A 107,472-nucleotide genomic window follows, 5' to 3' on the forward strand; every position below is an offset into this window, starting at 1 on the left:
GTGAATTGTGTGCGCAGTAGCCGCACGTGCATCAACAAAGGAGCAGCGCCAAGCGCGCGCCTGTGTCCCATAAGTAAAGAGCTGGCTGGCTCATTTCTTAAAGGCTGGTGTAACCCACAAAGTGCACTACTCTCCAGCAAAAATAAAGAAATATTTTCTGTGTTTAGCCGCACGTATATATCAAATCGATATAACATAAATGGAGGACCAAACTTTCTCCGATAAAAATAAAATAGAGAAAGATCAAGAACCACATCCTCCTAGTGCTGAAGCTGCTGCTACTAGTCATGACATAGACGATAACATGCCATCAACGTCGTCTGCCAAGGCCGATGCCCAATGTCATAATAGAGGGCACATACAATCCCAAATGACAAAGTTCAGGAAAATGACCTTGAAAAAAACATTTAAATCAGCAGAAGAGAAACGTAAACTTGCCAATATGCCATTTACGACACGGAGTGGCAAGGAACGGCTAAGGTCGATCCCTAGTATGTTCATGACTAGTGGTTCAGCTTCACATGACGATGGAAGCCCTCCTCCCACTAAAAAAATCAAAAGAGTTATGGAGCGTACACACGGTCAGATTTGTCAGACTTGTCAGATTTGTCAGATGAACGACTGAACGAATGAACGATTTGAACAATTTGAACGATTTTAGCAAAGTTTTGAACGATTTGAACGATTTGAACGATTGAACGATTTTTGACTGCATTAAAATGAATGGAATCGTCCAAGTCTGACTGCAAACCCATCAGATGTCAGATATCGTTATCTGACAAACGGGAACGCGCATCGTTGATCGTCCATCGTTCAGGCATGTCAGATATGAACGATTTTCCTTCAGATATGAACGACTGAACGATTTTTAAATCGTTATCGTTCATATCTGAAGGAAAAATCTGATCGTGTGTATGCACCATTAAGCTGGCAAAAGCACAGTGAAGAACTGTGCTTTCTAAGAAGAAATCACAAATCCCCAAGGAGAGTCCAAGTGTGGTGGTGGTTGCGATGCCTGACCTTCCCAGCACTGGACGGGAAGAGGTGGCTCTTTCCACCATTTGCACGCCCCCTGCAAGTGCTGAAAGGAGCACCCACAGTCCACTTGCTGATATGCAAATTGAAGATGTCACTGTTGAAGTACAACAGGATGAGGATACTGGTGTAGCTGGCGCTGAGGAGGAAGTTGGCGAGGAGGATTCTGATGGTGATGTGGTTTGTTTAAATCAGGCTCCGGGGGAGACAGTTGTTGTCCGTGGGATGAAAAAGCCCATCACGGTCATGCCTGGGCAGAAGACCAAACATTCCACCTCTTTGGTCTGGCAATATTTCTATCCAAATCCGGACAACAACTGTCTTGCCATATGTACCTTATGTAAAGGTGGAATAAGTAGGGGTAGGGACGTTAACCACCTAGGAACATCCTCCCTTATACGGCACCTGCAGCGCGTTCATAATAAGTTACTGTCAAGTTCAGAAACTTTGGCTAAGACCGTAAGCAGTCCAGGGACACCTAAATCCCGTTGTCCTGTTGTATCCAAGCGCCTGCAAACCACACCGTCAACTCCCTCCTCGTCAATTTCCTCCTTAGTCAGGATCGGAAGTAGTCCTGCAGGCCATGTCACTGGCATGACTGACTCTCCTATCCCGGATTCCTCCGGAGGATCCTGCATTGCTACGCCTCCTGCTGCCGCTGCTGCTGCTGCTGGGAGTCGTTCATCATCCCAGAGAGGAAGTAGGAACACCACTACTTTTACTAAACAATTGACCCTCCAACAGTCCTTAGCGAGGAGGATGAAGTACGACAGCAGTCATCCTGAAGCAAAACGTATAACTGAGGCCTTGACTGCTATGTTGGTGTTAGACGTGCGTCCGGTATCCGCCATTAGTGCAGTGGGATTTAGACAATTGATGGAGGTAGTGTGTCCCTGGTTCCAAATCCCGTCTAGATTCCACTTCACTAGGCAGGCGATACCGAGACTGTACAGAAACGTCAGAAAAAGTGTCCTCAGTGTCCTGAAAAATGCTGTTGTACCCAATGTCCACTTAACCACGGACATGTGGACAAGTGGAACAGGGCAGACTAAGGACTATATGACTGTGACAGCCCACTGGGTAGATGTATCACCTTACGCAACAACAGCAGCAGCGTCACCAGTAGCAGCATCTCAGAAACGCCAGCTCGTTCCAATGCAGGCTACGCTGTGTATCACCGGTTTCAGTAAGAGGCACACTGCCGACAACCTCTTAGAGAAACTGAGGGAAATCATCGCCCAGTGGCTTACCCCACTTAGACTCTCCTGGGGATTTGTGATATCTGACAACGCCACCAATATTGTGCGGGCATTACATCTGGGCAAATTCCAGCACGTCCCATGTTTTGCTCACACAATAAACTTGGTGGTGCAGAATTTTCTGAAAAGCGACAGGGGCGTGCAGGAGACACTTTGGGTGGCCCGAAAAATTTCAGGCCACTTTCGCCATTCAGCGACTGCGTGCAGAAGACTGGAGCGCCAGCAAACACTCTTGAACCTGCCCCGCCATCATCTGAAGCAAGAGGTTGTGACGTGGTGGAACTCAACCCTCTATATGCTTCAGAGGATGGAGGAGCAGCAAAAGGCCATTCAAGCCTATACATCCACCTATGACATAGGCAAAGGTAGGGGTTTGCACCTGACTCAAGCGCAGTGGAGAATGATTTCCGTGTTGTGCAAGGTTCTCCAGCCCTTCGAACTTGCCACACGTGAAGTCAGTTCAGACACTGCCAGCTTGAGTCAGGTCATTCCCCTCATCAGGCTTTTGCAGAAGCAGCTGGAGAAAGTGAAGGAGGAGCTAAGATGGAGCGATTCCGCTCGGCATGTGGGACTTGTGGATGAAGCCCTTCATTCGCTTTGCCAGGATTCCAGGGTGGTCAATCTGTTGAAATCAGACCACTACATTTTGGCCACCGTGCTCGATCCTAGGTTTAAAGCCTATGTGGTGTCTCTCTTTCCGGCCGACACAAGCCTGCAGAGGTGCAAAGACCTGCTGGTGAACACACTGTCAGCTGAAGCGGAACGTGACACGTCAACAGCTCCTTCTTCATTTTCTCCCGCAACTGGGGCTGAAAGGAAAAAACTTAGGTATCCTAAGCAACCCGCTGGCGGTGATGCAGGGCAGGCAGGACCAAGTTTGGACATCTGGTCCGGACTGAAGGACCTGGCAACAATTTCTGACATGTCTACTGTCACTACATATGATACTGTCACCATTGACAGAATGGTGGAGGATTACATCGGTGACAGCATCCAAGTAGGCATGTCAGACAGTCCATACCTGTACTGGCAGGAAAAAGAGGCAATTTGGAGGCCCCTGTACAAACTGGCTCTATTTTACCTGAGTTGCCCCCCCTCCAGTGTGTACTCTGAAAGAGTGTTTAGTGCAGCCGGGAACCTTGTCAGCGAAAGGCGTAGGAGGTTGCTTCCACAGAATGTGGAGAAGATGATGTTCATCAAAATGAATTATCAGCTCTTCCAGGGAGACCAGCCTCCAGAACGTACAGAGGGACCTGTGGTGGTGGATTCAAGTGGGGACGAGTTAATACTTTGTGAGGATGAGGATGTACACACTGAAGAGGGTGAGGAATCAGTGGATGAGGAGGATGAGGATGACATCTTGCCTCCGTAGAGACTGTTTGTGCAGGGACACATTAATTGCCAGCTTGTTTTGTGGGGGCCCAAACGAACCAATCATTTCAGCCACAGTTGTGTGGCAGACCCTGGCGCTGAAATGATTGATTTGTTAAAGTGTGCATGTCCTGTTTATACAACATAAGGGTGGGTGGGAGGGCCCAAGGACAATTCCATCTTGCACCTCTTTTTTTTCTTTGCATTATGTATAGTTTGGGGCCTAGTTTTTCAAACTGCCATCCTGTCTGCCACTGCAGTATCACGCCTAGATGGGTCACGTGTTTGTGCCGCCCACTCGTGTCGCTTAGCATAGTCATCCAGCTACCTCGGTGCAACCTTTTGGATATAAAAACACTATTGTGAGGTGTGAGGTGTTCAGAATAGACTGGAAATGAGTGGAAATTAAGGTTATTGAGGTTAATAATAGCATAGGAGCAGAAAAACCTACAAATTCTGTGATTTTAGCTGTTTTTATGCTTTTTTTCAAAAAAATACAGATCCAAAACACAAAACCCAGAACCCAAAATACGGAAGGGTGGTTTTGGCAAAACCAATCCAGATCCAAAACACGAAGAAAGATCCAGATCCAAAACCAAAACACAAAACACGAAAAGTGGCCGGTGCTCACCCCTAATATATTCAGTTAAAAAGCAGATAACACACACTTGTGAGTAGTGTGACACAGTCAGGGTAGGGGGTCCCTTCTCCTGGGTAGAAGGACTCCTTTCTTACACACACCCACAGCAGCAGGGAAGCAGCACACCAGTCTGGATGCAAGTACAAGCTGGTCGGCGCCAGTCTTTATTGTACAATGTCAGAAATAACATAAAGAAAGCATAAACATAAATCCTAGCCCTGTCTGGGCACTAACTTCACAGGCAGTTCCCTCGCTACCAGAACCTGGCAGGGCCTAATGCCCTCACCAGCAACCAAGGCACAGCACAACACTCACAGTTAGGTTTTTCCAGTGTCTCTGAGCAAACTCCCTGTCTGCTCTCCCAGGTGAGACAATCAGCCCTCAACACACTAGGCTTATATTGGCCACTCTCAGGTGGAAATCCCAACAAACTTGTTACCAGGCTGCGAGAACCAAAACCTGGAGTGGCCGTGGGTGGAGCCCTCCCTCTCCTCTCACCCACAACCCCCAGGTCCCAAACCGGCTTTTCAAAAAGCCGAGACTCAAGCCTGCTACACTGCAGACTTTCTCCTGGGGATTTAAAACACATGAGACAGGAATCTGGGATAAATGTCCCTGTCACAGACCACTTTACCAGTGATCCTATCACAGTAGTTAAAACCTAATTTATATAATCTGAAAGGGCAGTAATACTGTAATTAGCAAATACAAAATGCAGTGGATGAAACAGGCATTTGGGGAAGCTGGAAAAACACTTTAGGCCAGTGGTTCCCAAACTTTATTTTTTCACGGCGCCCTAGTGTATCAACATTGTTTTCACGGCACCCCTAAGCCAAAAGTTTGTTATTGAGAAATTCAGAAAAAAATGTAGTAAAGTAGTAAAGTGAAGTAAATTGTGCTTACCTGTCATTGCTAGGTTCATTTGTGTCGTGGTGGACAGGTTTGTGCTTCTGTTTGTCTACATATTTAAATTACATTGACATAAATAATTTGATTTGATGATGGACCACCAACCTGAGGCACCCCTGCAAGTGTCCCAAGGCACCCCAGGATGCCACTGCTTTAGGGAGATTATACTGTGAGCTTGAACCTTTAGGAACAGCTGTATTAGTTCTCCTACTTCTGACCACTTGACTCCACATAAATGGCATTTGCATTTACAGTCAGGGTGACAGCACACAGACAGTCAGGGCCAGCTCTAGGGGTGTTCGAACAGCGCGGTTGCACAGCGCCGCCACCCGTAGAGGGCGGCACCCCTCCCCAGCATCCCGATTGTACTTTCCCACTGTTCCACCCGCGGGCCGAAGTGGCCCGCGGGTGGTCAAATCAGGAGGCTGGGGTCCCTCACCGCCGCAGCTGTGCGGAGGTGCCGGACCCCCAGAGAGTGAATGGATGCCGCGCGCATGCGTGCGGCAACCATTCACTGACGCGAGAGGGCTGGAGGAAGCCCAGCCAGTGACGGAGTGCTGGGCTTTACCCCCAGCCTGACGTTATTTGGAGTTGTGCCATGCGGTCACACCTCCAAATAATGTCATATAGGGGACGTGGCCTATGGTAATTAGACCATGTCCCCAAATTTGGTAGCGCGTGGCGACTCTCTCAAGAGCCAGCACAGGGTGCTCAGAACCCTGGAGGCGGCCCTGCAGACAGTGAGTGTTCTTTGCAGTCTCCCATTAGGGAGATAACAAACTCCAATCTTGCTAACACTGATGCAGAGCACTGACAGCGGCTAGTTGCCAGGATCAGACTTACCGATATAAGATTGTAGTGCCAATCGCACTACAAACATGTGCACGCATTGTGCCATGCGATTACCCACAGCAGCATGCACTGCGGTACATTATGGCACACACTGTGATCGCACCATGCAATCCTATAGAATTGCGGGTGCGATCTCAGTGCGCGTATAAGCTTGCGGGCGCAGCTAAGATGCAAGAGGACATATCTGTATGGTAAGCCTGCTGCCATTTTAATACTGTATATCCAGAGACCTATTGAAGTCTTGGCGCTGTTACACCTTTTGGTGTGAATACTTTTGAGCCATATTAGAACTGTTGATACCAGTTGTTGGGCATTAAGGAGTAATTTCAACATTTATGGCGTGATTCTGAGCTGGATGCAGCCGCATCCATGTCTGTGTCGTTTGCCGCAGTTGTGTCTGTACCTTTATGCTAATGCTGCTACAAATCCTGTCCTAGGTGTACTTCTGTGCGTCTGTATGTGCAAGTACTGAGACACCTACTTTCAGTGTTTTTAGATGCAGCAATCGTACTAGCCCAAACATGCAATAATGTATGCACAAAACTGTATGAAAATAAATGGCAAGAAAATCTAATTATATAAATCATATTTATTATAGTTATGTGAATTACTAGTTGTAGTTGTTTTACCTTCTCATTTGTTCATCAACAAAAAACAATTGGATAAAACATAACTTCTTTGTACAGTATATGGAGATTTTTCTTTCTTTGCCAGCCCTAAAAAGAACATCAGACATGACACAATCTCATACACTGACTTACTATGGCTAGAGCAGGACTGAGAGCCTCTTATAGCATTGAGCACCTCATGCAAATTCTGCCTCAGAGTTGTCAGCTTGAAAAGCTGCCCCCGATATGCTGTGGTATTACAGTGACTTGGGGTTGTGATCTGATCCTAGGTCTAGAGCAAATCATATACCATGTTTTTATTTTGTTGTTTCCTGTATCTCTGAGTGAGATGGTGAGTATTTACTGCAGTTGCAATTTATCTGTCTGAATATGGCCTCCTTTGTGAAAGATTCTGCATCTCCATACCCAACCGCTATCAATGACACACCCACGACACCCATAAGGTGCAATATCAGAGCCGTTGAGACAGCCGTGGGGCCCGGGTAATGAAGAGGGCATTGCCAAATCTGCTAGGCAGGGCTACACCCCTTTCAGAAAAAAAATAAAAAAATACTATGCACAGCGAATATAGGTGGTGTCATGCACTGCGATAGAGGGACATCTGGCCCCCTCAGCACCTGACCCGGGCTCCTCCAACAGGCCTGGGCCCAGGTAATTAGTTCCTGCTGCCCCTCCCCCTTTCTTAGCACCCCTATTTCCATGCATCCATTAGCCACCTCCTGGGAATGCCCCATATATTAACAATACATGCTACTTCTCAGTGGCGTATCTATAATGGGTGCAGTGTGTGCGGGGCACACGGGTCCCTGGGTCCAGGGGGGCCCCACACCGCACACACTGCACCCATATTTTTTTTAAACCTACCTGTCCGAGGTCCCGCGTCGGGTGTCACTGCTACTCAGAACACCAGAAAAATGGCTGCTGTGGCCCCTTTCTGGTGTTCTGCGCATGCGCAGTAGACTTCGTGCACACTCTAGTGCCCGGAATCTACTAATGCTCCGGTGGCTGTTCAGCCGCGTCAGTCGGCTGCAAGCCACCAGGGAGAGAGGAGGGGGCCCCGCACGATGAGTGCACACAGGCCCCCTCCTCTCTTAAAATGCTCCTGCTGCTTCTGATCACATGCATCTAAATCTGTTCTGCGACTCTGTACATACAATATCTGGACAAATGCATGGTGCGATTCAGACACATGTACGTAAAAAACGCTCCACTGCATCTGACATCACCATGGCATCAAACTTTTCTAGATTTACTTTGTGATTTCTTATCAACTACAGCAGTGGTACCCAAACTTCGTGTATAGGCATTTTGTTTCATGGAACCCCTAGGCCAAAAGTTTCTTATTGAGAAATTCATCAATAATATTAATGAAATTACATAAACTGTCCTTACCTTGAGTTCAGTTATGTGGTGGTGGACAAAAAATTCCAAACATGCAAAAAAAAAATATAACTCCACCTAACATAGCAATGGCTGCATATCACCTACCCTCCAACATGACCCCTTCCACCCAGTACAAAACACTCTGCTCCTGGACTTCCCACCTAATTAATGACTGTAGCCACCTGTGTTGAGCTAGGTAATAGATGAGGCAGGTGTTTCACCACAGGTGGCTGCAATTATCAATTAAGAGAGAAAACAAGGAGCAGAGCATTTTGTACCGGGGTGGAAGAGGTCATGTTGGAGGGTCTGATATCATATTAAATCAGATGCATTCAGTGCCTAAATAATTTCAGTATACAGAAATCTCCTAGTATAACATGCTTATACATATATACAAATAGAATGATAGATACATCATTCAAAGAGAGCGCATAAAATATCTAAATAATGTATACAAATGTATTTGTTAATAAAAAATATATAAAAATTTACTGTGAAAAACACATTATTATTATGTATGAATACCCTCTGAGTAAACTTGAGTCCCAGGAGAAAATCTGAATTTGGTCAGAAAGAATAATAAATCCTTCATGGAAAATATTATTCCTCTATTTAATAATCTTTTGGAGGATTGCAGGACATAGATACACCCCCATATTGAAGACTGCTAATCAATAGTGCCAAATGTCACCCAGTACATGTTTGTGTATGGTCCTTTAAATTATCCGGACCCAATATAACAGTCCAGCCAGCGCTATACTCCTCCTCCCCTGTAGTTGGATACTGACCATGTGACTATATGGCTAGCTGATCTCTTAACCCAGCCGGGGTCTGGCGCTGTGGACACAAGGTTCCACCAGGCAGCACTTGGGAGGCAGAGTTCAGAAATCCTTAGTACCAGCAGATGCAGCCAAGTTCTGGTGCTTGCAGTACCAGTGTGCACAGTAATAATTAAAAGGGAGTGCACCAGTTCTCCTTGTTCCAACGGGCAGACAGTTAAAGTCTTTTACAGTCTCCAAAGTGGGGTCCCAGAGGGAAATGTAAGGACATCCTAATCTCAGCCACTACTGATGGCTCATCCCTCAGAGGGTTTTTTCCAAGTCCAAGGGTTCTATGTACAAATAATTGTGGTGCTGCCATGATTATTATTAGGGGTGTGCACCGGTAACTTTTCGTGTTTTGGTTTTGGATCTGGATCTTTCTTCGTGTTTTGGATCTGGATTGGTTTTGCCAAAACCACCCTTCCGTGTTTTGGGTTCTGGGTTTTGTGTTTTGGATCTGTATTTTTTTTTAAAAAAGCATAAAAACAGCTAAAATCACAGAATTTGTAGGTTTTTCTGCTCCTATGCTATTATTAACCTCAATAACCTTAATTTCCACTCATTTCCAGTCTATTCTGAACACCTCACACCTCACAATAGTGTTTTTATGTCCAAAAGGTTGCACCGAGGTAGCTGGATGACTATGCTAAGCGACACGAGTGGGCGGCACAAACACGTGACCCATCTAGGAGTGACACTGCAGTGGCAGACAGGATGGCAGTTAGAAAAACTAGGCCCCAAACTGTACATAATGCAAAGAAAAAAAAGAAGTGCAAGATGGAATTGTCCTTGGGCCCTCCCACCCACCCTTATGTTGTATAAACAGGACATGCACACTTTAACAAATCAATCATTTCAGCGCCAGGGTCTGCCACACAACTGTGGCTGAAATGATTGGTTCGTTTGGGCCCCCACAAAACAAGCTGGCAATTAATGTGTCCCTGCACAAACGGGCTCTACGGAGGCAAGATGTCATCCTCATCCTCCTCATCCACCGATTCCTCACCCTCTTCAGTGTGTACATCCTCATCCTCACAAAGTATTAACTCGTCCCCACTTGAATCCACCACCACAGGTCCCTCTGTACCTTCTGGAGGCTGGTCTCCCTGGAAGAGCTGATAATTCATTTTGATGAACATCATCTTCTCCACATTCTGTGGAAGCAACCTCCTACGCCTTTCGCTGACAAGGTTCTCGGCTGCACTAAACACTCTTTCGGAGTACACACTGGAGGGGGGGCAACTCAGGTAAAATAGAGCCAGTTTGTACAGGGGCCTCCAAATTGCCTCTTTTTCCTGCCAGTACAGGTATGGACTGTCTGACATGCCTACTTGGATGCTGTCACCGATGTAATCCTCCACCATTCTGTCAATGGTGACAGTATCATATGCAGTGACAGTAGACATGTCAGAAATTGTTGCCAGGTCCTTCAGTCCGGACCAGATGTCCAAACTTGGTCCTGCCTGCCCTGCATCACCACCAGCGGGTTGCTTAGGATACCTAAGTTTTTTCCTGGCAGCCCCAGTTGTGGGAGAAAATGAAGAAGGAGCCGTTGACGTGTCACGTTCCGCTTCAGCTGACAGTGTGTTCACCAGCAGGTCTTTGCACCTCTGCAGGCTTGTGTCGGCCGGAAAGAGAGACACCATATAGGCTTTAAACCTAGGATCAAGCACGGTGGCCAAAATGTAGTGGTCTGATTTCAACAGATTGACCACCCTGGAATCCTGGCAAAGCGAATGAAGGGCTTCAACCACAAGTCCCACATGCCGAGCGGAATCGCTCCGTCTTAGCTCCTCCTTTACTTTCTCCAGCTGCTTCTGCAAAAGCCTGATGAGGGGAATGACCTGACTCAAGCTGGCTGTGTCTGAACTGACTTCACGTGTGGCAAGTTCGAAGGGCTGGAGAACCTTGCACAACACGGAAATCATTCTCCACTGCGCTTGAGTCAGGTGCATACCCCCTCCTTTGCCTATGTCATAGGTGGATGTATAGGCTTGTATGGCCTTTTGCTGCTCCTCCATCCTCTGAAGCATATAGAGGGTTGAGTTCCACCTCGTCACAACCTCTTGCTTCAGGTGATGGCGGGGCAGGTTCAAGAGTGTTTGCTGGCGCTCCAGCCTTCGGCACGCAGTCGCTGAATGGCGAAAGTGGCCAGAAATTTTTCGGGCCACCCAAAGCGTCTCCTGCACGCCCCTGTCGCTTTTCAGAAAATTCTGCACCACCAAGTTTATTGTGTGAGCAAAACATGGGACGTGCTGGAATTTGCCCAGATGTAATGCCCGCACAATATTGGTGGCGTTGTCAGATATCACAAATCCCCAGGAGAGTCTAAGTGGGGTAAGCCACTGGGCGATGATTTCCCTCAGTTTCTCTAAGAGGTTGTCGGCGGTGTGCCTCTTACTGAAACCGGTGATACACAGCGTAGCCTGCCTTGTAACGAGCTGGCGTTTCTGAGATGCTGCTACTGGTGACGCTGCTGCTGTTGCTGCGTAAGGTGATACATCTACCCAGTGGGCTGTCACAGTCATATAGTCCTTAGTCTGCCCTGTTCCACTTGTCCACATGTCCGTGGTTAAGTGGACATTGTGTACAACGGCATTTTTCAGGACACTGAGGACACTTTTTCTGACGTTTCTGTACAGTCTCGGTATCGCCTGCCTAGTGAAGTGGAATCTAGACGGGATTTGGAACCGGGGACACACTACCTCCATCAATTGTCTAAATCCCACTGCACTAATGGCGGATACCGGACGCACGTCTAACACCAACATAGCAGTCAAGGCCTCAGTTATACGTTTTGCTTCAGGATGACTGCTGTCGTACTTCATCCTCCTCGCTAAGGACTGTTGGAGGGTCAATTGTTTAGTAAAAGTAGTGGTGTTCCTACTTCCTCTCTGGGATGATGAACGACTCCCAGCAGCAGCAACAGCAGCAGCGGCAGCAATGCAGGATCCTCCGGAGGAATCCCGGATAGGAGAGTCAGTCATGCCAGTGACATGGCCTGCAGGACTACTTCCGATCCTGACTAAGGAGGAAATTGACGAGGAGGGAGTTGACGGTGTGGTTTGCAGGCGCTTGGATACAACAGGACAACGGGATTTAGGTGTCCCTGGACTGCTTACGGTCTTAGCCAAAGTTTCTGAACTTGACAGTAACTTTTTATGAACGCGCTGCAGGTGCCGTATAAGGGAGGATGTTCCTAGGTGGTTGACGTCCCTACCCCTACTTATTTCACCTTTACATATGGTACATATGGCAAGACAGTTGTTGTCCGGATTTGGATAGAAATATTGCCAGACCAAAGAGGTGGAATGTTTGGTCTTCTGCCCAGGCATGACCGTGATGGGCTTTTTCATCCCATGGACAACAACTGTCTCCCCCGGAGCCTGATTTAAACAAACCACATCACCATCAGAATCCTCCTCTCCAACTTCCTCCTCAGCGCCAGCTACACCAGTATCCTCATCCTGTTGTACTTCAACAGTGACATCTTCAATTTGCATATCAGCAAGTGGACTGTGGGTGCTCCTTTTAGCACTTGCAGGGGGCGTGCAAATGGTGGAAAGAGCCACCTCTTCCCGTCCAGTGCTGGGAAGGTCAGGCATCGCAACCACCACCACACTTGGACTCTCCTTGGGGATTTGTGATATCTTCTTAGAAAGCACAGTTCTTTGCTGTGCTTTTGCCAGCTTAACTCTTTTGATTTTTTTAGTGGGAGGAGGGCTTCTTCGTCATGTGAAGCTGAACCACTAGTCATGAACATACTAGGGATCGACCTTAGCCGTTCCTTGTCACTCCGTGTCGTAAATGGCATATTGGCAAGTTTACGTTTCTCTTCAGCTGATTTAAATGTCTTTTTCAAGGTCATTTTCCTGAACTTTGCCATTTGGGATTGTATGTGCCCTCTACTATGACATTGGGCATCGGCCTTGGCAGACGACGTTGATGGCATGTTATCGTCTATGTCATGACTAGTGGCAGCAGCTTCAGCACTAGGAGGAAGTGGTTCTTGATCTTTCTCTATTTTATTTTTATCGGAGAAAGTTTGGTCCTCCATTTATGTTATATCGATTTGATATATACGTGCGGCTAAACACAGAAAATATATATTTTTTTGGTTTGGACTGGAATGTACTTTCGGGGGTTACAGCACCCTTAACGGTCAAGCCAGCCGGCCCTTTACTTATGACACAGGCGCACGCTTGGCACTACTTTGTTGATGCACGTGCGGCTACTGCGCACACAATTCACAAACACAGAAAATAATTTTTTTTTTGATTTGGACTGGAGTGTACTTTGGGGGTTACAGCACCCTTTAACGGTCAAGCCAGCCGGCCCTTTACTTATGACACAGGCGCACGCTTGGCACTACTTTGTTGATGCACGTGCGGCTACTGCGCACACAATTCACAAACACAGAAAATAATTTTTTTTTGGTTTGGACTGGAGTGTACTTTCGGGGGTTACAGCACCCTTTAACGGTCAAGCCAGCCGGCCCTTTACTTATGACACAGGCGCACGCTTGGCACTACTTTGTTGATGCACGTGCGGCTACTGCGCACACAATTCACAAACACAGAAAATAATTTTTTTTTTGGTTTGGACTGGAGTGTACTTTCGGGGGTTACAGCACCCTTAACGGTCAAGCCAGCCGGCCCTTTACTTATGACACGGGTGCACGCTTGGCACTACTTTGTTGATGCACGTGCGGCTACTGCGCACACAATTCACAAACACAGAAAATAATTTTTTTTTTGGTTTGGACTGGAGTGTACTTTCGGGGGTTACAGCACCCTTTAACAGTCAAGCCAGCCGGCCCTTTACTTATGACACAGGCGCACGCTTGGCACTACTTTGTTGATGCACGTGCGGCTACTGCGCACACAATTCACAAACACAGAAAATAATTTTTTTTTTGGTTTGGACTGGAGTGTACTTTCGGGGGTTACAGCACCCTTAACGGTCAAGCCAGCCGGCCCTTTACTTATGACACGGGTGCACGCTTGGCACTACTTTGTTGATGCACGTGCGGCTACTGCGCACACAATTCACAAACACAGAAAATAATTTTTTTTTTGGTTTGGACTGGAGTGTACTTTCGGGGGTTACAGCACCCTTTAACAGTCAAGCCAGCCGGCCCTTTACTTATGACACAGGTGCACGCTTGGCACTACTTTGTTGATGCACGTGCGGCTACTGCGCACACAATTCACAAACACAGAAAATAATTTTTTTTTGGTTTGGACTGGAGTGTACTTTCGGGGGTTACAGCACCCTTTAACGGTCAAGCCAGCCGGCCCTTTACTTATGACACAGGCGCACACTTGGCACTACTTTGTTGATGCACGTGCGGCTACTGCGCACACAATTCACAAACACAGAAAATAATTTTTTTTTTGGTTTGGACTGGAGTGTACTTTCGGGGGTTACAGCACCCTTAACGGTCAAGCCAGCCGGCCCTTTACTTATGACACAGGCGCACGCTTGGCACTACTTTGTTGATGCACGTGCGGCTACTGCGCACACAATTCACAAACACAGAAAATAATTTTTTTTTTGGTTTGGACTGGAGTGTACTTTCGGGGGTTACAGCACCCTTTAACGGTCAAGCCAGCCGGCCCTTTACTTATGACACAGGCGCACGCTTGGCACTACTTTGTTGATGCACGTGCGGCTACTGCGCACACAATTCACAAACACAGAAAATATTTTTTTTTTGGTTTGGACTGGAGTGTACTTTCGGGGGTTACAGCAACCTTTAATGGTCAAGCCAGCCGGCCCTTTACTTATGACACAGGCGAACGCTTGGCACTACTTTGTTGATGCACGTGCGGCTACTGCGCACACAATTCACAAACACAGAAAATAATTTTTTTTTTGGTTTGGACTAGAGTGTACTTTGGGGGTTACAGCACCCTTTAACGGTCAAGCCAGCCGGCCCTTTACTTATGACACAGGCGCACGCTTGGCACTACTTTGTTGATGCACGTGCGGCTACTGCGCACACAATTCACAAACACAGAAAATTATTTTTTTTTTGGTTTGGACTGGAGTGTACTTTCGGGGGTTACAGCACCCTTAACGGTCAAGCCAGCCGGCCCTTTACTTTTGACACAGGCGCACGCTTGACACTACTTTGTTGATGCACGTGCGGCTACTGCGCACACAATTCACAAACACAGAAAATTATTTTTTTTTTGGTTTGGACTGGAGTGTACTTTCGGGGGTTACAGCACCCTTAACGGACAAGCCAGCCGGCCCTTTACTTATGACACAGGCGCACGCTTGGCACTACTTTGTTGATGCACGTGCGGCTACTGCACACACAATTCACAAACACAGAAAATAATTTTTTTTTTGGTTTGGACTGGAGTGTACTTTCGGGGGTTACAGCACCCTTTAACGGTCAAGCCAGCCGGGCCTTTACTTATGACACAGGCGCACGCTTGGCACTACTTTGTTGATGCACGTGCGGCTACTGCGCACACAATTCACAAACACAGAAAATAATTTTTTTTGGTTTGGACTGGAGTGTACTTTGGGGGTTACAGCACCCTTTAACGGTCAAGCCAGCCGGCCCTTTACTTATGACACAGGCGCACGCTTGGCACTACTTTGTTGATGCACGTGCGGCTACTGCGCACACAATTCACAAACACAGAAAATAATTTTTTTTTTGGTTTGGACTGGAGTGTACTTTCGGGGGTTACAGCACCCTTAACGGTCAAGCCAGCCGGCCCTTTACTTATGACACAGGCGCACGCTTGGCACTACTTTGTTGATGCACGTGCGGCTACTGCACACACAATTCACAAACACAGAAAATAATTTTTTTTTGGTCTGGATTGGAGTGTACTTTCAGGGGTTACAGCACCCTTTAACGGTCAAGCCAGCCGGCCCTTTACTTATGACACAGGCGCACGCTTGGCACTACTTTGTTGATGCACGTGCGGCTACTGCGCACACAATTCGCAAACACAGAAAATAATTATTTTTTTGGTTTGGACTGGAGTGTACTTTTGGGGGTTACAGCACCCTTTAACGGTCAAGCCAGCTGGCCCTTTACTTATGACACAGGCGCACGCTTGGCACTACTTTGTTGATGCACGTGCGGCTACTGCGCACACAATTCACAAACACAGAAAATAATTTTTTTTTTGGTTTGGACTGGAGTGTACTTTCGGGGGTTACAGCACCCTTAACGGTCAAGCCAGCCGGCCCTTTACTTATGACACAGGCGCACGCTTGGCACTACTTTGTTGATGCACGTGCGGCTACTGCGCACACAATTCACAAACACAGAAAATATTTTTTTTTTTGTTTGGATTGGAGTGTACTTTCGGGGGTTACAGCACCCTTTAACGGTCAAGCCAGCCGGCCCTTTACTTATGACACAGGCGCACGCTTGGCACTACTTTGTTGATGCAGGTGCGGCTACTGCGCACACAATTCACAAACACAGAAAATAATTTTTTTTTTGGTTTGGACTGGAGTGTACTTTGGGGGTTACAGCACCCTTTAACGGTCAAGCCAGCTGGCCCTTTACTTATGACACAGGCGCACGCTTGGCACTACTTTGTTGATGCACGTGCGGCTACTGCGCACACAATTCACAAACACAGAAAATATATTATTTTTTTAGCACTTGGGGGGAGCACCCCTGATGGACAGAGCACCCCCTGGACAACACTACAGCACCCCTTTAGGACTGGGACACTGCACAGGACTTTGGAGTGGACACAGCCCCTATGGAGAACTGACTGCACAACACAGTCCAGCCAGCCCCTATGGACTTTGAAGTAGTGGACACAGCCCCTATTAACAACAGCAGCACAGCACAACACAGCCAGCCCCTATGGACTTTGAAGTAGTGGACAACAGCAGCACTACACTACACTACACAGCCCTAACTCCCACCCTCCCTCTTCACTGTCCACAGCCGAGTGAGAAAATGGCGCCCGACGCGGGTACCTTATATAGGATCCAAAACCCGCGAGACTCGGAAGGCGGGATGATGACGTTTTGCCTCGATTTCAGATCCGAGTCAGGCGGGAAAAGTCGAGCCTGACTCGGATCGGACTCGGATCGGGGGGGCTCGGGGGGGTTCGGATTTCAGAAATCCGAACCCGCTCACCCCTAATTATTATGTATCCAACTTGCAGGGGATATTTTCATTTTTACTAAAAATATTCCTCACTATGTACAAAGGGGAACTTGCAGGGACAGTGGTTGCGATAAACACTGACCCTGTGAGTTATATCCCCAGCATTTAGTTTAGTTATATCACATCACAGAAGTGAAAGATTTATCCGGGGGAAGCTGACACTGCACATGTGCACAGCGTCAGCTTCCAGAGCCAGTTGGGGGCTTTGGGGGAGAGATCCAGGGGCCCCCATAGGCTTATGGTAGTTTACACCATCTGAAGATTTTGCTTTTTGAAGTTTAGAACAATGGGGTAAGATCGTAGTCCCCATTGAAAATAATGGGATCAGTGGCGGCTCTAGGGGTGGGGCTGCAGCACAGTCCAAAATTGAAATTGGGGAGCCACACCAACTGCCAGTGAGTCCCAGCCATCTACATTTGGCAGCATTTGAAATGGCAGTTAGTGTGGATTCCCTATTTGAATCTTGGACTGCGCTGCAGCCCCACCTTTGGGGACGCCACTGATGGCGACTGTGATCTGCAGTGCTAATTAGCACTTTGACAGAGATTTCTGTGAAATCTCCTGCATTGTGCTTTTAGTACAAAGGAACAATACATAAAATTATGCAGACACTGCAGTTTCTGCATAGTTTTATGTATCCAACAGATTGATACATAGGCCCACAAGTCTCTTTCATGTGAGATATAAATACCTCTAACAATTGATCAAAATCAGGTAAATTATTAAAAACACCTCTACATAGATGAAAAAGGACTTTTAGTATTTCCTTATGACCATTAATATCTTACTCATTGATCAATGTAAAAAACCTATATATAAAAACAACAATTAATCTCAAAAAAGATATATATCAATAACTCCTTTGAGCCACTGCAGGTTGTAGAATACTTGATTGATGGCCTGAGTAATGGGCAAATGAAGCATGTTGTATGCTCCCCAGAGGTCACTTTTGGAAAACATTGTAGCTCCTTTTACGTGATCAAACAGTTCTGACTGTAATCAAAGGAAGTACAGTAGGAAATGATTTTGATTGTGATCTCATTAAGGCTATGGTAATCAATACACAGGCATTGGCCTCCATCTTATTTTGAAGATGAAACAAGATCCAGCTGGAGATGAGAAGGGACAACTGAAGCCTTGCCCCAAATGCTCACGGATATACTGTATTCGAACACGGCTTGAGTTTCAGGGACAGAGAGTTGGTACACTCTCCCATGATGAGTTATCTTGCCTGGGAGCAAGTCAATGGTATTCATGTTGGGGTGGTAACATTTCAGCTGATTCTTTCATAAATACATCTTTAAACTGTCTGTACAGATTGTAGACAAGTCTTGGAACACTGAGAACTCAAGACAGAACTTGGGGCATAGACCACTCTAAGGGCCTGATTCAGAAATGGTTGCAAAGATCACCAGAACATAGAAATGTTAAAATTAACTTCACGTGTCGGAGTCTTTTGTCCACTGCTGCCTTCTCATCTGCGTTTGATGTCACTTACCTGCATAAATATCGGTAACATCGATGCACATCGAGTGGCCATCTTGCCCTTGCAGCAGGTCTGATCTGCCACAAACTCTGCAGCTCTCCTGACATGCAGAGGACTCTCATGCTGCATAAGAGATCGCAAGGGCTAATTTATGTATGCCCATGTAATTACATTTAAATGGTCAGACATGCCTGTGCTTCTCTGACCACCCCCCTGTTACCACCCCCAAATGCTGACAACCTGTACTTTGAGATGGATTCCTCTGTGCATCTGGCTTTTGTGTATGTGCAATGGCAAAAAATGTGCCCAATCTGCATACATAATTGCCATTTTGTTCATCTCTGGATCAGGCCCTAAAGTCTATTCACTCTACTGTAAATGCAGCAACATGGAGTGTAACTGGGTTGGTAATGGTACCCAAAGAAATTTTGCTACCATCCACTGCAGTTAAGAAGACAGGTTAGGACATTGTCTTCAAGGGAATGTCCAATTGATTGGCCAATTTAGCAGTGATAAAGTTGCCAGCAGATCCAGAGTTAATTAATGAAGAGGCATATACAGAATCTGGACCAAATTTCAGCAACACAGGAAATATACAATCTTTTTTTTTTTTTTGTAGAGAGTGTAGAACCTCTCCTAAACCAACCTCTCCATAATTGGCTAGAAGGCAGCATTTCCTGATTTGGGAGGGCAAGCTTGAATCAGATGTGCAGGAGCATCAAAGTAAAGGCAACGCTTGGAACTGATCCTGCAAACTCTCTTGGGGAAAGACAGGGTCTACCCAATTGCATCAGATCATCTTGAGGAGATTTAAAATGAGAAGAAGGAGAATGCAAACTTTGTAATGTGAATGTTCAGGTTTACTTTTTCCAAGGCTTTTTCTCTACATTGAAGATCTACTTGGTTACAGATAGATATGAGCTTGCCCAATGTTTTAAGGAGTTCATGAGTGGATAACATATCTTTGATATAATTGGCAAGAGTTTGCCAAGAAAAAGACTTGAGAGCCGTTACATCTGATGATACTTTGGATGTAACAGTCTAAAAATGTAAAACATACAGTCTGGTGACCTTGGCATAGGCAGAGGATATCTACAGGAGCAGAAGGAGATCTCCATGGTTTGTAAAAAAAAAAATGTGAACTCCTTAATATCAAATAGATTTGGATCAGATCAGGATCTCCATAGTGCAGAAGCCCAAGCCCAAGTCTTGTTCTGATAGCAGAGAAACTACATATACAGTCTATCAGGGGTATTCAATTTGGAGCAAAAATGTTGTAATCGGCGATAATTACTTAATTTTTGCCTATTTCAATTATCCCCATATTCAATTTCAAAGACTTTTTGCAGGTTCAAAAAGTCTTTGAAAAAAAACGGGGATAGCTTTTCACCACTGAATAGGTGGCGAAAAAAAGTGCAGAATTGGGGTTTAGGGGTGCAGGTTTAAAAAAAATAGCCTGTACCCCTGGGAATGACATTTAAAAAATAACCGTGTCAAAAAAAAAAAAATAGGGACACCGAAAAAATTCATTTAAAAAATTGGGGTGAAAAAAAAGTGTTTAAAATAGGGAAATAGGTTCAGGGCTATTCTGCAAGTATGTGGCAGGTGTTTTCTACAATAGGCTATTAGCGGCAGGTGCATTTTTTCAGAATTTTTCAAAAAACACTTTAGGGACATCAAAATATGCTAGTACCCATTTTTATGTACCCCAAATTTGATGGGACCACTTAAAAAAATGAAAAATATAACCTATGTGCTCTTCTGCATCACTTCTTCAATGACGGGAAAAAAACACCTGCTGTAGCTATTTAAAACCCAGACTTTCATTTGCAGGCTAAAGCGGGGGTACCCATAGTGATCCCCCATGTTTTGACAGCTTTAGGGGGGGTCTACAATTTATTCCAGGTAAATCCCATTTTTTTTCGCTGGTCTTATTTCGCCGGCTCCTGTTTTCGTAACTTTTTAATTGAATACGGGGATAAAGCTCCGATGTGGAGCGAAAAGTCCAGCATGGACTTTTCGCTCCCATATTGAATACCGCTCTTTGTGCGTGCATGCAGACAGAAAATATTGAGTAATTAACTGAAAATGAATGGCACATTGGTTGTGAAACCCTCTGCATTTCTTTGGGTTACCATCAAATTTTGCAGGAGTGCGCAATCAGAGTTTAGGAGATGACGGTAGTAATTCAGTACTCACAGATGTTATTTGTGTGTTTGTTCAAGAAAATCACACACGTGTCCCAGCGATGCCCAGTGTGTTCACTCTCACCAGACACTATTCTTAGTAAATTTACGTCATAAATTCAGATTATGTGGAAATATGACGAATCGCTTTTGGATGCTTTGTGTGGGAAAATATATACCAAGTCTCTTATGGTGGGAAAATATATTTAAAGTGATCACAGTCATACAAACATTTATCTCCACTTGGGACATTTATTTTTGATAATCTTTCTAAAGCCTACTGAAAATGTGAATTAGTAAGCATATCATACAAACCATGTTCTGTTTAAATGTATGCTTGGTTCTACTCACACACTTAATCTAACCACTTTTCCAATCTTGTTCTGAATGTGTGAGTGCCATATTATTTCTAACTGTGCTTCTAAATTTATGTGCTATAGCATATGTTTGTATATCCTATGTGAGGTTTGACAATTTTTAAATAGATGTATTAAAAGTTATATTTTATATTTTTGAAGAGTACCCCAACAAAACAGTTTATTTTTTCTCTCACCACCAGAACTGTATAACTATTTAGCACATTTATCTGAATAATATTTATCGGGCTTATTCTAATATTTCTTTGAATTTACCTTCATATCCAAAATCCTCTTCTGCTTTTGATTTGATTTGATGCACTAGTTCTCAGAACATACATGGATTTATACAGTATATAAAACAGCAACCACTTCAATGGAGTATATCTCACCACTCTGTATTAATCAGTGATAGCTAATCACCAAGCAAAATTATTCACTTGTAATAAACCAGACTTTTTGTTGAAAGAAATCAGAGATGGTAAGCAATAAAATAGTATTTCACTTTGAAATGGCATGATTCAATAACAATGTTGATCAGAGGATCCTGTACAGGGTTGGCGAGATATGCACTGCTTAAGGCCCTTCTTGTGTGGAATGTTTGTGCAAAGAGATGCCACATCAAGAGTAGATATCCAAATTGTTCTTGCCACACTATATCCTTTAGTAGGTTCAATATACAGGGCTGCCATCACAAATTGTGGGGCCCGGTCAGGACAAAAGAGGCAGGACCGCCCGGCATATGGGCAGAGGTTGGTGGAGTTGTGGATCCGGGTGGAGCTACTTTGGGGGGGCTAGACATGTTGGAGGGGGGTGGCACAGGGCAGGGAAGGCTGGACATTATGGGGGCACAGTACAGGGAAAGCTGGAAAAGAGGGGGCTACTGGGTTGAGAAGGGTGGACTTGGGTAGCACAGGGCAGGGAAGGCTGGTTGGACTGGGGTGGGGCAAAGGGATGGCTGGTATATTATTATTATTGTTATTATTATTATTATTATTATGTTATTTGTTTATTTTTTTTAGTCATATTCGAGATCTGCAGCAAATGGAAAAAAAACTTAGAGCACATGTTATCCAACTGACCTGATAAATGTTGATAGACACTGGCATCCAGTGAGAAACAGCATTGATGACATTTCCAAATAGAGAGGGGGCCCGGGTGGCAGAGACGCAAAATGCAGCCAGGGAGGAGAAACAGCTTCGGATCTGCAGTATTTGAAATATGGAACCAGCCGCGAGCCCATCACAGCTCATGGAATGTCAGCCAATCAGCCGCTCGTGATTGTCTGGCTGGCGTTCTGCGAGCTGTGATTGGCTTGCAGCCGGCTCCATGTTTTATATGCTGCCAAGACTTTTTCTTTCTCTGGCTGCCGGTGCATTCTGTACCTCTGCCACCCAGGCCCCCTCTTTCTGGACTTAGGACTGGAGTCCCTACAGTACCCCCTCCTGATGGCGGCCCTTTCAGTACGCATTTGAAGATGGGTGGTAGAATTGCGTTCTCGCTGACCAGGGGGTGGTGTGTTGTGGTTTTGGGGTGCTGCACCTTTGTGTGGGAGTACCTTTCCTGCACTGAAAACGTATGGGGGTACGTATGGGTGCTCTGTTAACAGAGCAGCATTGTGACTACTCAATAAAAGATTTTGCCCCAAATTACTGTGTCTCGCTGGCCTCATTTTGATCCTATTCCATTCCCGTTTTCACATTACTCCAAACTACACTCCATACCCAATCACACCCTCCTCACTCCCAAAACACCACCACCACCAGAAGAAACATTCTAATTAACACCACTCACAAACACACACAAGTCATCACCATCACCACTACTAGCAGGAAGAGCGCACCTTACCCCCCTACCCCCTTTCAGTACGCATGTAGGACATCAGAGATGCTACCATAGATTGTAAAAATGTATATATCATTTGGTAGGAGGCACCCTAAACCCCAAATTATAGGGCACCCAGGTGGTGATAAAAGTGTCTTATGGATTTTTGGAAGGTGCTAATAAATTGGTGTAATGGGAAATACAATAAAGACTAATTTCCACTCTTCCCTAGAAATAAATTCATCATTCAAAAGGGTTTTAGAGCCTGTTGATACAATTCTGGCAGATTACACATTAATTTGGTATAAAAAAGGGTATTATTCAACTGCCTTCTATTTTGTAATTATGAAGGTCATGTACCCCCACCCCACCATCCTTGTCAGCTGCCTTTATAATAATATCTTTATATGATTTGACTTAATCTAAGGCTTTCTTTTCTTTAATGGTCAAATTGGAGTGGTGGTTTGTTTTCTTCCCACACAGGCTTTTAAGTCCTTCTAGGTTGCTTCTATAAAAACAATCTACATTATTTTTGCACTTTTCTCAAACAGTGGAAAAAACTGACCTACATTTACATATGCACAACAAACCAAGAGAGAGGCAAAGAGTCAGTGGTTTGGTGTACTCCAATCCCCCAGAAGAAAATAACAATTTCAAAACCAAATTTTATTAGGTACACTCTAAAATCTTGGACTGATATCCTAAAATTATTTGTACAACCAAGTATTGTATGAAATATTATAAAAAGACCTGTAAACTGGGTCCAAGCAAGCAAAATATAAATAATACACAAAGAATGTGAAAAGAAATAAAGAACTTGATTAAAATTGCTGTACACTGTTCTTTTGTGTTGATTGTACATTTTATTGTGTGTGTATATTCTTAAATGTCTGTATACAATTATCTCTATAAAAAGGTATCTCAGATACTTTTATAAATAGAAACACTGTTATAGAATGTGTCTAAAAAAAATGACAGATATAGATACAATGTGTCAGGTCTTTTATAACGATCAAATAGCTGCTGAATGTCCAATGTTATAAACTATAAATATAATGTATTAGTAAATATACTTAAGTATCTGCTTTTCTGAGGTCAAGGGATAATATATCAGTGATAGGGTAATAAGCAGATTCGCATACTGCTTATCAGGGCTATAGTGCTGGAGCCGTCACATCCCAGACATACAGACCACTAGCCAATCACATTGGAGGTGTGTGTGTTAACCTGGGGCGATTTGGACCAATAGCAGCAAGAGTATGTGTGTTCATACTAAGATAAAGGGTCTTCATAGAGATTCTCAGAAGATCCGATCACATTGGCTTTTCTAATCAATCAGAGGATCCACGGCTTAAGCATTTTTATATTCCTGTGATTGGTCCAGGTATACAATAGATTCTCTTTAAGCCAATCAGCAGTCTCTATTATCAGATATCAATGTGAGCAGTAATTGTAACTTTACAGTGTATAGACTTTTATTCCACAATTTATGTAATAATATTGATAAATAAAAATTTAGCTTGATTAGTTGGGAATCATATTTTGACTTGATAAGTTAAGATGCTCATGAAGTATTATTCAAAGGGCATAGAATATCATAATTACAATGAATTAATAGATTTTGCTGTACGGTATATTTAGAGAAACACAGGACTCCTAACAATGTTAATACCATCATATTTAATATGTTATCACTTTTAAAACAATTTCATAATGATATATAAAATATAAAAAATATATTTATAAAGTATAATAAATACTATAAATATGAATAATATAGGAAATGTCTATACAGTGTACCAGTTAATTAACTTAATAAAAAACTGAATAATATGCACTATAAATGAATAAGAAATGAAAAGCATAAGTTATAGTGATACAAGTAAAACCTTGAATTATTCAGATATAACAGGTGTAAATACACATCTAAAATTTTAATTTATGAATGCCAGGATTTGTGAAGTGATAAACATATGTAATAATTAAAGAAAAAAAATGCAAAACAATAATATTTACAGGGGTGTTCAATATGGGTGCGATAACATCGTTTTTGCGTTAATATCGGAGGTATGACGTCAATATCGCAGGTTTTACTTTTACACTGTATTCAATATCAAAGACTTATCGCATTTTTGAAAAGTCGAAGTTAAAAAACAGGGATAACTTTTCACCATTGAATTGGTGTCGAAAAAAAGTGCAGAATTGGGGTTTAGGGGTGCAGGCTTAAAAAAAATAGCCTGCACCCCTGAGAATGACATTTAAAAAAGAACTGTGTCAAAAAAAGTTTAAAAAAAAATAGGGACACCCCAAAAAATTAATTTAAAAATTGGGGTGCAAAAAAAAAAAAGGGAAAAAATTGTTAAACAATAGGGAAATAGGTTCAGGGCTATTCTGCAAGTATGCGGCAGGTGTTTTGAAGAATAGAATTATAGCAGCAGGTGCACAAATGCAGAATTTTTAAAAACTTCCTTTAGGGACATCAAAATATGCTAGTACCCATTTTCATGTTCCACAAATTTGATGGGACCAGTTAAAAAACTGAAAAAAATAACCTAAGTGCTCTTCTGCATCACTTGTTCAATGTCGGGAAAAAAACACCTGCTGCGGCTATTTAAATCCCCGACTTTCAATTAAAGGCTAAAACGGGGGTACCCATAGTGATCCCCCATGTTTTTACAACTTTAGGGGGGTCTTACAATTATTTTAAGGAAAACTTCGTAACTTTACGCAAATCCAACTTCGGAGTTTCCCGTTTTCGTTAATTTTATATGGAATACCGGGATAAGCGGTAGCGCGCACCAGACTTTAACGCAGGAAAAAACTCCGATATGAAACGTTAACTTCGACAGTGAAGTTAACGTTTCATATTGAATACCCTTCTTAGTGTGTTATATGGTATATCCCCACTCTGCCCAATCAGCAGCCGCTTACTCTAGTAGTGTCCTCTGATTGGCTGGCGTCCTGGCAAGTGCAGGAAACCTCGTGGGTTACGTCACTTGCTGGGGAAGAGATGTATGTGGAAACACACACATCTCTTCAGTATCTGAAATGTTAGCTATCAGGAGCACATGTGTTTACACATAGTTTATCATGATCATTTTAGATATGTATTTGTTAATATGAAGTTTACTATTGCAAAATTTGTGTTGTAGATTTTCATGAGGGTGCTCTGATGACATATAAAGGGGCACACAGAGAAGCATGTGTGATCTCTGATGGAAAAAAAATGCATGTGTAGCTGATGGCATATATGGGGGCCTGAAATCTGAGAAATAAAATGGTTTTAACTCTGCTGATAGTTTGACCATGCCCTCTTGCCATGCCTCCTGTCCGGGAATCTGAAGATTAAATGGTGGTAACCCTAAAATAGAATAGATAGATAGATAGATATGACCTTAATATGAGGGAAACAATTCTCATGCATTGGCGCTGATACAATTAAAAACTGCAATAACTGCAGTAGCTCATCATTTCAATATAATTTTTCTCCAAGATTTTCATGGTATAAAGTCATCAGAAACATAATTTCATACCTTCCTTAATAGGCATCTACATATACTAATACAGATGTAGAGGGCCTGATTCTGAATCAGATTCATATATGATTGTATGCTCTTACACCAGCGGAGATGCACACATTCTAATATGCTAATATAAATTTCCGCTTGACATGCCCAGTCAGTGCACTTGTGTACTTCGCATGCGGATGTAATCACTGTTCGCGCACATATATGCACACAGCAACACAAATATACTCCAAATCACTCATTGATGTCCTTCCTACATCCTACCCAGCAAATTACTGTAGCTGCCGACATCTTAAAAGCAACTGAGCTAATTTAATCTCAATTATGTAATCAATCAGTACAGATCAGAAAGTGGTTAATTGTTTGAACACACACATCATTACTTTCAAAATCATGTCCACACATTAAAGTTTCCTATTTTTGTGTATGAAAATTATTACAAATGCAAAAATTGTGACAATATAAACTTCCGCTTTATAATGAAAATGTTTAGCCCTGTAGCGTGTCCGGAATATAACATTTATTAATTACAAACATTGCAAACACATCAATTGGAGTACAATAAGAGTGGAATGTGAAAATATACTTAATTTAAAAATGCATACTGTACATATTTATAAAACATGCCCTAGTTTCCTGAAAAAATAACATACACTGCAAGATAGTACATAATTCATAATTACACACAAATGACAGATATTCATATTGCAGAACAATAACGCACAACTATACCCAAGATGGAAAGAAATGCTCTTTTTTTAAACGTCTGATCCTGACTGGTTAGTATGAATTTTATTACAACACGAATTTATAAGGAGAAATGTTTATCAAACAACACAGCATAGGGTATGTTCATTTTGTTAACTAAATCACTGATGGCCTTTGTTTTTGGTGTAACATACAGTATGGCAAATTATAAAATGAAAATTGTTCCTCTTAGACTGACAAGCACACTCCCAAGAGAATATATTTTTCATTAACACTTATTGTTAGTCGGTCAATTTGTAGAAGACTGTAATCTGATCAATGCCACCAGAAGTACACCCATGTCCCTGGACCTATCAAGGAACATCTTACTAAAGTGCCTATATTCTTATTCCAAAAGAAGGACTGCTACTTGTAGTTTCAACCTCATCCTGACCCAGTCTATGGCTATCTACATGGGTCAGTAAGTCCTCTGCATCACAAACCCGGGTGAAGGTGGCTGCCTACACAGCAGCAAAGAGGTGCATACGGCAAGTGGTAAGGATCAGACGTGATACCCAACAGGTGCTGTTAGGGTGTGGTGTAGTGCTCCTAAACCTTACCAGGTAAGAATGGATTGTTACACTCTGTTTTGGTACATCAGAGAGGGGAGGAGGGTTACACTGGATGTAAAGAACTATAGCTAATGTCTAAAATAAATGTCACTTTATTCAAGAATACTACTATTCTAATAAATTGCATCAGTTACAATTACATGTATAGCTTCTCAGTATTTCACATTAGTACAATCTAGGAACACTTTCAAGTAGCTCACACTCTATAACAAGTGTAACCATTTATTTTACTGGAACTCAGCAATGTCCATGATTTATTCACTCACCTTCAGCAGATATGACCTTACCCTTATAACCAGTGGCGGCTCCAGGGGTGGAGCTGCAGCACATTCCAAAATTCAAATAGGGGAGCCATACCAACTGCCATTCCAAACACTGCCAAACATTGCCGGTCGTGACTCACTGGTAGTTGGTCTGGCTCCCCTATATGAATTTTGGACTGCACTACAGCCCCACCTCTGGAGCTGCCACTGGACATAACTGTTCAAATCCTTTTACCACATAGATTTAGCAAGGATGTAATACTACCAGATTGTGAATGGCTTTCAAGCATCACCTTCAGGACAAAATACATTGCAATCATTGTATATAAATAAACCTAATTGCTAACTCAACGGGTAATCTACAAGGTAGCACTTCTTATGTGGAAAATATACTAAGTTAACATTAAATATATTAATATTAAATATACTAAGTTAACATTATGGGGGTATTTATCATAGCTGGGAGAGAGAAAAAATTGTTAAAAAAAATTACCAACCAATCAGCTTTTAATTATCATTTTTTAAACACAATCTGCAAAATGTAAATTGGCAGCTTTGGTTAGTACTTTATCTCTCACAATTGAATCTCTCTTCCAGCTTTGATAAATACCCCCCTTAGTCAGGACAGTTGTTCTCAGGATATTGATAAGGTTTTAAAGGAACTATTCATCTCATTTCACAGAGCAGGGAAGCAGAGCTTTGTAAATATAATAATAACTTTTCACTAAATATAGTTTATTTCATGAAAATACAGACACAAAAGGAAAGAAAAAAAAATGTAAATTTACACAGGATAAAGCTCAAGTGGAGAAAAGTGGAGAGAGCAGGATAAATACTGGTCAGTGACTAAGTAGGACAATTGTATGCCCAGCTAATTCTAAAGAACAATCTGCTAAAACTGATCAATCAATTTGGCAACACTATGGGGCATATTCAATAGGCTGCGAAAAAAGCAAAAAAAACGCACCTGCAAGGTATGTCCTGCAGGTGCGGGTTTTTTGCTATTCTATTAGGTGCGTGTTTTGTTTTTAAACACGTGCCGGGAGGTTTTTTTTTGCGCACCTTCAGAGCAAGCGTATTTTTCCTAAAATCGATGGTTTCAGGAGAAATCACCAGGACTTGCTCTGACACCCCGGCGGCACCCCCCCCCCCCACGAGGACTAATTCAGCAATTGGAAGTATCCAATTAGCTTAATTAGTCCTTAATTACTTACCTTTGGCAGCGCTGTCTTCTGCATCTTCTTCTTCATCCTGCGTCGGGAGCCGGCTCTTCTGCAGCAGCAGTGAGTATGTCAGTGTGTGTGCTGTATGGAAGTGTGTATGGGTGAGTAAGTATGCATGAGTTTTGTGTGTGGCCCGGTGTCAGTGTGCCCCCCCCCAGTGTCACTGTGGCCCCCCCATAATGGGTGCTGGGAGAACTACATCTCCCAGCAGCCCTTGTTCCTCCCACCAGCCCCTGGGACTCCCAGCAGCCCCTTCTCCAGTAAGAAGAGAGGGGGGAGGCTGCAGGGAGCCGCGGAGACTATTAGAGACCTCCGTTAAGGTAAGTGCAGTTTTTTTTCAGCAAAAAATATGCGACGCAGGGTTTTCAGAACTGAAAACCCCGCAACCAGTATTTTGGAAATTGAATACTTTTAAATTGGGCGCGAGGGGCGCAAGATTTTTGACTCGCTAAACCTCACGCCCAACTGGATATGCCCCTATACTGCAACAATAGCATAACCAGAAAACTTTATCAACTCTGTATGTGCACCACCTCTAAAGACTCAGGTGGACAATGTCAATATACATGTGCTTGTTATTTTGAACTAACATAAAAAGGGCGGGAGGTGTAGAAATATATGTTAATGTTAACTGAGTTATTTAATTTTAACCATTGTTTGAAGTGTTCCTGTCATTATAGACACAATTAAAGATAGTATTATGAGCACCTTATTAGTCTATTTAATGGTCTAGTTTAAATATTAATAGCAATGCATCTAGTAATGTCATTGTACATGGAAGATATATTTACTTTTGCACCATTGAGCCTGGTTTATGTTATTAGCAGTGGCGGCTCCAGAGGTGGGGCTGTAGTACAGTCCAAAATTTAAATAGTGGAGCCACACCAACTGCCAGTGAGTCCCGGCTGGTGATGTTTGGCAGTGTTTGGGGTGGCAGTTAGTGTGGCTTTCCTATTTGAATTTTGCACTGCGCTGCAGCCCCACCTCTGTAGCCTACACTGGTCCTATCTGAACTAGATGATGTCCTTTAACCAAATATGAACCATTTATTTTTCTGCAGAAAAAAAATATGTATAATATATATCTCATAGCGTAATACTGGTTTAAAACGTTGTAGATTTATTAAAAATAAGCAGCAAACTCATGATAAAAATACTTCACAATATTGCATATCTCACACGTACTGGTAGCCATGTACATTAAGTTGGTGTAGCAAACGATTCCTTCTCCTGCCACGACAAGGTAAACCAAAAGCAGTAGAAGCTGTAATTACCAGACCCACGGTGGTTGGAGTTCCCTGAAATGTTTCTCCCTGAACAGGACTTTATCAAAGGGAAATGGATATGTACGTCTATTCAGGTTGAGTATAATACTGACAATGACAGCAGATTCCTGACAGATTTTAGTGAGTATGCTAACCCTAATCCTTACCCACCCCTCCCACAGCCTAACATTAACCATCCCCTTTGCCAGCCTAACCCTAACCGTCCCTTTCGGCAACCTAACCCTAACCGTCCCTTTCGGCAGCCTAACCCTAACTGTCCCCTACCGCAACCTAACCCTAACCCTCCCAGTTATGCTTAACTCTTAAATTTATCCTAACCCTAACCCCAATACTCACCATCAGGTTTCCCTGGTATTTGGACCATCGGGATTTTGCTGCCAGTATTGTGAACAGTATTATGACAGTTGGGATGGCCTTTGCCAGGAACCTGTCTACATCCCGTCTATTCATCCTGGACCCCTTTAATAGTGTTTAGAATGTTTATTTGGGCAGCCAAGGAGGCTCAACTGAGCTAGAGCTCAGGTTACAGCAACAGAGTTTAGAAAGTTCAGGTCTCATGAAGACACTCATGTTTTCATTGTATTATTTTTAACAAATATACCTGCTTGTATACATAATCCAAGGAAGTCACATGATGCATAAAATTCATATGGTTTCACACAATGCAAAATTTTATTTATACACTACAATATATTACAATCCAAAATAAGCATCAATAAATAACATAAAAATAATATTTTATTAAATATCTAGGATGTTTTAATATACAAATCTCTTCACAGGTGCACAGTGAGAGGATTAAAACAGCATATAGTATTAACCAAAAATTATGCTTGTGCTGTATTAAAATTAGAGATGAACGGTTCTATTCTGCTTAAAACCAAACACAACTTTGACGTTCCAAATCGAAGTCCAGGCTTAGATCACTTTAGAGTTTTCTGTCTCGGGTCTTCTCGCCAAGTTTGGAACTCGCATGTTTTGTAATTTCAGGTGCTGTGAGCTGGTCAAAATTGTCTGGAAATTAATGGAAATGAATTATTTATGTTAATAATACTATAGATCAAAAACAGACCCAAATTATATGATTTTAGCTCTTTCTCTTTCATCCATGGGGGACACTGAAATATGTTAGACACAAATGGAGCTGGAGGAATATGGTCACCAAAAAGGTTTTGTATTGCACTTAAGTCCCTCCCTCTTGATTTCAGGTGCTGCGAGCTGGTCAAAATTGTTATTTATGTTAATGCTATAGGAACAAAATCAGGTCCAAGTTACATGATTTTTGCTTTTTCTCTTTCATCCATGGGGGACACTGGAATATTTAAGGTACGGGTGAAGCTGGAGGAATATGGCCACCAAAAGGTTAAGTTTTTGCATAGCTCAGGCTACTCCCCTATAACCCACCCCTGTCTGCTGCATTCATTTTCATTTTGCTGCCCAAAGAAGTTGGGCACATTTTTTTTCAGCTGCATAAGCTTTTTTAAAATATTAATTTTATGTTATTTGGGCAGCCAAGGAGGCTCAACTGAGCTAGAGCTCAGGTTACAGCAACAGAGTTTACAAGTTCAGGTCTCATGAAGACAATCATGTTTTCATTGTATTATATTTTACAAACATACCTGCTTGTATACATTTATAATGTATTACATAGCATATTATATACTGTATTCCTGCTTGTATACACCAATAATGTATTACATAGTGTAGTATATACTTTATTCCAGTTGTATACATTTATACTGCATACTGTATCTTGCATACTTTGGCTAATGTGCCTATCATATTGTTACTCAGAGATCATTCAGCTTCCCTGAGAAACATTGCAGCCACATATATGATGTTGTGAGCTTCACGATACAATGCACAGTCTCCCTCTCTGGCTACTTTACGTGCCCTCTGCTGAAAATCACCTCACAGGCTCCTATCAGGTCTGCTTAGTGGGGCTTCACCAGTGTAGGGGGCGTTAGTGTGTAATTCCCTCCCCTGAAGAAATCGCTGGTGCCTGTGATACATGATCTACCATAGTTCAGTAGTTTAGTTCCCTAGTGGCTCAGCCGCTGACATGGATTTCCATCCAAGACCATATTCGATCTTGTATAACAGTACATTTGTCTAGACAGTCTCCCTTAGTGATTAGCTCTGTGGGTACCACTATCCGACTCTGTTTGTACACCCACTGGGTCTACAGGGTTTTTCCCAGTTAGTACTAGGTCTAGCTCAGGTGTCCTGCTCGCTACAGCATATGCTGGAACTGTAGTTCCTCAGTATACATAGAGGATACAATCAGAGTCCAAGATCTCAATAGCAGAGAATGAATGTCAGCAAGTGTCTAAATTACATTCTGAGGATGTATCAACCTGGTCTGGTGATTGTTAAGCCTGTAATAGCAAGGTTTGACCCCTCTCTATTGCTACTAGCAGTGTGGACTATCCTTGCCAGGATGTCCTTATTATGCACTACCTAGATCCAACCTATTTATTGGTTCACAGATTGTTAGTAATCTTATTGGTTTGTTTTTATCCGCTCTATCCAACTGTTAGAGCCAGAGGGGACTCCCTATCAGGAGGAAATAGCTCAGATGTTAAGTGTTTGAAGAGCAGTTTAGTGGTGTCAGACCTACTGGAGCAATATACAATATCTGAACAGAACATTACCCACTTAACTAATGCTGCTTGTCTCCTCCTTCCTAACGTGATTTTTCTGATGGAATCAACTGACATAGAGCCAAAGTTCAGACCCCTTGGAGAACTCTTTCCTGTGGACAGCTGCTACGGAATCTTATTTGAACTTTGGGAGGCCATCTTCTCCAGCAGCCTCTGCAGATAAGTAAGGTGGGTTTTTTTATATATTTTTCCTACTTTCCTCTTCCATGCCAAACTTGCCTTTGTTATACCTATAAATTAATATATATTTATGATACCAGTCATGCTACAGAGTTGTATTAGACATAACCTGTGTAGTTTGCTTTAGCACAGCAGTTACCTGAATTGTTTCCTCCCCTGCTGAGTCTGGGTAGGGTACTTCTTTTAGATTCAGGGCCTGATTCAGCAGTGAAGTTCGGGAATCTGCGCAGGCACTGGACCCATTATGCAAGTGTGCAGAATGGGTTCTGCTAACACGCTCGCAGACTGTCAGTGATTGACAGTCTGCTGTCATTTGTGGGCGGGTATGGGGCGGCGATGCCCACTGTTTCCCGAAATGGAGGAGTGTCACTCCCATTGTGGGGGAGAGTAGAAGCCAGGATCTCTATCGGCTGACTGAGACTTCCTGGCCTCCTCCTCTAAACTGCGGCGGCCAGCTGCGGGACCGCATGGTTCACCGCAGTCAGACAATGTTACGCAGATTATCCGATGCTGTGTTGGACAACCCTGCTCAGATAAATAATGCACAGGAGGTGGGATGCCTCCTGCTCAATTACAATATCTGCAAGGATCGCAATTGCAAAGTTGAGTGCGTGCAGCTTTGCAATTACGATCCTTGCAGAATCAGGCCCTAAGACCACAACCCTGATGTTAGTGTACCTTACAATATTGTTATATGTGGTATGGTTCAGGGACTCCTTTTCAGGTACACCCTTTGCAGGTCTGCCAGTTTTCAGTGTGTGGGTTCCCCTGACTGCGATTTACAATCTGGGGTACATCTAGTTTTCCCATATATCAGCACACTTCATGATCCATACTTAAACTGCCTGACGCAAATGCCTGTATAAGGGTGTGTATTCGCTGTTTTGATTGTGATGCTCTCAATGGCAATAGAGTGCAAGTTGATCTGCCAAGGCTACATTTTGTTATTATGTGCCATTTTACCTCTGTTGGACTACATTATTAATAAATAGAGATGTACGCCAGGCAATTTTTGCTAGTTTTGGTTTTGCATCTGTATCTCCTTCATGTTTTGGATCTGGATTTGATTTTACAAAACCACCCTTGTGTGCTTTGGTTTTAGATTTTTTTTTTTTTTTTAATTATAAAAACAGCTAAAATCACATAATTTGGACCTGTTTGTGTTCTTATAGTATTCTTAACCTCATTAACAATAATTTCCAGATATTTCCAGTCAGTTTTGACCACCTCACAGCTCACAATATTTATTTAATCCAGGTTAGGCCAAAAGGTTGCATCGAGCTAGCTGGCTGACTAAGTTAAGCGACAGCAGTGAGAGTCACAAACATGTAGCAGTACAGCTTCCAACATGGCACATCTAGGAAACAGAGTGGCACTGCAGTGGCAGACAGGACAGCAGTTTAATAGACTACATGACCCCATAGGAAGTTAAAACCAAGAATGTGTTAATTAATCAAGAACTAGGTCAGAGGCCAGAGGGAGTTGGAGTATGTATGGAGTACTGGAAGAGAGGGAAAGAACGGAAAGATTGATTATTTTGTATTTTTATTTATTTTAATTTTTTGATTCTGAAGAAAATGTATGAGGTAGGATCAATGTAGGATCAAGTTCTTCAATTCCTGAAAGACATCTTTGATCTGGAGGAGGTTCGGTATTTGCACGTGGATAGTTTGTCAAAAGATATTATGCAGTATCTGCACCATCGCACAGAGATTCTTGCATATGTGAACCAACCACCTAAAACCTGATCACCTGAATGAAATCTGCAGATCACCTGTCGCTAACACACAGTTAGGGCAGCCATTTTGTGCCACATCCTGATTGAATATTGATTCAGCCCATATAAGCTGTATATATTTCTTTTCATCTGATCAAAATGAGGTGGCCTTGCTTGCGGAGGTGCTTCTAAATCGTACACACTGTAAACAGATGTTTACTTTGTGTTCAGGGAGATTGTTAGGGCTAATAGGACCAAGACTTGCTGTTTACATCCAATGAAAGCAGCCTATAGCACACTGGCTGAACTAGAACTCCCACCATCCGTGATGTTTGTCGGGCCTACAGGAAGTTGTTTGTCAACAACAGGTGATGTGCCTCAGCTTACCTCAGCCTGCCTTACTCACTGCATGTAACAGGTAAATATGTATGTAATTTGACCAATATACACAACTAATTTTTGTATTAAATGTATTTGCACTGTATTGCACACATCCTGGTAGGAAAATGCTCTGTGCTGCTGATCATATTTCTGGTCTATCGCATTACACCCACCATCTACATTATCCAGTTACTCTGATTAGAGTCTCCTACATACAAAGGAGGCAGGTGTTTTTTGAGCTGAACTGTTATTTATAACAGCCTATCAATTTACCAGGGTCCTGGAGCTACCGGTTGGGGTTGAGGGGGGGGGGGGCAATTAAAAAAACTGGGTACATTTAAATAAACTCTAACATGTTTTGCCCACCCCATCAACTTGTTGGTTAGAATTTTTTTTTAAATGAAAGGGGCATGCAGGAGATGCTATCTTTGGCCATAACAATTTCTGGACATTTTTGGGATGCGTCAACCGCATGTAGAAGATTTCAGTGGCTGTGGCAGTTTGACTTCCAACATGGCACATCATGAAACAATAAATTCATTATGATGTCTGAGTGAGATGTATATATGTAGTTGAAGGCAGAGAAAGGAAGGGTTCATTTTTAGTAAATATAATTTAACTTTTGGATACTGAAGCAAATTTATGAGGGAGGAGGGGTGTCATTTACAAAGAAAATTGACTCATTCACATCAGACATTGCCCAGTTAAGCTCTTTGGTGTCTCCGCATTTTTGTAAAAAAAATTAAAGGAGCATGCAGGAGATTCTGTCTGTGACAGCACACAAACCGGAAGCTACTGTATGAATAGGAAGGTGGCAGGGGGATTTTAAATTCTGGTACTAAACATATCTTATCATTGTGCTTCTGGGATTATGTATGGGAAGGCTCGGAGGGGAGGAGGGAGAACATCTCCAGATACCATCACAAAGTAGCCTCTCCATTTGGGGCTTGTGTTGCATCTCACCAAACATGGCTGATATGATCAAGGAATGCCAAGCCACCACAATTGTTAGCTACAAATCAAGGTTGAAAAATGACATGAGTATTTTGCAAGTATGTCTATTTGTAATTTTAGTTGAATTAAATACAGTATGAAATAAAAAAAAAAGTAAAGCATCAGAGCGACAGCACAAAAGCACGGCAGTTTAAAAAAAATATAGGACTTCTATTAAACTTTTGTCACACAGCTGACAGGATGGCAGTTTAATAAACTATAAAATTAAAAATGTCAGTCAGCAATGCCCCAAACAGCACATAATGCAAAGAACAGAGGTGTAAGATGGAATTGTCCTTGGGCCCTTCCACCCACCCTTATGTTGTATATATTAAACAGGACATGCACAGTTTAACAAACCAATCACTTCAGCGACAGGGAATGCCATTTGTGGCTGAAGCAATTCAGGCCCCAAAAAAACAAACTACCAATGGGCAGCTGACATTGCTGGCAGTGATCTCTATGTGCACAAACTGGATTTACAGACACAAGATGTTGTCGCCATCATCATCTAATTCCTCACCCTCATCAGTATGTACATCATCTTCACACAATATTAAATTGTCCCTGCTGGAATCCACCATTACAGGTACCTCTGTAATTTTTTCATGTAATTGCCAATAAAGGACTTCCTCATGGAATTTGTAGTTCATTTTGATGAACATCATCTTTTCCACACTTTGAGGAAGTAGCCTCCTATGCCGATTGCTGACAAGGTTCCTGGGTGTGCTGAAAACTGCTTCTGAGTACACACTGCAGGGTGGGAAGCTCAAGTAAAGCAAAGCCAGTTTGTGTAAGGGCCTCCAAATTGCCTTTTTTCCTGCCAGTAGTCAAACGGATTGTCTGGCATGTCTATTTGGACGCCTCATTAAAATAGCCCTCAACCATTCCTTGAATGGTGACCATTACAGATGGAGCCACGTAAAGGTATCATTAATTGTGGGCAAGTCTTTAGACCCGACCAGATGTAAAAACTTGATAATGTTGTCTCAACTGCATCACCAGTGTGTCTTTTTATAGGAAAGTTTGTTTTTTTGGCAGCCGCACTTGCTGAAAAAACTGAAGGAGGAGCCATCGCTGCATCACGTGCTGTTTGAGCTGACAATTTGCTTAGTGAAACCAGTAATACACAGAGTAGTCTGCCTCTGAATGAGCTGCTGTTTCTTAGATGCTGCTACTGCTGCTGATGGTGCTGCTGAAGGCAATACACGCAGTCAGTAGGCTGTTACAGTCATGTAATCTTGTGTTTGCCCTGTTCCACTTGTCCACATATCTATGGCAATGGCATTTTGGAGGACACTAATTATGTTTTTTTTAATGTCCCTGTACAGGCAGGAAATTGGTTTTCGAAGTGCAATCTAGATGGGATTTGGTAGCGGGGACACAGGACCTCAATTAACTGTTGGTGTAAAGGTTAGCATTACTGCCTCACAGCATCGTGGTTGTAGGTTCGATTTCCACTATGGCCCTAACTGTGTGGAGTTTGTATATTCTCCCTATGCTTGCGTGGGTTTCCTCTGGGTACTCCGGTTTCCTCCCACACTGGAAAAATATACTCGTAGGTTAATTGGCCTCCCAACAAAAATGAATGCTAGTGTGTATGTGAATGTGCATGTGATAGGGAATATAGATTGTAAGCTCCACTGGGGTAGGGACTGATGTGAATGGCCAAATATCCTCTGTAAAGCCCTGTAGAATATGTGTGCGCTATATAAATAACTGGTAATAATTAAATAAATAACTATCCACTGCATTAATAGCAGATATTGGATTCACATCTAATTCCAAAATAGATGTTATGGCATCAGTGATCCGCTGTGCAACTGGGTGACTTGCTCTCCCTTGCAAAATATTGTTTAAGAGTCAATTGTTTTTTTAAAATACTACTAGTAGTCTTACTGGTCCCCTTCTGGCATGAAGAACCACTCCAAACAGCAGCAACAGCAGACATAGAACTCATGGATTCTTCAGAGGAATCCTGTATAGAGGAGAACTGAGTTAGCCTTATCAAATTGGATGCAGGACCACTTCTGATCATGATTGAAGATATTGCTGAAGGTGTTGGTGGTGAAGATGGCAGATGCTTGGATCTAGCAGAGAGAAGGAAGCTAGCTGATGCTGGACTGCTTGTTGTTATGTTTTTAGTCAAAATTTTAAAATTTTACAAAAACTTTTAATGGATGCGCTGCAGTTGATGTAACAGGGAGGAGGTTCCTAGATGGTTAGGGCCCTACCTCTACTTACTCTGGCTTTACAAAGGCTACAGATGGCTTAACAATTGTTGTACAGCTTTTGGGTCAAAAAAATTCCACACATAAGAAGTGGATTTTTTTTGTCTTATGCCCAGGCATGACAAAGGGATTTTCCTTATCATAGGCAATGACTGTTTCTTCCAGTGGTGCCTGATTTACACAAACAACATCCTCACTAACAGCATCCTCATCATCAACATCCTCATCATCAACATCCTTATTAGCATCAGCTACACAAATATCCTCCTCATTCTGGTGCACTTCCACAGCAGCATCCTCGATTTATATGTCAGCATGTTGACTTGTACTGCTCATCCCCACATTTGCAGGAGGCAAGCAAATGGTGGAAGGAGGCTCCTCTTCGAGTACAGTATTGCAAAGGTCAGCCTCACACATGGCACCCGTCGACACACTTAGACACTCCTCAGGGATTTGTGACATTTCTGAGCATACAGTTGGTTCCTTAACAATTTTCTTGTTTTCAAACTTCTACAGGGAGATGGGCTTATATCATCATAAGAGCCATAACCAAGAGTCACAAATAAAGGCCAAGACCTTAGCCTTTCCTTGCCACTTCGTGTGGTGAAAGGCATATTGCCAATTTTATGTCTTTCTGCAGCTAATTTTTCCTTTGATTTTTTTTTCTTTACCAATGTAAAAAATTGGTTCTTTGATTTTAGATGCACTGACTTAATCCCACCTTGTCCTTGGGCATTGGCATTTGCAGATGACGTAGATGGTCTTGTATAATCACTGATGGCAGCAGCTCCAGCACTAGTATGTGGTTCCTGCTCTCCTCTCAACTGATTGTTTAACATATAAACAAACACGAACTAAGTGGGGTACAGCACACATGTCAATTTATGCCAAATATTTTTATTTTTTACTTTAATTTTATACTTTATTCACAAATGACACTGTGCAGTCACACCGCTTATGTGAATGCACTGAGGTAGAACCTACAGCATCACATTAATTTTATTAATATTACACTGCAGTATTACTGATCGACAGCATCACCATAATTTTATGAATATGACTGCGGTATAAATGACCAACAGCATTGCAGTTCTTGTATGAATATTACACTGCAGTTGAATGACCTACAGCATCACAATACTTGTATGAATATTACACTGCAGTAGTACTGACCGACATCGTCACAATACTTTTATGAATATTACACTGTGGTATTATTGAACAACAGCATCACAATACTTTTATGAATATTACAATGCGGTAAAGATGGCAGTGTCACAATACTTTTATGAATAATAACGGCTGTATGAATGATCGACAGCATCACAATACTTGTATGACTATTACACTGCGGTATGAATGACCGACAGTGGCACAATACTTTTATCAATATTGCTCTGCAGTATGAATGACCGACAGCATCACAATACCTGCATGAATATTACACTTGTGTAAATATCATACTGTGGTATGGCCAGCAGCGTCACAGTGCTTATATGGATACACTGGGGAGGTACGGCATACAGCATCACAGTGATATGGATAAAAAAAAAAGACAGCCCGTAGACAGACAGCAGACCCCTGGATAGGACAACAGGCCCCTGGAGTGGACAGAGCACAGCACACCACTGGGTGGGGACAGAGCACAGTGACAGCAATGCACACCCCTGGATTGGACAACAGCACTCTGGACACACAACCACCCCCTGGACACACAGCCCCCCTGAGTGGACAGTGGCAGAGCACAGCACAGCCTGACAGCCCAGGACTCAGCAAGGAAATGGCGCCGATTACCGCTGAGAGGGATATAAATACAATCCAAAACCGTGAGCATCAGACAGTGGGTGGATGATGTTTTGCCTCGTTTTGGATTCCAAGTTAGGCAGGAAAAACCTGAGCCTGACTCAGATCCTATTTAGATCCCTTATGTTTGGGTGAGTCTGATTCTCGGAGAACCAGACCCGCTCATCTTTATTAATAAATACAACACTAACACCTCATTGCACTCAGGATAGGTTTCTATTAGAGATGTGCGATTTCTGAAAACCAAGCCCACCCAAATTTCATGGATCTGAGTGAATCTGAGTGGCAACTAGGGTTTCTTCATCTTGCTCAGATTCCAAATCAAGGCAAAATGTCATCATCCCAGCAACGAATTCTATATAAGTCTCTTCCATGGTGATTTGGGTGCCATTTCATACTGACTCCAGTCTCTGGTAACGTGTCCAGTGTCAGCTGAGCTGCGAATTAAAGTAAAAAAAAATATTTTATTCTATTGTTTGTACTACATCTGTGTGCTGTCCTCCAGTGCATTTTTTTGTTCATGGGATCACTGTATATAAATGTGTGCAGCATCAACTAAGCTGCAAATGTAAAAAAGTAAAAAAAAATATTCTTCTATTGTTTGTACTACATCTGTGAGATGTCTCCCAGTGTGTCTTTTGTTCACATACACATAAGCGCTGTATCTCCATGCAGTGTTAACTGAGTGTGTTGCAGTTGGTGGCCGATTTTTTTATTTGTCTTTAATCAAAAATAAAATTTTGTTGTGTGTATTATCCCTCATACTCAGACTCTCTGGTGATCATAAACTACATGGTGTGTAACCCAATTAGGTGGGAAGTAGTATGGCCAGCTGGTCAGCCTCCTAAAATTTGTTAATTGGCTGATTTGGAGTTAGCTGCTCTATTACATTTCTTGGCTTCTCTTTCAACCCTTGTTAGGAATCCTTTGATACTGACAATGTAGTATATTATGACCTTACATTTAATTATCTTAATCAATCAATTAAAATTAATCAATGAATAAATCAATTAATTAATTAATCACTGTCATTCATTTTGGGTGCTTGTTTTTTAATAGCATTTTCAACTTCTTAGCTTTGTTTTTTTGGGGGGGGAGTAATAAAATAATGATTAATCAATCATTTACTCAATCAATCTCTCTTCCACTACATTCTCCACCATTTCTCTGTATTGCCCTCAGGCCTCTGATCTAGTTCTTGATTAATGAAAACATTCTATAGCATCATAGTTTATATTAAACTGCCATCTTTTCTGCCACTGCAGTGCCACTCTGTTTCCTAGATGTGCCATGCTTGAAGTTGAACGGCCACATTTGTCACTTAGTTTAGTCTGCCAGCTAGCTTGGTGCAAACTTTTTGCCTAAACAGGATGAAAACAATATTGTGGTGTTCAAAGTTGAAAATTAATGTCATTGAGGTTAATAAAACAGAACAAAAACTGGCCCTAATTATGTGATTTTAGTGTTTTTTATAATTTAAAAAAAAAAACAGATAAACTAAAACTGTATCCAAAACTCATGTAGATGGTTTTGGCAAAACCAAAACATATTAATACAGATCTAAAATCAAAACCAAAACACAGGGGTAGGGGCTCATCTCTAATTTGTATTCACTGTTTTATGGACCATGTTCTCATAGTACAGGAGTACCATTTATAGCCCTGAATCCACATTGCTGTCAGGTGCACCTCACAGAGCAGGGGTTAAAGTGGGCAGGAATAGGGTGGAACTGAGTTCCACCCTATTCCTGTTGTTCCACCCTATTCCTGTAGTTCCACCTACAACAAGTCCCTGCACAGAAGTCCCACAGACAGAGAGCCACTCACTGTCTGCCTAGGGAGGTTCAATTTCTTCAGATAAACCAGCATATACTGTAGGTAAGGAAAGAATTAAGTGAAGGCAATACAGCCGTGGCCAAAAGTTTTAAGAATGACACAAGTACTGGTTTTCAACTAGTTTGCTGCTTCAATGTTTTTAGTAGGGGTGTGCACCGGCCACTTTTCGTGTTTTGTGTTTTGTTTTTGGATCTGGATCTTCCTACGTGTTTTGGATCTGGAATAGTTTTCCCAAAACCACCTTTCCGGGTTTTGTGTTTTGTGCTTTGGTTTTGTTTTTTGGAAAAAAGCATAAAAACAGCTAAAATCACAGAATTTGTTTTTTTTGTTCCTACACTATTATTAACCTCAATAACATTAATTTCAACTAATTTTCAGTCTATTCTGAACACCTCAAACCTCAAAATATTGTTTTTAGGCCAAAAGGTTGTACCGAGGTAGCTGGATGACTATGCTAAGTGACACAAGTGGGCGTCACAAACACGTGGCCCATCTAGGAGTGGCACTGCAGTGGCAGACAGGATGGCAGTTTGAAAAACTAGGCCCCAACAGGTGCTGCACTGTGACTTATCGGGTCACTCGTCGACTGCTGCTGCTTGGCACAGAGGGCGGGACTCAGGAGAGAGATGGGCACCGCCGAGGCTAGTAGGACGCTGTTCATGGGGAACTTAGATCCCAGGGCCACCGAGGAGATCCTGTTTGAGCTGTTTCTGCAGCCTGATCCTGCAACTAATGTTAAAAATTCCAAAGTACACATATGGAAAGTCAAAACAATTTGCTTTTGTCAATTTCAAACATGAGGAGTCTGCTCCCTATGGAATGAGTTTGTTAACTGGAATCAAACTCTTTGGGAGGCCACTGAAAATTCAATTCAGATCAGGAAGTAGCCATGGCTCCGCAGAAGCAAATAGCACAGCCTACTCACCACAAGGAAATTACAGTTTTACTGGAAACAGTCCATCAACACATGACCGCAGGCATGATGGCAATAGGGAGTTCACAAAATACTCTGAACTTTCACCTCCTGTTCCAAACTATCAGAGATCTTACTCTTCTCTGGACAATCTTCAAAGACAAGCAATGATGAATAACTTCTATAGGTCGGAAACCCCTCATGGATCCAGGACAGTGATGATGGCCCAACCCAGTTACTCACCATCACATTATCCGCCTCACGAAAGTCGGTACAGCCACAGATCCGATCATTCTCCCACACACAGATATGATTCCTCTTCCAGCCACCGATCAAGTAGAAGCCATAGCGCTCATCAAGTTCGGATTTTTCCTGCCAAAAATCGGGTCTCAGAAAGAGGCAAAACATCATTTCATGAACTAACATCATCTTTCATGAACTTTTGTCCAGGACAGCCCCTGTAAAAAATATTTTGATGAAGGGCAGCATACAACCCACAGGACAGTTGCTGTAAAAAATAGTTTGATGAAGGGCAGCGTACAACACACAGGACAGCCCCTGTAAAAATTAGTTTGATGAAGGGCAGCGTGCAACCCCTGTAAAAATGACTTTGATGAAGGGCAGTGTACAACCCATAGGACAGCCCCTGTAAAATTGTGTTTGATGAGGGCAGTGTACAACCCTTGTTAAAATTACTTTGATGAAGGGCAGTGTATAACCCACAGGACAGCCCCATTAAAAAATATTTTGATGAAGGGCAGCATACAACCCCTGTAAAAATTACTTTGATAAAGGGCAGCGTACAGCCCACAGGACAGCCCCTGTACAAATTATTTTGATGAAGGGCAACATTCAACCCCTGTAAAAATTAGTTTGATGAATTGCAGGGTACAACCCACAGGACAGCCCCTGTAAAAATAATTTTGATGAAGGGCAGCGTACAACCCACAGGACAGCCTATGTAAAAATTATTTTGATGAAGGGCAGCGTACAACCCACAGGACAGCCCATGTAAAAATTATTTTGATGAAGCACAGCGTACACCACACAGGACAAACCCTGTAAAAATTACTTTGATGAAGTGCAGCGTACAACCCACAGGACAAACCCTGTAAAAATAATTTTGATGAAGGGCAGCATACAATCCCTGTAAAAATGACTTTGATGAAGGGCAGCATACAACCCACAGTACAACCCCTGTAAAAATTATTTTGATGAAGGGCAGCGTACAACCCACAGGACAGCCCCTGTAAAAAATATTTTGATGGAGGGCAGTGTTCAACCCCTGTAAAAATTAGCTTGATGAAGGGCAGCGTACAACCCACAGGACAGCCCCTGTAAAAATTAATTTGATGAAGGGCAGCATACAACCCACAGGACAGCCCCTGTAAAAATTAGTTTGATGAAGGGCAGCGTACAACCCACAGGACAGCCCCTGTAAAAATTACTTTGATGAAGGGCAGCGTACAACCCACAGGACAAACCCTGTAAAAATAATTTTGATGAAGGGCAGCATACAATCCCTGTAAAAATGACTTTGATGAAGGGCAGCATTCAACCCGCAGGACAACCCCTGTAAAAATTATTTTGATGAAGGGCAGCATACAACCCACAGGACAGCCCCTGTAAAAAATATTTTGATGGAGGGCAGTGTTCAACCCCTGTAAAAATTAGTTTGATGAAGGGCAGTGTACAACCCACAGGACAGCCCCTGTAAAAATTAATTTGATGAAGGGCAGCGTACAACCCACAGGACAGCCCCTGTAAAAATTAGTTTGATGAAGGGCAGCGTACAACACACAGGACAGCCCCTGTAAAAATGAGTTTGATGAAGGGCAGCGTGCAACCCACAGGACAGCCCCTGTAAAAAATAGTTTGATTAAGGCCAGCGTACAACACACAGGACAGCCCTTGTAGAAATGAGTTTGATGAAGGGCAGTGTACAACCCACTGGACAGCCCCGTAAAAAAATTTTGACGAAGGGCAGCGTACAACCCACAAGACAGCCCCTGTAAAAATGAGTTTGATGAAGGGCAGCGTACAACCCACAGGACTGCCCCTCTAAAAATGTGTTTGATGAAGGGCAGCATACAACCCACAGGACAGCCCCTGTAAAAATTTGTTTGATGAAGGGCAGCTTTTCATACTGGGGGTGGGTGAAGAGTGACAGAGTACCCCCTGGACAACACAGCACTACAGCCAGCCAGCCCCTATGGACAGGACAACAGCCAGCCCCTATATGGACAATGACAACAGTAGCTAGCCAGCCCCTATGTATATAGATAACAGTAGCCAGCCTGCCCAGCTTTTCACACTGGGGGTGGGTGAAGAGAGCACGCCTGAAGGACAGAGCATCCCCTGGACAACACAGCACTACAGCCAGCCAGCCAGCCCCTATGGACAGGACAACAGCCAGCCCCTATAAGGACAAGGACAACAGTAGCCAGCCAGCCCCTATGTATTGTTTATGGACGACAGTAGCCAGCCAGCCAGCCCCTATGGTCAGCGTCAGCAACAGCTCTCCGCTCCCTCTTCACAGTAGCCAGTCAGCAGTACTTTATTATTTTTTTATAACTAAGCGTAACTTGTAAGTCAGTAACACACAACACTGAGCTCCCAGCTCCCTAACTCTGCACACTCCACAGCCGGAATGAAAAATGGTGGCGATCACGGGACCTTTATAGAATCCAAAACCTGCAAGAATCGGACAGCGCGATGATGACATTTTGCCTCATTTTGGGAACCGAGTCGCGTGAAAACCCGAGTCGGACTCGGTTCCCGGCTCGGATCGGGGGTCTCGGGGGGGTTCGAATTTTGGAAATCCGAACCCGCTCATCCCTAGTTTTTAGACCTTTTTGTCAGATGTTACTATGGTATACTGAAGTAAAATTACAAGCATTTCATAAGTGTCAAAGGCTTTTATTGACAATTACAATAAGTTTATGCAATAGTCAATATTTGGGTTGACCCTTCTTTTTCAAGACTGCAATTCACCCTAAAGCTTCAAGAACATACCATTTGCTAAATGCCAAATTTGCTGGTTCTTTAGAATATTTATTTAGTACCTTAAGTGGTTTTGTACAATCTACTGCCGATTTTTTTCCTAGAATCAGGGGCATATTTATAATGGGTGCACATGGGCCCCTGGGTCCAGGGGGGCCTACACCACACATGCTGCACCCATATTATACTTACCTCTCCGGAGTCCCATGGCTGCTCCGGTGTCTGCGCCTGTAAAAAACAGCTGGAAAATGGCTGCCGATGCCATTATATATATATTATATATATCCATTTAATGTGCTTTATTGCACACCTGAGGGAAAGGAGAAGACTTCAGTATGGACTAGCACCCCTCCCTTATTGGTTTAAAAGTATGGAGTCTGGTATTGAATATGCGCACTAGTATTAGGCACAGTTCTAGGTAAGTCCTACAGGTTATATACTGTAGTGAAACTTTGGTTCATTTTTGGGGCGAGGGTCCCCCTTGATTGCTTTGGTTGATCTGTTTCAGGGCACCGCATATAACACATTTTTCTTTTATAATACATTTTAACCCTTCACTGTTTGTTTATTATACATGTACTTCACCTTTTTATTTTCATTCTTTATATGTAGCTGTGGCTGCTCTTAACTTTCTCTTTTACACTTCACATTTCTTATTTTAGCGGTGCCCTGGGGCAGCTAAGCTGGGCTAGTTTGGGGGGGTCCTGCGCTCTGGATTTGAACCCTAGTATGTTATGGACCTACCTAAAGAGGTTACCTGGATATGGTGGGTAGGCCCATAACCTTGGCCATGATTATGCTAAAAACCTCTATTGATTGCAGAATTGGATTGCAAATTTATTTATATATAGTTAGTAATTTGGAGTTGTGCACCTGTGATCTGTTTGTTTCTGTGCCTAAAATAAAAGTCTCACACAGGTAGCACCTCCCATTATATATATTCAGGGTGTGCAGTCCAGGAATATTTCCTATATACAGCATAGAATAGCCGACTGGACTCCAACTAACTGCCTGCGTTAAACCACAACCATCCGGAACACTAATCACCGCTCCTCCTTTTTTCACAGCTCGGAGGTTTGGATACACCAAACAGAATAGAGTACACCACGGAGCTCGCAACAGCTCTTTCCCACAGCTACATCCTGGTGTCATCCACCGGCTCCTGGACGTCTTCACGAGACGTGCATGGCGTGACACAGTCTGGACCTGATAGCGTCTTCAGGAGAGGCAAGGGGAGTGTGCCGCTGATTGCAGGCGGGATTCACCCTTATCAGTCTGCATTTTGTTCACAGATCTTGTTGGGATCTACCTGGAGAGGTGAGCAAAGTGTGTCGTTAGCCAGAGGTACTCTAACCAAATTCATTTTGATTCCATATTTACAGTGTTCACCCAGGACGAAAGCAAGCATTCGCACTATTAATTGCAAATCTATCAACTAGTATCTGTGCTGGGATGCCAGCACAGCCACAAAAATACTTTTCTAATTATATTACAACTGGCTGCTACATAATAACTTTCAATCAACCCTAATTGTTTTATTTAATTTTTATTTTTCCTAGACAGCTGTCGGGTATATATAAATTTTTTATCCTATGTGTGAAGTTTCTAGTAAACACTGTTTTTTTACTTTTTGTCAGCATTTATGGATTTATGATATATTATTTTTGTACACTGAAAGTATCAAAATTATTGTATTATCAGATTCTGTCAAATTTCTAGATATTTTATTTAAAGTATACTTTTAGAGTAACACATTCTCTCTCACATTTTTATTAGGCTAAAACCAAGCACTGTGTATTACTTTTTTCTTCCCATTAACATTATTTACCATTTATTATGTAAATTACAAGTTAGTGATGTTTTCTGGCCTTGGATGCTCCTTTCTATTTAGTATGGTGGTTGACTAGGTTGCTGTTATACTGTAATATCTATATAAATGTACAGTATATGTTGGTATTATCCTACCCCTAACCCTAACCCACTCTTCCTGCAGCCTAACCATAACTGTCCAGGTTCCTGACTACATCATGTCCTAAATGAAGGGTGCCACTTCAAATGCTTCCTTTAATCAAAAGGCTGTATTAAGGATAAATACCCAACACAATCACATTTTGCTAATTTGTTTACCTTCTCTATTGCTTCAATTTTAATAAGTAACAGTCACAATTATGTCTTATCATATCTTGTCTGGAGACACTATGCATCATAATTTTATTTTTATGTTGTCTGTTATCCAATATGATAAGTTTTAACTGCCTATTATTTTTCCTATATACTTTAAACCACAAAGGCATTCAAGCATGTATAGAATGTTTCTTGTTAGAGAGTTTGTAATGATTTTAATCTGAAATTGTTTACTTCCATCCGATTTCAAAAACTTTTTTCTCTCAGGGTGAAATAATTTGCACATTGAGCATTGGTTACAGGTAAAGATGACAGTGCAATGTTGTATATTATTATAAAATTCATGGTATTATTACTAGAGATGTGCACCAACCCCCGTGTTTTGGTTTTGGATCTGTATCTACTCTGGTTTTGGATCTGGATTGGTTTTCCCAAAACCGCCCTTGCGTGTTTTGTTTTTTGATTTTGTTTTTGGATTTGTATTTTTTCTAAAAAAAATCATAAAAACACCTATAATCAAATAATTTGGACCTTTTTTTTGTTCCTATAGTATATTTAACCTCAATAAAAAATGTTCCACTCATTTCCAGTCAATTTTGACCACCTCACAGCTCACAATATTGTTTTCATCCAGTTTAGGCCCAAAATTTGCACCAAGCTAGTTGGCTGACTAAGCTAAGCAGCAGCAGTGGGCGGCACAAACACGTGGCAGTTCAACTTCCAACATGGCACATTAGTAAACAAATGTTTTTATTATTCAAGAGAGGCCTGAGGGAGTTGGAGTATGTATGTAGTTGAAGGCAGGGACAGGAAGGGTCGATTGGCAGTAAATTGAATTTCATTTTTTTATTCCAAAATAAATGTATGGGGGAGGAAGGGAGGAGAGGAGGGGAGGCATTTACAAAAAAATATTTTACTCATTCACATCAGACCTTGCCCCAGAAGAATCCTTGAGCACCATGCTTGCTGCTACTGCTGGGAGTGGATTTTTTCATCCCAGAACAATTGACTGTTAAATAATCCTTTGCAAAGCTTCCACATGAAAAACATTTCCCAACTTGTACAGGGACATAAAAAAAAAATAGGGCCTGATTCAGACCCACTCGCGAGCGGCTGTCCGCTCGCAAGTGGGTCGATGTTATGCACTGAGCATGCGCACGACGGAGGGAGCTCCGTCATGCGCATGCGCCAGACGCGACGAGCGAAGGAAAGTCCTTCGCTCGTTGTGTCCGATCAAAGGGGGCGTGCTGTCAATGATGATTGACAGCACGCCCCCTTTGGTGGGCGTGCCGGGGGCGTGCTTCCCTGATGGGGGCGTTCCCACCGGAACGCCTCCCGTCAGAAGCCGGCCCACTGACATCACTAGTGATGTCAGTGGGAGTGATTTTGGCTCTGATAGAGCCAAAATCACTCCGGAGCTTGCGGTTGAAAACCTCAACCGCAGGCTCCGGCTCGCAATTTCGATGGTCGCGATGGTCTCGACCATCGCGGCCATCAAAAAGCACGCTCGTATAGCCTGTGGGTGGTGACCCACAGCTATACGAGCGTCCAGGAGGACGCTCCATGAAAATGGAGCCCGGCCCTCATTCAGAGCGTGCGCTCTGCTCAGAGCGTACGGCTCTGAATGAGGGCCATAGTTAGTTAATGGCCTCCAAACTGCTGTTATACCCACTGTCCACTTAACCAAAACAGATATGTGGACAAGCGGAACAGAGCAAATGCAAGATTTGAGTTTTATGGTCTTACGTTGTGTCTTTATTGCAAATCCTGCACCTGCTTCTGCTGCTAGGAGAAGATTTTCATCCCAGAAGGGGACCAGGAAGAGTGGTTTCCAAAAAAATTGACTGTTAATTAATCCTTTGCAAAGATTTCACTTGAAACTTTTTCTCAACCTGTACAGGGACATTAAAAAAAACATAGTTATTTAGTGGCCTTTAAACTGCCGTTGTACCCACTATCAACTTAACCAGCACAGAATCTGTGATAGATATGTGGACAAGCGGAACAGATCAAATGCAATATTTCAGATTTAAGGTTTAAGTCTTTGTGTCTTTCTTGAAAATTCTTGAGCACCAAGTCTGCTGCTGGGAGTGGATTTTCATACCAGAAGGGATGAAAACATTGTTTTGTCTTCCCAACGGACACATATCTGAAGAGATGTAAAGAACTACTAGCAGGAAAGAGGCAATTTGGAGGCCCTTACACAAACTGGCTTTGCTTTACTTGAGCTGCCCACCCTCCAGTGTGCACAGCGGGAACCTTGTCAGTGATCGGCCTTAGACTACTTCCCCAAAATGTGGAAAATATCATGTCCATCAAAATTAACTACAAATTCTACAAGTAAGACCTTTACCGTCAATTATGTGCAAAAATTACCTGTAATGGTGGATTCCAGTGGGGACAAATTAATATTCCGTGAAAAAGATGATGTATACATCACCCCAGATTATGACATCACCCAAGCTTATATCGTCATCCCATCCTGTGTTGTGTACAAATTACAGCTGCGCTCCCTGTTAGATTGGGGATTCATTGTCCACTTTAGTGGATGTGAGCTCCATTTTGGTCCATATCACCACACCCCCTACACATCTTCTGACCTGGGCTACAGGAACAGCAGCTGTACTCTAAAATATGGTTGCATGGAGTTGCCCCTCTGACTTACTGAAATTTAGGTAGATGGGCCATGGGTAGGGAGTTGGGACACTATAATCAGGGAACGCAGTTTTAGCTGCTTTATTCTATATTTTAAACCATATCCTCTATTTTCACCTTTTGAAAATGTTTATGTGAAGCTCAGCTGAGGTGTTTGTGATGTCATTATGTTTAATATATATTGCACGTTATTTAGCACTTTGTTGTGGTCTTGTAGTCAGCGTGTGGAGTAGACTAATCATTTATTCATGATTGAGGAAAGAAGTGAAAAGTTACATTTTTTTTATTGCTAATAGTGTTATTAAATTGTGAAATTTCCACTTTGTGTCATAAGATTTTTTTATAAATAAGAAAAGAATAACACACTGCGCTACCACTTACACTATGATAATTTTTTTAACGAATACACAACGTTTTCCACTTACAGTGTGACAATATTTTTTATGAATACACCCCTGTAGTCCCTGCTCCTGGATGGACACAGCAGCCCCTGCCCTGGTTGGACACAGCAGTCCCTGCCCTAGATGAACACAACAACCCCTGGATGGATACAGCAGCCCCTGGATGGGCACAGCAGCCACAGCCCCTGGATGGACACAGCAGCCTCTTGAAAAATGACACAGGCAACACCCCAGCACAGCTACATTGCTGATAAGTGTGGCAAACGCACACACACACAGAAAAAAAAAACATTTTTTATTTCAATTTTTAAACACTGGGGGTGAAGAGCACCCCTGATGGACAGAGCACCCCCTGGACTACACAGAAGTACCCCTTTATGGACTGCAGTGACACAGGAGCCCCCCTATTCTGTCTGCAGCACAGCTCCTATAGAGTATAGACAACCAGAGAAGCAGCATGTAGCCAGGGCACCCAGAGCACATGCATTCTATGGCACCCTCCCCCCCTCAAGTTTTCCAGGGAGGAGGTGAGTCCATATGGGATTAAAGTAAAGAAGTAAAAATAAAGATTAGGGGCAACATTAAAGTGGGGCATGGAGGGCTAAATATATTCCCCCTGTCTATCCAACCTCCTGCCCCAGCATTCCAGCCTCTTCCGTATCACTCTTGTAGTAGTACCCCTTATGCAGGGCCCTCTGTAGTAGTGCCCATATGCATTGCCCCCTGTAGTTGTGCCCATATGCATTAACCCCTGTAGTTGTGCCCATATGCAATACCCCCTGTAGCTGTGCCCATATGCAGTGCCCCCTGTAGTGGTGCCCATATGCAATGCTCCCTGTAGCTGTGACCATATGCAGTGCCCACTGTAGCTGTGCCCATATGCAGGGTCTCATGTAGTGGTGCCCATATGCAATGCCCCCTGTATAGGTGCCCATATGCAGTGCCCCCAGTAGTTGTGCCCCTTAAAGTAGTGCCCCTGTAGTTCTGCCCCTTAAAGTAGTGCCCCTGTAGTTCTGTCCCTTAAAGTACTGCCCCCCACCCCCAGTACTTACCATCGCGGCCATCGTCCAGACTGTCGTTCCTGCTGCCATGCTGACTGGATCTAACCAGATCCAGCAGGCGCGGCCATGCAGCCTACTCAGCTTGCGGGTGACGTCATGATGTCACCTGATGCACTGCATCACTGGGAACGCTGGCCTCTGAAGTGATTGGAGGCTTCCATAGCCTCCAATGACTTCAGAGGCTAGTGTTCACAGTTGTAGTGGGGACGCAACGTGCCCCGGCGGCTATCGGCTTAGTCAGCTTCCGGTTAGACTCTCCGGCAAGCCAGCAGGCACAGTGCGCGGCGCCTCTGGACACCTTTGGCGTCTGGAGCTTGTGCTCCATTGGAACCGCCCTCCCTGCACCTCTGTAGACAACACAACCCTTATTGTCAACAGTACAGCGTAGCCCAGCCAGCCCCTATGGGCAACAGCAGCCAGCCCCTATGGACAACAGACAGCCCCAATAGACAACAGCAGCCAGCCCCTATGACAACAGCAGTCAGCCTCTATGCACAGAAACAGCATAGCCGCACAGTCTTGCGTCTTGCATTTTCCACAGCCAGAATAAAAATGGCGGCGAGCGTAGGGAACCTTTATACAATCCAAAATCTGCAAGTCTCCGACATCGGGATGATGACGTTTTGCCTTACTTTGAGATCCGAGTCAGGCGGGAAAACCCGAGCCGGTCCTGGATCTGACTCGGATCTGCAAAATTCTGGTGGGTTCGGTTCTCTGAGAACCGTACCCACTCATCTCTAATTATTACTGCTTTGTATGCCGGGCCGGATTATAGGGAGGGCAACAGGGGAGGCCATTCCGGGGCACCCACACATAGAGGGCCACCCCATACTGTTCCCGTCCGGCCCTTTCCCCAAGATGAAGTGTTTTTTTTTTCTTTTATCAGAGCTGCCTGCCGTGGCCGGTGTTTAAGCTCCGCCCCTCCCGGCATTTGTCTCTGCCCCCTTCTGCTGCTGCCTCTGAAGTAAGCAATAATGTTTATATGTATATATGTATCTGTGTCTATGTGTGTGTGTATATATGTATATATGTGTGTCTATATATATATATATATATATATCTATCTATATATATATATATATATATACATATACAGTAAATATATATATATATATATATACACACATGTGTGTGTGTGTGTGTGTCTATATATATATATATATATATATATATATATATATATATGCATGTGTGTATGTATTATATATCAATAAATATATATATGCAAAAGGAAGGAGAGCGCACATATAAGTAAATTGAAAAGATACTTTACTTAAAGAATCAAGCTCACATACATTGAAGATAAAATGAATCAGCATCACCACTCAGCCTCCACGATAGCACCAGTGTCTACACGACATAAGCGTCCACCACGCGGCAGATGGTTCCACAAGACACATGGACTTCCAGCAGCAAGACTCAACACTGGGACCAGCGTATGATGTCACCACGTCTTCCGCAAGGCAAGCCACGCCCAACGCTTTTTGTCACTATTGGGACTTCATCAGGGGGCGTGGCTTCCTCTGAGAACGGCTTCCCTTTTATACTCAGAACTTAATTAGCTATTACACATTAATAAATGCAATACACTACATATATATATATATATATATATATACTATAATACAAAAAAAAACTCACATATTAGCAAATTTGTCTAAAACATCAATGCAACAACTTTCCCAGATATAGTATTACAGTAATCATACTCATAACTTAGTTAACTGTTTTACAGCAGTAATTGCAATTTGCCGTCTATAACTAATCTAATAAAGATTACACTACATGTATCTAGAACATCAATACAGTGAACCTCAATCACAATTTCACAAAAATACAGTATGACATATATCATCAATAATAAAAAACTAAGATGTATTGACTGTCTAATTTAGTATATAAACCCACCATTTAGTCATTAACAGTAAATTATTATTAAAACTCACAGATACCATTATAAATATACTATTATAAAAATACATATCTATATAAAAAATTGTATTAATCTTAATTTTTTTTATAAATAAATAAGATACAAAACCTTATAAATAATATATTAATACAAATAGACAGTATCCACCTCTAGTTTACATTTCATACAATAATAACAAAATAAATAGAAACTACACTTTACTCAGAATAAATTAAATCAATTCACTGCTGAAAAACTTCAACCCCCCATATCATGATAACATTGGAGCACGCAGCCCAACAACAATGTATCATAAGGAGTAGAGCTTCTACAGCAGACTCAATGTAGAAAAGGCATAATATCATAGGTCTCGTTTAATCCTAGTGGAGCAAGAGTATTCAATGAGTATATCCAAAAGGTCTCTCTCTTTGATAATAGTTTCAGAATATCACCACCCCTTTCATCCAAAACAATATGTTCAATAGCTTTAAAAGAGAAGTTATCCAGCTTTGAGTTGCAACATATAGAAAAATGTTTGGGTACACTATGATTTTGAACATTATTAGTAATATTTCTAGTATGCTCTAGAATTCTAATTTTTAGTTGATGGTCCTGGTCAAAATTTTTAGTTGACGTTTAGTTTTCCCAATATAGCGTTTCCCACATTTACATTCTAGCATATATATAACATGAGTGGTTAGACAGTTTATACGACTCTTTATTTCCCATGATCGGTTATTCTCAGAATTCCAAAATGTATTCCTTTCTTTATTTTCATATCTTACACTTATTACAGGGAAAAAAAACTTTACTCAAACCTAACCAGTTCTCGTTATCATTAATGTTATATAACTTACTAGGAGCTAGACTATTTTTCAATGTTCGTGCTCTTTTGGTCACTTGTGGTCTGGATGGTAGCAGATCTTTCAAGACTGGATCTAGGGATAAAATATCCCAATGTTTCATCAAAATTTCTCTAATCCTAGTACTTTTGGTGTTATATTTAGTCACAAAGGGGATAAACATATAATTTTTAGATTTAGATCTTTCCTTATAAGATAATAGAAAATCCCTCTTCAATTTTTTTGCCTTCTCCTTACATCTATCAATTAATGAAACAGGATACTTTTTTCTATAAACCTTTTCCCAAATATCTCTGCTTGTTCATCGTACTTAGCATCATCATAACAGTTCCTCCTTAGTCTTAAAAATTGCGAATAAGGAACATTCGTAACCCATTTCTTCAGATGGCAGCTCTCATAGTGGACATAGCTGTTACTGTCCACTTTTTTAATATGGGTATATGTCGATACTTTGTTTGTTTCATTTGAATCTAAAACTAAATCTAAAAATTCAGTCTTATTTTTATTAAATTTTGAAGTGAACCTAAGGTTGTATTCATTATTATTTAAAGAGACCATAAAGTTATTCCATGCAACCTCACTACCTTGCCACACAATAAGAACGTCATCTATATAACTTTTGTAAAGTTTAATATATTTAAGAAAGGGATTGTTATTATACATCTTATTAATTTCCCATTTTCCAAGATAAAGATTTGCGAAACTTGGCACATAAGGCGTACCCATCGCTGTCCCGCATTGCTGAACATAGAACTCTCCTTGAAATTTAAAAGTTATTTTTCAATATATAAGTAATACAATCTAAAATATACTGTCTCATATCTGACTTCATACTAATATCACTATCAAGAAAATCTTTTATTGCTTCCACACCCTTGTCATGTGGTATACTCGTGTACAGGGCTTCAACATCCACTGTACACCAGCAGAAATCATCTTGCCATACAAACTCTCTAAAGCATTCTAAAATTTGTGTAGAATCTTTAACATATGAGACTAAATCCACAACATATTTTCTAAGATATATATATCTAGAAATTCAGATAACCGGGACGTCGTTGAGTCTATACCGGCAATTATTGGGCGACCAGGCGGCTTTTCCAGCCGCTTATGTATCTTCGGTAAAAAATAAAAAATTGCCACTCTAGGGTGATTATTTAAAATATAATTTAGTTCATCTTTATTTATACATTTTTTACACATCCCCTCATCTAGTAGTATTTCAATTTCTTCTACAATTCTACTAGTGGCATCATTTTCCTCTTTTTGATATGTCGTCTGATCATTTAATAGCCTAAATGCCTCTTCCAAATAATCCTCTCTATTTAAAATAAAAATCCCCCCCCCTTATCAGCCTTTTTAACAACTATATTCTTATTCTTTTCCAAATTTTTTATGGCCAATCTCTCATCTTTTTTAATGTTATCTTTACCTTTCCTTGTATTTTTACATAATTTTTCAAAATCCTTTTTAATAAGATTAGAGTATGTCTCTATAAAACTGCCCCTAGACTCTAAAGGGTAAAAATTCGACTTAGCCTTTAGGCCAGTATTATTTTGCTCATGAGTTATTACTTGTTCATCGTAACCTATTCCGTTTTTTAAAAATGTCTTTTAAGAGTTAGAGATCTAACAAATTGTTAGCATCTATAAATAATTCAAACCCATTAGGTCCGTTATAAGGTGCAAAGGAGAGACCTTTTGACAATAATTTATTTTCACTGGAGCTTAATTCATAATCAGAGAGGTTAAATATACCATTTCCTATTGGTGAATATTTCTCCTCATTTTGTTTCCTCTTTCCACCTCTCTTAACTCGCCTAAATCTTCTTGTTTTCTTTTTTGATTTCTCAAAGGGCTGTTCGAGATGGTTCCTCCTGTCACTCCTTTTCTGTCCTTCCAATTCATCCTCCCTCCTAACAAAATTCAACCTCTCATTTTGACCAGGACCATCAACTAAAAATTAGAATTCTAGAGCATACTAGAAATATTAATAATAATGTTCAAAATCATAGTGTACCCAAACATTTTTCTATGTGTTGCAACTCAAAGCTGGATAACTTCTCCTTTAAAGCTATTGAACATATTGTTTTGGATGAAAGGGGTGGTGATAATCTGAAACTATTATCAAAGAGAGAGACCTTTTGGATATACTCATTGAATACTCTTGCTCCACTAGGATTAAACGAGACCTATGATATTATGCCTTTTCTACAATGAGTCTGCTGTAGAAGCTCTACTCCTTATGATACATTATTGTTGGGCTGCGTGCTCCAATGTTATCATGATATGGGTGGTTGTAGTTTTTCAGCAGTGAATTGATTTAATTTATTCTGAGTATAGTATAGTTTCTATTTATTTTATGTTATTATTGTATGAAATGTAAACTAGAGGTGGATACTGTCTGTATTTGTATTAATATATTATTTATAAGGTTTTGTATCTTATTTATTAAAAAAAATGTTAAGATTAATAAAAAAATTTATATAGATATGTATTTTATAATAATATTTTTATAATGGTATCTGTGAGTTTTAATAATAATTTATTGTTAATGACTAAATGGTGGGTTTATATACTAAATTAGACAGTCAATACCTCTTAGGTTTTTCTTATTGATGATATATGTCATACTGTATTTTTGTGAAATTCTGATTGAGGTTCGCTGTATTGATGTTCTAGATACATGTGGTGTAATCTTTATTAGATTAGTTATAGATGGCAAATTGCAATTACTGCTGTAAAACAGTTAACTAAGTTATGAGTATGATCACTGTAATACTATATACCTGGGAAAGTAGTTGCATTGATGTTTTAGACAAATTTGCTAATATGTGATTTTTTTGTTGTATTATAGTGTATATATATATATATATATATATATAGCGTATTGCAATTATTAATGTGTAATAGCTAATTAAGATGTGAGTATAAAAGGGAAGCCGTTCTCAGAGGAAGCCACACCCCCTGATGAAGTCCCAATAGTGACAAAAAGCGTTGGGCGTGGCTTACCTTGCGGAAGACGTGGTGACGTCATATGCTGGTCCTGGTGTTGATTCTTGCTGCTGGAAGTCCATGTGTTTTGTGGAACCATCAGCCGTGTGGTGGACGCTTATGTCGTGGAGACGCTGGTGCTATCGTGGAGGCTGAGTGGTGATGCTGATTAATTTTATCTTCAATGTATGTGAGCTTGATTCTTTAAGTAAAGTATCTTTTCAATTTACTTATATGTGCGCTCTCCTTCCTTTTGCATATATATATTTATTGATATATAATACATACACACATGCATATATATATATATATATATATACATATATATAGACACACACACACACATGTGTATATATATATATATATGTGAGCTTGATTCTTTAAGTAAAGTATCTTTTCAATATACTTATATGTGCACTCTCCTTCCTTTTGCATGTATCTAATCTATTGCCCGTGGTTACGGGTATATTGGATGAAGCTGCACAATATCTTATAATACGCTATATCGGGACCGGATCCAATTACTGGAATACTGGAATAATAATGGACATTTGCGCATGAACTCCTATTTTGATATATAGATATATATATATATATATATATATATATATATAAAACTTTTATTGATATGGGCCCCCACACATTTGTTGCCCAGGGGCCCCCACAGACCTTAATCCGGCCCTGTTTGTATTCTAAAAAGAAGCTCCCAAAAAACTAATTAAAAGCATAGCATAACTGTAAGACAGGAGATCAGTAATATTACTACTTGCTCCCCCACACATTGGAATCAAGGTACCTTAGGAACAAGCAGACAAATTACACTCACATTTTTGGCGCATACGCACTGTCAGATTTTCTGTCAGATTTGTACGATAACGATTTTAAAAATCATTCAATCGTTCATAGCTGACAGAAAATTTGACATGTGAGCCTGTAACGATGAACGATGCGTGTTCCCGATGGTCAGATAACGATATCTGACATCTGATGTGTTTGCAGTCAGATTTGGTCGATTTCATTCATTTTAATACTTTCTGAAATTGTTCAATTGTTCAAATCGTTTGTAAAATTGTTCAAATCGTAAATCATTCAATCGTTCACAGATCATCGTTTGACAGATCTGACCGTGTGTATGCACCATTACAGTACCTCCACAAACAGATTGACAAAGATTCTTCAAAACAAACTTCTCAGAATCAAAGTATGTGCTGCACATGTAGCATAATTGATGACAGTGACCAGACCACATGAAAAGTTTACTTTTAATGCTTAGGCCTGAATTCAATTAGATGCGGTAATATACCACACTGGAAAAAAGGTGGTAGCCTCATGCTTTTCAATTACTGCCCCTTTTCCTCACGTAATAAATTATCTACTAAGGTGCATTAACCCATAGAATCCAAGATACATTTCTGGAGCTGTGGGTTAATACATTCACAGCACCCACTATCATGGCTGCCATTTTGTGGGGCCCAGGACTGACAAAATAGGCAGGGCCAACAGCCCCCCTCAACCTCCCATTCCCCTGCTACCTTATTCATACACAAAAAAAAATGTTGGCAAATAGAAGCATATTAAAAATAGCTGGAGCCTGCCAGGTAGCATGGGGAGAAATCCATGGAGCAGGGACAGTCTGTTCACCCAGGCTCAGTATCATTATGCTCTATCCACTGTCTGAATATGGATTCAATGGCCTGGGATTCTGGGAGAAATTACACACAGTGAGTGACACGCTTACCTTACCTTACCTCACTCACTCCTTTCTTCTTCTGTCTGCTTTGGGCAGCTCCTCAGACTCCTCATAACCCCCACCCGCCATGGCTCCTCTCTGTATGACTATATCGCGCCACCTTCAGTGATCAAAGGAAAACTTTATTGAGGGCACACGGGCCAGTGGAGCGTAGGTAAGGAAGGAGGCAGAGTGGGAGGGCACCCGGCGGGTGGGTGAGCAGTGACTCATGTCAGGTCACTTTACTCATTCTAATGTGCGGTGGCGGGGATGGGGCTGTCAATGTCTGAATGTCAGGAGTGTAATAGCAGGCGGGTGGTAGTAGCGAGTACCGGGCGGGCCCCCTGAGTGTCCGGGCCAGGGACTCCAGTCCCGACAGTCCACCCCTGATGGCGAACCTACCCACTATCAGGGCATTTAACGCTGATTCCTGTTCAAGCATCCTCAGGCTCAAACAGAAATTCTTGTTAACTGCAGCCTGCAGGGTTGGTCTTGGGTAATTAACTGCATCTAATTGAATCTGGTCTTTAGACGCCTACCCTTCTGAGTGGCACCCTTGCGTCCACATCTGCATGTGCATTCATGCAGACATATGGCCGTATAAATAGGCAAACACAACAGTACCCCTCACATAAGATTTTGTCTATTGCAGAAAGCAGAATATTATACATTTATACTGCTCAAATCCTCGGATATCCCAAAAAATTGCCATAACTAATGTTTTATCAAGAAAAAGACAGAGTGCTGATGATATAGCAGCTCACAATGCTACGCCAACACAACTCCTCCACCAGCAACTCCAGGAAAAACCACTGTGGGGGAAACTAGTGACCAAGGGACTTCAGGATCAAGCCGTGTGGCATATCCAGAGCCATGTAGGCCCACAACTAAAAAGAAAGAATCTAAATTCAGTGTGAAGGAGCTTGACATACTTGTGGGTTAAGAGACTACACAATACCAATAGGAAATTAACTGTTTCTGCAAATCAGAAGATTTGTCCCTGGAGTTGGAGGTAGTCCTTGGAGTCCCGTAGTTGACTGTTTCCTTTATAGTGCTGCTTCCTGTAGTTGCTGACTTAATAGTTCTGTAAGTGCTTGATGAGCATTACAAGCTGCAGCTTTTCTTATTTTCAGTTTTTTTTTTAAATATGGTTTGTCATGTCACTTATTGTCAGTCTGACTGTATTTATTTTGTTGTTAAGTTATTAAGTGGTTTTCTTTACTGTACTATTATCTTGTTTTTATTCCTAAAAAATATACTGGTTTTCTATTGCCTAATTGTATTTAAAATACATTAAGAAATCCACATAATCCCAGGCTTGCCTTTGTTTTAAGCAAAATGTATGCTATTATGGAGGGAAAATATGAGTGGGGTATTGAAATACAGCTAGAGAAAAGTTTGCATGTGATTTGTCATAAAGTAGTAAGAAACTATGATGTAACAGTGGGGCGGTGAGTGGTGTTGCTTGCTGCCATGCTAGAGTAGTCCTGTGTCTTACCTAGCATTGCACCCTATCATTACTGTCAATAGATGGTCCTGGTATGCAGACTGGATTCGGACATAGAGGTGGAGGCCTAGGAGAAAGACAGGATGTGAGAGTTGTCCTACCTCAAGCTGACCAACAAACCCTACCGATGCAGGAACCACTCAAAAATAGGGATTTGGGTTTAACTATTGGCAAACAGAACTATTGAAGTGGGGGTTGACAGTCCTCCACTTGAGGGGAAAGAGATACAACCAGAGGGTGGAAGCTCCACAGCTTCCCACACTCATTCACAGATCCCCACACTTATCCCTTTAACTGGCTTACAGTAGGGCACACACCTATTTAATAAATACACCTACTGCCCAAATTAGTTTAATAAAGAGGCCCAGGCTTGAACACTGGCTAGCAGCGGCATGGTAGTGGTCTGCACTCAGGCTATAAGCCTGCCTAGTGGTGGCTCAGGGGAGTGACCTGGGCCTAGTGTCCAGGGTCACTCAGGAGAAGGGGTAGTGGCACAGTCTTACCTATTTAATGCACCATGACCTGGCCCTAATGCCTGGAGTCACTAAATCGTAGAGGGGGGACGACCAAATCTACAGAGCTTACTGCCCTCTTATGTGCTGGGCCTAAAGCCCACCTACTGCACCACAGGCCTAATGCCTTACTGTGCTCATAGGCCAGGGGTAAGGGGTAGAGTACCGGTAACCAAGACCGCCTACCGGTAAGATGGGAGAGATAGCAGTGTGGACCTTCATTAGCTCTTTTGATTCCCCCACTGGCAGCATTCTCCGGTCCTCAGCTCTGTCTTCTGCTGCTGACCCATATAGCAACTTCGCCTCTTCCTTATTGATCGTGCCGTCTTCTGCCCTCATACGCTACTGCCGGACCTTGTCATGCGATAACCTTAATCTTTTCCCACTGCCAAAATGGATCTTCCCCCCAGTGGTGTCTGAAGTGAGATGCAGCAGGTTGGCAGACAGATGATGCTGCAGGCTTCGATTGGCTCAAGATGGCAACTTCCTATTGGCTGTTGGTGTTGGTTCACAGGTGGTGCCAACTTTAAACAGCAGCCTCATTAAGGCTGCCAGGCTGCAAACTACTGTACAGTAAACTTTGCCCTGGTGCTAGAGTAACTAGCCACTGCATTATGACCACTGATGTGTTCTCTGGGGACACATCCTCACTACACTACTGCACTTCTGGCTCTGGGACCAGACACTTGATCCCAGCGCAGGCTGGTACAGTGGAGTACATCTCCACAGTTACACAGATTTCCCTTACATTACATTCTACTTCCATTAGGATCCAGGGGGGGAGATAAGGGCGATCGCCCAGCATAACACACAGCCCCAGCTCCGCTAACCTACTGATCCAGACCAGTAAGCAGCAGTGAGTGCAGCTCTGGGATAGCAGAGACTGGGCAAGATGTAAGCTGCAGGCGGCAGCCGAGACCTGGCTGGCAGCGGCAGTCTCACGAGCAGGCGGTGGCGTAACTAAGGTAAGATGGAGCCCCCCTCCCCCCTATGTGCACGCGCCGAAGGTGCGCACCAAAAAATGGGTGTGGTCACTTAAAAATGGGGCGTGTCAACATGACACACACCCTTTCATCGTCACTCTGAACATTCCTTTCCATAATTATTTATTTATTACCAGTTATTTATACAGCGTACACATATTCCGCAGCGCTTTACAGAGAATATTCGGCCATTCGCATCCGTCCCTGCCCCAGTTGAGCTTACAATCTATAGTCCCTACCACATGCTCACACACATACACACTAGGGGTAATTTTGTTAGGAGCCAATTAACCTACCAGTATATTTTTAGAGTGTGGGAGGAAACAGGAGCACCTAGAGAAAACCCACGCAAGCACAGGGAGAATATACAAACTCCACACAGTTCGGTCCGTATTGGGTATCAAACCAATGACCTCAGTGCTGTGAGGCAGTAATGCTAAGCATTACACCATCTATGCTGCCCTTTCCCCATTCCTTTCCATAAGCAACTTAACCCCAGTAGTGTCCCTTATACAGTACCCCCAGTATGCAATGTCCCCATTTGTGGTCCCTCTTATGCAGGCCCATAGTAGTGCCCCTTATATAGTGCCCCCAGTAGTGGTCCCCCTTATGCAGCCCCCCATTAGTTCCCCTTATACAGTACCCCCAGTATGCAATGCCCCCAGTAGTGGTCCCCCTTATGTAGCCCCTCATTAGTTCCCCTTATTCAGTGCCCCCAGTAGTAGTTTCCCTTAATGCAGTGACCCATGTAGTGACCCATGTCACACACAGATACAGCCTCAGTCGCACACAGAATATAGGCATGCCACATATAATTTTAATCAACAGAAGCTGATGTGCACCCTATTTGCATCGCTGTGCGAATAAGATGCATGTGAAGGTAAAGATTTGCATGAAAAGATGCTCGGCGCTACCGAGTCACTCTGCGCTCACGCGTTATGTGTCACACAGAGGATAGATGTATGTGGACTAGAGATGTGCGGGTCCGGATTGACTCAGTTCTTATCGCCATTTTACCACAAGTTCGGATTAGTTCGGATTTATTTTATTGGCTATCCAAAACACGTGACAGCCGATAGCCAATAAAATGCCGTTTTGAGATCAGAGTAAATCCGAGTAAAACTGAGTAAATCCGAACCCGCTCATCTCTAATGTGGACACATCTGTATGCATTAGTCACAGATAAGATTGTGACCTGTGTGGTGCAATTAGCATGATGCTCAAAGTCCTCCTGATGGAGGCAAAAGCCACCTGATGTGGGGTGGGGAGCCCTCCTGATACCCCTGATGGAGGGGAAAACCACCTGATGTGCAGTTTAAATAAAGATACTGTTAGACTGCCAATGTGGCGGGACTACAAATCACAAACTGCCCAGTCTGCTGCCGACTGCATCACATGCCGGGAAGTTGCTCCACCAAAGATCTAGCCCCAAACTCAGTCGCTGGTGCACGATAGTGTAATAATGGCTTTATGATAGATTAAATACACCTACAGTGCCCCATTTTTCCCTCCAAAAAAACGGAACTCAGAACGAGGCAAAACGTCATCTTACATGGACGAACATCATCATTCCTGGACAAAAGACCAGGAATGATGATGTTCGTCCATGTAAGATGACGTTTTGCCTCGTTCTGAGTTCCGTTTTTTTGGAGGGAAAAATCCGAACTCCACGTGCAAACTCGAACCTATCCGAGCCTGCACATCCCTAATATATATATATATAGTGCATTGGAGATGTATCTGACCTATCTTAAAGACATTATTACACTATATTTACACTATCTTGCTCTTTATACTTTCCATGAATTTAATATGACATGGCAGCGGTAAACAAATATGTTCTTTAAATTTTTCACTTAACTTACAACCTGCCACTCCCCCCACCCCCATAGGGCTTGCACTTACTTACTATAATGTTTTTCAGTCACAGTAGCCACTGCTCAGCCTCTCGCAACTCCTGTCTGCTTCCCATATTCCCTAGTGTTCCCACGGTGACAGCCACCGCACAGCCCTTAAGTTACTCGCACGGGCCGGCCACATTGTCTCCCTTACGGCTCCTCAGTCAGGCTTGGGGAGATTAGCGGTCACATGTTATGGACATCCGTGACCAGTGCAGTCCAGGGTAGACCACGGAGGAGGTGCGCTGCTGATGCTGATCGGGACTCAGTCAGCGTGGCGGCTCCTTTGTCCACAGCATTGCAGGTACAGCACAGAATGGGTGACAATGGGTATGTAATACCGACAGATGGGATACCTCATGTCAAAATACCAACAGCGGCATCCCGATGATCGGTATCTCGACAGAGGTCGGGTAACTATACTAACCCTCCCCCTTTCTCCCCCTAACCCTCCCTTCTTGTACCCTAACCCTAACTCTCTGCACCCTACACCCTAACCATAGCCCTCCTTGTTAGTGCCTAAACCTGTCTCACCCCTTCGTGCCTAAACCTAACCCTCCCCCTTAGTGCCTAACCCTAACCTCCCTAGGGGTGCCTATCCCTAACCTCCCCTCCCCTAAATCCGCTATGATACCTAAACCTAACACTCCGCCCCGGCTAACCTCGTTCGGGCTGGTGTCTTTCCTGTATTCTGGCGTCAAGATTAAGATAGGTGTCGTTATTTTGATGCCTATCTTAAATCCTGTGTCGGGCTTCCACCATCGGGATTTAGACCAGGGGCATCCCAGCCGCCGGTCTGCTAACTACATCCCCACTAGACTGCTTTATGTATTTGATTCACCCATGGCAGATGCATTGAAATGAGGACTATTTGACCAGACTAAACAATTATTGGAAATAACATTAATTTTGCCTTTTTTGTACTGATCCAGTTTGATTCAAGGATGAAATTGTGAATAAATTATGTTTTTCTTTTAATTATTCTGATAAAAAAATTTTTTATTGTCCGTTAGGACCTGACAAATTGTAGATTTACCCAAAAGTACCCTGAACACAGTATGTGTAATAATGACATTTTTCTATAGAAATCTATGAAACATGCACTAATACCTTGCGCTCTACTTCAAAACATCCGATTTAGAATTATGGCACAAATGCTATGTACTGTAATGCAAACCAAAGCTGCACAAGATTAATATAATTTAATGCTGACTGTATGTAAAATTAAATGGTAGTTGTAATGTTAATATTTTTGATTATTTTGTTCAAACATATAATTCTATATGTGATCTTAATATATGCACAAAACTGTATGAAAATAAATGACAAGAAAATAAACTTACACAAATCATATTTATTAATGTTATGTTATTTTTACTGCTGTTTTTTCATCAAAAAAAGAAACACTGGGGAAAATGTTACTTTCATGTATATTGATTGTTTGTTTTTTTGCAAACCCTAAAAAGAACATCGGACATGACTAAGCAGTGTTAGGAAACAGAGTGAAAAGTGATAAGAAAATGATAAGGTGCCAGCCAATCAGCTCCCAACTGTCATTTTTCAAACACAGCCTGTGAGATGAAAGTTGGGAGCTGATTGGCTTATCACTTTCTTATCACTTTTCACTCTGTCTCCTAACACTGCTTAGTAAATAGACCTCTCAATCTCTTACACTGACTTACTCTACAGAGGGACTGGTAGTCTTTTATAGCACTTAGCACCTCATGCAAATTGTGGCTCAGAGTTGTCAGCTTGAAAAGCTGCCCCCGATATGCTGTGATGTTACAGTGACTTGGGGTTGTGATCTGATCATAGGTCTGCAGCAAATCGTATAACATGTTTTTATTTTGTTGTTTCCTGTATCTCTCCCCACTGCTTGGTAAGTCAGAAACCACTGAAGATAAATCATTCTGGTCTGTATAATTTAATTTGTCTGTTATATATGGAACTGTGATTTCTCAATTACAGGAGTCATGTCACAAATACAGCTTATTCAGCCACCCACTGACATCAGAAAGCCAGGTGACAGTGTGAAGATACCATGTAAAACATCTGGATATGCATTCACAAGCAACTATATGCACTGGGTTCAACAAGTTCCAGGGAAAGAACTGACATGGGTTGGACGTATTAATCCTTCGAGCGGAGGTACAGACTATTCATCATCATTCAAAGGAAGATTCACAATCTCCAAAGATAATGCTATTACTACAGCCTATCTACAGATAGACAGACTGATTGTGGATGATACAGCCACTTATTACTGTGCTAGAGATGCACAGTGACTAAAGGAGGAAACTTCCCATACAATAACAATCAGAAGCAATGTCACCATCTGACCACTTGGATGCAGCAGACGCCAATATATATTGTTTCTAATAACATTCTAATGCTCAAAAGATAAATACAATAAACATATGTTTGGATACAATCAGATAAATAGCCACAATATACTGTATATGAATTTCATTTTCCTGCAGTGTCTGCATTCAATGGGCTCTGACTGATAAGCACAAAGAGGTTGAATCTGCACTAGAACATACTCAAATAATTGAAAAATTAGAAATATACTTACTGTCTTACCAACATTATGGCTGTTCCAGGAATCAAATCATAAACAGCATATACAGTAGTTGGTGGTGTTCCCAGAATTTAAGTAAAGTAATTTTAACTATCGTTTTGCAAATCAAAAAAGAGACAAAAATATCTCTTACTGGGGCACACTTTGTAATAAAATAATCATGATATGATTGTACAATATAAAGACAACTTTTAATCTATACACTTTAATTACAGAGAAAACATGTCTGATTGACATTATGCACGACCAGAGTTTTGGACCTAGCTCCACCGAATTTGTCACGGGTGGTGTAGTTTGACTAGGATTAGGTTTTTGCCTAGGTTTGAACTTCATCATGGCCACACATTGACACACAAACCCTAAAAATAGAGATACTCTTAAACCACACAGGTTCCGAGGCTGGCTCCAGTGGAAATTGGCAATCTGCCAAAAACCTGAGAAAGCTACAAAAGTATCCTTTTAACTTGATGACTAATGCAAGCTCAAATTAAATCTAGAGCCTCTGTGTTTGCATGCAAGAGCGTAACTAGGTCTTAAAACGGCCCCCCAGAGTTAAAAAAAAACACATGCATTTGCCCATACACATGTTATGCCACACATACCCCATTCAGGTTATTCCACACAGAGCCCATTCAGGTTATGCTATACAGTAGTACCCCTTATACACATTATGCAAAGTAGTAAGAGTGCCCCTTACATATTATGCCACACAGTAATGCCCCTTACACTACACAGTAATGCCCCTTTCACATTATACCACACAGTGATGCCTGTTAAAGATTATGACACACAGTAGCAGTGCCCCACATTACTACACACAATAGTAGTGCCCCTTACACATTATGTCCCCCAGCAACTCACCTCCCCGTGTCTTTCTAGCAGCCTCTTGCCGCCCTATGTGTGCCATCAGCAGCCACCATGTGTGGATTTGGGGCGGGGCCACCAGCTAATTACAGCTGGCAGACTGGCAGGCAGTGGCAGACATGGACAGACAGTGCTGGTGCAATTTGAATTGCCGGTCCTCAAGTTTCAATTGCCTCATGACCAGCGGCACTGTCTCTCCATTACTGCCTGAAAATATGCCAGCTGTAATCAGGTGGTGGTCCGGCACCAAAATAACATTGCTGACACCTGGACCCCCTTGACAGCCCTGACTGGACCGGCCCACCTCGGGCATAATAGCAGTCACACCCCTTGCACCCACAGTAGTTCCGCCACTGTTTGCATGCATGTTAGCAAACAGTGTGGTCCTTTTCAGGATCAATGGAATGGGGTTATAGGCGAGGACAATGTAAACAAGTAAAGGGCTGCAGGCGTACTTAAGGATCCAGTCTTCAACCCAGGCAATGCCGGGAATGCCAGATAGCAGGTAATAAGCCTAAAAAGAGAAAATAACCTCAGGTTCTAAAACAAATGAAAATACTTTGAAACCAATTAAAACATTAAATCTGAAAGTCAGTAGGAATAGGATTTCTAATTAATATACAGTATGGGTTAAATTTTGTCCTATTTCCTTCAAACAACAATTTTTAGCTCTAAATGAGTCGGTTGGTAAAAATATATAGGCCCCCATTTAGTAACGAGTTTTATCACCAAAAAGAGTGATAACATTCGCTGTGTATGATAAATGGTGCTCCAGCCTATTAGCTCCCAACTGTCATGGGAGCTAATTGGCTGGAGCACTATTTATCATACACAGTGATAGTTATCACTCGTTTTGGTGATAAAACTTGTTAATAAATAGGGGCCATATTCTCTTAATTACTATTGCTCCTCAATATAAAGCAATTCAATAGGGAACAAGAAATGACATCTGAAAATGTTCAATATTATCATGTCACAATTACCTGTGAAACAATTAAAGGTTGGTATTGGTTATTCACACTAAACATTAGCAGATCTACCTGTTGTGCTAGAGCCAATACATTAAAGCAATTATGTTTAACTTATCAACACATCACTAGAAGAACAAACGTATGTGAATTAAATATTGTGAAACAGTTCCCATCAAGTAATCTCCCCAAACACAGGTATGTTATTCAATCACGCAATGTCACCAGTAGTATACATATGTTGCAATAAAAATCACATAATATAAATAAATGATACACTGTTGCCAACAGTATAATTATACTGCAACAGTATTGCCTCACTGACTCACTAATTCATCAACGCCAAGCTCAAACTCCTGGACCGAAAACATGAAATCCGTGAGTATATTCCTTTCATGATTTAAGCTCCCACTTAGAAGGGATTTTTCAAAATTCAGTGGTAAGGTGGTAAAATGTATTCTCTTGACCGAGGTGATTGGGTGACCAAGCAAAATGTCCTAAGTGCTATGGGACTGCAAGCTCATTGTCTGTATCGAGTGGAGGCTTCAGCGGTGCAGCACAGTCCAATATTCAAATAGAAGAGCCACACCAACTGCCAGTGATGTTTGGCAGCAGTTGGTGTATATACCCTAATTGAATATTGGACTGCGCTGCAGCCCCATCTCTGGAGTTGCCACTGCTAAGGACTTAAAACTTTGAATAGGTGTTACCATGTGGATACATCACAACTTGCTTTGTATTTGAATTTTCATTTTCTCGAACATGATAGGTGTGTTTGCATGAATAGAATATGCTACATAAGAGTCTGTGCACAACACACAAAGTGATATTGATGTGAGTGGTGGGTGAAATCGCTGCAGTCACCAGTATGTATAGATGTATAGCGCTGTTGATTATGTGAGCCACTCTTGCAACAGGGCCCCTAATTAAAGCAATGCAAATAGAACATATCAAATAAAAAATATGTTGGCGGATTCGATTTTAACATGGGTGAAGGCGCAGACAACAGCTAGTGTGTGTATATATAGCTATTCTGCTAGCAATTTATTAAATACTTTTATGCACTATGGAGCGCCCCTCCTTGTCTTGTTTTTACCTTTACTAGAAATTCAGCCTGTGGGATCCGGGACTCTATACAAGAGGGAGCTGCAGTCTTTTTTGCTGGACATTGGTGCTTCTATTCTACACGCTGCACATGTTGCACGGTGTGGGTGAGCTGGACTGTTATTTTCAGTCTCACTATATTATATAGTGTGAGCGCCTGCCAAGACTATCTGTTTTATTTGTGTGTCATTTTGATCCCAATTTGGCTTTGTGCTACTGATACACTTTGTTCATATATATGCTTTTTATTATATGTTTTTGTATTGTAAGTTTGTCAGTCCATGATGTTTAGAAATCCTTATTTAAAAATCAAAAGATCTCACGAATGTTGCAGGATATTTAATGAGGATAATTGTCCCAATACCAATGTATTCCAAATAGGGATAGGTAATGATAAATTGTTGTAATTTGAGAAACTTTTAATTAAAGAGACCAAGCCTTTGTGGGACATCAAGGGCCTAGATAACTATATTAATTGCGGCCGTATCCCTAGGGGTCTGAGAATAAACAAAACTCTCACTTTAGGTCATGATAATGACAAATTTATGAAGGAACGGAACAGAATATTGGATGAATGTTCAATGGAACTCATGCGACTATTGATTTATGAAAAAAAGAAAATTTTAAAGGATGTAGAGAAAGAGCTAATACAGTTGGATTTGGATATTTCCTCTGGGCAGAATTTTGAGAATTTGGATAACTTGAAAAAAGATATTGATACAAAAGTGTCTAATATTGATTCCAAAATTATTGAAACAAAGCAGAAAAAATGTTACAGGGATAAAATGGATTATATGAATGACCAAGTTAGAACATGGCATCTGCACCACAGATCATTATCTTCCAATAGTGTTACTAATTTTAAGAAAAATAACGCTATAAGAAAAAAGGTCTTTATTTCTGATACACATACAGCAGTAAAACAGCCTAATAGATGGAAATCTCCTTATGTCAAAAAAACAGCATTTACCACTAAAAACGAATATGAGTGGCATACTCAAAATTAACCTCCAATACGACGTTTTAAACATCCAGAACCACAAGGATTTGTCCATAATAATAGATTTGAGAGATTATGCTCAGATAATGGGGATGATTTTCCACCTGAGGTTTTTTTAGGCCAAAGAAAATCTGGCCACAGTCAGATGTCTGTCCCTTCCACCTTCAGAACCCCGGTCAGCATAATGAGACGATGGGGGGAAAAAGAAAGAGAGGAAAGAGGGCTACTAAGAAAACCCTCAAAATAAGACACCTGTGATAGAGGCAGAGGTTAAGGGAATTTTTAACTTCTCTAAAGTTGATCTAAAACCTATAGAAAAACAGAATGTTCCAAACAGTTGATTTGGCCACACCTAATGTTTTTGCTATCTCTCTGATGGGTTTGTTTTGATTTTTCAGCCTAATGATGGCTTGCTTCACTGATAGTGACAGCTCTTTGGATCTCATATTGAGAGTCGACAGCAACTGATTACAAATGCAAATGTCACACCTAGAATCAACTCCAGACCTTTTACCTGCTTAATTGATAATGAAATGAGGGAACAGCCCACACCTGTCCATGAAATAGCTTTTGAGTTGATAGTCCCATTACTTTTGGCCCCTTAAAAAGTGGGAGGCACATATAGAAACCGTTGTAATCCCTACATCGTTCACCTGATTTGGATGTAATTACCCTCAAATTAAATCTGAAAGACTGCAGTTAAAGCACATCTTGTTTGTTTCATTTCAAAGCCATTGTGGTGGTGAATAGAAGCCAAAATATGAAAATTCTGTCAATGTCCCAATATTTATGCACCTGACTGTATATGGGGGAATGGGAAAATTGCACTCTTGTGGATAATATGATGGAACACATTGTAGTTTTTAAATGTTATATTGACGATATTATAATCATCTGGAAGGGGACTGAGGTTGAGTTTAATGAATTTGTTGAAAATCTAAACATCAACTCGTTTAACCTTAAGTTCACCTCCCATTTTAATCCCAAAAAAATTGAATTCTTAGATTTAGTGTTGGATGTTGAGAATTTTCCTGAAGTAAAAACTATTGAGTCTTATACCCACATTAAAAATGTAGATAGTAACAGCTATTTGGAATATTCTAGCTGTCATCTACCTAGATGGAAAGACAATGGGCCTGATTCAGAGCCGGACGCTATTTGCGGACGGTCGTTCAGGAAAAGGGGGTGGCTATTCAAATGAACCGTTCGCTCTTTGCGGTCTGTTGATGCCTCCATGTCCGAATGAGCGATCAAAACATGCAGTCGTTTTTTAGAAAAATACGCCCCCTGGCCGCTCGCACCATACGTCATGTCCGCTATTTAATAGATTAATCGAGTACATCGAACAGCATATGAACTGCTCGCTATTCTTGTGGCTGGTTTTTCCTACCGCAATCTTGCGAGCAGTTCTGGCTATAAAATAACCAAGTGACGTGGTCGATGACGCTGCTGTTTTAATTATGCACACCCTAAAAACGCCCGTTTTGACCTTTAAGCACGCCTGCGTTCTGATTTCCACTCCCCGTTTTCAAGCACCTTCCCCTGTTACCACCCACATACGCTTCCTCCTGTCACTCAAAATAGCAGGCACTCGCTATATTGCGAACAAACGATTTCTGGCCGCACTGACTGGTTCGCGCATGCGTATTACAATCCGTACGCATGCGCAGATGTGCTAACATTGCTCCGAACGAGCGAACGGCCGCTTACGAGCGGCTCTGAAGGAGACCCAATGTTCCTTTTTCTCAATTTTCTCAGCTGAGAAGGAACTGCTCAGATTTAGCTAAATTTGATGAACAAGCTCAAATATATAAAACAAGATTTGATGAAAGAGGTTATCCAGAGTTATCAGCTCATCTATGAAGAGAGCAATAGATATTACCAGAGATCAACTTTTAGAGAATAAATCACTGAATAAAGCAAGGGAGAATAAGAATAGGGATTGTTGTTTTGTTACTCAATATCACAATTTTGATAAAACTCATGAAAATTTTGAATAACAAATGGCATATCCTTAAATTGGACCCTATTTTATCTGACCATCTCCCAAGATATCAAAATGTAGTTTTTAAGAAGGCTAAGAATATTAAGTCCATTGTATCCAAGAGTCAGTTAGAACTAAAATAAACATCTACTAAACAGACTTCTAAAAGTTTCTTAGAAATTTCAGGTTGCTTTCCTTGTAGCAAGTGTAAAATTTGTCCCTTTATAGAAAAAGGTTCTCAAATTGTGGATAAAGGCAAGGGTCAATCGAATAGATCTATTAAGAGCTTTATAAATTGTAATTCGACTTTTGTGATTTACCTTATTACCTGCCCTTGCGGGAAGAGGTATATTGGTAAAACCAAGCGTATGCTTAAAATACGTATACTTGAGCACATGCGTAATATTAAGAACGGTGTGACCAATCATAGTGTTTCTAAGCATTTTAAAATGCCTGCAATCCCTGTGGTATGAAAATTAAGGGTATTGAATTGGTTCCCCCGAATAGGAGAGGGAGTGACAGAGAGAAGGCTTTATTAAAAAGAGAAACATTTTGGATTTTAACACTAAATACCTTGGCACCGGTTGGTCTCAATGAGGGATATGAGATTACCCATTTTATTTAATTAGAAATTCTGCTAATATCTTTGTCCCTCTAGCGCTGGTCATTTGCATTATTATGTATTTTTTATGATATTTTATATTGATTTATATTTATGTATGTGTAAATTTATAGTCTATGTGAATGCACTACCATCACTGTAGTATTGCTCTGTAGATGTGTTAATTGGTTGCACATTATATTAAGATTAATTGCCCTTCATGTAGTTTGGTACTATCTAATAGTGTTGTACCACTAAGTTTGTTTTACATCGAATGGGCTGATATTGGCATGCACGAATGCACCATTTAAATGCATGAGCCAATTAGGGGCGTGCATTTTTACATCAGTAATACCACCCAGTGGACGGGCTGGTTGGTTGCATGTCAGGTTAAAACTGATACCCAGCATCACTAAGGCCAGCCCTCTGAAGAAGTCACCTGACGAAACGTGTTAGAACGTGGCCCTAGTGACGCAACGTCAGACTGCCTTGCATCTTCTCCGGTCACCTCGGTCTCCATGGCACCAGCATGATCCTGCTTCTCTTGGCGGCTTGGAGCATGGGGTGTGTGTCTCGGGAATTCCCCTGGATGACAGTTGGTGTTTGCCTAGCTATCATACATTCTTGCCATGTGGTAATCAGTCCACAGCGTTGTTTCACTTGGTACGAGCACATCTCTTGCTGTGATTTTTATTTACTTCTGCTAGCAATTTATTAAATACTTTTATGCACTATGGAGCGCCCCACCTTGTCTTGTTTTTACCTTTACTATATATGCATATATATATATATGTGCTACATATATATAATGTGTATATATATATATATATATATATATATCCTGACGAAAATCCAAAAGATTGAAACGTTGAAGTAAAGAAGTTTAGAACTTCATCTGTTTATTGATTTATTACTAAGGAGTGCCGCTGCTATCACTTTCTACATTATATATATATATATATATATATATATATATATAAAGAAATTTTTTGTGGATTTGGCGCCAGTACCTATATCAGTAAATCAAACAATGTGTAATTTCAAAATTCTGAAACACAGTGCAGGTAATCCCAATAGAACCTAATCTACACGGGCGTCTGCTCCTTGTCAATGATATGTAGTATTGGTGATAATACTACCTTATGACTAGAGAGAAAGGTTGATTGACTGTGGGCGACAATTTCGCTATTGGTGTATATGATGAAAATGACCATGAAATACTGTGCATACAATAGTCACTGAAAAAAGTGCTTAGTGCATAAAGTGCCTAATAATGAATAAATAATTCAGCAGTTTATACAAGTAGGATAAATACAAAAGTGCTTAGTGCAAAAAGTGCATAGTAATAAATAATTTTAGCAGCATAAACCAATATGATGACGATCATAAAATTGCCAATAGTAGAGTTAAAAAAGTAAACAATTTATTCTAGGCATAGTGGGGCCCCTAAAATGGGGAGTTCCACAAACAATACAACTTTAGCGATGAGGTAAAGAGCAAAATTAGTTTTTAAAAAAGGAGAATGAAAATAGTAGCTTATCTGAATATCAGTATAAAGGAGTCTGCATTAAGTCTCTGGGGCAAGCAATTGGTTCCCAACGTGTTTCGTCTACTGACTTCTTCCTGAGGATGAAGGTTAGGGTATAATGACCACCTACTTATACGCCTTATACCTTCTATTAGGGACTAAGTATTTCCGGATCACAGGTCAACTGCGCACCCAGTATTTCAATTGCACCACGCATCCTTGTTGAAAACGCCCAATGCATAGGGAGTATAACCATAAACAGTCGTATAAATATAAATAAAAATGACAAGTAATTTATCCTAAAAGAGTCACTGCAATTCCGGGTCCGGGATAATCCATTACTTCCGCCCCCACTTCCGCCAGATCTTTGTGTCACAACCGGTCACGTGCGCTGCTCTGTGTACTCTCCGACTTCCGACAGGTCCTTTCATCACAACCGGTCATGTGCGCCGCTCTGTGTTCTCTCCGACTTCCATCTTAGCTTGATGTCCAGATACATGCTCCTGTGACGCGTATTCTCCTTCCTTCCGCCCATAACTTCATGTATGTAGTAGACTTCTGCCATTAGTTAACAGCACATGATTTTCATCGACTTAGATTTATGTTTCAGCAATTTCTAAAAACATATATATATATATATATATATATATATATATAACATGAAAAATGAATTGGTCTCTTTTTTGTTTGTCAGGATAGATTGTGCATTCAGACAACCCTGCACCGATTAAAATGAAGCCAATGCAAGATGGTCCAGTTGGATCCTGGCCAGATTTTAGGGTGGTTAGGGTCCTAGTCAGACCTCCAGTTGGTTTGTGCTGGGCAGAACTTTGACCTGGGGAGCCTTTTCTAAGTCTTCCACTGGGTGGAATTGGATGAAAACTTCACAGAGTGGTAACTTTGGATCTCAGAAGACATACTAGTGGTTTGAGGTCTCAGTTGAACCTTCTGTTGGTGTACGCTGGGCAGAACTTTGACCTGGGAATGCTGGGCAGAACTTTGACCTGAGGAGTCCGTTCTGAGCCTTCCACTGGATGGATTTGGATGAAAACTTCACAAAGGAGTGGAAATTGGTCTGGGTTGCGTAATGGAGTGGTTGGGGTCCTGGTCGGACCTCATGGCGGAGTGCACGAGGCAAAACTTTGACCCAGGAAGTCTGTTCTGGGACTTTCACTGGATGGATTTGGACAACATTACATCATTTGGATGAAAACTTCACAGAGTGGTAACATTGGATCCCAGAACACATACTAGGGGATTGGCTAGGTCCCTGTCGGACTTCCCATTGGTGTACGGTGGGCAGAATTTGACCAAGGGATTCTCTTCTGAGCCTTCCACTGAATGGATTTGGACAAATACTTTACAGAGAGTTAACACTGGATCCCAGAATACAGAAGGGGTTGAGGACCTTTACAGACCTGCTGTTGGTGTACACTGGGCAGAACTTTAACCTGGGGAGGCTGGGTAGAACTTTGATCTAGGAAGCCTATTCTGGTCCCTCCACTAGATGGATTTGGATGAAAACTTCATAGAGGCAGTTGGTTTGCAATTCCTAATAGAGTGGTTAGGGTCCCAGCCTGACCTCAAAGTGGAGTGTGCTGGGCAGAACTTTGACCTAGAGGGCCAACCCCGAGAGTATGTTGTGGGCCTTCGAATGGATGGATTTGGATGACATCACATAATAAAAAGAAACGACATCTTGCATGGACAAACATCATCATTCCTGGACTTTTGTCCAGGAATGATTATGTTTGTCCATGCAAGATGACGTTTTGCCTCTTTCTGAGTTCCGTTTTTTTGGAGAGAAAAATCCGAACTCAGCGTGCAAACTCGAACCTGCACATCCCTAATATATATATATATATATATATATATATATATATATATATATATATATATATATAAATATATCTCCCTGCAGCTCACCCCTCTGTACACATTGCAGCCTCAATAATATGCTCCCCTCTTGTGAACACACATGAGCCATTTACTTATCTTTCTAAATTGACCACAACATCCATGACCTGTCACCATAAAAAGCTTTCATACAAAACCCAGAACTATATTTATATCTCTCTCCTTCTACTTCTATTAGCTGGTGACATATCACCAAATCCAGGCCCTACACACATGCCCTACTCACAACGGAATATAAATCCAGCAAACCTCAGACACATTACATGCCTCCCATCACCCTCCAAAACACTGAAATGTGCCTTATGGAATGCATGCTCTGTCTGTAACAAACTAACATCCACCCATGACCTCTTTATTTCAAATAATCTCAATCTTGTGGCATTAACAAAAACATGGCTCACACAAACAGACACTTCCTCCCCTGCAGCGCTCTCACATGGTGGTCTACACTTCACACACACCTCCAGGCCTGGTAATAGTAAAGGAGGTGGAGTAGGAATACTACTGTCCCAATCTTTTACATACACAGTTATTCCACAGGTATCATCCCTTACATTTACATAATTTGAAGTACATTCTATTAGGACTTTCACTCCTTTCTCTCTGCACATTGCTGCTATTTATCGTCCACCTGGACCACCCAATCAATTTCTGGAACATTTGTCTGCCTGGCTCCCTCACTTCCTATCCTCTGACATCTTCACCATTATTATGGGTGATTTCAATATCCCCATTGACAGTCCACAATCCCTTAATGCCTCCAAACTTCTCTCCTTAACATCCTCTCTTGGCCTCTTCCAATGGACTGACTCCTCTACTCATCAAGATGGCCACTGCATTGATCTTGTATTTATCAGACTATGCTCTGTCTCTGATTTCACTAATTCTCCTTTCCCTCTCTCAGATCATAACCTCATCACCTGCACACTCTCCTCCATTACGTCAACCTCAATGGCAAGCAAATCAACCAAACCTCCTCAAACCCGCAGAGATATTAATGATATTCATTTTGAACAACTATCCTCCTCTCTGCAACAATCACTCTTACCTATTTCTAATTTCACTTCTCCTGAGACTGCTGTATAACACCTGAACCAGACCCTAGAACTAGCCCTTGATGAAGTAGCTCCAGCTACCTATCACATTCCCCGTAGACTTAGACGTCAACCGTGGCATTCCAAATTCACAAGAAACCTACAAAAACTCTCACGTAAAGTAGAACGTTAGTGGCGAAAGTCTCAAACTCCAAGTGACTTCCTCACATATAAAACAATCTACCACTCTTATTGTAATGCATTGGATAATGCCAAACAGACATATTCCCAATCTGTTATCTCTGCCCATGCCTCTAACCCCAAGCAACTTTTTAATACATTTAAATCACTTCTTACCCCTCAGTTACCCAACCCACCTGCTACTATCAGTGCACAAGATCTTGCTTCCTATTTCAAGAACAAGATTGATACTATCCGAAATGAAATGGTATGCATTTCCTCAGCCAGGGTCTTGTTCAATTCCCTACCTGCACTCAGTGGCACGTTCTCATCATTTGACCCCACTAATGAAGATGAAGTATCTACACTCTTCTCAACCTCATACTTTACTACCTCTCCTCTTGATCCTATACACTCACAAATCAGTAAAGCTCTGTCTCCTGTGCTCATTCCACACAACTGAAATCTGTAATCTCTCTTTCTCTACTGGTATCTTTCCATCACTGTTCAAGCATGCAGTGATTACTCCCATTTTGAAAAAAAAAAATTCTTACCCTAACTCTCTCTCAAATTAATGTCCTATCTCCCAGCTACCTTGCCCCACCAAGCTAATGGAGAGACTTGCCTACACTCGCCTCACACACTTTCTTAACACCCACAACTTATTGGATCCACTTCAGTCAGGCTTTCGTTCCCAACACTCCATTGAGACAGCACTGACTAAGATAGTAAATGATCTGGCCACTGCCAAGGCTAAAGGCCATTATTCACTTCTAATTCTACTAGATCTCTCTGCTGCTTTTGACTGCTGCTGTTGACCACTCTCTTCTCATACAACCACTACAATCACTAGGTCTTCAAGACATGGCCCTTTCTTGGTTCTCATCCTACTGTACCTATCTAATCGCTCTTTCACTGTTCACTTTTCTGATTCTACCTCCACTTTGCTAACTCTATCAGTTGGAGTACCACAAGGTTCAGTATTAGGTTCTCTGATTTTCTCAATATATACCACCTCTCTTGGCAAACTAATTAGCTCTTTTGGTTTTCAGTATCATCTGTACGCAGACAATACTTAAATTTACCTATCCTCCCCAGATTTGTCACCATCTGTGCTGGGCCGTGTCACTGAATGTCTCCCTGACATTTTATCTTGGATGTCATCTCGCCACCTCAAACTTAATATATCCAAAACAGAATGAATTATATTTCCACCAGCCAATAGTACTTACCAACCTGATATCTCTATTACTGTTGACAACTTGACAATCAACCCCACCCCACAAGCTCGCTGCCTTGGCGTCATCCTTGACTCTGAACTGTCTTTTGTTCCTCACATTCAATGTGTCTCTAAATCCTGTTACATACATCTAAAAAACATAGCCAAAATTCTACCATATCTTACACAAGACACTGCAAAAACTCTAATACACGCACTCTTAATTTCCCGCATTGACTATTGCAATAGTCTCCTTATTGGTCTTCCCAAAAACAGGCTCTCCCCACTACAATCCATTTTGAATGCAGCTGCGAGGTTGATCTTTCTCACCAAATGTTCAGTGTCTGCTGATTCATTCTGTCAGTCCCTCCATTGGCTGCCGGTCTTCTACCGTAGTCATTTTAAAATAATTACACTCACACATAAAGGTATTAACCAAACCACACCAACATACTGTACATCTCTTCACTTATCTCAAAATATCTCCCAACCCGACATCTCCGCTGTGCACAAGATCCGCGTCTCTCATCCCCGCGCATTACTTGTTCCCCTGCTTGGTTACAGGACTTTTTTTGGGCTGCACCCACCTTGTGGAATGCCCTCCCACGCACAATAAGACTTTCCACTAGTTTCCAAACATTCAAGCGTTCTCTGAAAACTCACCTCTTCAGACAAGCTTATCAGATTCCAGAACCGCCCACCTAACCTTTTATAGCTCACTATCTTCTCTTTCTTCAATTTAACATCCTTCTAACCCTGCAATTGGGCTGGACCAATTTGCAATTTGTAGCACTATGTATCAACACCTATTTCCCTATAGATTGTAAGCTTGTGAGCAGGGCCCTCTTACCCTTATGTATGTCTTTTATGTATGCATGTCTTTTACAACGCAGTATAATGTTAATGTTGATTCAAATTGTAAAGCGCAATGGAATGTGCTGCGCTATGTAAAAAACTGTTAATAAATAAATAAATATGAGTGATGTTTCTATGGATGTGTTGGGATGTATTAGGAAACTGTTAAATATATGGCCTACTTGTGATAGCAGAAGTGCAGAATACTGATACCCTCTCTGATTGATTTGTATATAGATTCAAAGTGGGGTATTAATGAACGTCATTGTATCTATAAGGTTATTTTTTAAAAATGTATCAAGCTGTGTGTTTTTAAAGAAGTTCAAAAACCCAATCATTATCATCAAGTTGATGATGATGATGATGATTTACACACACTATATGGACAAAAGTATTTGGATGCCTGACCACTACACCAACAAGGACTGTAATGACATTGTATTCAATACACATACTTTAATATGGAGTTGGTCACCCTTTTGCAGCTATAACAGCTTCCACTGTTCTTGGAAGGCTTTTCACAATATTTTGGAGGGTTTCTGTGGGAATGTGTGCTCATTCATTCTGTAGAGGATTTATGAGGTCAGGCACTAATGTTGGACGAGAAGGTCTGGCTCGCAATTTCCGTTCCAGTTCATCCCAAAGGTGCTCAATGGGATTGAGGTCAGAGTTCTGTTCGGGCCAGTCAAGTTCTTCCACACCAAACTCTTAAAACCATGTCTTTATAGTCCTTGCTTTGTGAACTGGGGCACAGTCATGTTGGAATAGAAAAGGGACTTCCTCAAATTTTTGCCACAAAGTTGGAAGCATAGCATTGTTTTGGTACGCTGAAGCATTAAGATTGCCCTTCACTGGAGATAAGCGACCTAGACCAAACCCTGAAAAACAGCCTGTGATCAGATGGCTTCCAGCCCAGATTCCCTATCACAGGATGGAGTTTCGATCCCCACTTGACCTTGGGGTATCAAAGATTCCCACTTACCGTCAGTGACCGCCTGTCACTGACTCCGCCCACTGTTGCTGTAATGATGCTGCCACCACCAAACTCTACCATCAGCATTTGGAACCACTCCTTAGGTACACTCAGGCTGCTACCTCGGCACCTGGAACAGCTTCTGCTGCATATGCGTTTGACTAGCTATGGCCACAGCCCCTGATTGGTGTCGGCTGATTCCTCCTGATCCCTCGCAATGGACCAGATCTGTATGGTAGCTGCAGAGGGCTTGAACTTCAGAGACACTCGGCTCAACCCAGAACAGTAGGAGAACGGAATAGCGTTTGGCGCAATTCTGTTGGTCGCAGGATTCAGATGTAGTCAAAAAAGGGAAAAGGTGTTTATTGCTCAAAGTCTTAAAAAAGACTCAACCTTTCGAATTAAGGGGTACATTAGCATACAGGAATCTTGTCAATCAGCAGTTCTTCTCCTCAAAGAATTTACAGGGTTGTACAATTTTACCAGGCACAAAGCCTTCTTTTATGGCACTCCAATACACATTACCACAGGGGTAAGTCCACCCTGGGTTCCTCTAAGCCAATCAGGCCATCTCACAAAGCATAAATAAATACGTCTTACAATTCACAGAAATTAAATCAATTTCCTCTATAGCACCCAAAAAACATTTGGCTTTCTTAAGCATAAGCTGAGTTAGCATATACTGTTTCTGAAAAGGTAAATATAATGCAAATTTCTATTGCATTCATCTTTTCACATGTCTATGACTGATCCAGTTTTGGCTTTCTGAGTCTTAACACCCTCTAAGTTCTTACACAAAATAGAAGCTTCCCAAACAAAAACAACTTGCTTTCCCCAGACTTACAGGGGTATTGTACACAGACACACACTGGAAACCTCTGCATTGCATTTTAATTAAAGTGATGTTAACAAAGGTTTGGTCACTACATCAGGATAATTAACATATCACTAGGAGGTGAGAATGTCTCATAACCATTTGACTTAAATGTTACAGCCTTCTAAAACAAAACAACTTATACTTTCCTTATAAGTGCATAGGCTAAACATTTAAAAAGTACATTTCCACAACGCACAGCACATTGAATGACATGTTCAAACATATTACTTATACATTCGCAGTACGTGGTACACTGCGCTTAAAGGTCCTTTTAAAAATGGTGCCGCGGCATGAGGGTTAATCTCTTCAGTGCCGTGGCAGCCATTTTAATCATGTGTGGTCGACCTCTGGCCACACTTCTCTCCCCCTCTTCCATGCAGGCCACCAGAGGGCCATGTTCCAATGATTTGGCTCCTGGTCCTGCAGAATCTTGGGGTGAAAGGATGCTACCTGGGGGGCTTTGGCTCTGGCCTAGACAGTTCATCCATATTACAGTGGGCCTTTCTTTGTCGATGCACAATGTCCAAATAGTCACACTGAAGTCCAAGGCTCCACCGCAACAGTCTGTCCGTTTCCCCTGTGGAGGCTGAGTGTGGTCCAATGCCCAAGCAATTGCCAACCACTGTGTTCCAATTGTGGCATACCCCACCTCTCACCATAGCAGTATCTTGCTCAAACAATCCACAGGGTGCTCCTGCCCATATGGCCCCTCCATACTGCTCCCAGTCCGTGCAATGATGCATTAGTTCATACCACAATGTCCTGGTCCTCTATTTGCGCCATCTGCCTTGGAGATAGTACCAGAGCCTCCTTCAAAGACTGGAATGCCAACTCACAAGCGGGTATCCAGTCCACTGACTTGGGAAGTCCCTCCCTAGTCAGCTCTGCAAGGGTTGTCACTACAGCACTAAAGTCAGGGACAACTCGTCCATAGGACCTTGTAGATTCTAAGGTCAGAACCTGTATTGGGGTTGTGGGCTGGGGACAGTTTCTGGTTGGCTCAACCTCCACTGGTCTGGGCCTACCCCTGTCCCCTCCTAGTCTATACCCCAGGCACTGCACCTCTGTCATCTCCACCTGGCATCTGTCTGTACTATCTGTCAGACCTGCCCTACCATCCTCCTCCAATGACCTATGATTAGGGGAACCTACCCTGTCACCTAGGCCTTCTCTCACCACCTTGTCCGCTACCTGTTCCACAGTGATGATGGACAGATCACCAGCCTCTAAACGCCGTGTGACATCCACCACGGTTAGGCTGCGTGTCTTCCTTGATCTACTTGGCACAAGCAGGGGACCTTGCTCCCAAACTGGCCTATTCCCTTCTATCTTCCTGGCCACCCTGTTTCTTAACACCTCCCACTAGGTCACACTCACTGCCACATCCCTGAAAGGCCGCTGCCAGTGTGACATGATATGCCTTCCAGAGATGGGTCAGCAAGCTGCGCTTCCCTGAACTCCTGCCTGTGGTCCTCACTTCCTGCTAAGTAGGTACAGTCTACAGGGGGATATGGGTTGGGATTGCTAGGGTCAGTCTGGTTGAGGTTAGTCAAATGGAAGTCAGTGTGGTCACTCATACTCACCACCAGAGTTGGCAAACCACTAGTGACAGGAGCATCACTGGGCACCCGCACAGGATCCAACAAGCCGGAACCAACATCCTCTGTGTTGCTAGGGGACGTAGGCATACCAGAGGCAAAAGGCATGCTGGGTAGTTGTGCTGATCTAGCCGCTGTAATCTTTTCCTCTGGGCTGGTTGATGCTGTGGTAGGCTGCGCTGGCAGTTGTCTAGCCGCTGTGGTCTTTTCCTCTGGGATGAGTTGCTCTGGTACAGATGTTGTAGACTGTGATCTGGAAACTTGACTCCAGGTGATGGCGTCAGCAAACGTGGTAATGATTCCACCACCAAGGTCATTCCCCAGGACCACATCGGTTGGAAGGCCACTTCCCTCAACTCTGGGCCAGCTCATTTAGTCCAGGTAGACTATCACCACAGGTACCTCTCGCTCCGTTCCACCTGCCATGGTCACTTTAGCAGTGCGACCTGGCAGTACTGCAGCAGGATCAATAAGTTGGGGGATCACAACAGTGATTGAGGCCCCAGAGTCTCTTAATCCTTGTCCCTGCAGGGGCCCCATTTGGACTGCCTGCAGGTGCTGACACATTTTGGGGTGGCCCCTTGGCCATGCTTGTGACTCTCTCCGTAGAGTCCACCTGATTCCAGCCACACTCCATTGGACTGAGTGGAATATGAACAGTCTCTTTGAGCTCACCTCCCCGGTTAGACAGGCAAGCTGGGCTCCAGCACTCGGATTTGGGGCACGAGTCTGGGGTGCTTGGGGTGTGGGACAGTTCATCCTCAGATGTCCAATTTTCCCACAGCTGTAGCACTTCTTGTCCAGTCTGGGCCCTGGTGGTCCCTGATGACTTGCAGGGACAGGACGGGGTGGTTGCTGGCCAAGAGGACCCGAGTTGGAGGATGCCCGCTTTGGGGGGTGATGAGCAGAAGAGGGGTGTTCCCCGGGTTGTACAATCCATTGGGGTCAGTTGCTAGTTGGAAGCTTCTGCGTTTGTGGCTGAATCTGCTAACTGGGCCGCCATCTTCAAGCTGGGTGGATCCTGGTCTAGCACCCACTCCTTCACCTCTAGGGCGCACCTGCGGTAGAACTGCTCTTGACACAGCAGATCAATCAGTGCATCCCAAGTAGTGGCACCAGATCCCTTCACCCACTTCACCACATACTGCCTCAGCTGGGTGGCGAACTGCTCATAGGTGCTGTTGGGGTTTTTGGGCAAGTCCCAGAACTTTTTCCTGTAGGACTCAGGAGTGACAAAGTATTGCAATAAGAGGGCCCTTACGACTTAATCATAGTCACCGCAGTCCTCGGTGGCCACTCCTCAATAGGCCTCCAGAGCCACTCTGTTCAGTGTGGGCACTAGGTGTCTGACCCACTCCTGCTTGGGTAAATCATGTCATCCTTTCAAATACTTGCAAATGTCCATAAATGTCCCCATTGCTGTCTGCAAACTTGGCAAACTGTATACGATCTGCTCCCAGTACAGCAGTCTGCAATGTTGCTCGAGGTACCACGGCCAGTGGTGCCCGTTCATCATGCCACATCCGAATGATTAGCATATGTTCTTGCTCTGTTGCCCTCTCTCCCAATTCCGCTAGCTGATCCGCTAGGGTATCCAGACCGCCCCACCTGGGACGATGGGATATCCTTTAGGCCGAAAATACTTTCAGTAAGGTGATGTGAATCAAAAGTAAAACATTTTAGGGCTCATTAACAGTTGAGAGCAATTTTAGGCCCTGATGCACATGTAAAATGCATGCATTCCTCAGTTTGACCTTGTGCTCCACAGGAAGTTTCTGTCCTCTTAGAGCTCATCACACACCCACAGAACACTCAGCCATAACTAGCACTTTGTGGGCCAGTTTGAAACTTTGTGAAGGGACCCCCAATACTTTTAGAGAGAAAAGTTATTTACAGTGCTCCTTTGATGTGGACATGCCTAATGCAGCCTAGGGGGCATTCCTACTGCCCTCTATCATTTTAATGCATCAATATCCTCAAATAACTTCATCATCTTCATCACAGGCCCTGATTCAGAGTTGTACACTATGCCGATGTTCACATACTGTATTTGAGAATTTTCTATGCGTGAAATGAAGAGGAATGTCTTACTGTGCATGTGAGAACCGTAGTTTTACATGGCATTTGCAAGGTCCTAAGCAGCCCACTGTGATCCATGGAAGTTCCTGCGTGAATTCGGGGAGGTGGCCAAAAGTATTTGCAAAAGGAAGCTGTACCGTGGGCGTGTTATGGGAGCTCCAGGGACGTGGATGTGATCTTGGCTGCATTCCCTATCACAGAACCACTGTCTGTGGCCACTTTTAGAGAGAAAGTTAACCCAGAATCTGGGACTTACAGTACTCCAGTAGTTGATGTGCATACAATGTTGCGTTAATTGCTGAGTCCATCACACACTACTTCAGACGAAGAGTCTGTTAGCAGTCATTAGCTTATTTTCCCACATAAATTGCGAGTGCAAACACAGCGACAAATGCCATACTACATGACTCTGAATTAGTCTCCTAGTCATTATCCCATATCATAGTATCCAACTACTTTCAATGACATTAGCCATGTGAATAACCAAAAGAGTTTTTATGCCCCATATTAATCCCCCCAATGTATTATGCTCCACAGTAATGTCCTAGCCACAACTTATAGTAAGTCCTATAGTAGTGCCCCAGTTTATAGTATGTCCTCAGCCTTCATCATTTAATCTCCAAACATGTGCATCTCCATTTTTAATTTGCCCTATGGAGCCTAGCTGGTGACTCCTCTGTCTATCTTCTTACTGGTGTTGATGTAATTATGTTAGTAGCAGTAGAGAGACAAATGCACTGATGCCAATGTAACCTGAGTGTCTGGGAGATGAGAGAATGGCCAATAGCATTAGCATCCCTTCAAACCCAACCCCCTACAATAACTATAGTTATGCCTCTGCCTACTGTATGTGCAAGCACTCCTATTGTCACCCAGTTACCCCAATTCAACTGCAAGGTGAGATGCAGCTTGGATGGATGAACAATGCAAAAAATTGCAAGATACATTTGCAAGAAATACTTATGTACCACTATGAATCTGGCCTAGTGTTCAACTTACATGAATCTCATGGTCCTGGAATATTGACATAACTGATATTAATACTTGTGTAGTTTGTAATAATCTAGTTCTATATGGAATATAAATATAATTGTGGGTTTCGTTTTCAGAAGATTTCCAATAAGGCCAAATGTAACCTTAGGCATTATGGGCAGCAGACAGGTAAACCCGAGAAAATGTGGATATTCAACTAGATGTAAATGTAATTGAGCCAAGAGGTAAGGATATAAATTATACAGTAGGGTCTGGCATTATATTCAGCTCTGTAACACATAACTACAAAAGATGTTTAGTGCACCAGTTATAATGTGACAATACACAAGGTAAATCTTAAGACCAAAACACCAGTTTTATATAAAAAATATGTATAACAATAAGAAATTGTGCAAATTCTAGTTAAAGGTACAGTATATAATATAAGGATTCAAATAATCCCTCTCACTACAAGTAATGCATTACAAGCCTTTTAAAACAGGAGGTATTCTTAGAACTACTTTAGTTGACAACAACCAGCATTGGACCACAGAACAAAACAAATGAAAAGAAATAAGCAGCATCCTAGCAATTCTAAAGAACTATTGTATACCAGCCAGGCACCAGGAGCATCGCTCTAACGTCCACACAATTTAATTATGATTATAATTTTTATGTGAAGTTTATAGAGTGAAAACAAAATATAATGCAGACTGTCAGCTTTAATTTGAGTGTATTTATATTAGGGGTGAGCGGGTTCGGTTTTCTGAAATCCGAAACCCCCCGAGCCCCCCATCCGAGGCCGATCCGAGTCAGGCTCTACTTTTCCCGCCTGACTCAGATCTGAAATCGAGGCAAAACGTCATCATCCCACCTTCCGGGTCTCGCAGGTTTTGGATTCTATATAAGGTACCCGCGTCGGCGCCATTTTCTCACTTGGCTGTGGACAGTGAAGAGGGAGGGTGGGAGTTAGGGCTGGCTGGGCTGTGTAGTGTAGTGTAGTGCAGTGCAGTGTAGTGTTGTGCTGTGCTGTGTTGTACTTTGCTGCTGTTGTCCATATGGGCTGTGTCCACTCCTTCAAAGTCCATAGGGGCTGGCTGTGTTGTGCTGTGCTGTTGTTGTGCATAGGGGCTGTGTCCACTCCTCCAAAGTCCATAGGGGCTGGCTGGACTGTGTTGTGCAGTCAGTTGTCCATAGGGGCTGAGTCCACTCCAAAGTCCTGTGCAGTGTCCCAGTCCTAAAGGGGTGCAGTAGTGTTGTCCAGGGGGTGCTCTGTCCATCAGGGGTGCTCTCCCCAAGTGCAAAAAAATAAATACTTTTTCTGTGTTTGTGAATTGTGTGCGCAGTAGCCGCACGTACATCAACAAAGTAGCGCCAAGCGTGCGCCTGTGTCATAAGTAAAGGGCCAGCTGGCCTGACCGTGAAAGGGTGCTGTAACCCCCAAAGTGCACTCCAAATAAAAAAAAAATATTTTCTGTGTTTCTGAATTGTGTGCACTGTGGCTGCACGTGCATCAACAAAGGAACAGCGCCAAGCGTGTGTCTGTGTCCCATAAGTAAATGGCCGGCTGGCTTATCCGTTAAAGGGTGCAGTAACCCCCAAAGTGCACTCCAAAAAAATAAAAATATATATATTTTTGTGTTTGTGAATTGTGTGCGCAGTAGCCACACGTGCATCAACAAAGTAGCGCCAAGCTTGCGAATGTGTCATAAGTAAAGGGTCGGCTGGTTTGACCATTAAAAGGTGCTGTAACCCCTAAAGTGCACTCCAAACCAAAAAAATTATATTTTCTGTGTTTGTGAATTGTGTGCACTGTGGCAGCATGTGCATCAACAATGGAGCAGCGCCAAGCGTGCTCCTGTGTCCCATAAGTAAAGGGCAAGCTGGCTTGTCCATTAAAGGGTGCTGTAACCCCCAAAGTGCACTCCAAAAAAAATAAAAAAATATATATTTTTGTGTTTGTGAATTGTGTGCTCAGTAGCCGCACGTGCATCAACAAAGTATCGCCAAGCGTGTGCCTTTGTCATAAGTAAAGGGCCGATTGGCTTGACCGTTAAAGGGTGCTGTAACCCCCAAAGTGCACTCCAAACCAAATAACAAAATATTTTCTGTGTTTGTGAATTGTGTGCACTGTGGCTGCACATGCATCAACAAAGGAGCAGCGCCAAGTGTGCACCTGTGTCCGATAAGTATAGGGCCGGCTGGCTTGTCCGTTAAATGGTGCTGTAACCCTCAAAGTGTGCTCCACAAAAAATAAAAAATTCTTCTTTTTTTTCTGTCTTTGTGAATTGTGTGGGCTGTAGCCGCACCTGCATCCTCAAAGCAGCAGCGACAAGCGTGCATCTGTCTGTTAAAGGGTGGTGTAACCCCCAAAGTGCACTCCACAAAAAATAAACAATTGTTTTTTTTCTGTGTTTGTGTGCGAAATGTATGCGCAGTAGCCGCACGTGCATCAACACAGCAGCAGCGCCAAGTGTGCACCTGTGTCATAAGTCAAGGGCCGGTTTGGACATCTGGTCCAGACTGAAGGACGTGCCAACAATTCCTGACATGTCTACTGTCACTGCATATGATACTGTCACCACTGACAGAATGTTGGAGGAATTATTTTCTGTGTTTGTGAATTGTGTGCACTGTGGCTGCATGTGTATCAACAAAGGAGCAGTGCCAAGCGTGTGCCTGTGTCATAAGTAAATGGCCCGCTGGCTTGTCCATTAAAGGGTGCTGTAACCCCCGAAGTGCACTCCAAAAAAATTTAAAAATTCTTTTTTTTTGTCTGTCTTTGTGAAATGTGTGGGCTGTAGCCGCACCTGCCTCCTCAAAGCAGCAGCGACAGGCATGCATCTGTCTGTTAAAGGGTGGTGTAACCCCCAAAGTGCGCTACACAAAAAATAAAAAATTCTTCTTTAATTTCGATCTTTGTGAAATGTGTGGGCTGTAGCCACACCTGCATCCTCAAAGCAGCAGTGACAAGCATGCGTCTGTGTGTGAATGGGTGGTGTAACCCTCAAAGTGCGCTCCACAAAAAATTCTGTCTTTGTGAAATGTGTGGGCTGTAGCCGCACCTGCATCCTCAAAGCAGCAGCAACAAGCGTGCGTCTGTCTGTCAAAGGATTACATCGGTGACAGCATCCAAGTAGGCATGTCAGACAGTCCATACCTGTACTGGCAGGAAAAAGAGGCAATTTGGAGGCCCCTGTACAAACTGGCTCTATTTTACCTGAGTTGCCCCCCCTCCAGTGTGTACTCACAAAGAGTGTTTAGTGCAGCCGGGAACCTTGTCAGCGACAGGTGTAGGAGGTTGCTTCCACAAAATGTGGAGAAGATGATGTTCATAAAAATGAATTATCAGCTCTTCCAGGGAGACCAGCCTCCAGAACGTACAGAGGGACCTGTGGTGGTGGATTCCAGTGGGGACGAGTTAATACTCTGTGAGGATGAGGATGTACACAACACTGAAGAGGGTGAGGAATCGGTGAATGAGGAGGATGAGGACGACATCTTGCCTCCGTAGAGCCAGTTTGTGCAGGGACAGATTAATTGCCAGCTTGTTTTGTGGGGGCCCAAACGAACCAATCATTTCAGCCACAGTCGTGTGGCAGACCCTGGCGCTGAAATGATTGGTTTGTTAAAGTGTGCATGTCCTGTTTATACAACATAAGGGTGGATGGGAGGGCCCAAGGACAATTCCATCTTGCACCTCTTTTTTTTCTTTGCATTATGTACAGTTTATGACCTAGTTTTTCAAACTGCCATCCTGTCTGCCACTGCAGTGTCACTCCTAGATGGGCCACGTGTTTGTACCGCCCACTCGTGTCGCTTAGCATAGTCATCCATCTACCTCGGTGCAACCATTTGGACATAAAAACACTATTGTGAGGTGTGAGGTGTTCAGAATAGACTGGAAATTAGTGGAAATTAAGTTTTTGAGGTTAATAATAGCATAGGAGCAGAAAAATCAACACATTCTGTGATTTTAGCTGTTTTTAGGCTTTTTAAAAAAAAAATACAGATCCAAAACACAAAACCCAGAACCCAAAACACCAAAGGGTGGTTTTGGCAAAACCAATCAAGATCTAAAACACAAAGAAAGATCCAGATCCAAAACCAAAACACAAAACATGAAAAGTGGCCGGTGCACACCCCTAATTTATATCCAATTTTAAGAAGGTTTCAGGAATTAGAGACATTTAATATGTAGTATCCCCTGTTCCAAAGGACCAAAAGTAATTGGACAATTGACTAAAAAGCTGTTTCATGGACAGGTGTCGGCTATTCCTTTATTTCTTTGTCACAAACAGTAAAACAGCTCACAAGTCTTAACGAATTACCCGATGCTGCATAACGGTTAATACTCTGATGTATGTAACTCATATTGTATAGGTCGACTGAGATAATTGGCCCCTGGCAGGTGAGATTTGCATAGAACTCCGTCAATCTTATAGTGGTTGGTTTGCGCTACCTGATTTTTTGTCTTTTTGTTTTATTGGTTCATTTGGCGGTAACACAGACATCTCCTAGAAGGGAGTGCTGCGAACCTTCCTCTGTACACATAGCTGATAATTATTTTGAATATTTATATGGGATTGGCACTTATTGATCTAATTTTTTCTGTAGTTATTTCCTTATCAATTAAGCAGGCAAAAGGTCTGGAGTTGATTCAAGTTGAGACATTTATATTTGGAAGCTGTTGCTGTGAACCCACAACAAAAGGGCAAAGGAGCTGTCAATGAAAGTGACACAGGCCATCCTTAACCTAGGCACACACTATACATTTATCTGTCAGACCATCTGTGAATCTGGCTTGTTGTAATGAAAATCTGGTAACGTATGGGGCAAAGGACAACATACCATTTCCTCCCAAACACTGTAAAACAGTTAAACATGGTTCTTCAGACAAATTGGATAAATTAAACTGATTTATCCAATTTGAACAATTGGTTTTGTTTGTGTTCTAGTGTTTGGTAGCAAATGGTTAATTGTATTTTGCCCCCATACATTACCAGATTGTCATTCCAACCAGCAAGATTGGACAGATGGTCTGACAACTGTGTGTGTTTAGCTTTAGGCTATAAAGACAAAACTATTAATGAGAGAGATAGCATAAACCATAGGAGTGTCCCAATCAACAGTTTGGTACATTTTCAGAAAAAAACAATGCACTAGTGATCTCGCCAACATAAAAAGGGCTGGACATTCATGGAAGACAGCAATGGTGAATGATCGCAGAAGCCTTTACATGGTAATGAAAAAACATGTTCACAACATCCAGCTAAGTTAAGAACACTCTCCACGAGGTAGATATATTATTACCCAAGTCTACCATAAAGAGAAGACTTCACAAGAACATATTCACACCAAAAAGTACAGTATAGATAGACAATGAACAAAAACATACAATGAAAGCAATCCAGGAGTTTTTTAAGGTAAATATTTTGCAATGCCAGGTCAATCACTTGATCATTTACCTGATTGAGCATGCATTTTACTTGCTAAAGACAAAACTAAAGGTAGAAAGACCCACAAACACACAACTGAAGACAGCTGCAGTAATGTCAAAGCATACTGTATGTCTATGGATTGCAGACTTCAGGCAGTCTATTCCTGTAATGGATTCTCAATAGTTTTAAAAATGAACATAGGGTACTGTGTAAAAAATGTTTGCAATTTCTAAACATTTCCTACAAAATGTTTGTTCAAACCATAGAATTAAAGCTAAAAAGTCTGCACATCCAATGTGGTGGCATAAAGAGACAAAATTATGAAAATTGTGCTGGCTCCAAATATATTTGGACCTAGCTATATATGGCTGTAATCTTGTTACTAGTGACTCTTATAGAATGACTTATAATAGATTTTATACTGATCATATTGAGTTGGTATCAACACCTGTAAGAATAGCTGTAAATAATAGTCACAAAAGTACTTTTTTTCCTACTGTTGGATTTTTGAAGAATAAAAGTTGAACACAGCATCAAGATCTTCTGAAATTAAGGGCCCACTGTGTAGCCATCTCAGATAAACTGTCATCACTGTCACGTTGAGAAACTTTGCTTCTCCAAATTACTAGGTGGTCCATCTTGTATGTATGCTGTGCTCTCATAATGCATCTCTTTTCTCATTCTGAAATAAAAAACACAGTCATGCATTTTAAAGAAACCCAACAACACAACATGAAATTACACCAGTTATCTGACTTTTCTTCATTTCAAAAATTTATTTTATGAGCTTTCATTTTTGTAAAAGTATCAAGCAGACTGAATTTGTTGCAATAGTTTAGCAGTTTCTTCAATTGCTAGTAGTGCCAAGCCATCCAGATGTTCTTTGGATATAGTAGACTGCAAATAAGTTTTAATCAGTGTCAGTTTTGAAAAGAAAATTTTTCTGATGTAAAAATCAATGGCAGCGCTGCTAGTATACAAAAAGCCACAGTCACATTTGGAAAGTTCTACCTAAGGCTATTCCTAGATATAAAATTCATTATTTTTACAGGGTGAGAAATGTATTTCTCTTGGATTAAGTTGGACAAGACTATTGACTCTTGCTTTAGCTTGTGTCCATCTACATTAGAGTGTTCGCCATAAGTTACTGCAGCACTTTTCCAAGTAATCGTTCTCTTTATCAGATAAGTTTGAGATATCATAAACTGAATATTTCACTGTGCACATTTAATTGTTGAAAACATTCAGTTACTGAATTGATGGCCATGTCCAAAACTTCCATAGAAATTGATAAAGGAATCTCTAGCGCTTACAACTAGCTCATCTGTAAAATCATAATCAAATTGATGTTTTACCTTTTGGGGGTGAGCTTGTTTCTCCTCTTGAAAATTGGTATCTGTTTCAAGGGTTTTTACAAGTATTCCAGCAGTAATTAGTACAGCTTCAAAACTGGTCATGCAATAGTCTTGGACTGCAACATTTATCTAGAGATATTTATCTGAAAAAGAATATCGTACCACAACACTAAACTACATATGAATTTAAACTCTTTAATTTTCTGTGCATAGCCTCCAGCAGCAGCCTTTCCAAATGGGTCAATTTTGTACATCTTCAGAGGCTTCTAGTAGAGCATTGTAGACTTTACCAAGTTTGAATCTAATGGTTTTAATAGCATCAATTCTACTCTCACAGCAAGTTCCACTTAAAGGTTTTAAAGTAAGGCCATTTATGTTGATCTTCAGAATGTCCCATCTAAGTGTGGAAGCTGGGAAAATAATTTTTAATGTTTTACTTCATGCTGGAGACTGCTTCAGTACAGGATTTAGCTTCATCAAGTGTAGAGAGTAGCAGTTACATGCTATATATGCCCTAGGGTTTATATCTACAATTCTTCTTTGGACACCAACATTTTTACATTTCATATTTGAGCCATTTTCTTAAATCTTGTCCTCTCATACTTTTTAAAGGATTTTTTTTCATTTTTGAGTTCTTTGATGATGGTTTCTACTAAAGCCAAATGTGTGACTTTAACATGTAAGAATCCAATTAATATTTCCTCTATTGAAATATCTTTTGCATCTTTGATCTTCACATACAGAACCACTACTGTCATTTTAAATTTATGAGAAATATTGGGAGTAAAGTCTAAAATGATAGAGTAATAAGTGGCCTTGTTAATTTCAGCCAAAATGTGTTGTTGTTTTTTTTATAACAGAGTCCAGGAGCTGTATAAACTCATTTTGTATTGTTTTTCCTAAATAATGAACATTGGCATAATTTTCTCTTGAATTAATCCTTCTTCTGACATGATGCTATCAAATTTGGAAATGCATTCCACAAGTTTCAGAAAATTTTAATTATTCTGTATAGACAGTATCTAAGGTTCCTCTAAAAGGCAGATATTGCACACTCCAGTACTCTGCTATATAAAGTAGATGTTTCAAAACTTTTCTCCAATGCTCTTGCACCCAAAGTAAACATTTGTTTTTGGAGTCAATAGTGATGTTGAGTCTTAAACATTTCTTTAGTTCTACCCAGGAATGGTAAGCTCCAATGTGATACGGTGTTACCTTGTGGTGCAATATATTTTACACACATTGCTCCAATCAGTGTAACCTTCAGTAGAGACAAGTGAAGACCTACACTTACCCCTGAATTAAAAATTTTGCAAAGAAACCAGAAAACTTAATTTTTTGAGACACTGTAAATGAGCCCGTCTTTATCAACTTACTCTACATTGTGTAAATGTCTTTTATACATACTTGGATTGAACTTCCTTCCATTTTCAGAAACTTTGAAAGTTAAATTTACTAATTGCTCTGGATGTTTTTTTTTACCAACATCATTCTTATTTTATCTGTAACATTTTGAGGCCAACTTTCAGAATCAGTAAAATTTAAGATATTATTGGTTGTATAAAAAGCTGGGACAGTTGTTAGCTAAAAAGAAAATAAAAATCACCTACCAATATACCACAGGTTCTCAAACTCGGTCCTCAGGACCCCAAACAGTGCATGTTTTCCAGATCTCCTCACAGAATCACAAGTGAAATTATTAGCTCCACCTGTGGATATTTTAAAATGTGTCAGTGAATAATAAATACACCGGTGCACCTGCCAGGAGACCTGGAAAATGTGACCTGTGGGGTCCTGAGGACCGAGTTTGAGAACGACTGCAATATACCATAGTTATTAAAATTAAACCAACAAATTTTGGCACTACTAAATTTTTGTCTCACTAGTTTTATATGAAAAAAACATATGCTAACCTACAAACAATATAATTATTTGCAAATAAAAGTTTTACTTACCATACTTGCCATAGTTTAATCAGCTTGAGAAAGTCTGAATTGCTGTTCTCTGTGCTCACATTGCAACATCTGGGTAAATTTTGGGACAGTTTTTGTTCCTTTGTATTGTCATATGTGCAATGCTGAATGCAGATTCCCGATTATCGTAATCTGCGCGTGTGCAGGACCCATTATGCACATGTGATTCCCCTTCATAATTGATTCCCCTTCTTAATTTTTGGTCTGTGGTCCCTAAAATACTCTTTTATACCATAGTGTGCCCTATATACTGTAATTAGCATGGGCAAGTAAGGTTATAGATGACAAACCTTGTTTCACAGTCAATAAATGATGTAATATCAAAGGAGTTGACTGTAACAAAAGTAGTGATGTTCTCCACCTTATTCTTGCTGTAGACTAATGGCCCTCCATTGACTTTATGGGGCTATAAGAGATATTTTATTACTTTAAAAAAAATTAAAAGTTGTTTAAATTGAAATAAAAACATGGACGTCAGCTGCACTTTGCCTATAACAGCTGCCCCAAGACTGACCGATAATGGCGGGCTGCCCACACTCTGAAGAAGCAATGTCAGTCATTGCTGCCAGTGGCCATGGAGCACAGTCTCACAAAATCAGAATTCCCTCATCTCACTAGCAAGAATACAAGACAAGTGAGATCCCAACTTCTCAGATCAGCTGAATACACTGTGGTCCTGATTTTGAATCGCACATAACACCAATTTTCACAGAGTTAAGCTATTGTTTACTAATGTGAGTGTGCGAAAGTCCATGAAAACTCACATGATGGATGCGTTACACTATGGGGCATATTCAATTAGCCGCGGGGTTTAACCCGCGGCTAATTGTTCGCGTTGGTGGGATTCAATTAGTGGGGATTCCACGCGCGGGTGTCCCAGAGACCCCGCGCGCGAGTCCCCGCTTTATGACTTTACCTCGCACCTCATGTAAGTGCAAGGTAAAATCAGCGTGAGGCCGCCCTATTCGGCCTCGCGCGAGCGGGTAAAACACACAGTTCTCGTGGAATCAGTGTGTTCTCGCGCGAGAGTCCCGGTGTAATGACGCGGGGATATAGCTACTTTAATTGAATAGCTAAACCCCGCGTCGCAGGACTTTAGCCTGTCAATTAGCCGCGGGTGAAACCCAGCGGCTAATTGAATATGCCCCTATGTGTATGCACAGAGTTGCAGTAGTGATTGAGCTGCATGATGTGAGAAATGTATTGTAAATGTAATGGGTGTTCCTGGGTTGTGACTGGGAGCTGGCTATTCAAAGGCATGGAGATGCATTTTATGGGCATGTTATAGGAGTGTCTCAGTCCTTGTACATTCAGACACACACTTGTACACTGGTACGCCATGGAAAGCCTTATACTCACATTAGCATAAAGTTGCAGATGTGAATACAGGATGTGAGAAGCAATATGGGGCACCAATATGGACATGAGATGTGAAAGTACCAATAAAGAGGACAGTTATGGTAGAACATTAATAAAATTAGAGACATGCTTTGAGGTGACTCAATACAGGGGGCCATTACATTAGTATAACTAATTCAAGGCCAGAGAGGATGGGATAATCCATATATGGGCTCATGATATTGTACAATGTGTCTCAAAAGAATGGTTGCAGGTCACAATCTCACATCACTGTAGCTGCATTGAATATAGTTCCTTAGAATGTTTGTTGAATTGTATTCCTGCCACTTAGAGTCTCTCTGTATAGTTTGGCAGTAACAAATGCCTACTGTATTGTATGATGGTCACAAGGATGCTTAAAGTATTGTATGGCTCACACTAGTATGGTATGCCAGTTACTGGAATTATCTTTGTATGGTATGGTGGCCACTAAGCTTTCTGTATTGTAATATGGTCACAGGAAGGCAGTCAGTGTTTTATACTATGAAGCTCTAAATTTTGGGTAGAGGTAGGCAGAAAGTTTATGAGTTTTTTTCTTTTACTCTGATAGTTATACTGTAAATTATCCCACCCATTTTTGTGTTGAACCTGCATACAAATTATTTGTTCCTTCCTACATATGTTTCTTCATATTTTTAACAGGGACATTTTATTTTCCCAATCAACCCTTGGGTAGGATTTATTAGCAAAATGAAATGTAGGAGGTGGTCAATGCACAATTAAAATCACACAGTTAAATAGTGTGATACAAAATATGTAGCCAAAAAATTTCATTGTTTCATTGATGTCTGGCAATTATGACACCATTACCTCTACAATATAATATTGACATGTATACTTGTTCCGCGGTGCTCCCCAAAGGTCCAAAAATATTATAAACATAGAAAAGGGAGAGAAAGCAAACTCTTGTATGGGGGCACTCTGATTCTAATATTTTTTTATGTTATTATAAAACTTAACTTTTAATACATCCTATCATAAAAAAAAATGTCTCCATGAAATATGACACATATGAAAAAGAAAACATAAGACACACAATTTAATTAAAAATGTATTAAATAAAGAGGTGCCTATTAGATATTGCACATGCAGACAATCCAAATGCATCAAAGTGTATAGAATCCAATGCGCAACCTAACATGACCTACTTGGAAGGAAATAGTGAAATCTAGATTTGGAATACAAATTTGAAATAAGGTATAAGCCTGAACAAGAACGTAAGTTTTGTAATGTATTAAATGCATATTCCATGTGCAAGGGTAAAAAAAAATAATAAGAGTGTTATAAGAACTTTAAATCCACTGGATCATTAAAAGCCCCTCCGGATGAAGGGTGCTCAATACATGGATCCAGTGCGCCTCTCTCATGCAGAGCCTTTTAAATATATCTCCCAATATATTTGTCTAGGGTATATGCTTCAATCTCCACAATTTGAGTCCAGCAATTTTACCTCTATGTTTCTCCAGAAATGTTGGGTACACTATGGGCTATCACCTTATTTACAATATTCCTCCGGTTCTCTAAAAACTGTAGTTTCAGGGGCGAGTTATACGGCAAACATATTGCATCCCACAGAGGTTTTTGACCTAATTGTACTAGTAGTGATACTACATATCCCCCCCCCCCCCATACAGACATATTTGTTTCTATTACATGGTTACTCACTGCAATTACCATCAGATTGCAGATATGTTACAGGACATATTGTTGCCAATAAGATGGCTCTAGCTCAGTACTGGAAATACCTGGATGTTCCCCCTGCAACTAAGAATATCTGTAACATGCAGAGAAGCCAATAAATCAATGGAGACCATAAACTTTGTATACTCAGCATCCATCTCTTAGGTGAATACTGTGGTTTGTGTTCTATACTAAATACCTATCACGCTTCACCTCCACCTAATCCTCTGGCAGCACAAGCTGTTTGCTGCTGTCTTCTAACCAATGTCTTGCATCCCATTTGCCCACAATACCTTATATTTCCTTTATTTGGAGTGTTGATCTGTTTTTTTCCCCATCGTTTCCTCATCCTACTCACTGTAGCCCCTTGTTTCCCCTTATATATTTCCATTAATTATGGTTATTATGTTGAAGACACTAATTCCTTGCACTCTACTTCAAAACATCCAATTAAGAATGTAGGCACAAATGCTATGTACTGTAATGCAACCTAAAGCTGTGCAAGAGAAATATATCTGAAAGCTGACTGCATGTAAAGTTGAATGGAACATTTGTAATGTTGAAATTTTTCCTTTAATTTACCCAAACATGCAATAATGTATGCACAAAACTGTACCGAAATAAATGACAAGAAAATCTAGTTATTCAAATCATTTATTAATGTTATGTGAATTACTGGCTGTAAATGTTTTACCTTCTCATTTGTTCATCAAGAAAAAACAAACTGGGTAAAATGTAACTTTTTTGTATATAGAGATTTTTGTTTCTTTGCAAACCCTAAAAAGAACATCGGACATGACACAATCTTTTACACTGACTTACAGAGGGACTGGTAGTCTTTTATAGCATTGAGCACCTCATGCAAATTGTGGCTTAGAGTTGTCAGCTTGAAAAGCTGCCCCCAATATTCTGTGATGTTACAGTGACTTGGGATTGTGATCTGTTCATAGGTCTGCAGCAAATCATATAACATGTTTTTATTTTGTTTCCTGTATCTCTGCCCACTGCTTTGTAAGTCAGACACCACGTAAGATAAATCATTCTGGTCTCTATAATTTAATTTGTTTGTTATATTTTGAACTGTGATTTCTCAATTACAGGAGTCATGTCACAAATACAGCTTGTCCAGCCACCCACTGAAATCAGAAAGCCAGGTGACAGTGTAAAGATACCATGTAAAACATCTGGATACACATTCACCGACTACTATATGTACTGGGTTCAACAAGTTCCAGGGAAAGGACTGACATGGGTTGGATATATTTACCCTGCGAGTGGAGGTACAGACTACTCATCATCATTCAAAGGAAGATTCACAATATCCACAGATAATGCCATTACTACAGCCTATCTACAGATAGACAGACTGATTGTGGATGATACAGCCACATATTACTGTGCTAGAGGTGCACAGTGACACAAGGAGGAAACTTCTCATACAATAACAATCAGAAGCAATGTCACCATCTGGCCACTTGAATGCAGCAGACTCCAAAATATATTGTTTCTATTAACATATAAATGCACAGAATATAAACACAAAAAATATATGATACAATCAGATAAATTGCCACAATATACACGTGTGTGCATCCAATGGGCAAGGAGCAAACTAATAATATAATACAAAGAGATTGAATCTGTACTAGAACATACTCAAATAATTGAAAAATTAGAAACTTTATTACTGTCCAACCAACATTTTGGCTGTTCCAGGAATCAAATAAATAAATAGCATATAGTTGGTGGTGCTCCCAGAATTGAAGTAATTAAACTTTAACTATTAGTTTGCAAAGAAGCAAAAAACAATCAAAAATATCTGTTACTGGGGCACACTTTGTAATAAAATAATCATGATTTGATTTTACAATATAAAAACAAAACTTTTAATCTGTATAATAAGCGAGAAAGTGTGTCTGTCTCCCTGTATGTCTGTTTGTCCCTTAGGCACGGCCAGAGTTTTGGACTTATCTCCACCAAATTTAGCATGGTGGTGTAGTTTGACCAGGATTAGATTTTTGCCTAGGTTTGAACTTTGTCAGGGCCACACATTGTCACACAAACCCTAAAAATAGGGACACTTTTAAATTACACAGGTTTCTGTGCTGGCTACATTGGAAATTGGCAGTCTTCCAAAAATCTGAGAAAGCTACAAAAGTATCCTTTCAACTTGATGACCTATGCAAGTTCATATTAAATCCAGAGCCTCTGTGTTTCCATGCAAGGGCATACCTAGATCTTAAAAGGGCCCCCCAGATGTAAAAAAAACATGCATTTAACTCCCCACAGAGCCCATTCATGCTATGCCACACATACCCCGTTCAGGTTATGCCACACAGAGATCGGTCAGGTTATGCCACACAGTAGTACCTCTTATACACATTATGTCAGGCAGCAGTAGTGCCCCTTACACATTATGCCTCACTTACACTACACAGTAATGCCCCTTTCACATTATACCAGTAAGTATTTTGAGCATGTGTTTACTTAACACAGTGCAATTTATCTGCTTTGTTCAGCTGTCCAGTAGAGGCCAGCTGTAGTTTGCCAGAATCAGACAAACTATTTCTTTAGAATTTGAATGGTCAGCTGTGGGCCTTGAGTCAGCTGCATGTGGAAAGATACAAAGTGTGGGAAGTATTAAGTGTGATATGCATAACAGTTATTCAAACAGTTGAACAAACTTTGAACAACATTTGAGACCAGATTATATCAACTAAACTTGTCATTGTTTTATGTGTTATGCGGTTTGGACTATGAGATGCACTAACAAACTCTTGAGCTATGTATGCAAATGCTAGGAGTTGTGCTGATAACATTTTCAGAATTAACTGCAATAGTAACAAGGGATGATCTATTGTGCTTATTACCGAGTCATATCCTGGATACTCTCATCAGCTGGAACTTTGTGACCTGGCCGTGAGTATATCCTCCCCGTCTACCCCATCTGCATCACACCTGTTTGTCTGCCCTACCTTTTAAAATGTAAGCTCTTACGAGCAGGGCTCTCCACCATCTTGTACTTCTCCCTACTTTACTTTCATCTACTTCTTACTCCTCACTAGGGCACCTAACACTTGGTTGCTTAAGCCCTGCTACTTATGTGGGTGTTATGGTTGCTAATGTGGCAATGTATATTATCCATGCCCTTGTCCTGTATTATATTGCATTGTATTATATTGTACTGTAAGTTTTTGGTCACCTATTTATTTTACATACATTCCAAGGCGCTGCATACACACTTGCCGATGCCGGGAGTGACAGTAGGGGCCATCCTGCATTTGGCAGCATGGCCCCTGCTGACGATAGCAGCCATCAGACCTGCAGGTCAATGTCGCTGACGATGTGCAAGAGCATGCATCCTCATTAACATAGGGGGGAGACACAGCCAGATTTAGACAACATGTTGTCCGATCCCGGCTTTAGTTTGTGTGTCTACAATTATTTGGAGTAGCACAGAGGATGTAATGGATAGCATTACTGCCTCACAGCACTGAGGTTGTGGGTTCGATTCCCACTGCAGCCCTAACTGTGTGGAGTTTTTATATTCTCCCTGTGCTTGCGTGGGTTTCTTCCGGGTACTCTGGTTTCCTCCCATAGTGCACGTGTGGCTGCAGCTCAGTTAAATATTCAAATAGAAGAGCCACACCAACTACCAGTGATGTTTGACAGCAGTTGGGGTGATAGTTGGTGTGGATCCCCTATTTGAATATTGGACTGCGCTGCAGCCCCACCACTGAAGTTGCCACTACTAAGGACTTAACACATTGACTTGGTTTTAACTTTTGGCTACTTCACCACTTGCTATGTATTTGAATTTTGAAATTTTTCAAACTTGATAGGTGTGGCACCATGTGCATGGCCGGTAAGGGGTGGGGTGAGAGGTGCTTTGGGCCCGGGTTCACTTCAGTAGGACAGGCTACATAGCAGTCTGTGCACAGAGCACACATTGATATTGGTGCAAAATTGCTGCTACCTTCAGTCTATATAGAATTGCTTGATACATGAGTCACTCCCGTGACAGGGCCCCTATTCCGTCCGATGCTCTGGGCACTGTTCCCGGCTAGCAGCCAGCTAAATAGGCCAAAGTTCCTTCAGTGCCAGGGACTGATGAGACTGGCTGTGCTAAAAGAGCATGGCAGATTGTGGCTGCAGGCCATTGCAGCAGACTGACCACTAAGCACTCGGAGTTTGCTTTCTCATGTGTGTTTATTTTATGTGCATGTTATTCCAGTTATATGCCTATGTATGCTAAAGTGCAGTGTCTGCTGCCCAGTAAAGACACTGCTTTACCAAGTACCTGTCTATCATGAGTCCTTATTTCTACACCCTGTTACTATATATATATATATATATATATATATATATATATATATATATATATAGTGTAGGGAATGTAGAGGCACACTGATTTGTAAAATAACACTCCAAGCAGTTAAATGCAACATATAAAAAAGAAAGATTAAGTCTTTATCTAAATGTGATACACCTTAAATAATAATTAAGTGGCTGCTCCCAATTAGTGATAGGGATTGGTACCCCAAATGAATATAAAGAAATGAAAAAAGAAAACGCCTACTAGTGTCTAAAAAATATAAATGAACCACAAGTGAGACAAAAAATTAGGATTATTTCACTACTTATCTGGTATAGAATTCTTCGGTCATATGACCATTGGGAGAAATATACGGAAAAAACAAAAACAGAAGAACCAACATAGTGTGTATTGTACCGCACTGTATGTTATTATATAGAACACAAGGAAAACTTAAATTAGACCCTTTTTTATGGGAAACATCTTTTCTCAAAATATAGCTCAATCAAGAGGTCATAGTAGGTTTTTCAATGTTAAAAGAAGTTTTTTAATAACACAGTGACATAAAATGGTACAAAAACACACATACAAGAAAAATAATTATATGCTTATCTGTCCATTCAAGGAGGATCAAGGTACAGCAAAACCCAAGGTACAGCAAACCCACCGCGTTTCGTCTCTAGGACTTCATCAAGGGGATATAGACTATATGGTGAGAGGCTGTATTTATACCTTAGTAGAATTAGAAATGAGACTCACACAAATGTGTAAAACAATTGTGATGTCACTTCCTGTGACTAAATCTCATCAAGACTGATTAAAGTTAAAAATAGGGTATTATATATAACTATGAGACCATCTAGAGTAACTAATACATACACAAAGGCAAATAGAATAAAAATAGAGCAGAATAAATAAGAATAAATGAAGATTGACCATTAAACATTTCACTTCCGGTATCGGACTGCCGGTGGAACGCAGGTGGCACGCAAACACGTCATTTCCGGCATCAAAGAATCTCCAGAGGGATGTTAATTACGTCTAGAGTCTATCACATATCCACACAAGGATACTGGAGGATACACAGTACCAAGTTAAGGATAGATCAGAAGCATTCCGCGGGCAATACTAAGCCACCCGTGGAACGCAAGCCCACGTGTGATCACGTCATATCCGGTGGCAGGTCACTAGAGAGGCGGATCCACAACCATTCCTCGTCCTTTCCGGCATCAGGTGCCTTGGTAGAATGCAAATATTATCCAGAGTGAGTCACTGGTGGAACGCACCACCATCTTTGACAGACATCATTGCCTGTACCTGGTCTCATTCTTTCCAGCATCGGATCTCATAGTAGCACAAAATACTTATTGCAATCATTTATATCAGAGTCAGCTGGAGAACTCCACCATAATACATAAGGCAATAACGTATTTCTTTAAATACATGGCTGTCTCTTTTTCTTTATTCGGACCGTGAATTCACTTAAAGGCATAGGACCTCCGTATTTCATTTCTATAAAAGGGTAAAGGTCACCTAAAAACAAACAATGCATTAGAATATATATAAAAACCATGAATACATCAACTAAAGCAAATGATGGGACATAGATATTAAAATATATGAGTAATCAAGATGGCAAACCTAAAAACCAGAAAAATAGAAAGGCAGCAATAAAAGATAAAAAAGATATCATAAAAAAGGTGCTATCTCAAAATATTCATTAAAACCAAGCGGAGAGAGTGTCTGTAGCTCATATATCCAGAACATCTCTCTTTTAGATAGTTTATTCAAAGTATCGCCTCCTCTTTCTCCAGGTTTTACTAGTTCGATAGCTTTAAAAGTTAAAAATTCTGGGTCAGAGCGATGTTCATCCAAAAAATGTTTAGATACTGCGTGACTGATGACTTTATTTTTTAGATTTCGCACATGTTCTTGGATGCGCAATTTCAAATTTCTCTTAGTTTTTCCAACGAATTTGAATCCGCATGAACATTCTAATAAATAAATCACCATGGTCGAATTACAGTTCATAAAGTCTTTGATGACAAATTCTTTGGAATTATTCAAGTTCGTAAATTTCTTCCTATTCGGATGAAGATTTGCAGATATTACAATTGCCACATTTGAAACACCCTTTACATGTCATAAAGGAATTTGAATCTAATGATGGATTTTTCCTATATAAACTAGGATCTAGAATATCTTTCAAATTCTTATTTTTCCTATATACAATTTTATTTTTAGATGGTAAAATGTCCTTAAGAATTGGATCCATCAATAACACGTTCCAATGTTTATTTAGAGATGTTCTAATAAGATTCTCTTGACTATTGTATGTCATAATAAAGGGAATGATGGATTCTTCTTTCTTTGGCAATTGTTTTTTGAGTAATTCTGCTCTGTCAGTCTCAAGAGTCTTTTTCAGTGCCTGGTTTATCACAGATTCTGGGTACTGTCTTTCCTTGAATCTTTTTGCATAAATATCCAGTTGTATATCACATTCCTCTTGAATACTGCAGTTCTTCTTAATTCTATGAAACTGCGAATAGGGAATATTTGTTCTCCATGTTTTAGCGTGACAACTTTTAAAGTGCAAATAGCTGTTTGTATCAACCTCTTTTATGTAGTTGCAGGTATGGATTTCATCACCGTTGGCCGAGTGATTAAGATCCAAAAAGTTAATCTTGACTTTGTTCAGCTGATATGTGAATTTTAAATTATATTCATTATTAGATATCCAATTAAAAAACTCCAAAAAAGTGTCCTCATCACCTTCCCAAATAATCAAAATGTCATCTATATATCTTTTAAAAAGAATCAAATGACTTAAAAAAGGATTATTAGAATGAATAAAATCTTCTTCCCAGCTACCCATAAGTAAATTCGCAAAACTGGGTGCAAAAATGGTCCACATTGCCGTCCCGCATATCTGTAAATAAAAAGTATTCTGAAATTTAAAATACAGTAATTGTGACAAAGGATAAAACCATTAAAATCACAGATAGCTTCTTTATGTGTGCTGGATAAACCTGAATCTCTATTGAGGAATCTTCTACAAGCCTCAATGCCTTTTCATGTTTAATGCATGTATAGAGACTTTGAACATCAATGGTGATCCAATAATATGATTCTTTCCACTTAAAATGAGACAATATATTTAACACACTATTGGTATCTTTTAAAAAGGATGGTAACTGAGTAACATATTTTTGGAGGAAAATGTCAAAATACTCAGACATATGAGATGTCAAAAAATCAATACCCGCAATTATGGGTCTTCCTGATGGGTTGATTAAAGATTTATGAGTCTTCGGTAAGAAGTAAAAAATTGGTATTACCGTGGTAGAAATCATTAAATACTGGAATTCTTCTTTTGAAGTACATTGTTATGAAGATATTGAATAAGTATTTTTCTAAGTTCTTCAATAAAGTCATTTGTTGGATCCTGTGATAGTTTCTTATATGATGTTTCATCATTCAATAATCTTTGAGCTTCCTTTTCATACTCTTTTTTATCTAATATTACCACACTTCCACCTTTGTCTGCCTGTTTTATAACAATCTCTTCATTTTCTTGTAGATGTTTCAATGGTTCTCTCAGAATTTTTTAGATTCGAATAAACAAATGGTTTTATCTCTTTATCGAATAAATCTTTTTTCACAAGATCATAAAATACACCTATATGATTGCCCTTCGATTCTAAAGGATAGAATTTGGACTTTTGCTTTAATCCTGATTTTGATATTGTAGAAGTATCAATCTTTGTATCTTTATTTAGATCTTTCTTGGCAAAATGTCTTTTAATCGTTAGGGATCTTGTAAATTTATTTAAATCAATAAAAGTTTCAAATTGATTCATCTGTCTCCTGGGAGCGAACTTGAGACCTTTTTGGAGTAAGGAAATTTCTGCGATTTTCAAGGGATATTTGGATAAATTAAAGACACCATTTAAAGAAGGATCTGTTACTGGAGGTAACGCCTTTTGTTGTGCCTTCCTTCTGCCTCCTCTGGTTCCTCTTCTTCTGGGAGGATTCTTTTCATAGGGGATGCCGTTTTGAATCTCTCGAAAAAAAGTGGTTTTTATTG

The 107,472-nt window shown here is 41.5% G+C and overlaps 1 long non-coding RNA gene across 1 annotated transcript; it reads right to left on the minus strand.

The window, feature by feature from the left end:
* Nucleotides 1–45,749: 45,749 nt before the first annotated feature.
* LOC148526578 (uncharacterized) lies at nt 45,750–95,702 on the minus strand. The gene is made up of 4 exons (XR_015878225.1): nt 95,630–95,702; nt 93,162–93,346; nt 50,122–50,267; nt 45,750–47,560 (listed from the first exon to the last, which is right to left on the minus strand). It is a non-coding gene; the product is annotated as an uncharacterized LOC148526578 (long non-coding RNA).
* Between the last annotated feature and the right edge of the window lie 11,770 nt (nt 95,703–107,472).

The sequence above is a fragment of the Taudactylus pleione genome, unplaced genomic scaffold (genome assembly GCF_031769625.1).
Source record: "Taudactylus pleione unplaced genomic scaffold, aTauple2 ptg000095l, whole genome shotgun sequence".
Classification (NCBI taxonomy): Eukaryota; Metazoa; Chordata; class Amphibia; order Anura; family Myobatrachidae; genus Taudactylus; species Taudactylus pleione.